Source organism: Mesoplodon mirus (genome assembly GCF_964341445.2).
Source record: "Mesoplodon mirus genome assembly, contig: HAP1_SCAFFOLD_489, whole genome shotgun sequence".
NCBI classification, from domain to species: domain Eukaryota; kingdom Metazoa; phylum Chordata; class Mammalia; order Artiodactyla; family Ziphiidae; genus Mesoplodon; species Mesoplodon mirus.
The window spans coordinates 36756-179675 of record NW_028295497.1 but is presented as its reverse complement, the minus strand read 5'-3'; the positions used below and the strand labels follow the sequence as shown (position 1 = coordinate 179675).

Sequence of the window (142920 nt, the reverse complement as noted above, 5' to 3'; positions counted from 1 at the left end):
TTGGGGCTAGGGCTAGGGCTGGGGCTGGGGCTGGGGCTGGGGCTAGGGTTAGGGCTAGGGCTGGGGCTAGGGTTGGGGCTCGGGCTGGGGCTGGGGCTGGGGCTGGGGCTGGGACTGGGGCTAGTGCTGGGACTGCGGCTGCGGCTAGGGCTAGAGCTAGGGCTGGGGCTTGGCCTCGGCCTGGGACCGGGGCTAGGGATGGGCTAGGGCTGGGGCTGGGGCTAGTGCTGGGACTGTGGCTGCGACTAGGGCTAGGGCTGGGTATGGGGCTTGGCCTCGGCCTGGGGCTGGGGCTAGGGATGGGGCTGCGGCTGGGGCTGGGACTGGGGCTAGGGCTAGGGCTTTGGCTAGGCCTTGGGCTGGGGCTGGGGCTAGGGTTGGGACTGGGGCTGGGGCTGGGACTGCGGCTGCGGCTAGGGCTGGGGCTGGGGCTGGGGCTGGGGCTGGGGCTAGTGCTGGGTTTGGGGCTAGGGCTGGGGCTGGGGCTGGGGCTGGGGCTGGGACTGGGGCTAGGGCTGGGCCTGGGGCTGGGGCTAGTGCTGTTGCTGGGGCTGGGGCTGGGGCTGGGGCTGGGACTGCGGCTAGGGCTGGGTCTGGGGCTAGTGCTGTGGCTGGGGCTGGGGCTGTGCCTGGGGCTGGGACTGGGGCTAGGGCTAGGGCTGCGGCAAGGGCTGGGGCTGGGGCTAGTGCTGTGGCTGGCGCTGGGGCTGGGACTGGGACTGGGGCTAGGGCTAGGGCTGAGGCTAGGGCCGGGGCTGGGCCTAGTTCCGGGGCTTGGCCTCGGCCTGGGGCTGGGGCTAGGGATGGGGCTGCGGCTGGGGCTGGAACGGGGGCTAGGGCTAGGGCTGCGGCTAGGCCTGGGGCTGGGGCTAGGGCTAGGGCTGGGACTGCGGCTGCGGCTAGGGCTAGAGCTAGGGCTGGGGCTTGGCCTCGGCCTGGGGCTGGGGCTAGGGATGGGCTAGGGATGGGGCTGGGGCTAGTGCTGGGACTGTGGCTGCGGCTAGGGCTAGGGCTGGGTATGGGGCTTGGCCTCGGCCTGGGGCAGGGGCTAGGGATGGGGCTGCGGCTGGGGCTGGGACTGGGGCTAGGGCTAGGGCTTTGGCTAGGCCTTGGGCTGGGGCTGGGGCTAGGGCTGGGACTGGGGCTGGGGCTGGGGCTGGGGCTGGGGCTAGGGCTGGGGTTGGGGCTGGGACTGGGGCTAGGGCTAGGGCTGGGGCTGGGGCTGGGGCTGGGGTTGGGGCTGGGGCTAGGGCTGGGGTTGGGGCTGGGGCTAGGGTTAGGGCTAGGGCTGGGGCTAGGGTTGGGGCTAGGGCTTGGGCTTGGGCTGGGGCTAGGGCTGGGGCTGGGGCTGGGACTGGGGCTAGTACTGGGACTGCGGCTACGGCTAGGTCTAGAGCTAGGGCCGGGGCTTGGCCTCGGCCTGGGGCTAGGGATGGGTCCGGGGCTGGGGCTGGGGCTGGGGCTGGGACTGGGGCTAGGTCTGGGGCTGGGGCTAGGGCTGGGGCTGGGGCTAGGGATGGGGCTGCGGCTGGGGCTGGGACTGGGGCTAGGGCTAGGGCTGCGGCTAGGCCTGGGGCTGGGGCTAGGGCTAGTGCTGGGGTTGGGGCTGGGGCTGGGGCTGGGGCTGGGGCTGGGGCTGGATCTGGGGCTTGGCCTCGGCCTGGGGCTAGGGCTAGGGCTGGGGCTGGGGCAAGGGCTGGGGCTGGGGCTGGGGCTGGGGCTAGGGCTGGGGCTGGGGCTAGTGCTGTGGCTGTGGCTGGGGCTGGGGCTAGGGCTAGGGCTGAGGCTAGGGCTGGGGCTGGGGCCAGTGCTGGGACTGCAGCTGCGGCTAGGGGTAGGGCTGGGGCTAGGGCTTGGCCTTGGCCTGGGGCCGGGGCTAGGGATGGGGATGGGGCTGGGGCTGGGGCTGGGGCTAGTGCTGTGGCTGTGGCTGGGGCTGGGGCTGTGCCTGGGGCTGGGACTTGGGCTAGGGCTAGGGCTGCGGCAAGGGCTGGGGCTGGGGCTAGTGCTGTGGCTGGCGCTGGGGCTGGGGCTGGGACTGGGGCTAGGGCTAGGGCTGAGGCTAGGGCCGGGGCTGGGCCTAGTGCTGGGGCTTGGCCTCGGCCTGGGCCTGGGGCTAGGGCTGGGACTGCGGCTGCGGCTAGGGCTAGAGCTAGGGCTGGGGCTTGGCCTCGGCCTGGGGCCGGGGCTAGGGATGGGGCTACGGCTGGGGCTAGGGCTGGGGCTGGGGCTGGGGCTGGGACTGGGGCTAGGGCTGGGGCTGGGGCTAGGTTTACGGCTAGGCCCTTAGTTAGGAATAGGGTCAAGGCCTTACTTAAGGACAGTGTCAGGGCAAGGCCTAGGAGGAACATAAAGGCCTCTATAGGATCAGCATCAGGGGCTGGGGCTGCGGCTGAGGTTGGACCTGGGGCCTTAGTTAGAAATAGTGTCAAGGCCTTAGTTACCACATTGTCAGGGGAAGGCCTAGGAGGATCGCAAGGGCCTCTATCGGATCAGCATAAGGGGCTAGGAATGGGGCTGGGGCGGGGGTTGGGGCTAGGGCTGGGACTGCAGCTGCGGCTAGGGCTAGGGCTGGGGCTGGGGCTTGGGCTCGGGCTGGGGCTGGGGCTTGGCCTCGGGCTAGGGCTGGGTCTGGGGCTAGTGCTGTTGCTGGGGCTGGGGCTGGGACTGCGGCTAGGGCTGGGTCTGGGGCTAGTGCTGTGGCTGGGGCTGGGGCTGGGGCTGTGCCTGGGGCTGGGACTGGGGCTAGGGCTAGGGCTGCGGCAAGGGCTGGGGCTGGGGCTAGTGCTGTGGCTGGCGCTGGGGCTGGGACTGGGACTGGGGCTAGGGCTAGGGCTGAGGCTAGGGCCGGGGCTGGGCCTAGTTCCGGGGCTTGGCCTCGGCCTGGGGCTGGGGCTAGGGATGGGGCTGCGGCTGGGGCTGGAACGGGGGCTAGGGCTAGGGCTGCGGCTAGGCCTGGGGCTGGGGCTAGGGCTAGGGCTGGGACTGCGGCTGCGGCTAGGGCTAGAGCTAGGGCTGGGGCTTGGCCTCGGCCTGGGGCTGGGGCTAGGGATGGGCTAGGGATGGGGCTCGGGCTAGTGCTGGGACTGTGGCTGCGGCTAGGGCTAGGGCTGGGTATGGGGCTTGGCCTCGGCCTGGGGCTGGGGCTAGGGATGGGGCTGCGGCTGGGGCTGGGACTGGGGCTAGGGCTAGGGCTTTGGCTAGGCCTTGGGCTGGGGCTGGGGCTAGGGCTGGGACTGGGGCTGGGGCTGGGGCTGGGGCTGGGACTGGGGCTAGGGCTGGGGCTGGGGCTGGGGCTAGGGCTGGGGCTGGGGCTAGGGCTGGGGCTGGGGCTAGGGCTGGGGCTGGGGCTGGGGCTGGGGCTGGGGCTGGGGCTAGGGCTGGGGCTAGGGTTAGGGCTAGGGCTGGGGCTAGGGTTGGGGCTAGGGCTAGGGCTTGGGCTGGGGCTGGGGCTAGGGCTGGGGCTGGGGCTGGGACTGGGGCTAGTGCTGGGACTGCGGCTGCGGCTAGGTCTAGAGCTAGGGCCGGGGCTTGGCCTCGGCCTGGGGCTAGGGATGGGTCCGGGGCTGGGGCTGGGGCTGGGACTGGGGCTAGGTCTGGGGCTGGGGCTAGGGCTGGGGCTGGGGCTGGGGCTAGTCCTGTGGCTGGGGCTAGGGCTGGGGCTGTGCCTGGGGCTGGGACTTGGGCTAGGGCTAGGGCTGCGGCAAGGGCTGGGGCTGGGGCTAGTGCTGTGGCTGGCGCTGGCGCTGGGGCTGGGACTGGGGCTAGGGCTAGGGCTGAGGCTAGGGCCGGGGCTGGGCCTAGTGCTGGGGCTTGGCCTCGGCCTGGGGCTGGGGCTAGGGCTGGGGCTGGGGCTGGGGCTGGGACTGGGGCTAGTGCTGGGACTGCGGCTGCGGCTAGGGCTTGAGCTAGGGCTGGGGCTTGGCCTCGGCCTGGGGCTGTGGCTAGGGCTGGGGCTGGGGCTGGGGCTGGGGCTAGGGCTGAGGCTTGGCCTCGGCCTGGGGCCGGGGCTTGGCCTCGGCCTGGGGCCGGGGCTAGGGATGGGGCTAGGGCTGGGGCTGGGGCTAGTGCTGGGACTGCGGCTGCGGCTGGGGCTGGGGCTGGGACTGGGGCTGGGGCTAGGACTGGGGCTAGGTCTGGGGCTGGGGCTGGGGCTGGGTCTGGGGCTAGGGCTGGGGCTGGGGCTAGGGCTGGGGCTGGGGCTAGGGATGGGGCTGCGGCTGGGGCTAGGACTGGGGCTAGGGCTAGGGCTGCGGCTAGGCCTGGGGCTGGGGCTAGGGCTAGGGCTGGGACTGGGGCTGGGGCTGGGACTGGGGCTAGGACTGGGGCTGGGCCTGGGTCTGGGGCTAGTGCTGTGGCTGTGGCTGGGGCTGGGACTGGGGCTGGGGCTGGGACTGGGGCTAGGTCTGGGGCTGGGGCTAGGGCTGGGGCTGGGGCTGGGGCTAGGGCTGGGGCTGGGGCTGGGGCTAGTGCTGGGGCTGGGGCTGGGGCTGGGGCTGGGGCTAGGGCTGGGGCTGGGGCTGGGAGTGGGGCTAGGGCTGGGGCTGGGGCTGGGGTTAGGGCTAGGGCTGGGGCTAGGGTTGGGGCTAGGGCTTGGGCTGGGGCTGGGGCTAGGGCTGGGGCTGGGGCTGGGACTGGGGCTAGTGCTGGGACTGCGGCTGCGGCTAGGTCTAGAGCTAGGGCCGGGGCTTGGCCTCGGCCTGGGGCCGGGGCTAGGGATGGGGCTGGGGCTGGGGCTGGGGCTGGGGCTTGGCCTCTGCCTGGGGCAAGGGCTAGGGCTGGGGCTGGGGCTAGGGCTGGGGCTGGGGCTGGGACTGGGGCTAGTGCTGGGACTGCGGCTGCGGCTAGGGCTAGGGCTGGGGCTGGGGCTTGGCCTCGGCCTGGGGCCGGGGCTAGGGATGGGGCTGGGGCTGGGGCTGGGGCTGGGGCTTGGCCTCTGCCTGGGGCAAGGGCTAGGGCTGGGGCTGGGGCTAGGGCTGGGGCTGGGGCTGGGCCTGGGGCTAGGGCTAGGGCTGGGTCTAGGGCTGGGGCTGGGGCTAGTGCTGTGGCTGGGGCTGGGGCTGGGGTTGGGACTGGGGCTGGGGCTAGTGCTGGGACTGCGGCTAGGGCTAGGGCTGCGGCTAGGCCTGGGGCTGGGGCTAGGGCTGGGGATGGGGCTAGGGATGGGGCTGCGGCTGGGGCTGGGACTGGGGCTAGGGCTAGGGCTTCGGCTAGGCCTGGGGCTGGGGCTAGGGCTAGGGCTGGGGTTGGGGCTAGGGCTGGGGCTGGGGCTGGGGCTGGGGCTAGGGTTAGGGCTAGGGCTGGGGCTAGGGTTGGGGCTCGGGCTGGGGCTGGGGCTGGGGCTGGGGCTGGGACTGGGGCTAGTGCTGGGACTGCGGCTGCGGCTAGGGCTAGAGCTAGGGCTGGGGCTTGGCCTCGGCCTGGGACCGGGGCTAGGGATGGGCTAGGGCTGGGGCTGGGGCTAGTGCTGGGACTGTGGCTGCGACTAGGGCTAGGGCTGGGTATGGGGCTTGGCCTCGGCCTGGGGCTGGGGCTAGGGATGGGGCTGCGGCTGGGGCTGGGACTGGGGCTAGGGCTAGGGCTTTGGCTAGGCCTTGGGCTGGGGCTGGGGCTAGGGTTGGGACTGGGGCTGGGGCTGGGACTGCGGCTGCGGCTAGGGCTGGGGCTGGGGCTGGGGCTGGGGCTGGGGCTGGGGCTGGGTTTGGGGCTGGGGCTGGGGCTGGGGCTGGGGCTGGGACTGGGGCTAGGGCTGGGGCTGGGGCTGGGGCTAGTGCTGTTGCTGGGGCTGGGGCTGGGGCTGGGGCTGGGACTGCGGCTAGGGCTGGGTCTGGGGCTAGTGCTGTGGCTGGGGCTGGGGCTGTGCCTGGGGCTGGGACTGGGGCTAGGGCTAGGGCTGCGGCAAGGGCTGGGGCTGGGGCTAGTGCTGTGGCTGGCGCTGGGGCTGGGACTGGGACTGGGGCTAGGGCTAGGGCTGAGGCTAGGGCCGGGGCTGGGCCTAGTTCCGGGGCTTGGCCTCGGCCTGGGGCTGGGGCTAGGGATGGGGCTGCGGCTGGGGCTGGAACGGGGGCTAGGGCTAGGGCTGCGGCTAGGCCTGGGGCTGGGGCTAGGGCTAGGGCTGGGACTGCGGCTGCGGCTAGGGCTAGAGCTAGGGCTGGGGCTTGGCCTCGGCCTGGGGCTGGGGCTAGGGATGGGCTAGGGATGGGGCTGGGGCTAGTGCTGGGACTGTGGCTGCGGCTAGGGCTAGGGCTGGGTATGGGGCTTGGCCTCGGCCTGGGGCCGGGGCTAGGGATGGGGCTGCGGCTGGGGCTGGGACTGGGGCTAGGGCTAGGGCTTTGGCTAGGCCTTGGGCTGGGGCTGGGGCTAGGGCTGGGACTGGGGCTGGGGCTGGGGCTGGGGCTGGGGCTAGGGCTGGGGCTGGGGTTGGGAGTGGGGCTAGGGCTGGGGCTGGGGCTGGGGTTGGGGCTGGGGCTAGGGCTGGGGCTAGGGTTAGGGCTAGGGCTGGGGCTAGGGTTGGGGCTAGGGCTTGGGCTGGGGCTGGGGCTAGGGCTGGGGCTGGGGCTGGGACTGGGGCTAGTGCTGGGACTGCGGCTGCGGCTAGGTCTAGAGCTAGGGCCGGGGCTTGGCCTCGGCCTGGGGCTAGGGATGGGTCCGGGGCTGGGGCTGGGGCTGGGACTGGGGCTAGGTCTGGGGCTGGGGCTAGGGCTGGGGCTGGGGCTAGGGATGGGGCTGCGGCTGGGGCTGTGACTGGGGCTAGGGCTGCGGCTAGGCCTGGGGCTGGGGCTAGGGCTAGTGCTGGGGTTGGGGCTGGGGCTGGGGCTGGGGCTGGGGCTGGGGCTGGATCTGGGGCTTGGCCTCGGCCTGGGGCTAGGGCTAGGGCTGGGGCTGGGGCAAGGGCTGGGGCTGGGGCTGGGGCTGGGGCTAGGGCTGGGTCTGGGGCTAGTGCTGTGGCTGTGGCTGGGGCTGGGGCTAGGGCTAGGGCTGAGGCTAGGGCTGGGGCTGGGGCCAGTGCTGGGACTGCAGCTGCGGCTAGGGGTAGGGCTGGGGCTAGGGCTTGGCCTTGGCCTGGGGCCGGGGCTAGGGATGGGGATGGGGCTGGGGCTGGGGCTGGGGCTAGTGCTGTGGCTGGGGCTGGGGCTGGGGCTGTGCCTGGGGCTGGGACTTGGGCTAGGGCTAGGGCTGCGGCAAGGGCTGGGGCTGGGGCTAGTGCTGTGGCTGGCGCTGGGGCTGGGGCTGGGACTGGGGCTAGGGCTAGGGCTGAGGCTAGGGCCGGGGCTGGGCCTAGTGCTGGGGCTTGGCCTCGGCCTGGGGCTGGGGCTAGGGATGGGGCTGCGGCTGGGGCTGGGACTGGGGCTAGGGCTAGGGCTGCGGCTAGGCCTGGGGCTGGGGCTAGGGCTAGTGCTGGGGTTGGGGCTAGGGCTGGGGCTGGGGCTGGGGCTGGGGCTGGGGCTAGGGCTGGGGCTGGGGTTAGGGCTGGGGCTGGGGCTAGGGCTGGGGCTATGGCTGGGGCTGGGGCTGGGTCTGGGGCTAGGGCTGGGGCTGGGGCTAGGGCTGGGGCTGCGGCTGGGGCTAGGACTGGGGCTAGGGCTAGGGCTGCGGCTAGGCCTGGGGCTGGGGCTAGGGCTAGGGCTGGGGCTGGGGCTGGGACTGGGGCTAGGTCTGGGGCTGGGTCTGGGTCTGGGGCTAGGGCTGGGGCTGGGGCTAGGGATGGGGCTGCGGCTGGGGCTAGGACTGGGGCTAGGGCTAGGGCTAGGGCTGGGACTGGGGCTGGGGCTAGGGCTAGGGCTGGGACTGGGGCTGGGACTGGGGCTAGGACTGGGGCTGGGCCTAGGACTGGGGCTGGGCCTGGGTCTGGGGCTAGTGCTGTGGCTGTGGCTGGGGCTGGGACTGGGGCTGGGGCTGGGACTGGGGCTAGGTCTGGGGCTGGGGCTAGGGCTGGGGCTGGGGCTGGGGCTGGGGCTAGTGCTGGGACCGGGGCTGCGGCTAGGGCTAGGGCTGGGGCTGGGGCTTGGCCTCGGCCTGGGGCCGGGGCTAGGGATGGGGCTGGGGCTGGGGCTGGGGCTAGTGCTGTGGCTGGCGCTGGGGCTAGGGCTGGGACTGGGGCTAGGGCTAGGGCTGAGGCTAGGGCCGGGGCTGGGCCTAGTGCTGGGGCTTGGCCTCGGCCTGGGGCTGGGGCTAGGGATGGGGCTGCGGCTGGGGCTAGGTCTAGAGCTAGGGCCGGGGCTTGGCCTCGGCCTGGGGCTAGGGATGGGTCCGGGGCTGGGGCTGGGGCTGGGACTGGGGCTAGGTCTGGGGCTGGGGCTAGGGCTGGGGCTGGGGCTAGGGATGGGGCTGCGGCTGGGGCTGGGACTGGGGCTAGGGCTAGGGCTGCGGCTAGGCCTGGGGCTGGGGCTAGGGCTAGTGCTGGGGTTGGGGCTGGGGCTGGGGCTGGGGCTGGGGCTGGGGCTTGATCTGGGGCTTGGCCTCGGCCTGGGGCTAGGGCTAGGGCTGGGGCTGGGGCTGGGGCAAGGGCTGGGGCTGGGGCTGGGGCTGGGGCTAGGGCTGGGTCTGGGGCTAGTGCTGTGGCTGTGGCTGGGGCTGGGGCTAGGGCTAGGGCTGAGGCTAGGGCTGGGGCTGGGGCCAGTGCTGGGACTGCAGCTGCGGCTAGGGGTAGGGCTGGGGCTAGGGCTTGGCCTTGGCCTGGGGCCGGGGCTAGGGATGGGGATGGGGCTGGGGCTGGGGCTGGGGCTAGTGCTGTGGCTGTGGCTGGGGCTGGGGCTGTGCCTGGGGCTGGGACTTGGGCTAGGGCTAGGGCTGCGGCAAGGGCTGGGGCTGGGGCTAGTGCTGTGGCTGGCGCTGGGGCTGGGGCTGGGACTGGGGCTAGGGCTAGGGCTGAGGCTAGGGCCGGGGCTGGGCCTAGTGCTGGGGCTTGGCCTCGGCCTGGGGCTGGGGCTAGGGATGGGGCTGCGGCTGGGGCTGGGACTGGGGCTAGGGCTAGGGCTGCGGCTAGGCCTGGGGCTGGGGCTAGGGCTAGTGCTGGGGTTGGGGCTAGGGCTGGGGCTGGGGCTGGGGCTGGGGCTGGGGCTAGGGCTGGGGCTGGGGTTAGGGCTGGGGCTGGGGCTAGGGCTGGGGCTATGGCTGGGGCTGGGGCTGGGTCTGGGGCTAGGGCTGGGGCTGGGGCTAGGGCTGGGGCTGCGGCTGGGGCTAGGACTGGGGCTAGGGCTAGGGCTGCGGCTAGGCCTGGGGCTGGGGCTAGGGCTAGGGCTGGGGCTGGGGCTGGGACTGGGGCTAGGTCTAGGTCTGGGGCTGGGTCTGGGGCTAGGGCTGGGGCTGGGGCTAGGGATGGGGCTGCGGCTGGGGCTAGGACTGGGGCTAGGGCTAGGGCTGCGGCTAGGCCTGGGGCTGGGGCTAGGGCTAGGGCTGGGACTGGGGCTGGGACTGGGGCTAGGACTGGGGCTGGGCCTAGGACTGGGGCTGGGCCTGGGTCTGGGGCTAGTGCTGTGGCTGTGGCTGGGGCTGGGACTGGGGCTGGGGCTGGGACTGGGGCTAGGTCTGGGGCTGGGGCTAGGGCTGGGGCTGGGGCTGGGGCTGGGGCTAGTGCTGGGACCGGGGCTGCGGCTAGGGCTAGGGCTGGGGCTGGGGCTTGGCCTCGGCCTGGGGCCGGGGCTAGGGATGGGGCTGGGGCTGGGGCTGGGGCTGGGGCTTGGCCTCTGCCTGGGGCTAGGGCTAGGGCTGGGGCTGGGGCTAGGGCTGGGGCTGGGGCTGGGCCTGGGGCTAGGGCTAGGGCTGGGTCTAGGGCTGGGGCTGGGGCTAGTGCTGTGGCTGGGGCTGGGGCTGGGGTTGGGACTGGGGCTGGGGCTAGTGCTGGGACTGCGGCTAGGGCTAGGGCTGCGGCTAGGCCTGGGGCTGGGGCTAGGGCTAGGGCTGGGGCTGGGACTGGGGCTGGGGCTGGGGCTGGGACTGGGGCTAGGTCTGGGGCTGGGGCTAGGGCTGGGGCTGGGGCTGGGACTGGGGCTAGGTCTGGGGCTGTGGCTAGGGCTGGGGCTGGGGCTAGGGATGGGGCTGCGGCTGGGGCTGGGACTGGGGCTAGGGCTAGGGCTTCGGCTAGGCCTGGGGCTGGGGCTAGGGCTAGGGCTGGGGTTGGGGCTAGGGCTGGGGCTGGGGCTGGGGCTGGGGCTGGGGCTAGGGCTAGGGTTAGGGCTAGGGCTGGGGCTTGTGTTGGGGCTCGGGCTGGGGCTGGGGCTGGGGCTGGGGCTGGGGCTGGGACTGGGGCTAGTGCTGGGACTGCGGCTGCGGCTAGGGCTAGAGCTAGGGCTGGGGCTTGGCCTCGGCCTGGGGCTGGGGCTAGGGATGGGCTAGGGCTGGGGCCGGGGCTAGTGCTGGGACTGCGGCTGCGGCTAGGGCTAGGGCTGGGTATGGGGCTTGGCCTCGGCCTGGGGCCGGGGCTAGGGATGGGGCTGCGGCTGGGGCTGGGACTGGGGCTAGGGCTAGGGCTTTGGCTAGGCCTTGGGCTGGGGCTAGGGCTAGGGCTGGGACTGGGGCTGGGGCTGGGGCTAGGGCTAGGGCTGCGGCTAGGGCTGGGGCAGGCGCTGGGGCTAGCTTTAGGGCTAGGGCCTTAGTTAGGAATAGGGTCAAGGCCTTACTTAAGGACTGTGTCAGGGCAAGGCCTAGGAGGAGCATAAAGGCCTCTATAGGATCAGCATCAGAGGCTGGGGCTGCGGCTGGGGCTGGACCTGGGGCCTTAGTTAGAAATAGTGTCAAGGCCTTAGTTACCACATTGTCAGGGGAAGGCCTAGGAGGATCATAAGGGCCTCTATAGGATCAGCATCAGGGGCTGGGGCTGGGGCTAGGGCTGGGGTTGGGGCTAGGGCTGGAGCTGGGGCTAGGGGTCGGGCTAGGGCTGGGGCCTTAGTTAGTGTCACTGTCAGGGCCTTAGTTAGGTTTAGCATCAGGGCTTTCGTTAGGTATAATGACAGGGCCTGAGTTAGTAGTAGTGTCAAGGCCTGAGTTAAGGACAGTGTCAGGGCAAGGCCTAGGAGGAGCATAAGGGCCTCTGTAGGATCAGCATCAGGGGATGGGGTTCGGCCTGGGGCTGGGGCTAGGACTGGGACTGGGGCTGGGGCTGGGGCTGGGGCTGGGGCTTGGGCTGGGTCTGCGGCTAGGTCTAGGACTATGCCCTTAGTTAGGAATTGTGTGAAGGCCTTAGTTAGGGTCACAGTCAGGGCCTTACTTAGGGTTAGCGTCAGAGCCTACGTTAGGTATAATGTCAGGGCATGAGTTAGAAGTAGTGTCAGGGCCTTAGTGAGGGACAGTATCGGGGCCTTGGTTAGGACGAGCGTCAGAGCTTTTTTTATGTATAATGGCAGGGCCAGAGTTAGGAGGACATCCAGTCCCTTAGACAGGGACACTGTCAGGGCCTTAGGGACAGTATCACAGCCTGAGTTATTAGTAGTGTCAAGGCCTGAGTTAAGGACAGTGTCAGGGTAAGGCCTAGGAGGAGCATAAGGGCCTCTGTAGGATCAGGATCAGGGGCTGGCGCTGGGGCTGGGGCCTTAGTGAGAAATAGCGTCAAGTCCTTAGTTAAGGACATTGTCAGGGCAAGGCCTAGGAGCTTCATAACGGCCTCTGTAGGATAAGCATCTGGGGCTGGAGCTGGTTCTGGGGCTGGGACTCGGGCTAGGCCTTGGGCTGTAGCTGGGAAATTCAGTCATGGTTCCAGAAAAAGAAAACTGGATCAGGATGGAAAAAGACATTTTCATACCGTTCGGACAGTAGGTGAAGGTTGAAGTGGGGCTGAGTATTAAATTATAATGTGGACATCAGGATTTCTTCATTTAGGGGTTATGTGCTGGTGCCTTGGGCAAAACACACTGAGCATTTTGTGTCAAGTGGCAAATGTGAATACTTTTTGCCATTATTGCAACTTTTCTGTACATTTTAAATTACTGGAAAGTAAATTACTTTTCTAGACAACCATGTCAGTATCATGCCAGAAAATCAGAGAAGACAGACATCAAATTTTTCTTATAGAGGCCAAGACTTACCCAGACCACGTTCAACCAAAGTTGTGATACTTATTTCCCTTGTAGGAGTCCGCACGGTATTAAGAGGCACCGTGGGAAGAGTGTATTGGTAGCTACCATGTCGTGGGTCCTGTGGATCACCTGGGGGGCAGTAGAAACGGTGAGATTTTAGTCTTGCAATTGTTCACATTACTTCAAAAAATATGTTAAAAAGTAAATTCAGTAAAGTTGCAAAATATGCACTCAATATACACAAATCAGTTTCGTTTCTATACACTAATAATGAACCACCAGCAAGAAACATTAAGAAAACAATCCCATTTACAATTCCATCCAAAAGAACGAACTATTTAGCAATAAATTTAACCAAGGACACGAAAGACCTATACTCAGAAAACTATAAAGCACTCGTAAAGAAACTGAAGACACAATAGAAAACAATATTCCATGCTCATGCGTCAGAAAAATTACTATTATTAAAATGTTTGGGAGAGGGGGAAGGTGGCGGAAGAGTAAGACACGCAGATCACCTTCCTCTCCACAGATACATCCGAAATACAGCTACACGGGGAACCACCCCTACAGAACACCTACTGAACGCTGGCCGAAGACCTCAGACCTCCCAAAAGGCAAGAAACTCCCCACGGGGCTTCCCTGGTGGCGCAGTGGTTCAGAGTCCGCCTGCCGATGCAGGGGACACGGGTTCGTGCCCCGGGCCGGGAAGATCCCACATGCCGCGGAGCGGCTAGGCCCGTGAGCCATGGCCGCTGAGCCTACGCGTCCGGAGCCTGTGCTCCGCAACGGGAGAGGCCACAACAGTGAGAGGCCCGTGTACCGAAAAAAAGAAAAGAAAAGAAAAGAAACTCCCCACGTACCTGGGTAGGGCAAAAGAAAACAGAATAAACAGAGACAAAAGGATAGGGCCGGGACCTGCACCCGTGGGAGGGAGCCGTGAAGGAGAAACGGTTTCCACACACTAGGAGCCCCTTCGCGGGCGGAGACTGCGGGTGGCGGAGGGGGAAAGCTTCGGAGCCGCGGAGGAGACCGCAGCCACAGGGGTACGGAGGGCAAAGCAGAGAGATTCCCGCACAGAGGACCGGTGCCGACCGCCACTCACCAGCCCGAGAGGCTTGTCTCCTCACCCGCCAGGGCGGGCGGGGCTGGGAGCTGAGGCTCGGGCTTCAGTCAGAGCGCACTGGCGGCGTGAACACAGCCTGAAGGGGGTTAGTGCGCCACGGCTGGCCGGGAGGGAGTCCGGGGAACAGTCTGGAGCTGCCGAAGAGGCAAGAGACTTTTCCTTCCCTCTTTGTTTCCTGGTGCGTGAGGAGAGGGGATTCAGAGCGCCGCTGAAAGGAGGAGCTCCAGAGACGGGCGCGAGGCGCGGCTGAAAGCGCGGACCCCAGAGACGGGCGTGGGACGCTGGGGCTGCTGCCGCCGCCACCAAGAAGCCCGTGTGCGAGCGCAGGTGACTCTCCACACCTCCCCTCCCGGGAGCCTGTGCTGCCCGCCACTGCCACGGTCCCGGGCTCCACAGACAACATCCCCGGGAGAACGCACGGGCGCGCCTCGTGCTGACGCAACGTCACGCCGGCCTCCGCCGACGCACGCTCGCCCCGCCTCCGTGCCCCTCCCTCCCCCGCGGCCTGAGGGAGCCAGAGCGCCCGAATCAGCGGCTCCTTTAACCCCGTCCTGTCTGAGCGAAGAACAGACGTCCTCCGGCGACCTACACGCAGAGGCGGGGCCGAATCCAAAGCTGAGCCCCGGGAGCTGTGCGAACAAAGAAGACAAAGGGGAATCTCTCCCAGCAGCCTCAGAAGCAGCGGATTAAAGCTCCGCAATCAACTTGATGTACCCTGCGTCTGTGGAATACCTGAAGAGACAACGAATCATCCCAAATTGAGGAGGTGGACTTTGAGAGCAAGATTTATGTTTTTTTTTCCCCTTTCCCTCTTTTTGTGAGTGTGTACGTGTATGCTTCTGTGTGAGATTTTGTCTGTATACCTTTGCTTTCACCATTTGTCCTAGGGTTCTATCCGCCCGTTTTTTGGGGGTTTTGTTTTTCTTACTTAAAAAATTTTTTCTTAATAACTCTTTATTTTAATAACTTTATTTTATTTGACCTTACTTTATTTTCTTTTATCCTCTTTCTTTCTTTCTTTCTTTCTTTCTTTCTACTTTTTCTCCCTTTTATTCTGAGCCGTGTGGATGAAAGGCTCTTGGTGCTGCAGCCAGGAGTCAGTGCTGTGCCTCTGAGGTGGGAGAGCCAACTTCAGGACACGGGTCCAAAAGAGACCTCCGAGCTCCACGTAATATCCAACGGCGAAAATCTCCCAGAGATCTCCATCTCAACACCAACACCCAGCTTATCTCAATGACCAGCAAGCTACAGTGCTGGACTCCCTATGCCAAACAACTAGCAAGACAGGAACACAACCCCACCCATTAGCAGAGAGGCTGCCTAAAATCATAATAAGTCCAAGACACCCCAAAACACACCACCAGACGTGGACCTGCCCACCAGAAAGACAAGATCCAGCCTCATCCACCAGAACACAGGCACCCTCCACCAGGAAGCCTACACAACCCACTGAACCAACTTTAGCCACTGGGGACAGACACCAAAAACGACGGGAACTACGAACCTGCAGCCTGCAAAAAGGAGACCCCCAAGCACAGTAAGAGAAGCAAAATGAGAAGACAGAAAAACACACAGCAGATGAAGGAGCAAGATGAAAACCCACCAGACCTAACAAATGAAGAGGAAATAGGCAGTCTCCCTGAAAAAGAATTCAGAATAATGATAGTAAAGATGATCCAAAATCTTGGAAATGGAATAGAGAAAATGCAAGAAACATTTAACAAGGACCTAGAAGAACTAAAGATGAAACAAGCAATGATGAACAACACAATAAAAGAAATTAAAAATACTCTAGAAGGGATCAATAGCAGAATAACTGAGGCAGAAGAACGGATAAGTGACCTGGAAGATACAATAGTGGAAATAACTACTGCAGAGCAGAATAGAGAAAAAAGAATGAAAAGAACTGAGGACAGTCTCAGAGACCTCTGGGACAACATTAAATGCACCAACATTTGAATTATAGGGGTTCCAGAAGAAGAAGAGAAAAGGAAAGGGACTGAGAAAATATTTGAAGAGATTATAGTTGAAAACTTCCCTAATATGGGAAAGGAAATAGTTAATCAAGTCCAGGAAGCACAGAGAGTACCATACAGGATAAATCCAAGGAGAAACATGCCAAGACACATATTAATCAAACTGTCAAAAATTAAATGCAAAGAAAACATATTAAAAGCAGCAAGGGAAAAACAACAAATAACACACAAGGGAATCCCCATAAGGTTAACAGCTGATCTTTCAGCAGAAACTCTGCAAGCCAGAAGGGACTGGCAGGACATATTTAAAGTGATGAAGGAGAACAACCTACAGCCAAGATTACTCTACCCAGCAAGGATCTCATTCAGATTGGATGGAGAAATTAAAACCTTCACAGACAAGCAAAAGCTGAGAGAGTTCAGCACCACCAAACCAGCTTTACAACAAATGCTAAAGGATCTTCTCTAGGCAAGAAACACAAGAGAAGGAAAAGACCTATAATAACAGACCCACGCACATATGGTCACCTTATCTTTGATAAAGTGGCAGGAATGTACAGTGGAGAAAGGACAGCCTCTTCAATAAGTGGTGCTGGGAAAACTGGACAGGTACGTGTAAAAGTAGGAGATTAGATCACTCCCTAACACCATACACAAAAATAAGCTCAAAATGGACTAAAGACCTAAAGGTAAGGCCAGAAACTATCAAACTCTTAGGGGAAAAACATAGGCAGAACACTCTATGACATAAATCACATCAAGATCCTTTCTGACCCACCGCCTAGAGAAATGGAAATAAAAACAAAAACAAACAAATGGGACCTAATGAAACTTCAAAGCTTTTGCACAGCAAAGGAAACCATAAACAAGATGAAAAGACAACCCTTAGAATGGGAGAAAATATTTGCAAATGAAGCAACTGACAATGGATTAATCTCCAAAATTTACAAGCAGCTCATGCAGCTCAATAACAAAAAAACAAACAACCCAATCCAAAAATGGGCAGAAGACCTAAATAGACATTTCTCCAAAGAAGATATACAGACTGCCAACAAACACACGAAAGAATGCTCAACATCATTAATCATTAGAGAAATGCAAATCAAAACTAGAATGAGATATCACCTCACACCAGTCAGAATGGCCATCATCAAAAAATCTAGAAACAATAAATGTTGGAGAGGATGTGGAGAAAAATGAACACTCTTGCACTGCTGGTGGGAATGTGAATCGGCACAGCCACTATGGCGAACAGTATGGAGGTTCCTTAAAAAACTACAAATAGAACTACCATATGACCCAGCAATCCAACTACTGGGCATATACCCTGAGAAAACCATAATTCAAAAAGAGTCATGTACCAAAATGTTCACTGCAGCTCTATTTACAATAGCCCGGAGATGGAATCAACCTAAGTGTCCATCATCAGATGAATGGATAAAGAAGATGGGGCTCATATATACAATGGAATATTACTCAGCCACAAAAAGAAACGAAATTGAGCTATTTGTAATGAGGTGGATAGAGCTAGAGTCTGTCATACAGAGTGAAGTCAGTCAGAAAGAGAAAGACAAATACCGCATGCTGACACATATATATGGAATTTAAGGAAAAAAATGTCATGAAGAACCTAGGGTTAAGACAGGAATAAAGACACAGACCTACTAGAGAATGGACTTGAGGATATGGGGAGGAGGAAGGGTAAGCTGTGACAAAGTGAGAGAGTGGCTTGGACACATATACACTACCAAACGTAAAATAGATAGCTAGTGGGAAGCAGCCGCATAGCACAGGGAGATCAGCTTGGTGCTTTGTGACCACCTAGACGGGTGGGATAGGGAGGGTGGGAGGGAGGGAGACGCAAGAGGGAAGAGATATGGGAACATATGTATATGTTTTACCGATTCACTGTGTTATAAAGCAGAAACTAACACACCATTGTAAAGCAATTATACTCCAATAAAGTTGTAAAAAAATGTTTATTCTACCTAAAGCCATCAACAACCAGTGCCTGGAAAACTAGACAACGGACTCCAAAGAATGACAGTGGTCACCATCTACATTGCATATAAAGCTAACTAAAAGCACACAGTATTCCACATTAAACTCTTTCTCTCCTGAGTCCCCTGAAGATGCACCCCACCCAGCCAGCAGTCAGTTGCACAGGAAGATTCTCCACACTTGCTCATTTTTTCCTCTTGCGGAGTCTCCTCACCAGTGGCTCCTGAGAAAACCCAGCTCCTGTCAGTGTGGACAATGCCTCATGGTCCAGAAACCTAAGCCCTGACAGGAGACAAAGCTCCCGTCTGCTTGTCACGGAGCAAAGTCTGTGGGCAGGGTGCACCTGTGCCCCCAGGGTCAGACAGGTTGGTTTGGCGCCCCCTGTGGGACGTGAGAAAAGTGCCAGGAGTGCCGCACTCACAAACCCAGAGGCCTCATCCGGAAGGCAGTTCTGCTGTATATACTAAGTTTGGAAATCCAAACTGAAATGGAGCCAAGTGTCTCACTGTATCTTCTCTAAAATTGGTTAAGGAGCAATTAATTACAAACCATATGTAATGAAATGAATGTAGACACAAACTTTACAACTTAAACCAAAATTCACTCAAAATTGCCCATAGACAAATTTAAATTACCGAACTATAAAAATCCTAGACAAAAAAAGATAATCTACATGACTCTGGGTCTGGTGACCTTATTCAGAAAACAGGAAGACAAACCACAAACTGCAAGAAACTATTTCCAAAACACGTATCTGTTAAAGGATTTGTACTCAAATTATGCCAACAGCGCCATTAAAATTTAGTAAAGATTGAAACACACACCTAGCCCAGGAAGATAAACAGGCAGTAAATAAGCATACAAGAATATACTCAAGATGCTGGTGGAATGCATGTACAACCAACTTTGGAAGACAGTTTGGCAGTTTTTTCCAAATCTAAAAAGTCTCACCTTAGGATCCAAGAAGTGTACCTCTTGTATTTAGACAACTGCTTTAAAAAACTGTGTTCAAACCAAAACTAGCATCAAGTAATGCACAGCAGCTCTATTCATAATCGCTAAAAACTTAAGATATAGGATGTCCTTCTGTAGATGAATTCATAAGCAAATTAGGGCACATACATGTCAAGGGGAGCAGAATACACCACCCCAAAATATGCCCATTTGACAAAAGGATTATTTTGGACTGGTTAATTTAAGAAACAGCAGACCCAGGAGAATCTTTCAAAACCAAGTAGATGGCTTCCCTGGTGGCACAGTGGTTGAGAGTCTGCCTGCCGATGCAGGGGACACGGGTTCGTGCCCTAGTGTGGGAAGATCCCACATGCCGCGGAGTGGTTGGGCCCATGAGCCATGGCCGCTGAGCCTGCACATCTGGAGCCTGTGCTCCGCAACGGGAGAGGCCACAACAGTGAGAGGCCCCCGTACTGCAAAAAAATAAATAAAGTAGAAAATGCTCTTTTAGGAGGTAAATTTCCATTTATTAAAGATATCTCCATTTGTAAGGGTATGTCCCTCTTTGGACCAGGAATTGAAAGATGACTAAATATCAAGAAAAGTTTGTTGGGACTTCCCTGCTGGTCCAGTGGTTAAGACTCCACACTCCCAATGCAGGGGACCAGGGTTCAATCCCTGGTCAGGGAACTAGAACCCACATGCTGCAATTAAGGGCCTGCATGCCGCCACTAAAGATTACACAGGCTGCAACTAAGACCCAGTGCAGCCAAATAAATAAATGTTTAAAAAAAAAAAAAAGCTTGTCAATGAAATAGGCCTGGATGTAAATCTGTGTAACAACCATACCCTTGTTTACTGGGCTTTGACTAATAACATCCCTTAAATGGCTTCCTCCATTCCCTAACATCTTTCTTTTGTTCTCAGCAGAAGATAGCATTTAAGGTAATGGCTTGGGCCATTTCAGGGAGTGACTCAGTTTTCCTGGGTATCTTTCAAGTATACAGGAGGTACGCATGGTATATATTAAACTTCTGATTGTTTTCTCCAGTTCGTCTCTTTTTCATTACAAGGGAGATCTCAATAAAGAACATAGAAGTGTAGAGGGAAAATTATTTTTCCTCTCCTATACATGCAGTGCAATAGTATTCAGAGATATAAAGGAATGGATCATCAACCCATGCAAATATATATAGATAGATATAGATGCAACTAACACGTACATTGCTAAGTGAAAGAATCCAGTCTGAAGTGCTACACACTGTATGACCTCATTTATATGACATTCTAGAAAAGGTAAAACTGACACTGGTAAACAGTTTAAGGAATATGTGGTAGAAATAGTCCATATGATACTTTAGTGGTGAATACCTGTCACTATGCATTTGTCTACACCCACAGATTTTTACAACACAACAATTAATTTACAATCTATTCAAACTTAGCTACTTAGGATATGGGAGTGTCAAAGCCTGGAATACAGAATGTAACAAAGAATCTAACTGTTTCAGAAATGTATGGAAAAACTCACTGTTGGTAGTGGGACAAATGGGCTGACCTAAGTTAACTTTGGAAATGTACAGAATCTGTAGGCCAAAGACAAAATGGGCCATACATACACAGTGGACTCTAAGTTCTTTCCCATGCGGGGTAGTAGCTAACAGTACTGAAACTACTATATCAGTAATCGAATGGAACAAGCACTGAATTTAATAAATGACAAATGGTGAAAGCCAGGTTTCTTACCACTGGAGTGGGATGTTACAGTCAAACAAAGGGAAAAGGTTACGATATCCATGTCATAACAGATCCGGTTGGAGACATCGGTATAAACTATCTTTAGCCTACACATAGTTCCACATGGATATCTTTATAATTATGTGTATATGCATAGGCTGGGATACATGCATGTATTTCTATGTACTGTCAGCTGAGCATATTTAGCTCCCACATGTAAGTTTTTAATACCATTCTCTAATAAAAGGAACAAGGGCTCTTTGAAGAAAGGGCTGATGCTAGGACTGAGACAGTAAATATATGAAGCAGCGTAATCTTAAAATATCAGAAAGTAAAGAAGTACCCAAAATTTTAAAAACCCACAAAAGAAAAATTATGTAAAATGAAAACAGGAGCAAATGGAAAAAGCTCTCAACAGCCAAAGCAAGAATGAACTAAGCAGTCTAATAATGTAGTGCTGGATTATAAACAAAAGTTTACAGTAATCATTCACGTGTCCAAACTGGTAAAAATAAATTACATAGTTTTCGATGAATGGTGTTAAATAGAAATCTCCTATGCACAAAGCTTCTAAACAATTCATATAGACACTCAGCTGTAACCCCTCTCTCCTCAAGTGTGGCTTCTGCATTATGACTTCCTCCTAAATAAGACACACAGGATGGACATGGGAAAAAAATTAACCTGTGGGAAAACTTGACAAACACTACATCAGCTAGGTGACCAAAGTTAAGAATATAAGTGAGAAGTTTCCTTAAGAGCCTGTCCTCTTGATATATAATGAAGAGGAAGCACTTCACCTCTGTGATCTGCTTTTACAAAGCCAACTCTAACCACGACAAAAACACCAAGCAAATCCCAGTGCCCGGCAATCTATAAAATACCTGACCAGTCCTCCTCCACACTGTCAAGGTCATGGAAACAAGGAGAGTCTGAGCAACTGTCAAAGCCCAGAAGAGACTAAACAGACATGATGACCCCATGTCCTTTGAGACCCTGGAACAAGGAAAGGTATAACAAAGGGAACGTGAATAGGGACTTCAGTTAATAGTAAAATATCAGTATTCATTATTTGTCATGATTCTGTAGAAAATTAGACAGGAAAAAGTAAACGTCAAATAAGAGAAACCTACTGTAACAAACTGGAAACCTAGAGGAAAAGGGGAATTTCTTTGTAAAAACACATTACCAAAATGGTCCCTAAATTAAGGAAAACACAAAAAGGCCAATTAATCACTGAGGAACCTCTTCCTCTACTGGTTATCCTATCACTCTTCCAGGGTTTCTCTCTCCTGGGACAGGGAAGGAGCAGGGACAGAGATGTCTGGCAGCTCCCCTAGTATATGACCCCACCCAGTGTCTTCACCTCCTCCAGCCACGCCTACCCAGTGAGGACACCTGAGGAAGGATCAGGGATTATTGACTCAGATTTATCAACCAGGACTTTTTCTTTTCCCAGCGACTGGACACACTTACGGAAGTAAAATAAATTAGTATTTATTGTAAGGGTAGAAATACATTAATACTTGCAAGTGACAAGTTGAAGAATGGGTTTGGACCTGGCAGGTCCAGCGGCTCACACTGTCTCAGTGTGATCTTGCTTCTCTCCAAATCTTTGTCCCGCTCAGTGCCTTTGGGGGACCCCATTCACAGGCACAGGCTCTCTCACTGCCCTTGGGCCAACAACAGTTCTAGGCTGACAACCACTCACCATCCATTTTCCGAGAAAGAGTTTCTCCTTTTTTTGGATTCCAAAAAGTCATGGGTTTAAATGCCTTTGATCTGGCTTGGGTTGCATTCTCATCCTTGACCCAACACCAGAAGATGGAAAATGGGACTGGCTAGATGTGGGTTGTAAACCCTTCTTCGAGCTGGGTGGAACATGGGGTCATCCTTCTGCAACTGTTTGGACTGGAAGCAGGTGAGATGTAACTCCCAAAGGAAAACTGAGGCACTTGGGCCTGAGAACAGATGTTCGCTGGGAGAAAGCAACAGATTCTAAGTCAATGACAGCTCACTGCACAGCACAGAATCTGACACAAAAGGAAGAAAGGGGTTCACTTAGGGTCAGGGGCTGCAGCTATGTATCCAGTGCTCTTACTGTCCCTCCCAAGACTGCAAGAAGTTCTTTCACTTGCTGAAAAGTCAGGATCATTGGTGGTGGTAAACTCAAGTCTCTTTCCTTGGGCATCAGGTCCTCACATCTCAGAGGCTGGCCCAGAACAGCCCATGTGCCCTCAGAAGACCCACAGACCTCATTCCTGCCCCTGAGATGTGGGATCCCGTGAGTTATGCCATCTCCTTGGCCATATTAACTACCCATCCCTGAAAAACAATACTGCTCCTTTTCCAGTTTCTTCTCTCTCCTTTTCTAAGGGAAGAAACCAAATGCTAGGGTGGTAAGGAAACTCTTGTGCAATGAAGTAACGGGAGGCTCAAGAATTATTCCATGCCATGGAACCCATAATTGGCAGGCTTCCAGAGGCCACATGGATGCATATGGCTCTCCAAGACAATGGCAGTGTCAGTGTAAACCTCCCACTGGGCGGTCCAGGTGCTTCCATATCTTTGATTCTTAATGAATATGCATGTCAAAAGTTTCTAACGACTGAAAGGACAAAGGATTGCAGGGCCATGGTCTACTGTATGGGTGTTGTGTCAGGGACACACTCCAATGTTTAGAGGATTATTACTTCTCTTGGCAGCCTATGAGGCTGTGAGCGGGAGGCCTTTTTCTCAGCCACATGCATGTTAGTAGTTGAAACTTCTCAAAGGAATGTCTACACTGCCCAGGTAGCTCTTGAATTGCCCAGCATCATGGTCAGCTCCGTAACTGTACATGAGGGCCTGACAATGCCCAGGCTGGACTGAGCTAGAGGACCACAGATGCCTGCCTGCATAGTCAGAGGTCAAAGGCTGTCCTGCCTGAGACTTGATCATCTATTCATGCCCACTCAGATGGAACAAAGGAGGCCTCCAGGGCCAGGAGGGCCCCACCAGCCCTTAAGAAGGCGGCATCTGGGGGCTGGCAGGTCACTGCCCCCAGTCCTGTATAAATCCACACGTGTCCGCTGAGTGCCCTCCTGTCCTGGCTGTGCTGGAACCTGGGGCTGCCCAGGCAGAGTAGGGCCAGCATCACCCTTCCCAGGTAGGAGGGCAGAAGGAAACCATGCATGACTTCTGACACCCTCCCCAATCCTTGACAGAGGTTGAGTTGGATAAGAAACAGTCCGAGACAAGAACAGACATTTCATTCTTCTCTCAGAGCCCAGGACTGGGGAAAGGGATGCCAGAAAACCAGTTATTGACCTCAGCTCCCTGACTCCTGTTTGACCCTGGGCAAGTCCTATCCATTCTGGAGGCTTCAGAGAGAAAGAGAGGGGAGGGCAATGAGGGCCAATTGTGCTTAAACCTAACTCTAACCTTTACCCTAAGAACCCTAACCTCTAACCGTAACCCCCTAACAACCCTAGCCCCAGACCCCTAGACCCTTGCCCCGACCCCTAAACTCTAACCCCCGACCCTTTAGCCACAGCCCTCTACCAGGATGCTCCAACAATGACCCCTAACCCTAAACTGTGACCCCTGAACCCTCACACTGACTCAAACCTAGGCCTAAAGCCTGGCCTAGTGGGTACCGAGGGATGACTGTATGAACTCTCAAATAAACCAAGGAATTAAATCTTCCTGACCATGAATTTAGCAATGGTTTCTTAGATTTGACAGTAAAGCATAAGAAATGAAAGAAAAAAATAGATAAATTGGATTTCCTCAAAATTACAAACCTTTGTGCATCAAAAGAGGCTATCCAGAAAGGAAGAAGACAGCCCACAGAATGGAAGACAATATTGGCACATTCTATATCTGATAAGACTCTTTACCTAGAATATACCCAGGACTTTTCCAACTCATCAACACAAACACAACAACATTTTTGAAACAGACAAATGGCTGCATGGACTGCTCTCAAGGCAAGACATACAAATGGTCAACAAGGACATGGAAAGATGTCAAACGTCAGTTGTCATGATGAAAATGCAAATGAAAGCCACAGTGTGATGCCCCTTCACACACACTAGAACAAAAATAAACTTTAAAATCAATTTTAAAATATATAAATAAAAATAACAAATGGCAGCAATGCAGAGAAATTGGAACCCTTAAAAGTTACTTGTGGAGATGCACAATGGTGCAGTCTATGCGTACAAACCTTTACCATTTACTTAAAAATATAAAATATAACTACCATGTGGTTCAACAACTCCACTCCTAGATATATACCAAAAAAATGGAAAACAGGCATTCAAACAAAAACTTGTACACCAATTATTCATAGCAGCACTGTTCACAATAGCCCAGGGTAGAAAAGATTTAAATGTCCATCAGCAGGTAAACGGATAAGCAAAATAAGGTAGATTCATAAGCTACATTATTCTGTCATATAAAGGAATAAAGTAAAATTATACAGCCGCTGTGGAAAACTGTATGGTGGCTCCTAAAAAACATGGATGTGATCCCTTGATTCCACTCCAGGGTGTACACCCAGAATATTAGAAAGCAAGGGCTGGAACAGACATTTGTACCCCATATTCATAGCAACGTTATTCACAATATCCAAAAGGTGGAAGCAACACAACACATCCTTCAACAGATGAATGGATAAGTACAGTGTAGTATATACACAATGGAATATGATTCAACCTTTAAAACTAAGGTAATTCTCACACATGCTACAATGTGGATGAACCTTGAAGTCATTATGCTAAGTGAAACCAGCCAGACACAAAAAGGACAAATGTTCTATGATTCCACTAGTATGAGGTATCCAGATAAGTCAAACTCAAAGACAAAGTAGAATAAGGTTGCCAGGGGTTGAGATGAGTTCGTGTTTAATGGTTACGGTTTCACATGGGGAAAATAAAGCTCTTGAGATGGATGGTGAGGATATTTTTACAACAATGTGAATGTAATTAATGCCACAGAACTGTGTACTTACAAATGGTTTAAATGGGGCTTTCCCCATGGCACAGTGGTTAAGAATCTGCCTGCCAATGCAGGGGACACGAGTTCAAGCACTGGTCCTGGAAGATCCCACATGCTGCAGAGCAACTAAGCCCGTGAGCCACAGCTACTGAGCCCTCGTGCCACAACTACTGAAACCTGTGCGCCTAGAGCCCGTGCTCCGTAACAAGAGAAGCCACCGCAATGAGAAGCCTGCACACAGCAACGAAGAGTAGTCCCGCTCGCCGCAACTAGAGAAAGCCTGCGTGCAGCAACAAAGACCCAACACAGCCAAAAAATAGAAAATAAAATAAAATAATTGTTAAAAAGTTTTTAAAGAATGATTTAAATGGTAAATGTTATGTGTTTTTAATCACAATGGAAAAAATGAATGAAATAATGATCAATGTTACAATGTGGATAAACACTGAAAACATCCTAAGTGAAAGAAGCCATACAGAAAAACCACCCAGATCATGCTCATCTTGTACACTTTAAACCCAGCAAGGTTTGTTAAGTGAGGAAAAGCCCCAGTGATGGTTCCAAGGAAACAAAACTGGATTCGAATAGAAAAATACATTTCCACAAAGCTGGGGCAGCTGGTGAAAGTTGAAGCAGGTCTGTAGATAGGATTATAATGTGGAAACCATAATTATTCCTCATTTGGGGGTTATGTGCTCGTTCCCTGGGAGAGTGGCCCTCCTACTCTCACAGGGTAAAACAAACTGGAGTATTTTGTGAATGTGGAAAACTTTATACTGCTATTTAAAGTTTTTTATACACTTGAAATTTACTAGAAAATAAAGTACTTATCAAAACAGCCATGTCATACCATGCCAGAAATACAGACAGAGCTATAGGGACTTGCCTGGGGGCGCGGTGGTTAAGAATCCAACTGCCAATGCAGAGGACATGGGTTCGAGCCCTGGTCCAGAAAGATAACACATGCTGCGGAGCAACTAAGCCCGTGCACCACAACTACTGAGCCTGTGCTCTAGAGCCCGTGAGCCACAACTACTGAAGCCCGAAGCCTAGAGCCCATGCTCTGCAAGAAGAGAAGCCACTGAAATGAGAAGCCCATGCACTTCACCGAAGAGTAGCCCCAACTTGCTGCAACTACAGAAAGCCCACGTGCAATAACAAAGACCCAACACAGGCCAAAAAACTTAATTAATTAAAAACAATAGAGCTACAGAGCACACAGCACTTCCACTCCGGGGTGTACATCTCGGGAGAACCATAAATCCACAGGACACAGGCACTTCAACTGTTAGTGCAGCCCTTCTGCAGGAGCCTCGACTTAGAAACAATATAAATGTCCTTGGAAGGAAAAAATGGATAAAGAAGATATGGTACTTATGTACAATGGAATAGTACTCAGCTATGAAATCAATGAAATAAGGCCAGTTGCAGCAACTCGGGTGGACTTAGATACAATCATTCTAAGTGACAAAAGTCAGGCACAAAAAGACACTTAGCATAAGATATCACTTATAGGTGGAATCTAAAAATGGCTACACATGAACTAAATTACAAGAGAGTCACACATTTAGAAAACAAACTTAAGGCTGCTAAAGGGGAAAGGTGGGGTGGGGTGAGGCATAAACCAGAGGGTTGAAATGAGCACAGATAGGGTTCCAAAGACCAAATAGGTAATTGACAAGACCTACTCTATAGCTCAAAAACTAGACTGGGCACACTCTAGTCACCATAAAAGAATATATACGACTGGTAAGAATCTGAAAAAGAATTTATGGATGTCTCTCTGTAAGTGAATCAAGTGGATGTGCAGCAGCATTGAAAATCAGCTACACCCCATTATAAAAATAAATTACAAAAAAAAAAAAACCAAGGAGAAACTGTTACAAAATTCGTTCAGGGGCTGTGATGAAACCTGCATTGACCCCATCTAGATCTACAGTGAAACAGGACAAGAGCAGAGGGCTCCATCTCTGTCTTTACGTTTACAGTCTAATGCGAGCTCAAGTCATTTTACCTCTGTTCATACACTGCTGATTATTTTCAACAAATCACAAAGATATCGGTGTTTTATATTTCCTATTTGGTGCTTGAGCTGGAGTAGCAGGCAGCGCCTTGAGGATATTAATCCTGGCTGAGCTATGCTAACCTGGAGCGCTACTTGGAGATGCCCAAATCTTTAACGTAGTCGTAACAGTCCCTGCACTTGTAATAATTCTCTTTGTAGTTGTACCCATTACACTGCAGGGTTCAGAAACTGACTTGGGCCACTAATAACTGGGACACCTGAGGTAGCATTTCCCCAAATAAATCATGTAAACTTTTGACTACTTCCCCCATCATTCTTACTCCTACTCATATTACCAATACTAGAAGCTGGTTCAGGTAAAAGTGGAACTGTATATTCAGCTCTAGCCTGCAATCTGGCCCACGCAGGAGCCTCTGTCGACCTAACCATTTCCTCCTTACCTTTAGCAGGTGTCTCTTCAATTCTTCGTGCTATTTCTTGTATTACTATAGTCTTTAATCCAAAACCAGCAGTCAAATCCCAATACCAAACACCATTATTTGTTTAGTCTTCCCTAACTATAGCCATATTACTATAATTACCACTCTCAGTCCAAGCAGCCAGAATTGCCAGACTGTTAAGAGATAGAAATCTCAACACTACATTCTTTGACCCTGCAGGAGGAAACCGAATCCTATAGCAACACCTAGTTTGATTCTTTGGTCACCCTGAAGTGTGTGTATTCATGGCCTACCAGGGTTTGTTATAATTTCACATATCATTACATACGATTTAGGACAAAAACTGTCTTTCAGCTATTTGGGAATATTATGAGTCATGTCCACTGGCCTTTTAGGATTTCTCTTGTGGGCCCATCTTATATTTACCATAAGGATAGCTGTCGACTCAGTAGCATACTTTGCATCAGCTACCATAATTACTTCTATCCCTACAGGAGTAAAAGTATCTAGCCGATTAGAAACTCTTTATTTAATTTTTTTATTTTTTTATTTTTGGCTGCGTTGGGTCTTCGTTGCTGCGCACTGGCTTTCTCTCGTTGCGGTGAGCGGGAGCTACTCTTCGTCGCCATGCGCAGGCTTCTCATGGCGGTGGCTTCTCTTGTTGCAGAGCACAGGCTCTAGGCATGTGGCCTTCACTAGTTGTGGCTCACGGGCTCTAGAGGGCAGGCTCAGTAGTTGTGGTGCACGGGCTTTTTGCTCCGCGGCATGTGGAATCTTCCTGGACCGGGGATCAAACCCGTTTCACCTATATTGGCAGGCCAATTCTTTACCACTGCATCACCAGGGAAGTCCCTGATTAGCAACTCTTCACGGAGGTAATATTATATGAGATCCCACTCTATTATGAGTTTTAGGCTTTATTTTCCTTTTTTACAGTAGGTGGTTTGACAGGAATCATCTTAGCCAACTCATCCCCAGACATTGTCCTCCAGGATACATACTATGTAGTAGCACACTTCCATGACGTAGTGTCCATGGGAGCAGTCTTCACTATTATAGGAGACTTCCTACACTGATTCCCACTATTCTCAGGTTACACAGTTAACTCAGCAGTAGCAAAACTCACTTCACAGGTATATTTGTAGTAGTAAATATGACTTCCTGCAGCACTTTCTTGGCCTCTCAGGGAGGTTACTACATTCCTCTGAGGCACACACAACATGAAATATTTTGTCTTTAGGCTCATTCGTCTCAGTAGCAGCAGTAATGCTAATAATCTTCATACTGTGAAAACCATTTGTGTCCAAATGAGAAGTCTCAGCAGTGGAAACTGCTGCTCCTAACCTAGAATGGTTGCACGGATGCCCTCCACCATATCCTATATTTGAAGTCCTACCTATGTAAATGTAAAATAAGGTAGGACTCAAGTCCTTTTCAAGCAGTTTGAAGCCAACAGCATAACAATTATGTCTTTCTCAATAAATGAGATAAAAGTAAAAAGTGATGTAAAATTTTCAAAGTGAAATCATAGGCTAAAATAGTGTATATCACGAAGGCATATCAATTTCATCTAAGCTCTCAAGATACAACATCACTGATTATGGAAGAACTTTTACATTTTCATCACACACATTAATAGTGATTTTTAAAAGAAGTTCTCTAGTCTTCTATATTATTTCACTAATATTGACAATTAAACTAACTCATATATGGACAATAGATGCACAGGTAGAGAAAATTTGAACATTTTACCAGCCATTATTGTAATCTTAGCTGCTCTATCATCATTGTGAATCCTTTACATGATACATGAAATCAATAACTCTTCCCAAAGCATAAAAACTATGGGTCAGTAATGATATTGATGCTACAAATACACAGATTAAGAAGATTTAAATGTTGACTGCTCTGTAATCCCCACATCAGAGCTAAAACCAGGAGAATAGTGATTAATAGAAGTCAACAACCTAGCACTATAGAGATAGTCATTGAATATTAGTTTCATCTGAAATTGTTGTACACTCCTGAGCTGTTCCTTCTCAGGCCTAAAAAGAGCTGCTATCCCAGGACGCCTAAATTAAAGAATCCTAATACAGACAGGACCAGGCCTATGTTGTGGACAAGAGAGCTCGTTTTCCTGAGGTCAAAGACAGGACAGAGGGATATGGCTGAGATATGGGGTGAATCTGGAGCCCATGGGGATGCACCCTCCAAGCTCCAGGATAGGAATGGGGCCTCTGGGGTCCCAGGCCACCCACCACGCCCTCCCGAGCAGCATCTTGGCAACATTCCCTGTCAGTGATGAGGCAGCCCTAGCACTTGTCACGTCCCAATGCTGTGTCCTATGTGGGTCCCATGCTGTTGGGACCACACCCACACTCTGCAGGTCCACGCTGCAGGGTCCTTCCTGCCTCAGGAGTAAAGACCCCACAGCAAGCAGTTTCCTCCCCAACCAGCAGGAGGAGGGGAGGAGAGCAGGGGCACCAGGGGAATCTCACTCAGACAGCACCCCAGGGGTGCCAGCGGGAACAGTGATGATGCAGATGAGGCACAGACCAAGAGATGGATCCAGAGGACCCAAAAGGCAGCTGGTCAGGTCCTGGCTCATCTGCACCCCAGACACCTTTGTCCCTCATACAGCCCCTTCCTCATACACCCTCTCCTTAAATGCAGATTCTTCAGATGCAAACAGGCAGAGCTTCAGGCTGAAAGTCAGCTCTTCCAAAGTGACCCCTCAGCAAACACGGCAGGATTCCACTCCAGTGGGTGCCCTGGAGTCCACAACTCAGGGACTGAAGTGGATATTGGTGCCAGGGGCAGTGGGAGAGAATGGGGAGTGAGACGTTCGTGGTTGTGGAACTTTGGTTTTGCAAGATGAAAAGTCCTAGGAATGGTGGTGATGGCTCCACGAGAAAGTGAATAGATCTGATGCCTCAGAAACGTGCACTTAAAATGGTGAAGATGGTAAAGGGTATGTGGCGTGTGTTTTATTTCACTTAAAATAAATTCTTAAAATAATGTCTTGTTCACTGTGATTCCATTTCGACTCCCCTTCATCACAGATGTCGGAGGCCCAGACACAGTCCACTACCTTAGGGGCCATCACAGTACCCTCACATGGCACATGGGAGACCATTCTTGGGGGGGCTAGTCTGTGCTCACCTGACCTCTGTCCAGGGGGACCCAGGCAGTGGTGACCCCCATAGATTAGACATATGATATGAGATGTTATTAATACGATACCACCAAGCATTGTCACTCACCAGAACACAGAGCAGCAACCCACTCAAACATGCCTGACCTCACACGAATGTGAGAAGACTAAGAGAAGAAAAAGTACCACAGGTTAATCAGGTCAACACCCTTAATGCAGAGGTTGGAAATCTCAAAGGGGAAAAGACACACTGCAGGCAAAGAGCACATATGGGCTCTCCCCGTACATGTGATCCTGACCCATGCAGATGTGGTGAGAGCCACACAGTCCCCACACCCTTTACCTGGGGTCGCACATCCACACTCACCACGGTGACCCCACCTCCCTAGACCCTGCACCTAAAGTCACACGTTCTCTCTCAACAGGTGACCCCTCCTACCCAGACCTCTCCACCTGAGTCCCATGTCCACAGTCCCAGGGTGAACCGCCCTCCCCAGACTCCCCCAACTGGGGCCACACATGCACAGTCTCCAGGGTGACCTCACCTCCCCAGACCCTGCACCTGGGGTGACATGTCCCCTTGGTCAGGACACCATGGCTCTGCTGGTGGATCCCCTCATGTGGAAACAAGCTGTGTTCCTGGGGCCTCCTGGGATGGGAGAATGTGGCAGGTGGGTCTCCTCTCCCCACACTTGTCCCAGAGAAGTCCTCCTCTTTTCAGTTTGATTCTGTTGATTTTACCTGTTTTTAAAGCTTTCATGCTAAAGTTGAACACACTACTTGGTTCTGGCAGGCTCAGTCCTTTCTTGTCTCACATGCTTGTTGAGATAACTCACAGGACAGCAGGGCTGAAAGCAGAGGGGCAGCTCTGGACACTTCTGAGTAGGGACGGTAGAATGGAAGGAGAGCTCAGCAGCAGCCTCAGCTGTTACCCATCGGGCTTTTGCCCGATCTGCGTGCCCTGCAATCAGTTCACAGCTAAACCTGCCTCCCTACGCACCATGCACGTGCTGGTGAATTGGAATTATTGCCAGGTAGCCCTCCTGTGGATTCTCCACGAGCCCCAGGGAAGGTGAACCTTACAGGGATTAAGACTAAGGCCCCGACCACAGCACTGACTCTTGGGAGGACCAAGTAACCACACTCAGAAGAGAGGCTGTTACTTAGAGAAGCCCACCTCAGTTCCAGACCCCAGACATTTAAGCACTCACCTTCAGATGCAGGCATGGAGCTTCCCAGTCCTGAGGCCAGGCCGGGTTTCTACCCAGGTTCCCATAGTCCTAGCGTACACAGAACATGGTCAGGCCTAATCTTCTTCTTATAGACAACACATGGTCAGCTCTGAACATAATCAGTAGAAAGGACATGCAGAGGTCTAAATCTACCGTGTAGACAGAACTTGACCATGTTTAAACTAGCTTAGGGCTGATCTCATAGGAGGTACAGATCACACACATGGGTCTCTCATCTTTGGACACCCACATCAGGAAACTGAACAAAATCTTTGTCATTAAACATTTCAACAGGCAAAACCAAAATGTTACCAATATCTCTGGCCACCTGATGGTCAGGATCCATGAGTGAGCCACGAACTTCTGAGAGTGCAGCCCCGTCTGTTGCCAGGACAGACAAGAAGTGGCCTGATTCCAGCCTCCCAGGCCTCCAGAAGGAGGCGGCCGCACTGGAACCCAGGCAGGACAGTCCTGCATGGTCCGGGCCGGGAGATCCGGTCTGTCCATTCCACTGGCCGATTCCGGGCAGGGCGCTCAGGGCCGCTGAGAGCCCTGCACTCAGGTCCTGCTTCCCTGCAGCGTGTGCATGTGCATGTGCGTGTGCGTGTGTGTGTGCGTGTACGTGTGGGTGTGTGTAGAGGGGGCGGTGGCTGACGGCTCCCATGGCTCCCGTCCCGGGCACCGCGCTGTCTTCGAGGGGAGTCACGGGGAGAGGTAGGGGCACAGAAGCTGTTGGAGAGGAGAACCCACCGCGGAGCTCCTTGCACACTGGCTCGCCCCACCTGGTGACCCGCCTGCCCATCGTGGGCCGCATGTCACCCCCCAGCCCCCACCCCCGAGGGCAGGGCGCCTGCTCTTTCAAAAGGACAAGGTCTCACATGAAGGAGACCCAGTGGGGACTGTCACACCCCCACTCCTGATGCTGACTTTGGGAGAATGAACCCCCTTGACTGGGTGATGGGACACTGTGAGGAAAGAGGTGGCGGCCCCATCCAAGTCGGGGCCTGGCTGAGAGATGGGAACACAGGAGCCAAGTGCAGGGCCTGGAGGCCAGGCCAACAGGAGGGGCATCCCCAGCCTTGGCCGGCCTCTCCAACTGTGACATTGTAGCTTTAGGGGACCTGGGGCAGGTGACTGAATGTAATGGGTGTCTAAACTGGACCCTGAATGGGGCTTAAGGAAGGTGTGAAGGATGTTACTGAGACCGTGACAGTCATTGGAAGACAGACTCTGTGTCAGGACATCCTGCTCCATCCATTTAAATCCCTGAGATCTGTGACCTTTACGTGGCTACGCAGGATTGTTAGAGCAGCTGCGTGTGGATATATCTGCAAGTGGTTCCAGCAAACACACAGTTGTGCACACAGGCGGGCACAGCACACACACAAACATATGTAGGTGCACAGCACAAATATATTCACACACTAGCATATGAACACACATGCACGCATATGCCCATGCACACACTAACGTGAGCAAGTGCACACTAACGAACGTGTGCAAGTGCACATACCTATGCACATGCACAGCATAGGTATGCAAACAGGCACATGCACACGCATGTACATAGCACACACACAGGGAATAAAGTGAATCCATAAAGTGAGTCCGTAAAGCATTAAGTCCTGAACACAAGTGAAGCTGACATGTATTTTTCCCTTTTCTTAGCTTTGATGTTTTTCACAATAAAAAGTTTAAGAAAAAAGTTAATGGCAAATGACTTTTGATTCATAGGACTTTCTGACGTTATTCCACAAATATTAAGACAGGAGAAATGAATGTAGATAGTACATGTGTCCACTAATGGATGAATGGAGAAGAAAAACATGGTCCATCAATACAAGGGAATGTTATTCAGCCTAAAAGGGAAGGCAATTCTGACACAGGCTGCAGCAGGGATGAACCTTGAGGGCATTAATGCTCAGTGATGTAAGCTAGACACAAACAAACAAACAGTGCTTGATCCATTCATACAAGGCCCCTAGAGCAGTCGGAAACATAGAGACAGAAAGTAGGATGGTGAGTGCCAGGGGCTGAGGGAGGGACAATGGTGACTGAGTGTTTAATGGGGACTGTTTCAATTTTGCAGGATGAAAAAATTCTGGAGGGCGATGGCGGTCAAGTTTGCACAACAGTGCGAATTACTTCTGGACCCTGAAATGTGCACTTAAAAATGGTTAAGATAGTAAAGTTTATGTTTTGTGTATTGGACCACAATTTTTAAAACTTAAAAAAAACAACAACAGGAAGTAGTCCGTGAATAACACAAGATGCACAACTTCACTAACAACCGAGGGATTAAAACCGTAAGAAAACTACTGTGCACACACCTACCAGAATGGCAGACGTGAAGACACAGTATCAAATATCAGCAGGATGTGGAGCAATGGAAAGCCTGGTGCGCAGCGGGGGGTGCAACCACTTCTGAAACAATCGGGCCTCAGAGAGCGAAGTCCGTGCACACAGACCCACAGTGTTCCTCCCAGCTGAACACAACCCCCCCAGCCCTGCACCAGGACACACAGACATGGACTCTGCAGCCACAGGAGCCAAACCTGAAAGAACCTGAAGACCATCACAAGCAGATGCAGAAATGAACCATGCACGCTCCTATGAAGGAATATTCCACAGCAATGGAGTACATTTTGTTTAAAGGCAGTAAAACTATAAAAAATTATTTTTTAAAAAAAACTATATTCACAAGATGAAAGAATCTATAATTCTGGCACCTAAGGATTGTCGAATGCTCCTAAAAATAGATTGTTGTGGAAACGTTTATTATAAGGAAATTAACATATTCTCTAGGAAGGACGGGGTGAATGGGCCTGCTACATTTTCTACATTGAAGACATATACAGGTTTTGATTCTACTTCTGTTAAATCAAGTGGGGCTTCATTGGATTTCTGCTACCGCGGAGATCATCAAATTCTGGGTAGGGGTCAGGAGAAAACTAGTCATAGGCGTTCTCGTGTAATAATTACTGTTGAAAGTGTAAATGATCCATTTATCAGTACGACTGAGAATAGAATAACTGCTGCATTACTTCATATGGGATTGTGTGTGCTACTGTCCCTAGGGCTCCAGTGAGTGAGTATTTTGAATGTGAAGCTCATCCAGATCTGAGAATGGAATAAATGGCTAGGTGTGATATGGCTAATATAAATAATATGCCAACATTTATATTAATTAGTGGGTAAGATATGGGAAGAGGAATTCATGTTTTGAGAGCCAGGGTTAAGGTTAGCATTGGGGCAATAATATATAAATTGATGATGTTGATGGACATAGTGGTTCTTTAATAAGTAATTTGTATGCCTCAGCAATGGTTTCTAATCATCCATGGGGGCTGAGGATTGTTGGCCCTTTCTGGATTTTTATATAGCCTAGGATTTTCCATTTAATTAATATGAGGAATGCTATGGTGAATTAAATTGGGTCATTTGTGAAAGAATGTTGATTATAAACATATCCTTAGGAAGAGGACTTGAACCAGTGCAGATCAAGGTTTCAGTTTTACATAATTACCGGGCTCTGCCACCTTAACAAACATGGCTCTACAGTAGGGTATGTATAAATTAATTGAATGTAGAGTATATCATCATTTAGTTTCCAGACATTTTGTAAAGTAAGCCGTAATGCTCTTGTCCTTTCCTACTGGCAGAAATCTGCAATAGACAGAAAGCAACCAGGATGACTCCAGTCTGAACTCAGATCACGTGAGACTTTAATCGTTGAACAATTAAAAGCAGTTATACCATTGAAATGTCGTGATCCAGCATCAAGGTCATAAACCATATTGCCGCTATGAACTCCAGAATACAATTACACTGTTATCCCTAGTAAAACTTGTTCTGTTGATCAGTGTTTTAGAACAGGTGATAAAGCATTTTGACTAGTTGGTCTAAATTTTGATCACTCAGAGGTGGTTGCTTCTCCAAAAAATAAATGACACACGGGCCCAAGGCGCACCAGCTTCAGTAGTTGTGGCACACAGGCTCAGTAGTTGTAGCCCACTGGCTTAGTTGCTCTGTGGCAACTGGGATCTTCCCAGACCAGGGATCGAACCCGTGTCCCCTGCATTGGCAGGCAAATTCTTAACCACTTCATCACCAGGGAAGTCCCAGAATCGCAGTCTCCCTTTTAGTATACCTTAAGCCCAAAGAATCCATGGAGAATTGTTACAGAAAATAAGACAATAAAATATTGTAAGGACTGTGACAGAAGCATATAGTACACAGTTCATATAGACACAGTCCAAGCAGTTACAAAGTATATTAAAAGGGAGGCTGCAATTTTATTTTATTATTTTTATTATTTTTTAACATCTTTATTGGAGTATAATTCCTTTACAATGATGTGTTATTTTCTGCTTTATAACAAAGTGAGTCAGTTATACATAAGCATATGTTCCCATATTTCTTCCCTCTTGCATCTCCCTCCCTCCCACCCTCCCTATCCCACCCCTCTAGGTGGTCACAAAGCACCGAGCTGGTCTCCCTGTGCTATGCGGCTGAGGGAGGCTGTAATGTTAAAAGAATAAGATAAATTATACCCACAAACTCCCAATCTTTCCTGAAACGTTGCAATCTGGAACCCTATTGTAGGAAGCAGAAGATTCCAGGAGACATTCTACAAATGAAGGACTCTAAACCCTGTGGTTGGATAAGGAATTCTGGAAGGAAGGTATCCATCCTCACCCGAGGAGAGCAGGTTCCTATACTTGTCTAACATCACATACCTGGACAGTTCCCACTGATCTTGGTCCAGGCATTGCCTGTCCTCTTGAGAGAAAACTATGGCCATATCCTGGAATGTCAGCAGTCTCTGAAATTAAAAGTACACATACCGTGTGGCCACGGGAAGAGTTCATAATGTGACCCAAGAAGAAAAGAGCAAGTTAAGAGAACTGGTTTTAATTTAGAAGAGTGTCTTCAATTACCCACTAATGTGTATATATATATATATATATATATATATATATATATTTTACAAAGTAAGTTTCTCTATCTTATTTCTAACTACAAGAAAAGAGTGTGGCATGTGATCCACAAAACCAGTATAGAGACTATACTTATCTGGAAAATAAATGATAAAATGTTGGTTTCAACACAGGCATATGCATTTTTGAGTGTTTTATTTATATCAAATTGGATAAAATGTGTGTATTTCTCAGACAGAAAAGACATGTCGAGGTAGAAATGTACCTTTCAACTATTCATGTGTGCACAAGTACACTGGGGAGATTGTAAAAGTTCAGATTGTGATTCAGTAGGTCCGGTGGGCCTGAGTTCTATTTTTTTAACAAGCTCACTTTTAACTAGTGATGCCACAGTCTCTGATTCATTAACGACAATTGTGAATAGCAGAGACATAATTAGAAAGGTAAAAATTCATATTTAATTTTGAACTTAAAGTGTTTTATGGATTTTACACCTTTAATAGGATAGTAAGCACAGCAGCAACAATCATTTGTGAATATTTACTATAGACCGTGTATCTTTCTAACTTTGTAGTGTAGGACTCCAGGAAAAATGCCTGGGCTGCGGTCACAGTGGGCGGGGCCCTCAGGCCGGGCCGCCCCTCCAGGACCCCCGACGGGGCCCTGCGCTCCTGGCGGCTCCCTCCCCCGGCGCCTCCGTCCCTCCCAGAAGGCCTCGGGGCAGAGCGGTCCCACCCACTGCGCCCAGAACGGAGCCCGCGTTTCCGCAGAGCTGGAGCTCCCGGCTCGGGGTCTCTTCCCTCCGCCTTCACGGAACTGCCCCGGAGCCCGCGGCGAGGGCGGCCTCACTGACGCTGCCGGCTCTGGAGGGGCCCCGGAGGCCGAAGCCGCGACAGTCATGCGGACGGCGGGCCGGGTAAGTGGGCGCCGACCCTCCGCCTGGTACGGTGCCCTGGCGGCAGGGCAAGACCAGCTTCTGAGGGGCAGGGGTTCGCCGCCACCCGCCGCTGCTGTGCAGAAAGGGCGGCCCCCAGCGTCTGGTCCCGGGAACTTCGGTCCCTCCTCTCGCCCCTGCCCTCGGCCTGGCTCGCGGGGCCTGGGGGGCGTGGGGAGGGGGTCGGCCTGAGTGTCCTGAGGGGAAACGGGGCAAGGGAGGCGCAGGGGCCGGCGGCAGCGTCAGCGCGCCTCCCCCCGACTGCGGGGAAGGCGGCTAAAAACTCCTCCCGAGGCTCGCAGGCCCCTTATTCAGCGGAGTCCCTCTGCCCTCCTTCCTCCCTGAGCTAAAGGACCGGGGGGAGGGGACAGGGCAGGGCACTGGCGCAGGTAATGGGGACCATCAGCAGGTGATTGTTAACTAAGGAAAACCGGCTCTCCCAACGTGAGGAATGCAGCGCTTTTCTTTGCGGAGATGCCAGAGGCTGGGCTCCCTGAATTCCTTCCTTTCATATGCACCTCAGCGCTCTGGGGCCTGCATTCTGTATTTGCATATCCTGAGATCCTCAGGGCTCGCGGCTCACACTGGAGGGCTGCAAGGGCTGATGACTGTGACATCCTTTGTTTACTGAGATGGCAAGAAATATTCCATTTCTCACAGGCTTGAGGGGCACAGAGTGAAAAGGGTAGGAGAATCTCACTCGGCATGTACTTCGGTTTACACGTAGATAATATGTACACTTAACTGTGTTACTAGAGGTTCTCAAGTGTGATCAATTGTACCACTGCCCTCTATGGATTAACTTCATGAATATCATAAGATACATGCCTATAGAATTGACTTAATCCATTTAAATAGGATAATGGTTTTTAAAGGAAACAATAGAAATATAACAACAAATCCCTTACCACTAAAGGCTGGGTCTGGAACAACCTAAATAAATGTTCCATTGTTAAAATATTGAAAGATGTCTTCAATAGAAATATCAACAAAAATGACAAATGATGAGGGCAGCAGAATGTTGAAATGTTCTATCTTTATCATTAAAGTGGCAGAACATCATGTATTAGTAGGCGCTGGGGGCAGAAGATGCCTGATTTTATACCTTTGTCATATTTGTACAGTTGTTTCAACAAGTAACTTAAAGACCAAATGGAAAAAAAGGAGGTTTGTGCCTGAGATCATGTTGATGTGAAACCAGGGATGGCCACCTTGTCCCAGGTGAGTTAAGTTTACCTGGCAGGTAGACCACAGAGCTCCTGAGAAGCAAGGGTTGGAATTTTTCTGCTGGGTGCCCCTTAGGTTCTGTGACTTGACTGATTGTGAGTCATGTTTCGGGAAAGACCTGATCACAGGAAAAGGGTGGGGAAGAGTGATTTGGGGAGCAGCTAACAACATGCATCACGGCTCATGGCTTGAATGAATTTTAAAGAAACAGGAAAACAAATGCTTCTTATGGAATCAGAGAATGTCCAGCCGGACAATCCCAGAAAATGAGGAACACCCATCCCATTTTCCAGATGAGAAAACAGAGGCCCAGCAAGGTGAAATCCCTCACCCAAGTTGCACCCGTCTCTCCTCCCCACTACATGGTTCATGAAAGCACGACTTTTCCTGTCGTGATCACTGCTGAACCCCAAAAAGGACCAGGCATCTAGCCGCTGCTCCAAAAATTTTGGTTGACTGTAGGAACAATGCTATTTCTTTCTTTCTCACTCTTATTCAGGATTGTGCCAAGAACTCCCCAGGCTGCAATGTAATTCGATAAATGTAAATATTAATTGAGTTTTGTTGTGATGAGGACTTAGGCTTTGGAGGCAACAGACTTGGTTCAGATCTTGGTTCTGCCACTCAATAGCTGTTTGGCTTTGGGAAAATTACTAAACCTCTCTGAGCTTATTTCCTCCTTTGTAAAGTGGGGATAAATGTATCTGAGCCAGCAGAGCACCTGCATGAGAGATGTGCACTAAATATTGGTCTTTCTCACTCTCCCACGCCATCTCTGTGCTTCCCAGAGAAGTTGTACAGAAGGATATAGTACTTTTTAAAATTAATTAATTAATTAATTGATTTTTGGCTGTGTTGGGTCTTCGTTGCTGTGCGCGGGCTTTCTCCAGTTGCGGCGAGCGGGGGCTACTCTTTGTTGTGGTGCGCGGGCTTCTCATTGCAGTGGCTTCTCTTGCTGCGCTGGTTGTGGAACACCAGCTCTAGGCACACGGGCTTCAGTAGTTGTGGCCTGCAGGTTCACTAGGTGTGGCGCATGGGCATAGCTGCTCCGCAGCATGTGAGATCTTCCCTGACCAGGGCTCGAACCCATGTCCCCTGCGTTGGCAGGCATATTCTTAACCACTGCGCCACCGGGGAAGTTCAATATAGTACTTTATAAAGAGGGGTTTTAATTGATTTCAGATAGTGTACATGTTTCTTGTAGAAAAGATTTTTCCACTATAGAAACATTAACATGCAATACCACTACAAATGCGGTATTCTATGGGTTAGATAGTATCAGTAAATTTTATAAGTAATTGGGCAAAGGCCAAAGCACTAGGTACTGGGGAGTAAGAAGTCTCAAGTCTGGGGTGCCCCCCACCCCAATTTCAAGAGCAGGGTGTGTTTTTCAAATCCATATTTCATCTGGTCTTTGTTTCTCATCCATCCTCTGTGTCTGCCTTTCACAAAAGGCTCAGATCCTCCACTTTCACACCCTCCCGGCTGGCTGTGCCCCAGCTCCCGTCCTGGAACCTCTGCACGCATGGGTGTGCCTGCTCTCCCTGGGCCTCGCCAGCTTTGCCAGGGAGCTGCTGTACCGTGCACTGGTAGCTGTACCCCAGGGTGCCTGGACCCTTCTGGTACATGAAGTGCACCCTCATCACCATGAGTGCACGCCCATCCCCTTACCTTATATCCTGCCTCTAAGCCAGGCTTGGGGGTGACTAGTGTGCCTTCAGCTATGTGAGGTGCTGGGATCAAAGTGAAGTTCCCAACTTCTTAAGTTGCAGGCTTGAGGGGCACACAGTGATGTAAAGTCGGGTCACCTGACTTAAAGGGGGGGCTGGTTGCTTTAAAGCCAGGGCAGCTGGCTTAAACCCTGCGTCCCTCCGCTGCAGGACGAGACCAACTTTGGCGGTTCTCGGGTTTGCTCCAAGCCGGCACTGCTGTGCAGGAAGAGCTTCCGGTAGCGCCTTAGTGCGGGGGGACTTGGTCCGTTGTCTTGCCGCTGCCCTCAGAGCGGGACCACCTGCTCTTCTGGAGGAGAATCAGGGAGGGGGAAGTGCAGAGTCCCGGCTGGAGTTGCGGCACCCCTTGTCTGATGGCAGGGAAGGGGGGACGGGGCTGTGTGGTGTCCTGGGGCTGGACTCACCAGGTCAACTCAGCCTCTCAGCCTCCTAACCTCACCCCACACACCCCACAAGAGTCTCCAATAATATGTAATTGTGCCTTAGGTTCTCGGTCTTCAAACTCATACCCAGGCTCCCAGGTCCCTTGATTTAGCCAATTCCTCTGTGCTCTTTCTTCTATTAGATACAGTCCCAGAGGGAGGGGCTGGGGGATGGGACTGGAGGGACCCCGGCAGCACTGGCCTAGGCTGACTAAAGAGATCCAGGGCCTGCGCTATCACACATGTGCGAGGACCCTTAAGGCGCAATCGAGGGGGCCAGTTAGAGGCAGTCCTTGTTGCCTCAAGTGAGTATGGATCACCGTCGGGTGGGGAGCATGCTGACCCCTGAGAAGTACTGTTAGAAGGATGTGTTCCTCCCTCGGCTTCAAGGACGTGGGTGGGCTTCAGGGCTCCATTTCCCCTCCAGACCTCCAGGGCTGACTGCACCCCAGCGGCCTTGCAGACCTGGCTTCCTGTCCCAGAACTTGCCAGGCTCCAGGAAGAATCCAGACTGCAGAGATGGTGCTTGAGCGCTCCAGCTTAAGAAGTGCTGTCCCTGGGGACCCAACAGTGGAGGGAGGAAGGGTGAAGGGAGTAGGGGGGTGGGGTTGGGAGGGGTGGCTGCCCTGGGAGATGTTGAGAGAGAAGTATCGCCCCCCACACCCCCTGCCCCCTGCAACTGACTGACCCACTGATGCCATAGGATCTCAGGCCCTTTTAGTCAGAGATGCCTCGGTTTCTTTACTCCTGCGTTCAAAACTATGCAAAACCAACTCTTCATCCTCTTGCTGCCTGGCCAGGACTTGTAAAGCACTGTTCTTTTGGAGCACTCGTTCCCTAAACTGCAGTTTGGAGCTGTCCCAGCTATTTAAAGGTGTTCTCCTTAAACTGAGACTAAATCCTACTCTTTTGGAAAAACGCCCTGCACTTCCGAGGAGATCATGTTTTCTGCCCATTCCTTCCTTCTACTTCCCTCTTAAGAAGCCCTGTGCTCAAAGGGCTTGGTGACTTATTTTTTGCTTGATGTCAAAAAGAAACCTTCCCCATGCACCGCAAAAATCTTTCCTGGAGCATAGGTGTTTCAAAACCATGACCGTGTTTTGCAGTCAGTATACACTGGGTAGACTGCCTAGCAGTCCCTGGAAGAGCCAGAGGTGAGCGTAATCAACTTATCTGATTGGATGCCCTTCAAGTTTAGGAAGGTCCCATTCTTATGCCCCAGCAGATAAGACAGGGCCCTGGATGGCTGTGGCTGTGATTAGATAACTTCTGATGATTTTATTTCCCTTACTGAGCTGCTGCTTCTAGGTTAAATTCATTTTATTACCTGTCCCTTTTTTTTTTTTTTTTGCGGTACACGGGCCGCTCACTGTTGTGGTTTCTCCCGTCGTGGAGCACAGGCTCCGGACGCACAGGCTCAGCGGCCATGGCTCATAGGCCTAGCCGCTCCGCGGCACGTGGGATCCTCCCATACTGGGGCATGAACCTGTGTCCCCCGCATTGCGGGCGGACTCTCAACCACTGCGCCACCAGAGAAGCCCTACCTGTACATTTTTAAAGAAAGACTGAAAAAGTCACTGTAATAGGTCAGGAGTCTGAGCTCAGGGTTAGTCAAAGGTACTCACAAGGAGGAAGGTGGATAAACATAGGTGCGTAAAATAGGAGGGTTGGCAAGTACAGCCAGGACAACCGGGTTCACCGTGCGCACTAATAAAGGCCAGAATCTCCTCATTTATCTCTGGTGGGAAGTTCTGATGGTTTCTCAGGATCAAACTCAAATCATATTCAAACTAGGGGGCTTCCCAGAAGGCGCTGAAGCACCGGCAGAGCCCACCTGCGCTCCCACCTTGGCACTCCAGGATCAGAGTTGGGTTTGGAGATGGGGTTGCTGTAACCCCAAGGAGGTGAGCAGAGAGGAGGAGTTGATTACCGGTCTCCTCTGACTCTCTGGCCCAAATTGCCTGGCTTCACGAGGGGGCAGAGTTTTGCTTTGAGCAACTTATGGGGCACTTCCAGACTGGTGGGGTTGCCCAGTGGCCCGACAGTCTGACAGGCTGGCTGCGGTGTGACTGCCCTTTGTTTCTTCAGAATCTGTTCATCAGGAGGTGCATGGTTGCGGAAGCCCATTCACCGCCCCCCCCCGAGGGTGATGGCACCTTCCCTGGCTGTACCCTATGATCACCAGGTACTTGAAATGAATGCAAGGTTTTTGACTTCAAGGAAGAGCTCACATAACCCCTTCTGCCTCATAATGTGTGGGATTTACTATAATGGAAGGACATTATAAAGAACAGGTAGAAAACTCACCTGTTGGTCTCCATGTAGGAGTTTACTTTGCATGAATCTCTCCTACATGAGTAGATAGCAGAGGTTTATTTTTGTTCCCGTGTGTGTAGTTGTGGCAGAGGACGTAGGTATGGTGATTTGAAGCCCTCAAAGAAATATTCTCAGAATTCTCAAGACTTCTCTTGATTGGAACCGAAAGAGACCTGGAAAAGGAGGAAAAGCAAAGGAGGAGGGAGAACGAATGACTGTTTCTCAGTAAATTCACCTTCCTGGTTGATTGTTCTGTCTTCTCATTTCTTTTAGCTTCTATGTATGTCTAATGGGATGATGTAGAAAGGCTGATTTTTATGCTTTAAAAGATTTTACATCACAAAGAAACTAGAAGTGGCTAACAGAACTTGTTCACATCAATGTTACATAGAGACTTTGATATTAAATTTGTATACTAAAGTGGGTTAATCCAAATTTTCTCTTTTTGAGTGAACATTTGTAACATATTTTTGTAGATAATAATTTATCCTAGATATACAAAATTGTGAGAATGGGTACCATTTTTCACCCCTTAAATGATTTCTTTTAAATGAATAGATCGTACACTTTAAAGGCCAATGTTGTCTTACATGTTGTTTTTTAATTCCTTGATTTCCAAAACTTGTGTTTATTTAATTGATTTCTATCTAATAATCTGTCTCCCCTTTATTGTTTCTTACTTTATATTTTATTGATCTATAGTTAATTTGCATTATTATATTAGTTTCAGAGGTACAACATAGTGACTCATAAATGTTTAGGTTCTTCTCCATTTATACTTATTATAAAAGAGTGGCTCTATTCCCCAGGCTATACAGAACGTCACTGTAGGTTATTGATTTTATACAGAGTGGATTCTTCCTCAGAACCTCCTACCACTATTTTGCTGCTCCGCCCTGTCTCTCGCTGCTGGTAACCACTAGTCTGTTCTTTAATCTGTGAGTCTGTTTCATTGTCGTTGTTGTATTCAGTGTTTTAGATGCACGTGTAAGTGATAACCTACCAGGCTTGTTTTCTCTGCGGCTTATTTTACTAAGCATAATACCCTCCAAGTCCATCCATGTTATTGCAAATAGCAACATTTCCTTTTTTGCTGAAGTCATCATAAATATCATTTTTTATCCCCTAACCTACTGATGAACACTTAGTTTGACTCTATATCTTGGCTATGGCAAATAACACTGTTATGAACATTGATGTGCAGTTATTTTTTTTTAAAATAGTGTTTTTGTTTTCTTCTGATATACCCAAGAGGGAAATTGCTGGATATTATGGTAGTTCTATTTTTAGTTTTATGTGGAACCTCCATTCTTCTTTCCACAGTAGCTGCACTACTTCACATTCACATCAAGAGTTTACAAGAGTTTCCCTTTCTCCACATCCTCACTAACCTTTGTTATTTGTGACCTTGTTGATGACAGCCATTCTGACAAGACTGAGGTGATATATCTCATAGTTTTGATTTGCATTTTATTGCCGATTAGCTATGTTTAGCATCTTTGTGCATTCTGGCTGTCTATCTGTATTTTTTCCTTGGAAAAATGTCTATTTAAGTCTTCTCATTTTTTAAAAAAATATTTTGGGTGCAGTTCTGATATTGAGTTGTATGTGCTGTTTCTGTAGTTTAGATATGAACCCTTGCTTGGTCATCTTTTTGGTGTTAACCTCTTAGCATGTGCAAATATTGTCTCTCCTTCAGCAGGTTGTCTTTTCATTTTGTCTTTGGTTTCCTTTGCTGTGCAAAATCTTTTAAGTTTAGTGAAGTCCCATTTGTTTATTTTTGCTTTTGTTTCATTTGCCTTAGTAGACTGAACGCAAAACTGTTGCTATCATTTATGTTGAAGAATGTTCTGTATTTTCCTCTCGGGGTTTTATGGTCCTACATTTAGGTCTTTATTCAGTTTTGCGTTAATTTTATATACGGTGTGCTAAAATACTCTAATTTTATTCTTTTCCATGTAGCTGACCAGTTTTCCTAGTACCACTTATTGAAGAGACAGTTCTTTCTCCATATTGCCTGCTTTGTTATAAATCAATTAAATATACGTGTGTGGGCTTATTTCTGGGATCTCTATTCTATTCCAGTGATCTTTGTGTCTGTTTTTGCTCCGGTCCGATGCTCTTTGATTACTGTCGCTTTGCAGTATAATCTGAAGTCAAGGTGCCTGATGCCTCCAGCTCTGTTCTTTCTCAAGATTGTTTGGCTATTTGGGGTCTTTGTGTTTCTATACAAATTTTAAAATTACTTTTTCAAGTTCTATGAAAATGCTTTGGTATTCTGATAGGGATTGCATTAAATCTGTAGATTGTCTTTGGCAGTATTGTTATTTAAACAGTATTAATTCTTCCAGTCCATGCACCTGCTATATTTTCTCATCTTTTTCTGTTGCCTTCAACTTCTTTCACCAATGGCTGATACATTTCTGAGTACATGTCTTTTACCTGCTTAGGTGTGTTTGTTCTTAGGTATCTTATTATTTTTAGTGTGATTGCATATGGTATTGTTTTCTTAATTTTTTTCTTTCTGACAGCTTTGAGTTTTGTTTTTTTCTTCTTTTTCTAATTCCTTCAGGTGTAATGTTAGGTTGTTTATTTGATATTTTTCTTGTTTCCTAAGAATAAGCTTGTATCACTATAACTTCCCCCTGTGAACTGCGTTGGCTGTGTCCCATAGATTTTGGATCACTGTGTGTTCATTTTCATTTCTCTTGGGTATTTTTAGAATCCCTCTTTAATTTCTTCACTGTTCCTTTCTTCCCCTTTTATTCATCTGTGATGTGAGGACTATCTTTAATATGATGTTTGGATTTCTTTCAGGTGTGTGTGTGTGTGTGTGTGTGTGTGTGTGTGATTATTTCAGTTGCTGAGCTCTTAGTTTCACGTGGACACTAACAACCCTGCATTGTTACTCTGCTCCCCCACAGTTACTGAATTTGACCTTATATTTTACATCTACTTGTTTTGTGTGTCCCTTAACTTCTTATTGTGAATAAAGATGATTTTATTACTGTTTTCTTTCATCCTTCCTATTAGCTGTGTACGTGGTTGATTTACTGCCTTTGTTGAATATTTGCCTTATCCAATGAGGTTTTTCCATTAGTAAGTTTCCTTTCCTAATTTTTATGTTTCAGTCATGGCCTTTTCTTTTTCACTGAGAAAAGCCCCTTTAAGATTTCTCATAAAGCTGTTTTGGCGATGCTGTGCTCTTTTAGTTTTGCTTCTCTGTAAAACTTTAGATCTCACCATCAAATCTGAAGGAGAGCCTTGCTGGGTAGAGTATTTTTGGTTATAGGCTTTTCCCTTTCATGACTTTAAATATACCATGCCACTCCCTTCTGGCATGCAGAGGTTATCCTGAAAAGTCAGCTGAGAACTTAATGCAAGTTCCATGTTTGTAACTTGTTGCTTTTCCTTTGCTCCTTTTAATAGTGTCTTTTTATCTTTATTTTTTTGCCATTTTAATTACAATGAGTCTTGGTGTGGTCCTCTTTGGGTTGATCCTGTTTTGGCCTTACTGTGTTTACTGGACTTGGATGTCTGTTTTCTTTCCCAGGTTACGGAAGTTTTCAGCTCTTATGTCTTCAGGTATGCTCTACACTGCTTTCTCTTTCCTTTTTGCTTCTGGGACCAGTATAATGCAAATATTAGTACACTTGATGTTTCACATGTCTGTTCAACTTTCTTCATTTCATTTTAATCTATTGTTTTACAGTTCATCTTCAGTGATTGCCAGTACTCTGTCCTTCAGTTTTCTGATTCATTCCTCTGTATCATTTAGTCTACAGTAGTTTCCTTTTAGTGTACTTTTCATTTTAGTTATTGTATTCCTCATCTCTGTTTTGTTGTTCTTTAATGCTCTAACTCTTTTTTAAAAAATTCTACCTTCTTGCTCTGGTCGTCCATTCTTCTCCTGAGTTCTTTGATCATCTTTATAGTCATTACCTTGAACTATTTTTTGAGGAGATTGGTTACCTCCACTTCACTTAGATCTTCTTCTGAGTTCTTATCTTGTTCCTTCATTTGGATCGTGTTTCAGTGTCACCTCATTTTTCTTAACTTGCTGTTTTTATTGCTATGTATGTAGTATGTTCGTTACATTTCCTGACCTTCTAGAAGTGGCCTTTTGTAGGAGAGGTCCTATGTGTCCCAGAAGCCCACTGTCCCCTGGTCACTAGAACTATATGTTCTAGGTGTACCCCCTATGTTGGCTACTTGGGCTCTTCTATTGTGGTGGGCTGACTACTGTGGGTGGTCTGGTAGGCTTGGCTGCCCCCAGACTACTTGTTTGACAGACTCTGCCTTGTATGGAGGCTGTCTGTGCTGCTTGGTGAGGCTAAATCATAAGGCAGTTGCCTGCACGACTCTGTGGGACACCAAATCTAGTGCTGGTTCACTTATGGGTAGAATTGCAGTCCAGGTGATATCAGGGCTAGTGCCCAGTCACTGCGGTGATGCTGGCTACTGGGAGGAAGACACAGGTCCTGAGTTCTGACTGCAGGGCCCAGGAGTCTCAGAGTTGGTGTTGGATCACTGTTCCTGACACAGCTATCTGCAGGGTCTGGGGTATCCCTAATCTTGTGCTCTCATTCTGATGGGCAGGGTCAAGACCCAAGTGAGTCCATGGCTGCTTCTGGCCTGCAAGTGAGTGTTCTGGTCACACAGGCTGCTGGGCTGTGGTATTCCTGGAGCTGGTGTGTGCCTGTTGGTGTATGAGGCTGATCCCACTGCTAGAGCAGATTTGCTGTTGGGTAGGTCCAAGCTCCATCCAGTCCCTGTGCAGTAATCACCTGCCGACGGTGAGACTGATTCCAAGGCCAGAGCAGGCTCACTTGTCAGAGGGGCCAAGGACCCTGGGGCTGGTGCCTCTCCACTTAGGTGTGGAGGCTGGTCCTGGGGCTTTTGGTTGCTGGGCCCATGTCCAGCGGCAGCTGTGCATTGAGAGGGTCTGAAAGCAGCATGTTTGCTGGTGGATGGGGCTATGCCCCTGCTCAGTTAGTTGCTTGGCCTTCAGCATCCTAGTACTTGTGTCTATAGTCTGGTGGAAATGGGTAGGGCTAGACCCTGAGGCTAAAAAGATAGAGGGAGGACTCTGAAATTATGCTTGCTGGTACCAGTGGCCACGAGGTAGAAGGAGCTCCCCCAAGTGGCTGCTGCCAGTGTCTATGTCCCTGAGGCTGTGCTGTAGTTGCCTCTGGACTCTCTGGGAGACTCTCCAAGATCAGGAGGTAGGTGTGACCCAGGATCCGTTCAAATGAGTCATACCTGAGGTTTCTAAGGAGTTATATACACAGTTGCTATTTCGATTGCTTGTTGATGAAGATCAGTGGAAAAACTAGAGTCGTTTCCAAGTGTAGGTAAGATATAATGAGAGGATGGAGGTGGGAAGTAGGGAGGCCCAGAGAAAAGTGGGAAGGTCATACTGGGCCAAGATGGTGGTAATATCCAGCAGAACGGATGGTAGGGCAGACTGTGGTTTCATCTTTTTTATTTCGGCTCCCCACCTCATCCTTAATAATTCTTTGGGAATATTTCATTGCTCTGTGATGCAGGTACAGAATTCGAGTGAGGAGACTACACCCTCAGCGTCCAGCTGTCTGAGTCCTCAGTGTGCTTCAAATGATGGAGAACTATTGCTTCTTTATGAGAAGAGTTAGTACCTCGTAGCTAAGCTTTAACTAGAGCTTATGTAGGATTGATTCCAATCTATATATACTGTTGGCATGGAGGTTCCTCCTCCTCTTTTCTTGACCATTATGAAATGAATCTATATTTCTCAATATTTGTGTATATCAGATAAATACATTAAGTAAAGGAATCTTATATATTGCTTCCTGCATAGTTTGCTCTTTCTTGTTTCTCTTTTACCTTTACTAAATGAGCACAGTGAGAGACCGTGCAATGTTCTAATCAGGAGAGATTAGAACATCATATTTGTAGAGAGGTTGGTGGGACAGAGCAGGGGTCCCAGTGAGAATCAAAGCTTCTGTTTCTACTTGGAAGTGTACCTGTATAGAGTAGAGGGCTCCCGGAAATATCCTAGAATATTGCAATGTCCCTGCGAGAGATCATTAAGAGAGGCAGGATCTGGTCCCAGATCAGTGTACTATGACATGTTTGTCAGTCATCTGGTGTGAGATTCTCAGAGCCAATCCCATATGGTAAGGCTGGGTGCAGAGTGACGAAGAACCTGTGAAAGCCTTTGATTGAGTGTTAAAGATGAAGCTCTGATTTTGGGGAGAATTTTCTTACCTGACTGAATGTCACCCTTCTGTGGGGATGAGATTCTGTGCTTTTCTTCTCTTGATGACCACTGACTGAGAGTCATTAGAGGATCATGTCTAGACAGCATTCTTTATTTAATTTCTTAAAGAAGAAAACACAGAAAACATTTTTATCCACTTTCAAATTGAGGATCAAGGGGAATGACATCAGTGAAAATGTCAGAGTAGGGAGCTCTAGCTTGTGTCCATCACCAGAAACACTGACATACGTGGTAAAACCTGTCAGAATGATCTTATCAACACATGTAAGTTTTATTTTCTTTTCACCCTGTAGATTCATCTTTCACTGAAACTTAACTTACTACAAGATGTGGAGAATAAACAGGGAAGTAGAAACTGCATTTCCTGATGAGAGAATCACTAAGTCACATTAGTTGTTCTGAGCTATGTCTTACTCACCGTAACTGTAATTAAAACAAACAAACAAAACACTTTTTTTTTGGTAAGTCAGTTCTGACATTTCCTCGTTAAAGACAAGGTAACAGATACAGATTTAGATCTACCAGAATTGAGCAAAATGTTGATTGTACCTGTGCTGCATATATGAGCATGACCTGCTACAAATCTTCATTATACTTATTGCCACAACTGACAAATTCACTTTGGCCACTCCTGGTATGTTGCATGTAAGGAATGCATAGGACACTAACCCCAGCTGGTCACAGGTAAACTCTGCCACGTGGATTACTGCATGTTTTCCTGCTGGAAGACCACACATTCTCGAGTATCATGACTGCAGAGTATGTGGGCTCTTCTTTTTTCTGGATAAAGGTTAGATAATCACCTAATTTTATGAGAAATATATAAATTGTATTTGCATATTCTTCAGGTTTTTATTTATCCATTCTCTTTCAAGTCCTAAGTGCAAATATTAAAGTGATTTCCAAGAGGGTGGTAAATAAGACAGCTACGTTTATGCTCCAAAATTAGCAATAAAGCATAATACAATTGTAAATGCATTAATGTGTGATTAATATGTAGATACTATGTAAATGCAATTTTAGTAATGCTTTGTGGAGAGCTTCAGAATCTAGGTATTTAAAAAAAAAAGAAGAAGGAGTTTTTGAAACTCTCAGGGAATTATATAGAAGTTTTTGTGTCTATAATTATCAATCCGGAATAATGCATTTTCTCAGAAAAAAACTAGGCATAAAATTGTAGGAAAAAACTTCATGAAATGAAAGAGCATGTGAGATGGGCATACAAGAAAAAGAATATTCTCAGAGAATAATGAACAGTGTGAAGTTCAGCAGAAGTGTAATACAGATTCAAAGAGTAAAACTTTGGAGAGCCTACTTATGAGTTCCTCATATTGCATCTTTGGAGAGACGGTAGTCATTTGAAATATGATGTTATAAGATGACGTTAACATACTTAAATACTTTCGTTTAGAAATGACCACTTAGAACCAGAATAAATGAAAGAGAGCACAAAATTATGTTTTTGTTGATTTTTGAAGATCTCAGGTGAGTGCTGATAATTTAAATATATATGATATCAGGCTTCCCTGGTGGTGCAGTGGTTGAGAGTCCGCCTGCCGATGCAGGGGACACGGGTTCGTGCCCCGGTCCGGGAAGATCCCACATGCCACGAAGCGGCTAGGCCCGTGAGCCATGGCCGCTGAGCCTGCACGTCCGGAGCCTATGTCCCATAATGGGAGAGCCCACAACACTGATAGGCCCGCGTACTGCAAAAAAAAACAAAAAAAACAAAAAAAAACATGGTGTCTTTCACTGCAAAATAAAGGAGTTTTGGAGGATTCCTGGAATGAATGTCAATATTATGACAATAGTATGAGTGTGTTTCGTGTTTGGGAATTACAATCATTGTTGCTTTTGCTGTGGTCATCCATTTACAATGCTTGGTGTCAGTTGATTTTTCTCTTGTAAAAATAAAATGCAGTCTGTGTGTGTGGAAAAAAAACATACGTGATGTCGTGATAAAGTTGTATGTAATTTGAGATCTGGCAAAAAGCATTTCTTTTCTGTAATGCTAGGATGCTAATTGGACATTTTTGCAAGAAAGAGATTTCAGGATGCAAATCTCGTGTCTCTAAGGTAGGAAGCCAGTTCATGGTGGAACATTCTATTAAACTTGTGTGAGTGCAGAAATATTTCTTTGGAAGAAAGAGGTCATGAATCCCTTTTTAACAGTTAGTGGTTTATAGTATACCGAATGAGCAAAATGGGTATTTCTGAACTTTAGAAAAAAATAATATAGTTTTTCTGCATTTATATTATGCAGCTGATGTAGAATATCAAAAATTCTTTATTTTGAAAAACAATGTAATCAATTTGACATAATTCATATATATTGAACCTGTGGTACACACACACAATAAAACATACATTCAAAAAATCTTTTTCACTTAAGAAATATTTTCTAGTGTAGTTGATTTACAACGTTGTGGTATTTTAAAATACATGTTTATTAGAGTATAATTGCTTTATAACACTGTATTAGTTTCTGCTTTACAACAAAGTGAATCACCTGTATGTATACATATATCCCCATATCCCCCCGTCTTGAGGCTCCCTCCCAGACTCCCTATCCCACCCCTGTGGGGGACATAAAGCACCGAGCTGATCTCCCTGTGCTATGCGGCAGCTTACCACTCGCTCTTTTACATTTGGTCGTGTATATATGTCAGTGCTACTCTCTCACTACGTCCCTGTGTCCCCTTCAGCCCTGTGTCCTGAAGTCCGTTCTCTACATCTGTATCTTTATTCCTGCCCTGTCACTAGGTTCGTCAGTACCATTTTTCTGAATTCCATATATATGTGTTCACATACAGTATTTGTTTTTCTCTTTCTGACGTACTTCACTCTGTATGACAGACTCTAGGTCCAACCACCTCACTACAAATAACTCAATTTTATTCCTTTTTATGGCTGAGTAATACTCCATTATATATATAGGCCATATCTTCTTTCTGTATTCATCTGTCGATGGACATTTAGTTTGGTTCTATGTCCTGGCTCTTGTAAGTAGTGCTACAGTGAATATTGTGATACATGTATCTTTTTGAATTATGGTTTTCTCCGGGTATATGCTCAGTAGTGGGATTGCTGGGTCATATGGTAGTTCTATTTTTAGCTTTTAAGGAACCTCCATATTGTTCTCCATAGTGGCTGTATCAGTTTACATTCCCACCAACAGTGCAGGAGGGTTCCCTTTTCTCCACACCCTCTGCAGGCTTTATACATTATTGTATTAATTTCTGCTGTGCAGCAAAGTGATTCAGTCATATATATATATATATATATATATATATATATATATATATATATATTCTTTTCCATTATGATTTATCACAGGATACTGAATATAGTTTCTCCTGCTGTACAGGAGGTCTTTGTGGCTTGTCCATCCTATGTAGAATAGTTTGCTTCTGCTATTCCAAAACTCCCAATCTTTCCATCACTCTCTCCTTGGCAACCACAACTCTGTTTTCTATATCTGTGTGTTTGTTTCTGTTTTGCTGACATGTTCATTTGTGTCCTGTTTTCGATTCCACATGTAAGTGATATTATATGTTATTTGTCTTTCCCTTTATGACTTGCCTCAGTTAGTATCATTATCTCTATGTCCATCCATGTTGCTGCAAATGGCATTATTTCATTCTTTTTTATGTCTGAGTAATATCTATTGTATACGTATACCACACTTTCTTTATACATTCATTTTTTAATGAACATTTAGGTTGTTTCCATGTCTTGGCTATTATAAATAGTGCGTCTATGAACATAGGGTTTTATATATTTTTTTGAATTATAATTTTGTCTAGATATATGTCCAGAAGTGGGATTGCTAGATCATATGGCAACTCTCTTTATAGTTTTTTTGCGGAACCTCCATACTGTTTTCCATAGTGGCTGCACCAACTTACATGGCCACCAACAGTGATGAAGGGTTCCCTTTTCTCCATACCCCATCCAGCATTTGTTAATTGTAGATTTTTTTTAATGATGGCCATTCTGATCTGTGTGAAGTGATACCTCATTGTAATTTGGATTTGCATTTCTCTAATAATTAGTGATGATGAGCATCTTTTCATGTGCCTATTGGCTATCTGTATGTCTTCTTTAGAGAAATGTTTATTTAGGTCTTCTACCCATTTTTCCATTGAGTTATTTGTTCTATTGTTATTGAGTTGTAGGAGCTGTTTGTATAGTTTGTAAATTAAGCCGTTGTCAGTCTCATCATTTGCTAATATTTTCTCCCAGCCCATAGGTTGTATTTTCATTTTGATTATGGTTTCCTTTGCTGTGCAAAAGCTTATAAGTTTGATTAGTCCCTGTTTCTTTTTTGCTTTTACTGTAAGTCCGCTACGTATGAACAAGTTCTGTTCCAAGAGTGCGTTTGTAAGTCCAATTTGTTTGTAAGTCCAACAAAGTTAGCCGAGGTACCCAGGTTACACAGTCGGCTATACGGTATTGTACCGTAATAGGTTTATAATACTTTTCACAGAAACAATACATAAGAAGCAAACACAAAAACAAAGAAGACATTTTTAGTCTTACAGTACAGTAACTTGAAAAGTACAGTAATACAGTACAACAGCTGGGATACTGGGGCTGGCATCGAGGGAACAGGCGAGAAGAGTTACTGATCGGAGAAGGGAGAGGAGGTGGGAGATGGTAGAGGTGAAGGATTATCAGCAGTGGGAGACAGGGGGCAAGCTCCAATTTCACTCATACCTGACATTGATGACACAGGTTCTGGTTCCTTGCTGGATTTAATTCTATCTACCCTCTTGAAAAAATGATCCATTGATGTCTGGGTCGTAGCTCGTTTCTTCTCATCATAGATGATGACATGGTAGCACTGGTTTGCGTTCTGAATGGCTGCTGCCACCTTTGGATACCATTGTAGGTTCGAGCCTTGTGCCTCAAAAACTAACAGTGCCTCCTCCAATTTAGAAGATTCCCTTGGCATTTTCTGTGTCATGAATCTCTTCAGTTCTTCAGTTACTTCTTCTTCCTCCTGTCCCTCTTCATCCTTTCTCTGCGCCTCCAAGTCCATCAGTAAGCTCCTCATGTTGCACAGCAAGGAGTTCAGTGAAATCGTCCTCTTGCAGATCTAGCTCCAGCTTCTCGCTGAGGGTCACTACGTTGCTGAAGACCTCTTCAGACTTCTGATCTGCCTTCTCAAGTCCACAAACATCATGAACAAACTGTGGGCAAAGGTTCTTCCAAACCCCATTCATGGTGACCAACATACACTCACACCATGCAAAGTCAATGTTTTTTATGGCCTTGTAGATGTTATAGTCCTTCCAAAATTGTCCCTAGGTTCTTCCTGATTTCTCACTTACCTTTACTGCCTGACAAAAAGTGTGACATAAATAATATTTCTTGAAAGTCGCTATAACTTCCTGGTCCATAGGATGGATGAGCAATGCAGTATTCGGTGACAGATGCACTACTTTGACGTTGGGAAAAGTCATCCATGAAAGGGGCGTGGCCCAGAGCATTGTCAAGCAGCAAAAGAATGTTTTTCTGGGACGTCCTTCTCGGAGCAATATTTCTCTACATCTGGGATAAAGTGTTGGCAAAACCAGTCCTGGAATGTGGCCTGTGTAATCCAGGATTTGGGGTTACACTTCCACACAATAGGAAGAGAGTCATTGGCTATGTTTTTAAGGGTTCTTGGGTTCTCTGAATGATAAACTAAGAGAGGCTTCAGGTTCATATCACTGGAAGAATTGCCACCAAACAACAGTTAGCCTATCTGTTGCTGCTTTACAGCCCGGCATCAACTTTTCCTTCTTACTGATGTAACTTCGGTCTGGCATCCTCTTCCAGTACAGTTGTGTCTCATCCACATTAAACACCTGGTTGGGTAAATGCACACCATTATCAATAATTTCTCAAAGTGTTTCAGGAAGTTCCTGGACAGCTACCCTATCTGCACCTGCTGCCTCTCCACTTACTTTTACCTTGTTGAGGTTGGCTCTACTCTTGAACCGATGAAAACAGCCATGGCTGGCATTAAAAAATATGCCCTCTGATTCTTTCCCGTGTTTCTTCTTCAAGTCTTCTTAAAGGCTTTTAGCTTTCTCTTGAATCACCATAAGCTGAGCAGGATTTACCGCTGATGTTGATCCTGCACCTGCACACTGAGAAGTTTCTCCATCTCCTCCATCACTTTTCCGTGCTTCTTTGATATTTTGTCATGAGCATTGAATATTATATTGGCTGTGGGTTTGTCATAAATAGCTTTTATTATGTTGAGATATGTTTCCTTTATACCCATTTTGGTAAGCGTTTTTATCATGAATGTATGTTGAAGTTTCTCAAATGCTTTTTCGGCATCTATTGAGATGATCATTTTTTTGTGTTTTTCCTTTGTTGATGGAGTGTATCATGTTGATTGATTGGCATATGTTGAAACAACTTTGTGACACAGGGGTGAATCAAATACGATCATGGTGTATGATCCTCTTATGTGCTGTCAGATTCGGTTTTCTAATATTCAGTTGAGAATTTTTGCATCCATATTTATCAGAGATATTGGCCTGCAATTTTCTTTTTTGCTAGTGTCTTTCTCTGTGTTGTTTTTTTTTAAGTCTTTATTGAATTTGTTACAGTATTGCTTCTGTTTTATGTTTTGGTTTCTTATTTGTGAGGCATGTGGGATCTTAGCTCCACCACTAGGCATTGAACCCACACCCCCTGCACTGGAAGGCAAAATCTTAACTGCAGGACCACCAGAAAAGTCCCCATCTGTGTTTTTTTATTTTTCAGTAAATTTCTTTATTTATTTTTGGATGCATTGGGTGTTTGTTGTTGTGAACGGGCTCTCTCTAGTTGTGGCAAGTATGGGTTACTCTTCGTTGTGGTGTGCGGGCTATTCACTGCACTGGCTTCTTTTTTGCAGAGCATGGGCTCTAGGTGCGTGGGCTTCAGTAGTTGTGGCTATCAGGCTCAGTAGTTATGGCTCGTGGGCTGTAGATCACAGGCTCAGTAGTTGTGGCACACAGGCTTAGTTGCTCCACGGCATGTGAGATCTTCCCGGACCAGGGCTTGAAACTATGTCCCCTGCATTGGCAGATGGATTCTTAACCACTGTGCCAGCAGGGAAGTCCCCCCCCCATCTGGTTTTGATATCAGGGTGATGGTGGCTTCATAGAATGTCATTGGATGTATTCCTTAATCTTCAATCTTTTCGAAGAGCTTGAGAAGAATCTGTAAGTTTTGCTTTGTATATTTGGTAGAATTTGCCTGTGAAACCATCTGATCCTGGATTTTTGTTGGTAGGGAGTTTTTGTAAATTACAGTTTCTATTTTGCTTGTAGTGATCAGTCTGTTCAAGTTATCTATTTCTTCTTGATTCCGTTTTGTTTGGCTGTAAAAAACAACATATATTTTTAAGTTATGTTAGCAGCTAAATACTTACCAGGTATTAGACCACAAAAGAGCAAAGAAAAAAATATTAAAGTATTTTTTCAAATAGAAAAAGTATTGAAATATTTTTAAGAAATTGGGATAATAGTACTAGTTACAATAATGACAAATTGTTCTGAAATTAAACACTACTTTATCTAAGATGCATATTATATGCTTATCGTTTTACTGTTTTTAAATACATGGAATGTTTTCACCTTTCTAAAGTAATTATTTTATTTTACCTGTATATTGGGAAAAAATTTTAGTTGCACATAATATAAAAAATTACAGTTTAATAGGAGACATTAATCCATTTACCTTTGCTGTAGTATTGAAAATACTTAGGTTTAGAGTTACCATGTTATTGAGTACCCTTATTTATTTATTTATTTATTTATTTATTTATTTATTTATTTATTTATTTATTGCGGTACGCGGGCTTCTCACTGTTGTGGCCTCTCCCGTTGCGGAGCACAGGCTCCAGACCGGGGCACGAACCCGCGTCCCCTGCATCGGCAGGCGGACTCTCAACCACTGCGCCACCAGGGAAGCCCTATTTATTTATTTTTAAAAAGACTTAACTTGGGGGAGGTACAAATTATTTATTTATTTATTTATTTTTAGCATCTTTATTGGACTATAATTGCTTTACAATGGTGTGTTAGTTTCTGCTGTATAACAAAGTGAATCAGCTATACATATAAATATATCCCGATTTCTCCTCCCTCTTGCATCTCCCTCCCACCCTCCGTTTCCCACCCCTCTAAGTGGTCACAAAGCACTGAGCTGATCTCCCCATGCTATGCAGCTGTTTCCTACTAGCTATCTATTTTACATTTGGTAGTATATATAAGTTAATGCCACTCTCTCACTTCGTCCCGGCTTACCCTTCCCCCTCCCCATGTCCTCAAGTCCATTCTCTACGTCTGCGTCTGTATTCCTGTCCTGCCCGTAGTTTCTTCCCAACCATTTTTTTCTTTTTTTAGATTCCATATATATGTGTTAGCATACAGTATTTGTTTTTGTCTTTCTGACTTACTTCACTCTGTATGACAGACTCTAGGTCCATCCGCCTCACTATAAATAACTCAATTTCATTTATTTTTATGGCTGATAATATTCCATTTTATATTGAAGATGTGCAAAATCTTTTTTATCCATTCATCAGTTGATGGACACTTAGGTTGCTTCCATGTCCTGGCTATTGCAAATAGAGTTGCAATGAACATTGCGGAACATGATTCTTTTTGAATTATGGTTTTCTCCAGGTATATGCCCAGTAGTGGGATTGCTGTGTCATATGGTAGCTCTATTTTTAGTTTTTTAAGGAACTTCCATACTGTTCTCCATAGTGTCTGTGTATCAATTTACATTCCCACCAACGGTGCAAGAGGGTTCCCTTTTCTCCACACCTCTGCAGCATTTATTGTTTGTAGATTTTTTTTTTTTTTTTTTTTTTTTTTGCGGTATGTGGGCCTCTCACTGTTGTGGCCTCTCCCGTTGCGGAGCACAGGCTCCAGATGCGCAGGCTCAGCGGCCATGGCTCACGGGCCCAGCCGCTCCGCGGCATATGGGATCCTCCCGGACCGGGGCACGAACCCGTATCCCCTGCATCGGCAGGCGGACTCTCAACCACTGCGCCACCAGGGAGGCCCTGTTTGTAGATTTTTTGATTGATGGCCATTCTTACCTGTGTGGGATGATACCTCATTGTAATTTTGATTTGCAATTCTCTAATGATCAGTGATGTTGAGCATTCTTTCATGTGTTTCCTGGCAATCTGTATATCTTCTTTGGAGAAATGTCTAATAGGTCTTCTGCCCTTTATGGACTGGCTTGTTTGTTTCTTTGATATTGAGCTGCAGGGGGTGCTTGTAAAGTTTGGAGATTAATCCTTTGTCAGTTGCTTCATTGGCAAAGATTTTCTCCCATTTTGGAGGTTGTCTTTTCATCTTGTTTACGTTTTCCTTTGCTGTGCAAAAGCTTTTAAGTCTCATTAGGTCCCATGTTTTTATTTTTATTTTTATTTCCATTTCTCTAGGAGGTGGGTCAAAAAGGATCTTGCTGTGATTGATGTCATAGAGTGTTCTGCCTATGTTTTCCTTAAGAATTTTATAGTGTCTGGCTTTACATTAAGTCTTTTATCTATTTTGAGTTTATTTTTGTGTATGGTGTTAGGGAGTCTTTTAATTTAATTCTTTTACCTGTAGCTGTCCAGTTTTCCCAGCACCACTTATTGAAGAGGCCGTGATTTCTCCATTCTATATTCTTGCCTCCTTTATCAAAAATAAGGTGACCATATGTGTCTGGGTTTATCTCTGGGCTTTCTCTCCTGTTCCATTGATATATATTTCTGTCTTTGTGCCAGTACCATACTGTGTTGATTACTTTGTAGTATAGTCTGAAGTCAGGGATTCTGATTACTCCAGCTCTGTTTTTCTTCTCAAGATTGCTTTGTCTGTTCGGGGTCTTTTGTGTTTCCATACAAATTGGGAAATATTTTGTTGTAGTTTTCTGAAAAATGCCATTGGTATTTTGATAGGGATTGCATTGAATCTGTAGATTGCTTTGTGTAGTATAGTCATTTCACAGTGTTGATTCTTCCAATCCAAGAACATGGTATATCTCTCCACCTGTTTGTGTCATCTTTGATTTATTTCATCAGTGTCTTATAGTTTTCTGAGTAAAAGTCTTTTGTCTCCTTAGGTAGGTTTATTCCTAGGTATTTTATTCCTTTTGTTGCATGGGTAAATGGGAGTGTTTCCTTAATTTCTCTTTCAGACTTTTCATCTTTAGTGTATGGGAATGAAAGGGATATCTGTACATTAATTTTGTATCCTGCAGCCTTACAAACTTCATTGATTAACTCTAGTAGGTTTCTGGTAGCACCTTTAGGATTCTCTATATATAGTATCATGTCATCTAGTGGCAAACAGTGACAGCTTAACTTCTTCTTTTCCGAGTTGGATTCCTTTTATTTCTTTTTCTTATCTGATTGTTGTAGGTAAAAATTCCAAAAGTGTGTTGAATAATAGTGGTGAGAGTGGGCAACGTTGTCTTGTTCCTGATCTTAGTGGAAATGGTTTCACTTTTTCACCATTGAGAACAATGATGACTGTGGGTTTGTCATATATGGCCTTTACTATGTTGAGGAAAGTTCCCTCTATGCCTAGTTTCTAGAGGTTTATCATAAATGGCTGTTTAATATTGTCGAAAGCATTTTCTGCATGTATTGAGATAATCATATGGTTTTTATCCTTCAGGTTTTTTAATATGGTGTATCACATTGATTTGCATGTATTGAAGAATCCTTGCATCACTGGGATAAACCCAGCTTGATTATGGTGTATGATCCTTTTAATGTGCTGTTGGATGCTTTTTGCTAGTATTTTGCTGAGAATTTTTGCATGTATGTTCATCAGTAATATTGGCCTGTAGTTTTCATTATTTGTGACATCTTTGTCTGGTTTTGGTATCAGGGAGATGGTGGTCTCATAGAATAAGTTTGGGAGTGTTCCTCCCTCTGCTATATTTTGGAAGAGTTTGAGAAGGCTAGGTGTTAACTCTTCTCTAAATATTTGATAGAATTTGCCTTTGAAGCCATCTGGTCCTGGGCTTTTGTTTGTTGGAAGATTTTAATGACAGTCTCAATTTCAGTGCTTCGGATTGGTTTGTTTATAGTTTCTATTTCTTCCTGGTTCAGTCTTGGAAGTTTGTGCTTTTCTAAGAATTTGTCCATTTCTTCCAGGTTGTCCGTTTTACTGGCATATAGTTGCTTGCAGTAACCTCTCATAATCCTTTGTATTTCTGCAGTGTCAGTTGTTACTTCTCCTTTTTCATTTGTAATTTTATTGATTTGAGTCTTCTCCCTTTTTTTCTTGATGACTCTGGCTAATGGTTTTATCACTTTTGTTTATCTTCTCAAAGAATCAGCTTTTAGTTTTTTTTATCTTTGCTATTGTTTCCTTCATTTCTTTTTCATTTATTTCTGATCTGACCGTTATGATTTCTTTCCTCTGCTGACTTTGGGTTTTTTTTTTTCTTTCTTTCTCTAATTGCTTTAGGTGTAAGTTTAGCTTGTTTATTTGAGATGTTTCTTGTTTCTTGAGGCAGGATTGTATTGCTATAAACTTCCCTCTTAGAACTGCTTTTGCTGCATCCCATAGGTTTGGGGTCATCATGTTTTCATTGCCATTTGTTTCTAGGTATTTTTAAATTTCCTCTTTGATTTCTTCAGTGATCTCTTGGTTATAAAGTAGTGTATTGTTTACCGTCCATGTGGTTGTATTCTTTTACAGATTTTTTCCTGTAATTGATATCTATTCTGATAGCGTTGTTGGAAAAGATACATGATACAATTTCAATTTTCTTAAATTTACCAATGCTTGATTTGTGACCCAAGATATGATCTATCCTGAAGAATGTTCCTCAAACACTTGAGAAAGAGTGTATTCTGTTGTGTTTGGATGGAATGTCCTATAAATATCAATTAAGTCCATCTTGTTTAATGTATCATTTAAAGCTTGTGTTTCCTTATTTATTTTCATTTTGGATGATCTGTTCATTGGTGAAAGAGGGGTGTTAAAGTCCCCTACTACGATTGTGTTACCTTCGATTTCCCCTTTTATGGCTGTTAGCCTTTTCCTTATGTATGGAGGTGCTCCTATATTGGGTGCATAAATATGTACAATTGTTATGTCTTCGTCTTAGGTTGATCCCTTGATGATTATGTAGTGTCCTTCTTTGTCTCCTGTAATAGTCTTTATTTTAAAGTCTCTTTTTTCTGATATGAAAATTGCTACTCTAGCTTTCTTCTGATTTCCATTTGCATGGAATATTTTATTCCATCCCCTCACTTTCAGTCTGTATGTGTTCCTAGGTCTGAAGTGGGTCTCTTGTAGACCGCATATATACCGGTCGTGTTTTCAGATCCATTCAGCCAGTCTATGTCTTTTGGTTGGAGCATTTAATCCATTTACATTTAAGGTAATTATTGATATGTATGTTCTTATTACCATTTTCTTAATTGTTTTGGGTTTGTTATTGTACGTCTTTTTCTTCTCTTGTGTTTCCTGCCTAGAGAAGTTCCTTTAGCATTTGTTGTAAAGCTGGTTTGGTGGTGCTGCATTCTCTTAGATTTTGCTTGTCTGTAAAGGTTTTAATTTCTCTGTCGAATCTGAATGAGATCCTTGCTGGGTAGAGTAATCTTGGTTGTAGCTTCTCCCCTTTCTTCACTTTAAATATGTACTGCCTGTCCCTTCTGGCTTGCAGAGTTTCTGCTGAAAGATCAGCTGTTAACCTTATGGGGATTCCCTTGTATGTTTTTTGTTGTTTTTCCCTTGCTGCTTTTAATATTATTTCTTTGCATTTAATTTTTGATAGTTTGATTAATATATGTTTTGGCATGTTTCTCCTTGGGTGTATCTTGTATGGGACTCTCTGCACTTCCTGGACTTGATTAACGATTTCCTTTCACATATCAGGGAAGTTTTCAACTATAATCTCTTCAAATATTTTCTCTGTCTCTTTCTTTTTCTCTTCTACTTCTGTGACCCCTATATTCGAATGTTGGTGTGTTTAACATTGTCCCAGAGGTGTCTCAGATTGTCCTCAATTCTTTTCATTCTTTTTTCTTTATTCTGCTCTGTGGTAGTTATTTCCACTATTTTATCTTCCAGGTCATTTATCCATTCTTCTGCCTCAGTTATTCTGCTATTGTTTCCTTCTAGAAAATTTTTAATTCCATTTACTGTGTTGTTCATCATTGTCTGTTTGCTCTTTAGTTCTTCTAGGTCCTTGTTAAACATGTCTTGTATATTCTCCATTCCAGTTCCAAGATTTGGGATCATATTTAGTATCATTACTCTGAATTCTCTTTCAGGTAGACTGCCTATTTCCTCTACATTTGTTTGGTCTGGTGGGTTTTTACCTTGTTCCTTCATCTGCTCTGTGTTTCTCTGTCTTCTCATTTGGCTTTGTGGACGGTGTTTGGGGTCTCCTTTACGCAGGCTGAAGATTCGTAGTTCCCGTTGTTTTTGGTGTCTGCCCCCAGTGGCTAAGGTTGGTTCAGTGGGTTGTGTATGCTTTCTGGTGGAGAGGACTGGTGCCTGTGTTCTGGTGGGTTTGTCTGGATCTTGTCTTTCTGTTGGGCAGGTCCGCATCCGGTGTTGTGTTTTGGGGTGTCTGTGACCTATTATGATTTTAGGCAGCCTCTCTGATAATTGGTGGGCCTGCATTCCTGTCTTGCTAGTTGTTTGGCATTGGATGTCCAGCACGGGATCTTACTGGTCTTTGAGTGGAGCTGGGTCTTAGCATTGAGACGGATATCTCTGGGAGGCTTTTGCCGTTTTGATATTACAAGGTGCCCAAGGTCTCTGGTAGACCAATATTCTGAACTCTGCTCTCCCAACTCAGAGGCACAGGCGTGACACCCGGCTGGAGCACCAAGACCCTCTCAGCCACACAGCTGGGGGTGAGAGCAAGAGCTAGCTTTGGTACATCTCAAAGAACACCAATGAGATTCACTCACCATTTTCTCTCCATCAGTGAAGAAAACAAAATTCAGTGTTCGGTGAGTCAGCCACCTTGGTAGCCAGCCTCCAAGAAGGCCCTAATCATACCCTAATTATCTCCCAGTCATCATGCACCTGTGTGCCTCCTCACAGTTGAAAAGGGCTGATGTTTTAACTAATAAGACATTGCAGAAATGACAAAGTGCAGCTTCCAAAGGTATAAAAGATATTGGAGCTTCTGCTTTGGTTTCTGCTAGATCACTCTTCCTGTGGTAAGCCAGCTGCCATGTCATGAGGACACTCAAGCAGCCCTAAGGAGAGATTCATGTGGCAAGGAGCTGAGGCCTCTTACTTACAGCCACATGAGTGAGTCATCTCACAAGTCACAATACTTAATTTTATTTATTTATGGTTGTGTTGGGTCTTCGATGCTGCACAGGGTTTCTCTAGTTGTGTCGAGCAGGGGCTACTCATCATTGTGATGCATGGGTTTCTCCTTGCTGTGGTTTCTCTTCTTGTGGAGTATGGGCTCTAGGTGCATGGACTTCAGTAGTTGTGTCACGCAGGCTCAGTAGTTGTTGCTTGCAGGTTCTAGAACGCAGGCCAAGTAGTCATGGCACACGGGCTTAGTTGCTCTACAGCCTGTGGGATCTTCCCAGACCAGGGATTGAACCCCTGTCCCCTGCATTGGCAGGCAAATTCTTACCCACTGAGCTACCAGGGAAGTCCAGTGTGCTCTTTTTTAAACCTAGTCTGTTTTCATTATTTTCTATCTTAACTGTTCTATATTAAATAAAAAAAAATAATACTCCTTTCTACCCCTCCTCTTTGAGGATGATATATGAAGAAGTATGTCTTATTTATTAATCTGAAATTTTCACCTTACTTTTAAGAAGTAATCACAGTGTCAAGTATTTAATACCTTTCACTTCCACCTTGAAAAGCATGGATATTAAAGTGCTAATATAATTACCTTCCCTAGTCTATCATTTTTACTTTTTGTTATGTATAAAAAACAACTAAAAATATGCATGGTTTGTAAGGAAATGACAAATTTCAGAAAATTCAGAATCTGCATACACTCTATACATAGCTTCTAGATACAGACACAGAAAATTGCCAGATACTCAGAGCTCCCCTTGTCCAATTCTAGTGACTCCCCTTAAGGTTTAATATTGTTCTGGTATCTAACAAAAAGATCACTTTACCTGTATTTTGTATTTTATATAAATGTAATGGCACAGTAAAATCACTTTTGGATTGGGCTTTTTTATTTTATGTTGTTTATGAATATGCCTATATGGTTGCCTGTTGTTGTTGTCATGCACTGACACTGTTGCATAGGATTCCATAGTGTAAATATTTAACTATTAATTAATTTTTTCCCAAATGTATTACAATATGAGTGATTTTCAGTTTGGGTCTATTGAGAATTGCACTGGTATATACATACTAGAACTTGAGCTTTGGTGGTATGTGTATAAATTATTGTTCAATATACATGTAGTAGTAAAATTTTTGACTCATAGCTTTCATCTGTTTATCTTTTTAGATATTTCTAAATATTTTCAAAACATTTGTATGATTTTTCATCCTCAGCAGCAGTGAATGAGATTCAAGGATTACACACATTCTTGTCAAACTTGATAATACCTGTCATTTTCATTTGAACTTTCTGGTTGGTGAGTGATAATTCCAGGTATGACTTTTTTTGCATTTAATTGACTACTAAGAAGCCAAGCATCTTTTGATATGTTTACTTAACGTTCTGTACTCTCTTTCTTGAAATATCTTTTGGTATATTTTTCCCATCTTTGCTATTACATTATCTTCTTATTGAAGACTTTTTTTTTTTAACATCTGAAGACTTCTTATTTAGGAGTTTTAAATATATACTTGATATAAGTTCTTCTCTCTTTCTGTCTCTCCTCTTTCTTTAGATGAGTGTCAGTTTTTAATGTTAATAACATCTAATTTGTTATTTTCCTCTATTTAGTCTTATTTCTATTTATTTATGTAATCTTCTTATCTGTTGCAGAACACATTATATATTCTAAACCACAAATATGTTTTCGTTTCTTCAATAAATCTAATTGTTAAGCTTTAAATTTAAGTTAACTTTCTGAATTAAATATGTTGTATCATAGTGAGCATTAATTTGTCTATGACAGCTGCAAGGTTACATTTATTCAGAAAATGTTGTATTCAGCTCTCTTTTCATTTGCTCCTACTTCTTATTGATTCACAGAGGTAAACATCACTTCATCCATGGATCTGACTTTTCTTGATTTCTCATGGTCATTCTCATTAATTCTTCTTGCCTCATCAAATCTTTAGGCATTGCATTATTCCACAAAAACAAAAAGCTTCCTTGGGCCTTTTTCCTCAGAAGATTGATTATTCCCACATTTTAAATGGGAGATTGCAATAAGTTAGGAGAAAATGCCACAGGGGTCTCTCTCTCTCTTTTTTTTTTCTTTCACATCTTGTATCAGCCTCTGCTTGCACTCTGTGTTCAAAGATTTTTGTACAACACATTGATAGAAGTGCCAGGTGTTTCTCTCCTTGGGGCAAAAGACAGATTAATTACCTGACAAATAAAATAAAAACAGTGTCTTTCTCTGTTCAAATGTTGGAAAGGATTGCTTGCATCCTAATTTAAAAGTTTCAGGTGAGTGAAGCTTAAGATTCCAAAGCTTTAATCCATATTTGCACCATGCACAGCATCCAACAGGACTGCTTTACATAACCCCATGAGACTTTTGTGTGCAAGTGAAATAGATAAAAATATAAAACTATTGCTGTCTTTTTGGGTCATAAAAAAGATTTTTTGTCTCATTTAAAATATTTTTTTTTTCTAAAATCCAAAAACGTGTCAGGCTAAAATATTGGAATTTCAAACATGGTAAAACCCCTTTTGAACGATGCGAAGTGAGACTTCTTTGTAGTGCTGATTTGCATTGCCCACTTGCTTGGTTGGCCAAAAAGGGCCTACGCGTTTTTTCCTGAATATATTCAGGAAAAAAAAAGTACACTCTTTTTGGCCAACTGCATCATTGTCGAAGTTCTGCCGCTTTTCATGTGCTTTAAAGGCGACTCCAATCTACCTCTTGAAAACGGTTTCCTGCAATTCTGCCTTGTTTTCAAATCCTCTTTGTTGCCTTACCTCAATAAGGTACGAAAGTTATCATTTATTATCCTGCAGGTTTGTGAATTTTAGTGCCTCTGAGATCCATTTTTCAACTCGCCTTTTTAGGAGGTGGCCTCCAAACCGCAGGACTGCTTCAGGCCCTATTCTGGTTCCGGGGGGCAGGCAGATCCTTTGGTTAATTCTTCTTCCTGATTGGAAATTAGAGTGACATGTGTCTGTCCAAACACCTAGAGCTGATCTCTCATTGGTTCCCCCTCTACCCATTCAACCTCTGGACAAATTGCAAACTGTACGAAACAGGAGGTTAAAGGTGCTGATTCTCCAAGTGGGGAGCTTGTTGGTAAAGCAGCTGGAATGGCGAACCCGAGCACCACGAGATGAAAAATGAGGTGCGTTTTAGAAACGTTTCCCGATCATATGGTGTACCATCCTCTGGGTTTCCCATGCATGTTTTAGCTGTAGGAAGATTCCCTTGAACCTGGAGATTTCTGACCCATGGAATGGGTAGCACGCAGTATTACTTTAAAGGGTCTGCATTTGCTCACACAACCTCACCAATCCGGTTGCCCCCAAGAGTGTCCAGCCTTATGTCTCTTCCAGCTGTGGGTCTAGATGTGGTCAATCCAGGTTGCATCACAGCCACTGAATGAATTTTGTAAGAATTTCTCTCTCTTTCACTATCTTTGCTTTTTTTTGTAATTTGTATTTATAATGGGATTTAGCTGATTTTCAGTACTGTGTTTGTGCCCCTTTACACCCACTATATTCACTTACTGAGAAATATCAATAAATACTTTTTAAGATTCTTACTACGTGGATATATTCTTCTGTGGTGAATAAGGTGTGTTGAGTCCAGTTCACTGAGCAATGAGTAGGTCTTTTCTATTACATATTTGGTTGATGGAACGGTATCTGTGCTAATTTCAAACTATTGTTTTATGCATCACCCTACCTCACCTTTCCCCTTAAGCAGCCATAAGTGTGTTTTCTAAATGTGTGACTCTGTTCTGTTTTGTAATTTAGTTCATGTAGCGATTTTTACATTCCGTCTATAACTGATATCTTATGATAAGTTTCTTTATCTGTGTGACGTATTTCTCTTAGAATCATCGTACCTAAACCCACTCATTATGCTGCTACTAGCCTTAGGACATTGATTTCATGGCTGAGTGATATTCCATTGTACATAAGTACTACAACTTGTTTATCCATTTTTCTCTTTCATGAGATACTTAAGGTGTACCCGAGTCGAGGATTTTGTGAACACAGCAGCCCTAAAATTTGGGGTGCCTGTGTCCTGTCGATTTTTGGTTTTCTCAAAATATAAGCCCATGAGTGGAAGTGCCCTGTGCTCTGTAGCTCTGTTTTTTAGATGTTTTAGGAAATACCATACAATTTTCGAGAGTGGCCGTTGGCAATTTATATCACGCCCATCAGCGTAAAAAAGCTCCCTTTTCTCCTTGACTTGCCCTGCATTTCTGGTTTTTACACTTTTTCAGCATGGCCCTTTTGACCAATGCCTAGTGAGACTTCTTTGCAGTGTTGATTTGCATTGCCCGCTTGTTTGGTTGGCCAAAAAGGGCGAATGCGTTTTTTCCTGAATATATTCAGGTGCTCACCAGGGTGTGTAGCAGGTGTGGGTGAGTGTCACGTAGCGCACACCCAGCGCATAGAAGGTACGCAAGATGGAGAGGCTACTGTCCAGTGAGTGGCCGCCCTCCACACCAGTGAGGCAAGCCAACTTCCGGGTATTGTTGAGAGCTGGGGGCACGTAGGTCAGATGATCATTTTCAGAGGCAGGGGTAGCTTACTGAAGTCCCTAACACCCACTACCACCAGTCTGTTTACCTTTTTTTTTGGCCGTGCCACGCAGCATGAGGGCTCTCAGTTCCCCCACCGGGGATCAAACCCGAGCCCCCTGCAGTGGAAGCGTGTTGTCTTAACCTCTAGACTACCAGGGAAGTCCCCCGTCTACCTTTAACTGAGGTCACAAGCTCCAGCTCAGAATAGGAGGCACACATGAGGCGGATGAGGTCAATTTGTTCCAGGATGAGGCGCACAGCATCCCGTTCGTGGGTCTGGCATGGGACGTAGGCTGACCAGAACTGAGGGAAGGCCAGGGCTTAGTTTGGGCTTTGGAACTCCTTGGGCTTCTCTTAGCCTCCTCAGCTGGCACAGCACTCACTGTGCCCAGAAGTCACATGTAATGCGTTGCTTTTTCTGTGGTACTTGGAAGCCCGTCAGGTGGGCTCACTGTGACCCCTGTAGCCCCCAGCATCCATGGCATGGCACTTTCTAGGTCACTATGGTAACTTCGTTCCAATGTGACTAACCTGTGGTCTCTGTGGCCCCCAAACTGCCCCACATTCCCCAGCAGCCATGGTGGCACCTTGTGTGTCCCTTTGGTACCTGGCCACCCACGAGACCATCTTTCAGCCTGTCCAAGCTGGTCTAGCCATGGCTGAAATTGCGCAGATTACCATGCTATAGCCCATTGTGGTAAAACTGCCTCAGGACCAGGGGCATGTTGTTGTGGCTGGAGGGAGGTCAAGGCAAATGGGTGGGCTCCTTAGGTCTTGGGATTGGGCAGGACACATTGCCTGGCCTGGGCCAGCCTGGGGGTCCCCCACCTCACACTGTCACACAGACTATACTAGGAGCAGCTGAGGCCTGGGCTGAGGGTTTCCCACCAGGGAGGGGATGACAGAGAAGGGGAAGGGCATCCATAGATGATGGAGAGGACATCCAGGGGTGGTGTGAGGGAGCCTCCCCACTAGCGCTACATGCTCCGGACCTCCTCCCCTGCCCAGGGCCAGGCTAGGCCCCCACCGGCCCCCAGCAGCCCGCACACACTGCAGCCACCCTTCCACAAGCGGGAAGTCCCGCATCAGGGCCCGCGTGCGCTCCCGCGGACTTGGGGTGCTGGAGGTGCCCAGCGTGGTCTGCACGAGGGTTACCGGTCACAGCAACAGACCCAGCAGGAGCAGCAGGCACAGCAGAGGCCGCTGGCTGCGTGCACGGGGACATTCGAGGCCCCCGGGCCGCAAGCTGCGCAGGGCAGGGCAGGCGGGCAGAGGCGGGTCTGAGAGGGGCGGGCGATGGGGTTCTGCCCGTCGACACAGGCCACCCAGCGGCGCGGCCTCGCGAGGGGGGCGGGGTGAGGGAGGGGATACAGAGTCACAGGACCCTGCGACCCGTGTGCGGAGAGCCGCGATCCGGGAAGCCCGGCAGCCACAGGGCGGCACTGCCCTCCCGCCCCCTGCTCAGAGGCAGCTCCCGCGGGCTAAGCTGGCCTCTGCTGAGAGCCCACTCGCCTCCCATCGCGGGTTCCCTCCGCCCCCGCCCCTCTTCCCACACCCACTGCTCCGAGGGGGCGCCCTAGGGTGCTCTCCCCCGCCTCTAACCTTCCTGTCCAAGCTGGGGTGCTTCTCTCAGAGGGCCACCTGCAGCCCGTGGCCTCCCGGGAGCACACCTCGTCCCCATCTGCCCGCAGCCGGCCCCGCCCACCCCGAGGGCTGCCTGTGAGGGTCTCTGTGGCCACAAGTGCTCTGGGCTCCCGGTTTCCCGGTACTAGGCCATGGGGGCTGGTGTGGGGGAAGAGATAGTTTCTGGAAATGGGGGTGGGTAACCATGTGAGCTCTGGATTCAGGAAGGGGCCCTCTGCCCCCAACCTTCTCTCTCCTCCTACTTGACTCCCCAACCTGCATGACCATTCTCTGGGGACTTGAACCAGCACCTGGGAACTATCAGGAACCTCCCCCACTTCTGTCAGCCAGCCTCAGGAGAGCGCCCTCAGGAGTTGCTACACCTCCCCAGGGCCTGAATAGAGGGACTTTTGGGATGTGAACTGAACAACCTTCTGGGGAGAGTCAACGACCCTTTTACTCAACAGAGCAGGAACTCAGTCAGTAGGCTATTTGTGTGGAAGGAAATGAAGTCGCTTCCATGGCAGAAGAGCCCTGCCGCAGCAACCTTCGTCCCAGAGCTGCTGGCTGACCTTCTGGCCAGGATCCCTCCTACCTCAGCGTGGAAGGCCCGGCCTCGTGGAGAAGTGTAGGTTCTGAAGAAAGACCTGGCACCTGGGTTCTGCTGCTACACTTGCCTTATCTCGTGGCCCTTGTGGCTCTAGCTTTCCCAGAAACCTCAAGGGCTAAGTGCCTGTGCTTGCTCAGAGGCCGCACGCCATTCCCCATTTCCAGCCTCAGGCCCTCCCGCTAGCTGCCTCCTCTAGGGACCCCCTCCCCTCAACACGCACACTGGGGATGTGCCTTCTCACAGCAGCTCAACCACTGAGATGATTTAGGGACTGTACCCAAACTCCTGCATCCCCAGCCTCTCAAGTTTTTGCTCTGATCCCTGGCACCCCCTGGAGCTGTTCCACCTTTGGAACCTTTCCCAGGTGGCAGGAGTGCCTAGCACAGGGGTAGTGACCTAAGTCTGAGCACTGGCGACCCTAGAAATCTGTTACAGAAAAGCATTTTATTGAGCAGTAAGGGACGCCACTGGGGACGGAAAGGCCTGGCAATAAAGGAGCATGTGAACCTCGGGACAGGGTGCGTGCTGCTTGACTCTCCATCCTGTTCTTGCTTCAGGGAGCAGGGCTTCCTGGGCCTCTCTATCCTGCCTCCTGAGACCCCAGGCAGGAGGCTCTTTGGGAAGCCACAGATAGATTGCTGCTTTCAGTTTCAAAAAGCCCAGCTCCCCACTGGTTTGTGGTGGTGGCCGCTGACAATGGCTCAGGGCAGGAGCCCATGTGGTAGACTGCTAAGGCTTCTCTGCACCCTGTCTCTGCTCCTGCATCCTCCTCGGCTCGCAGAGTGCAGACTTCACTTTGTTCAGCTCACAAAGGGGCCCGTGAGGATTGAGCAGAGGAATGCCAGGTTTTCTTCCAGGCCAGCTTCCGCCCTGGGATGTTCAGGGCAGGCTCTCATTTCAAACCTCACTTTCTGAGGCTCCTGGCTTATGGCCATTTAGTGTGCAGGGAGGCTCCTGGCTGAGGAAGGCTCAGACAGAACGACGCAGGTTCTAATCTGTGGTAGTGGGCAGTGGGGGGGGGGCGGGAGGGGTCACTGCAGGAAGAGGCATTCGCTGTCTTAGGCAGTTAAACCATTTCCCTGTCTTCAGAATGGTTCAGCCAGCAAGATTCTGTGGAGTCCGCCTCCTGGCACCATGCTACAATCGCCGGATTTTGGGTCTGGAGCAACCGAGATCTTCGTCCGACTCTTCTGGAGCTTGCTTTCTCTCGGGAGCACATCTGGGGACTGGCTTCTCAGCTTCCGCCTTTGCTGGCATGGCCAAAGGAGCATCCCCGTAGGCCCGGTAGCCACCAACCAGGCAGTATGTCTTCCGATGCCGGCCCAACTGCGTTTCTCCACACCCTCGGTTGAGGACATGGTAGTGACCAGATTTAGGAGGAGAAATGGGAGCCACAGCTGCTGCAAAGAAAATCAGAACTGATCAGTCACTTCTGCTGTACACAGTCTCCTGCCAGAATTTCCCTCTCTCATGTCTCTCCCAGTTTCTGGCTGAAGACCTTTAATCTACTTGACATCCAAAACACAGACTTGGCCCATCACCTCTATGAGTCCCTAGAGAAGGGACACTGGCTGCAAAAGCAATTCCTAGAGCCTACGGCTGCATCAAGTGAGGTAGTCTCTTCACCGTTGCCAGGGAAAACAGTAGAACCCGAAAGAAATTGCAATCATGATCCTCTCCATCTCTCCCTTCCACAACAGAGAAAACATTTCTTGCAGTGTGTCACTTCTGAGGCTTTAATGGAAACGTCTTTCAAGTTTTGGAAAAAGATAATCTAATATAAATTGGTTAAGGACCCCTCCCACTTTGGCAACCCCTCTTGGGCCCCATTTATAATGCCTGTTACAACCACACTGAACTCTAGCCCTCTGATACTTTTATCTAGATTAGATCAAGGCCAAATACTGAGGCAGAGTGATCAGGAGACTCAGAACCGGGTTCTGGGTACCAAGTGTAGGCTCACATCCACCCAGCCTGCTGGGACACCATCTGCTCAGCCCTCCAGTCTCACTAGCACTTCATCACCCACCTTGGTTCTTCCGGTCTTCCCATGAATATGGCACCACCCTCTCCCCTAGTACTCAGCAGCTCAGTATGGGACGTGTCTGAGGGGACCGATATAGATGTGTACATGACAGCACAGAGGTGCCTGGGTTTGAAGGTGCGGTTCAAGAGTGGCCCTCTTCCTCAAACTGCTCCGTTTACCATCTGCCAACAAAAATGCACTTGCCTTTTGCTAAGAGGCCAACCAGGAAAGGGTCTGAATGGAAGCATCCTGTAGCCCAAAGCGGAAGGCAACATTTATAAAGATCAGAAGCTTCCTGCACACTAGTTCAGGGATGACCTTTCACTTGTCCTCAGCAGTGAGCACTGTGGGACCCTGAAGGTGTCCCAGGTCACTGGTATTACTTACAGCTGGGAAAGTGCTGAGGTTTACGTAGTGGGCAAGCCCCACAGGAACATGTGGCAGCCAGGTGAGGTTGTGTGTACACCATGCCTCTTCTACAGATGCCCGGTCTCGGTGTACCTGCTGCACTGCCCAGCCAGGGAACAGCACAGGTTTGAGTAAATATAGACGATCCGGTCAGACATTCTCTCTCAGACAACCAAAGAGATTGGTATCTGGTGGAGAACTGGTAGGGAAGTTTCTGAGGGCAGCACATTTCCATAGTTATGCTGCCATGGAAACTGTGAGAAGGCCTGTGAGGTCATCACTACCCAGTGAGGTCATAATAAGGAACCTGTGACTTGCGGGTCAGGCTTCAGGAGGAGGGGCAGTTTTGTGGAGGAGAGCAGGGTGGAGGCAGAGGTACTCTGCCTGGCCCCTCACACCTGGGCTTCCCCACCCATGCCCTAGTCTAGTAGACACCCCACGTGGGGCGTGCAGGTGGGCTGGTACAGCCCCAGGGGCCCCAGGAGGGCAAGAGAGACCCACATTCTGAAATTGGCTTGAGAGGCAAGATTAACGTTAAGAGACAGCTAGGTTGTATGGCACTGACCCTAAGAGGCAGAGAATTGTGTGGACTGGGGAATCAGGGAAGGCTCCTTGGCAGTGGGCCTGAAGGACAAGTGAGATCTGGACCCATGGGGAAGAGAGGGAAGACATTCCAGTTTGGAAGAATACAAGCAAAGACACACTCTTCTCGACCTTGTCCTGCCCCAAATATAAATTCATAGAACCCTCACATTTTTACACCTGAGGGCTTAGAAAAACCAAGATGTTAAGGAGCCTACCCAGTGTTACACAGGTAATGGAGAGGGGTTCTGCTCAATGGTTACGTTCATGTCGGGGCTCCGGATTTACAGCTGATAGGAATGTGAGGACGAGCTCATGCCGTTTCAAACATTTCCAAGTGATACTGAGAGAGATGTTAAAGGTGCAAAATGAGGGTGCTGAATGACCTCACAAAGTGGGAATGGTGGGCCCATTTTAATATGAAATTCAAAACAAATTCATGACAAAAAGACATAATACAAAATGACAACATAATCATTACACTCCCCTCTCCCCTAGAAGTAAAAATCATTATAATCCTCTCTCTCCACCATGAAAGGATGAGATAAAGGCTCAGCAGCAGCCCCCGTGAAAATCATGGTCAACACTGTGAAGAGGGGTTAGTAAGACAACTTGGTCCGACTCAGAGAAGGAAAGAGACAACTCTGCCCTTAGCCTGATCAGGCCCACAGGAAGGAACCACATTTGGGGCAGCTTTTGATAGTGTGGCAATGAGAGAGAACTTTCTTTAGGAGGGGACTCCCTGTTGCCGACCTTGAGAAAGCAAAGATGGGACCTTCGTTTACTGGGGCTGTTGCAGAGGGGATGTGCCCAGGAGGTAGAGACTGCTTGGACTACCCTTTTAGAGGTTGGGCCACCCTGGTTGAGAACCACAGCACCTTCTGTCCCTAAACTGCTTGAATCAGTGGGTGCCCGTTAGGACAGACGAAGTCAGGCCTCATTGGAGCAGACTGCCTTTTGGAGTGGTAGAAGGTAAATGTGAAGGGGAATGCTCTGGCGGAGGTTTGTCACGGCAGGTGGGCCAGCATGAGACCATTCAGAATCTCCAAGGCTCCAGAGATTACTTGGCTGGGAGCATCCCTCTGATGTGGTTTGGGGACTCCTACCTTAACAGGACCTGGCTGGGCATCTGGGGGAGGCAGAATAAACGGTTTATTAACTTAAGAGAGCGAGAGAATCACCTGGGGGGTTCCACCAAACCACTTAAAAAGTCTTGTACCTGGATTCTTGAGCCAACCCTCAGAAAACTTATCTAGATCTGGAGTAGGGCTCAGGAAGCTGCACTTTTAATAAGCTTCCTGGGCAGTCCCACCACAGTGGTCCATGGATAGAGAGACCAAATTATTGTGTATTCTCGGTTGCTTTTGGGAGTCAAAGTGGGCAATATTAAAAACTGCAGCAGGCATATGTATAAACAGGGAATATTCAAGGCAAGCAGAGGTGTATAGTTATTCTATGCATGAATCAGATTTGAGAAAAGCTAGCCTGGTGGTTAAAGAACACAACCCTGAGGACAAACCAGATTCTTTCCTACTGACTTGTGTGATTTTGACCAAGTTCTTTTATCCTTCTGACTGTTTCTTCAAATGGAAAAGAGTTATGACTGTACATTTAGCACAATATTCTCTTTCGGCAAAGGTTGCTCTGGGTCCATCTGTGTTCTCTGCAACTTAACCCTTTCCAGTGCGCAAGCATTTTTAAGTTGTTTGGTGAAGTATTACATTTGACTTTCAACAGTTCATTACTTTGGGCAAAGCTTATATAATGCTGCAGAGACTAGAACCTATGCAGAGATAGTGAGAGGATGTTATAAGCTTATTCTGCTGGTTTATAAAAAAGTTTAACCTTTTCTTCTCTTCCTCCACCTGCCACCAAGAGATGAGAAAGAAGGCAGAGCCTGGAAATGCACACCAAGCAATATTTCTGTGTCAGTTTGCCTTTTATTCCTCTGCCAGTACTTCCCAGAGAGATTTCACCAAAAGTGCCTAAGCTTGCCATGGCCATTGTTGTGAAGAAAATTTCTCTTTATTGCTAGTCACATCCCCCTTTCCTTCTCCTGGAGGCTTAATGGATGTTTGGGGGCAGGAAACAAAATTTAAACTAAAACATCCATTGAAAGAGCCTTCGTCCTAAGTGTGGTAGTTTGGAGTGTGAATCTTCTCAGGGTCTACTGAATTCTGCCCCAGTGGAAACTGTTATTAAGGGGCACCCATAGAAACATCGCTTATTGTTAGAAACCATGACATAATACAGAGCCAAGATCGACATTATTCTTCACGTGAAAGACTACAGAGAGCCGAGCTCAGTAGTTCACCCTCCAGTGTTGGCCAGCAACTTACCTTTTGAAGCCAGACAGCAGCCCGGGTCTTCAGAAGGTGACTAGGCAGTCCAGAGCACCCTACTGACAAGTGTGCTCACCCGTCCAGCACAGAGGGAAAGGTCCCTGTTACGGCATCATATATAAGCCTGCTGCAATAAGGTTTGCTGGTGCAAAGGCTCTCTCACTGAGGACCCCAGTCCTGGAAGGCTTCTCCTCTGGCGAGCTGCGAGTTCAATCTTCCGAGCCAGGCTCACGTCCCAGGGATGGGTCACAAAGCTGATGACAGTGACTGGCACCTCGCTCCCCACCCGGCCCACCCTCCCTGCTCTGTGGATGTAGTCTTGCTGGGTAGGAGGGAAATCATAATTGATGACTAGCTCCACCTGGGTGCTGTCCAGGCCCCGAGAGGCGATGTCTGTGCAGAGAAGAATGTCTCGGGAGCCCTTCTGGAAGGACTGGAAGATGCCTGCTCTCATTGAGGCTGGCATTTGTCCCTGCAGTCTTAAGTGTTGGATTTTGTGGTCATCCAGAATATATACCCCAGCCAGTTCACAGTGCTGGAGCAATTACAGAACACCAGAACAGTTCCTGCGGCGCCAGTCCTATATGCTCTGTCATGCTGCCTAAGGATCTGTACCAACCCAGTCACCTTCTCTGTTCCCTTCGGCCTCATGAATGTCTGTCTGACATGAGGCATGATGCAGTGGAGCTTGTCACTGGTAACGGGGGTTAGAGAGTCTAAGCTGGCAACTTTACTCAGCAGCTGGCCTCCACCTTCGGGAAATGTGGCCCCCACCAGCACTAACTGAGCTTTGGGATCGAAGGGGTCTTTTAAGTCAGCTGGGCCTTCTGCTATATGGCTCCCCTCCAAGATGTAATCCACCAGTTCCAGGAAGATTTCATCCAACAGCGTGTCTGCATCATCCAACACCAAGAAGGAGAGCTGCTCCAGGCTGATCAGTTGAGTTTTCAGGGCCTTCCACAGAGCCCCCGGAGTGGCCACCAGAATATCTGCTGGAGGTTGTTTGGACAGTTGCAGCCTGATCCTCCTCATGCCATGGCCTCCCCCTAACTCCTGCACCTGGAGGTCCAAGGAGCTGCCCAAGGCCTGGGCCGCGGCACGCACCAGTTCGGCTAATTCTCGAGAAGGCACAAGAAACCAGGCCTCGAGGAGCAGGGATACGACAGGGGTCCAGGCTTGGCTGTCCCAACAGCCGTTGAAGGAGAGGTAGCATGTAGCTGAGAGTTTTGCCACTGCCGGTTTTTGCGGCGCAGAGAATGTGGCGGCCGCGAAGAAGTGGGGGAATGGTACTTGACTGCACGGTTGTGGGCCGAACAACTTCGGGAGCAGCCTCTTGTAGTGCGATCAGAACGGGGAACTCCAGACACACTTCAGTGCAGCTGCCCTTGGGCGAAAGGTTCCGCAGCGCTGGAGCCTCATGTTGCGCACACTCGATGGAGAAATGGTCCGCGTGGGTGCACCGATTCCTCCAGCCGCGCGAAGAGAGTGGCGCGAGTTCCAAGAGCCCAGCGTGAGGTGAGCCGGCTGGTTCAACTCGGGTGGCCACGCTGACATCAGCGGCAGCCCAGGACGCGACAGCGTCGGCCGTGGGGGGGCTACGCTGGCCGCTATGCCGCTCTTCCTGCTGCCGCTGTAGAGCCCGCAGGATGCGCACCACGGGCAGCGGCTCGTTGGGACCGCGGACCGTCAGGTCCCGGCAAAGCGCCAGAAGCAACCGAGCCGCGAGCGACAACAGCCGCAGCCGCCGTGCGAGAGCCACACACCCTTGGTTGCGGGAGAGGCGCACGTCAGTGACGTCACGGGCGCGCCAAGGCCTCGCGGACGGTGGCCGGCGCGGCTCAGTAAGGCCCGCGGACTCGGCGAACTGTGTGGAAGGAGCGGGATGTGTAGAGCTCAGCAGCGGCGAGGTGTGTAGGTCCGAACACGGGGATGGTGACTCCAGACCCCCGCCAACCTTGGGGAAGGGTGCGCGGCGGAGGCAGGACCGGGGTCCGGCGATACGCGGCGATGAGGCCCTGGCATTACGAACCAGGAGGGCGGAGGGCTTCTGGCGATCCGATGTCCGATCCCTGCCGTGCTCTTTTGTCGCCCTCACAGCTCCTATCATGGCTTGGCCAGTTCGGGTCTCCCCCTGTGACTTATGATGAGGGTGCGGCGATGTTTTCCCAGATGTGGTCCCCGTGTAAGGTCTTTGAATACAAGTATTTATTGAGAGTCTGAGTGAATGGGTCAGGCCTGGGGGCCGAGACCAGGAGTCCGGAGTCGTAGGTCCAGGCTCACCCTTCCCTTAGAGCTCCCCAGAGAGCTGAGGGCCCCGAGGGCAAGCTGATGGCTTTCAGCGTATCTTCTCTTCAGTCAAGAGAACTCATCTCTTGGTACTTTTCCCCTTTCTTTTCAGCTGAGGTTCATTCTCCTCTCCCTTGTCACCCTTTCCAAATTCTCATCCTGAACCCACTGCTTTCTTGGGTAGTTCACCTCCAACGGCTTTCCAGTCAGATACCTCAATTCCGTAAACAGCAGAGAGGAGGGTCCTGCTACAGGTTTGTGTCTTGTCTCACAAAGCCACGGTCAGGCAGAATATTTTACTTTAACTCAGTTGTTCAGGTCGCCAAAAAGCCTTAGACAACAGGTACTTCCTGAACGGATACCGAAAATGGGTGTCCGATCATTTCTGTAATTTCCAGTGTCTTGGGTAGGAGATAAGGTAAACGTGCATTAATCACCTGGGAGGGTATTAACATCTGGCGAAAGAGTTTTACTTTCATCAGATACCATTATAGAGATAAATACTATCAAGTTTCAAATAGCATTTTGATACGCGATAGACGTTCTGGAGAGTTGAATGCTAAGCCAGCAGAGGAGAGGGTTTTGAGTCCTCATGGGTGAACAGAGTCATTGGATAGAGCAGTGGCTCCTGAGTGAGGGTGAGTCCTCATGGGTGAACAGAGTCATTGGATAGAGCAGTGGCTCCTGAGTGAGGGTGATTTTGCCATCACCCGTCCTCCAGGACGTTTTTTTTTTTTTTTTTTTTTTTTTAGCTAATTGGGCCTCTCACTGTTGTGGCCTCTCCCGTTGCGGAGCACAGGCTCCGGACGCGCAGGCCCAGCGGCCATGGCTCACGGGCCCAGCCGCTCCGCGGCACGTGGGATCCTCCCGGACCGGGGCACGAACCCGTGTCCCCTGCATCGGCAGGCAGACTCCCAACCACTGCGCCACCAGGGAAGCCCCTCCAGGACGTTTGACAATGGCTGGAGACAGTTTTCATTGTCACATCCGGGGTGTGGGGTTGGTGGTGCTGCAGGCATCTAGTGGGTAGAGGTCAGGATGCTACTACATATCGTACAAGGCATAGGACAGCCCTCCCCACCCCCCAAAAGAATTATCTGCTCCAAAATGTCAATAGTGTGCTATGGAGAAACCTTGGAGAGAGGCTGAGGGTCTCACATGTACTCTCCCTTCAGGTTGTCAGTCACATTTGCCAGACCCTTGTGTGGCCCTGCCCCTTTCCTAGAATCTGTAGCAGGCACACTGATGCCATTGCTTGTCATGGCCTTGGGATGAGAAAACCTTGGGGGCTCCTCAAAGTCATAAACACAGGAAGGAAGGAGTGATTTAGGAGGGTGACGTAGGAGAAGAGAGCTTTAGGAAGAACAAAATTGTCCTCATGTGTTTGGGAAATGTGCCAGATGGAAAAGAGATGAGGTGTGCCATGGGGTGTACCATTGCAGAAGGCAGACTGGGACTGATGCGTGACAGGGAGTCCGATTCTGAATTTGATATAGACTGCTGTAGCAACTAGAAATGCCTAGATCTGTCTAGAGAGTGCTGGGTTTTCTGTCACTGCAAAGTTCATGTATAGGCTGTATAGTTCATATAAAGGATGCTCTAAGATATTGTGATTCTACACTACTTTCACGATTCTTTCCCAGAACTCGGAGCTCCTCGTTCGTTACCTGAAGTGCTCATTGGATGTCTGCTCTGACATGTTTCATCCATTTACATGTGCCACTCATTTTTCAGGTACAAAACAAAGAATCGCTTTGCACAAAGCCAGAAGGGATACACTGAAAGAATGATCAGAAAAGAATAATACATAGGTATGTATTTGCATTGACTTTCTCCACATATTTGAGATAGGGTAGCTGGTTAGTGGCTGCTTTCTCGTGCTCGAGCCCTTACAACATGATCTCCTCAGAATGTCATAGGGATAGGATCCTGTCTGAGCCTGTCTGTCTCTGCCCGTGGCCCCTAGTTTCTTCGTCATTACTTTAGGTACTGTGTAAGGCCCTTCTGTTTTCCTGTCAGTCACAGCAGACACTGAGTAACCTCTAGTTGTGACTGAGATGCATATTTCACAGTATAGTACTTTAGAAATGAGAAAGGTTTACTTATTGTGGAAACAAATGTAGGCTCCTGGGAGTGTTAGTGTCACTTGGTAATGTTTTTCCCAGGGCTGCCATGGTAACTGACCTTGCCTGGTTACTCCCTACGTTTTCCATTCGACGCAGCAGGCCCACGGTAGGCCTCTCACCTGAGAAGTCCAGAATCGGGAACACACAGGCTGTATCAGTTGCACTGCGGCCTTATTCACAATAGCCAAGATGGTGAAGCAACCAAAATGTCCATCAACAGGTGAATGGATAAAGAAGAAGAGGTCCATGTACACAGTGGAATATTCACCATGGAGAACAATGAAACACTGCTCTTTGAGGCACCACAGATGAGCATAGAGATAATCATGGAACATGAGGTAAGTTGGAAATCAAAAGACCTATATCCTATGATATTACTTATAGGCGTTATCTAATAACTGACACACAGGAAAATATTTCCACAGAGAAAGACACTCACAGATGTAGGAAAAAACTATACTTATCTAAAAGGAAAGGTGGGTGGAATGGATAAATGAAGATCAGTGTTACATATACCAATACATATTATATACATGTGTCACAAAGACCGACCATATAGCAAGGGAGGTCTACGGAACACTGTGTAATATTTTGCATGGGAAGAGGATCTGTATATGAATAGATATATATAATGTAGAAATGAGCCAGATTGTGTACAGCTAGGGCAAACAATATTCTAATAATTACCCCTATTACAAAAATTAAGACAACCAACAAGAAGTAATGAGACATAAACGTATGGGGGTTTCTCCTGGCACATTCCATTCTAATTTACAACCTAGGAACACGACTTCCAGAAAGGCTCTGCTGCCCTACTACCCGGATTGGGGAATGGAGAAATGCTGCCTCCTTGTGACCGTTTCACACAACAGCAGCTTTAAACCCACTGCTAATGGTCACTAACTAACTATTCACCAATCTTGCAGTTCTGTAATGACACCTGTCCACCAAAATAATCCTGGGGTCGAAAATTGAATAAGAAATTGAAAAGAGGGCAACCTTCCAAGAGGACAATTTGAAAAGGTTTATTGTATGCATACTTTTTTCTCCTTTTTTTAAAAACACAAACAAAAAAAGCTTGGAAAAATGATGAGTTTTAGGAATTTTATAAAGACATGGAAACCCAAATTACAAAAACCTATCAGCTCACAGCAGTTAGAATGGCCATTAACAAAATGCTGCAAGCAATAAATGCTGAAGCGATTGTGGAGAAGTGCGTACCCTCCGTTCTAAGGGGGACGTGGTAAGAGCCACTAATGAAAACACAATGGAGGTGCTTTGAAAAGGGAAACATTGCGCTACCAGGCAATCAATCATACCCACTGCTGGACCTGTCACCTGAGAAAATGAGAATCAAAACCTCACAGACTGGCATTTCTGCACTCCAGCAATACTTACCATAGCCAACACTTGGAAGCAACGAAAATGTCCATCAACAGAGGAGTGCACCAAGAAGCAGTGGTCCATGTACACAATGGAATATTACTCCAATAAAAAGTATAATTTAAATTTAAAAACAAACATAAGTAAGGAGACGTAAGCATTTGGGGGTTTACCCGGGCACATTCCTCTCTAATTTATAATCGAGGAACACCACTGGCAGGAAGGTCTGTTTCCCTAGTACCAGCGTGGGGAACATAGAAAGGCTGCCACCCTCTGGCCGTTACCTGCAAAAGCAGCTTAAAACCTGTGCTAATGGTCACTTCATGTGAACAAGTACTGCATGGCTGTAAATGAAACCTGCCCTCAAAATGTCTTGAGGGAGGTAATGGCCAAAAAATTTCAAAATGTGACTCATACTTTAAGAAAACACTTTGAAGAGCTAAGCTGTAATCACAGTGTGAAAAATAAGAAGGACATGCCTTAAAGCTTAATGTCAAGGGATTATGAGACACATGGAAATTCAACCACAAAGAGGTATCAGTTCACACCCCTCAGAATAATCTTCAGCACGAAACCCATAATCAATAAATGCTGGGGCTTCCCTGGTGGCGCAGTGGTTGAGAGTCCACCTGCGATGCAGGGGACGCGGGTTCATACTCCGTTTTGGGAAGATCCCACATGCCGTGGGTGCCTGTGCTCCGCAATGGGAGAGGCCACAACAGTGAGAGGCCCGCGTACCGCAAAACAAACAAAAATAAATAAATAAATAAATGCTGAAGGTGTTGTGGAGAAATGCATACCCTCAACTTTCAGTGGGATGTACCCTGGAAAGAGCCACTAATGAGAACAGAATGGAGATGATGCCTTTAAAAGGTAAACACTGAGCTACAATATAAACCAGCAGGCCCATTCCTGGACCTATAACCAAAGAAGACAGAATTGGAAAGGCACAGGAAGGCAAATGTGCACTGCACATATTACAATAGCCAAGATATGGAAGTAACCAAAAAGTCCGGCAACAGATGGGTGGACAAAGAAGAACTTCTACACGTAGAGATGGAATATTAGCTGGGGAAAAAATGAAACAATGCCATTTGCAGCACCATCGATGAGTCTAGAAGTAATCACCCGAGTTGTTGTAAGTGAGAAAGTGAAAGACACATATCCTATCATATCACTTATAGGTGTGAGCTAAAAGTTGATACCAATGAAGATATTTCCACAGAGAAAGGCAATTACAGATTCATTAAACCAACGTAGGGTCCACCATAAGGAAAGGTGTGAGGATTGGATACATTACATTATTGGGGTTTACAGAGATATACAAACGCATGTGAAATATATAATCACCAAAGACCTACGGCATACCAAGAGAAGACTACTCAACATTGTGTCATAACCTACATGGGAAAAGGATCTGAAGAACACTAGATATATGTATATGTGTAAAACATCCCCATCTTGCACACCTAGAACAAAGAAAACATTGTAATCAAATTGGCTGTCATCAAAAATAGTAATTAAATTAAAAAACGAACAGGACAGAATGAGACATAATCTTAAGGGGATTTTCCTGGCACTTTCCGTTCCAATTTACAACCTACAGCACAACTTCCATTTTGGCTGTCTTGCCCTAGTAACCAGGTTTGGTAAGGAGAAATGTTCTGTCTTCTGGCCGTTTCACACAACAGCAGCTTTGAACCCAGCGCTAGTGGTCATTTAATATTCAAAATAATTGCAGGCCTGTAATAGACACCTACCATCAAAGAAAAAAATCCTGGGGTCGTAAATCAATCAGAAAATTCAAAAGACGTCAACGTTTCAAAAACACAGTCAAGAGGTATATTTTACGCACATTTTGTCTTTTCTTGCTTTTTTTTTCTTTAAGAAAAAGGGAATGGGAATGCTCAACGTCAGCAATTAATAGATTGCAAATCCAATCTACAGAAACCTTTACCACACAGCCATCAGAATGATCACCAGGAGAATAGTGTACAAAGGTTTAAATGCTGAAAAGGTTTTAGAGAACTATGTACCCTCTAGCCGCTGCGGGTAGATAAACTGGTAAGAGACAGTAGGGAGAAGAGAGTGGCGGTGCATTTAAAGGTAAAAATTGAGCTGCCTTGTGATCTGGTAGGTCCTTTCATGCGCCTATCACCTGAGCAGACCAGAATGAAAATGATACCGGCTGGCAATCCTGCACTGCAGGAATGTTTACCATCGCCAAGACTTGGAAGAACCCAAAAGGTCCATCAACAGAAAAATGTACATGGAAGAAGTGGCCCATGTACACAATGGAATATTAGCCATGGAATAGAATAAAAGTGTGCCGTTTGCACCACCATAGAAGGACCTAAAGATCATCACCCAACTTGAAGTATGAAAAAAATTGAAAGACAGACATCCTATGACATCACTTATAGGTGTTAGCTAAAAATTGATACCCACAAACTTATTTCCAAGAGAAGGAAAAGCATGGATTAAGAAAATAAAAGTACATTTAACCTGATGGAAAGTTGTAAGGAATGGATGAATTAGGATATGGGGGTTAAGAGACATGTACTAATACATATGAAATATTTAATCACAAAATACCTATGGAATACCAAGAAAGGTCTACTCGACACTCTGTAATAACCTACACGGGAAGGGCTCCAAAGATGAGTAGACAGATACATTGATATAATGAAACAGATTCTGTAAACCTAGGAGAAACAAAATATTTTTTTTATCGAATTTGCTCTGATAATTAATAAAAACTAAATTTAAAAACAATCAAGAAGAAAGGAGATATAAGCTCTTGGGGGTTTTCCCTGGCACATTCTACTCTAATTTGCAGCCTACTAACACGATTTCCTGGAAGGCTGTACTGCCCAAAAATGGAGTGGGAAATGTACAAATGCTGCTGGCTTGTGGACGTTTCCCACAAGTGCAGCTTTAAGCCCACAGCTAATGGTCACTTAACATTCACAAGGACTCAGCGCTGTAAAGGACACCTGCCCTAAAAAAATTGTGCTGCGGAAGGGAATGGACAAAAAATTTCAGAACAGGCAAATGTTTCAAGAAGAGAGTATGAAGAGGTACGTTTGACTCACTCTCTTTAAAAAAATGGAAAATGAATAAAAACTTAACCGTAGGAATTATTAGATTCATGCAACTCTAATTTACAGAAAGTTTACAACTCACACCTGTCAACTGACGATCAGCAAAAATTCTACAAACAATAAATACTGAAGGATATTTAGAGGACTGTGTACCCTCTAGCTGCTGGTGAGATGTAAAGTGGTAAGAGTGAATCATGAGAACAGAAAGGAGCTGCATTAGAAAAACAAAAATTGAACTACCATTCGATGCAGCAGACCCACCAGCAGGCCTCTCACCTGAGAAGTGCCGAATCGGGAAGACGGAGGCTGCAACAGCTGCACTGCGGCCTTATTCACAATAGCCAAGATGGTGAAGCAACCAAAATGTCCATCAACAGGTGAATGGATAATGAAGTAGTGGTCCATGTACACAGTGGAACGTTCCCCATTTAAAACAATGAAACGCTGCTCTTTGAGGCACCACAAATGAGCTTAGAGATAATCATGGAACATGAGGTAATTTGCAAAGCAAAAGACCTGTATCCTATGATATTACTTATAGGCGTTATCTAATAGCTGACCCAAATTTACATACTTCCACAGAGAAAGACAATAACAAATGTAGGGAAAAAATATACTTATCTAAAAGGAAAGGTGGGTGGAATGGATAAATGAAGATCAGTGTGATGTATACCAATACATATTATATACATGTGTCAAAAAGACCGACCATATAGCAAGGGAGGTCTACGGAACACTGTGTAATATTTTGCATGGGAAGAGGATCTGTATATGAATAGACATATAAAATGTACAAATGAACCAGATTGTGTACAGCTAGGGCAAACAATATTCTAATCATTACCCCGATTACAAAAATTAAGACAACCAACAAGAAGTAATGAGACATAAACGTATGGGGGTTTCTCCTGGCACATTCCATTCTAATTTACAACTTAGGAACACGACTTCCAGAAAGGCTCTGCTGCCCTACTACCCAGATTGGGGAATGGAGAAATGCTGCCTCCTAGTGGCCGTTTCACACAACAGCTTTAAACCCACTGCTAATGGTCACTAACTATTCACCAATCTTGCAGTTCTGTAATGACACCTGTCCACCAAAATAATCCTGGGGTCGAAAATTGAATAAGAAATTGAAAAGAGGGCAACCTTCCAAGAGGACAATTTGAAAAGGTTTATTGTATGCATACTTTTTTCTCCTTTTTTTAAAAACACAAACAAAAAAAGCTTGGAAAAATGATGAGTTTTAGGAATTTATAAAGACATGCAAACCCAAATTACAAAAACCTATCAGCTCACAGCAGTTAGAATGGCCATTAACAAAATGCTGCAAGCAATAAATGCTGAAGCGATTGTGGAGAAGTGCGTACCCTCCGTTCTAAGGGGGACGTGGTAAGAGCCACTAATGAAAACACAATGGAGGTGCTTTGAAAAGGGAAACATTGCGCTACCAGGCAATCAATCATACCCACTGCTGGACCTGTCACCTGAGAAAATGAGAATCAAAACCTCACAGACTGGCAATTCTGCACTCCAGCAATACTTACCATAGCCAACACTTGGAAGCAACGAAAATGTCCATCAACAGAGGAGTGCACCAAGAAGCAGTGGTCCATGTACACAATGGAATATTACTCCAATAAAAAGTATAATTTAAATTTAAAATGAAATATAAGTAAGGAGACAGAAGCAATTGGGGGTTTATCCGGGCACATTTCTCTCTAATTTATAACTGAGGAACACCACTGGCAGGAAGGTCTGTTTCCCTAGTACCAGCATGGGGAACGTAGAAAGGCTGCCACACTCTGGCCGTTACCTGCAAAAGCAGCTTAAAACCTGTGCTAATGGTCACTTCATGTGAACAAGTACTGCATGGCTGTAAATGAGACCTGCCCACAAAATGCCTTGAGGGAGGTAATGGCCAAAAAATTTCAAAATGTGACTCATACTTTAAGAAAACACTTTGAAGAGCTAAGCTGTAATCACAGTTTGAAAAATAAAATGGACATGCCTTAAAGCTTAATTTCAACGGATTATGAGACACACGCAAATTCAGCTACAAAGAGGTTTCAGCTGGTACACCTCAGAATAACCATCAGCAAGAAACCTATAAACAATAAATGCTGAAGTGTTTGTGGAGAAATGCATAACCTCAACTTTCAGTTGGACGTACCCTTGAAAGATCCACTAATGAGAACAGAATGGAGATGCCTTTAAAAGGTACACATTGAGCTACAATATCATTCAGCAGGCCCATTCCTGGACCTATAACCAAAGAAGACAGAATTGGAAAGGCACAGGAAGGCAAATGTGCACTGCACAGTATTACAATAGCCAAGATATGGAAGTAACCAAAAAGTCCAGCAACAGATGAGTGGACAAAGAAGAACTGGTACAAGTACAGACAAAATATTAGCCAAGGAACAAAAAAGGACACATTGCCCTGTGCAGCACCGTAGATAATTCTAGATGTAATCACACAACCTGGAGTAAGTCAGAAAGAGAAAGACACATATCCTATGATACCACTTATAGGTGTTACCTAAAAATTGATACCAGTGAAGATATTCCCACAGAGAAGGGCTATCAGAGATTCATTAAACAAATTTATGGTTCACCAATGGAAAGGTGTGAGGATTGGATACATTACGATATTGGGGTTAACAGACGTATACAAACACAGGTGACATATATAATCACCAAAGACCTACGGAATACCAAGAGAAGACTACTCAACATTCTGTCATAACGTACATGGGAAAAGGATCCCAGAAAGAACAGACATGTATATGTGTAAAAGAAACACATCTTGCATATCTACAACAAGCCAAACGTTGTAATCAAACTTGCTGTAATAAAAAATAAAAAATTAAATTAAAAACACGAACAAGAAGTAGTGAGACAAACTTGAGGGGCTTTCTCCTGGCACATTCCATTCTAAATTCCAATCTAGAACACGACTTCCATTGAGGCTCTGTTGCCCTAGTAACCAGATTTGGTAAGCGAGAACTGCCACCTTGTGGCCGTTTCACACAACAGCAGCTTTAATCCCAGCGCTAATGGTCAGTGGATATTCAAAATCATTACAGGCCTGTAAATGACACCTGCCCTGAAAACAAATCCTGGGGTCATATATCGACCAAAAAATTCAAAAGACGTCCATACTTCAAACCGACAGTTTCAAGAGGCATAATTTATGCACATTTGGCTTCTGTTTCTTTTCCTGTCTTTTTTTGTTAAAAAAATGGGAACGGAAAAAGGCTGAACATCAGGAATTAATAAAGCCATGCAAGTCCAGTGTACGAAAACGTTCACCTCACAGCCGTCAGAATGATTATCAGCAAAAAAAGTCTAAAAGAATAAATGCTGAAGGGGTTTTAGAGAACTGTGTACCCTTTAGCTGCTGGTGGGATGAAACCTGGTAACAGCCAGTAGTGAGAACAGATTGGAGGTGCGTTTAGGGGTAAAAATGGAGCTACCATGTGATCCTGTAGGCCCACTCATGGGGTTATCACCTGATTAGACCAGAATCAAAAAGACACAGGCTGGCAATCCTGCACTGCAGCAACATGTACCATCCCAAGACCTGGAAGAAACCAAAATATCCATCAACAGAAAAATGCACCAAGAAGAAGTCGTCCATGTACACAATGGAATATTAGCCATGAACAAGCATGGAACAGTGCCGTTGGCACCACTATAGAAGGATCTACAGATAATCACTCAACATGAAGTAAGAAAGAAACCGAAAGACAGACATCCTATGACATCACTTATAGGTGTTACCTAAAAATTGATACCCATGAAATAATTTCCAAGAGAAGGACACACATAGATTCAGAAAACCAAATTATGTTTAACCAAATGGAAAGGTGTAAGGAATGTATGAATTAGGATATGGGGGTTAACAGACATGTACTAATACATATGAAATATATAATCACACAATACCTATGGAATACGAAGAGAGGTCTACTCAACAGTCTTATAATAACATACAGGGGAAAGGATCCAAAGAGGAATAGACGGATACATTGATAGGATGAACCGGAGACTGTACACCTAGGAGAATCTACATTTTTATCAAATTTGCTCCGATAATTAATAAAAATTAAATTTAAAAAACAATAATTTAGGAGATATAAACTCTTGGGGCTTTTCGCTGGCACATTCCACTCTAATTTGCAGCTTACTAACATGATTTCCAGGAAAGCTCTGTTGCCCAAAAACCCAGAGTTGGAAATGTAGAAATGCTGCTGCCTTGTGGCTGTTTCCCACAAGAGCAACTTTAAACCCACAGCTAATGGTCACTTAACATTCACAAGGACTCAGGGCTGTAAAGGACACCTGCCCTAAACAATTGTGCGGAGGTAGGGAGTGGCCAAAAAAATTCAAAACTGGCATATTTTCAAGGAGATAGTATGGAGGGGTAAGTTTTACTCATTTTCAAAAAAGAGGAAAATGAATAAAAGCTCAACATCAGGAATTATTAGACTCATGCAAGTCTAACCTCCAAAAATTTTCAACTCACACATGTCAACTACCATCAGCAAAAAGTCTACAAGCAATAAATGCTGAAGGGGTTTTAGAGAACTCTGTACCCTCTAGCTTCTGATGAGATGTAAAGTGGTAACAGCAAATAATGAGAACAGAAAGGAGCTGCGTTTAAACGTAAAAATTGAGCCACCATTCCATTCAGCAGGCCCACTGCTGAGCCTCTCACCTGAGAAGTCCAGAGTCGAGAAGGCACAGGCTTCAACAGCTGCACTACAGGAATTTTCACAATAACCAAGACATGGAGGTAACCAAAATGTCCGTCACCAGATGAGTGGAAAAAGAAGGAGTGGTCCATGTACAAAATGGAATATTCGCCATGGAAAACAATGAAACACTGCTCTTTGAGGCACCATAGTTGATCCTGTAGATAATCACAGAACATGAGGTAAGTCGGAAAGCAAAAGACATATCCTATGATATCACTTATAGGCGTTATCTAACAACTGACACAAATGAACATATTTCCACAGAGAAAGACACTCACAGACTTAGAAAATAAACTATGCTTATCTAAAAGGAATGGTGGGGTGAATGGAAAAATTAAGATTAGGGTTACCATATGTGTACAAATACCTATTAAATACATATATTAAAAAGACCGACCATATAGCAAGGGAGGTCTATGGAACACTCTGCAATAATTTACATGGGAATTGGCTCTGTACAGGAATATATATATATATATATAATGCACAAATGAACCAGATTGTGTACACCTAGGACAAACAATATTCTAATCATTACCCTGATTAAAAAACTAAAACAACGAACAAGAATTAATGTAAGATAAACTTATGGGGGTTTCTCCTGGCACATTCCATTTTAATTTACAACCTAGGCACAGGACTTCCAGAAAGGCTCTGCTGCCCTAGTAACCAGATTTGGGAATGGAAAAATGCTGCCGCCTTGTGGCCGTTTCCCACAATAGCAGCTTTAAACCCAGTGCTAATGGTCACTAAATATTCACACTCATTACAGGCCTGTGAATGACACCGCCCTAAAAAACAATCCTGGGGTCGAAAATAGACCAAAAAATTCAATTTTGACGGCAACCTTACAAGAAGACAATTTCAGGTGGTTAATTGTACTCTCCGTTTTTTTTTTCCACTTTTTAACAGAAATTTTAAAAGGTGTGGACATATGGTAGTATATATAAGTCCATGCCACTCTCTCACTTTGTCCCAGCTTACCCTTCCCCCTACCCGTGTCCTTAACCATATGTAAAACAGATAGCTAGTGGGAAGCATCCACGTAGCACAGGGAGATCAGCTCGGTGCTTTGTGACCACCTAGAGTGTTGGGATAGGGAGGGTGGGAGGGAGGGAGATGCAAGAGGGAGGAGATATGGGGATATATGTATATGTACAGCTGATTCACTTTGTTATAAAGCAGAAACTAACACACCATTGTAAAGCAATTATACTGCAATAAAGATGTTAAAAAAAAGGTGTGGACAAATGCTGAACATTAGGAATAATTAAAGACATGTAAATCCAAATTACAAAAATCCTATCAGCTCACACCAGTCAGAATGGCCATCAGCAAAAATTCTGCAAACAATAAATGCTGAAGGGGTTGTCGAGAAATGCCTACCCTTGGTTCAACGTGGGACATGGTAAGAGCCAGTAAGGAAAACACAAAGGAGGTGCCTTGAAAAGGTAAATACTGAGCTACTATTCAATCAAGCAAACCCACTGCTGGGCCTATCACCTGAGAGGATGAGAATCAAAAAGACACAGGCTGGGCTTCACTGGAGGCACAGTGGTTGACAGTCCACCGGCGATGCAGGGGACACGGGTTCATGCCCCATTTCAGGAAAATCCCACATGCCGCGGAGTGGCTGGTCCTGTGAGCTATGGCTGCTGGGCTTGTGTGTCCGGAGCCTGTGCTCTGCAATGGGAGGGGCCACGGCAGAGAGATGCCCACGTACCGCAAAAAAAAAAAAAAAAAAAAAAGACACAGGCTGGCAATCTTGCACTCCAACAATATTTACCATAGCCAACACTTGCAAGCTACGAAAATGTCCATCAACAGAGGAATGCAGAAAGAAGAAGTGGTCCATGTACACAATGGAATATGACTCCAATAAAAAAAATATAAATTCAATTTAGAAAACAAACATAGGTAAGGAGACATCAGCTTTTGGGGGTTTATCCGGGCACATTCCACTCTAATTTATAACCGAGGAACACCACTGCCAGGAAGATCTTTTTCCCTAGTTACCAGATTGGCAAAAGCAGAAATGCTGCTGCCCTCTGGCCTTGACCTGCAACAGCATCTTTAAAACCTGTGCTAAGGGTCACTTCATATGCACCGGTACTGGAGGGCTGTAAATGAAACCTGCCCTCAAAATGTCTTGAGGGAGGTAATGGCCAAAATATTTCTAAATATCACACATACTTCACGAAAACAATTTGAAGAGGTAAGCTGTACTCACAGTTTGAAGAATAAAAGGACATGCCAGAAAGCTCAATTTCAAGGGATTATGAGACACATGCAAATCCAACCACAAACAGGTATCAGAACACACTAGTCAGAATAAACATCAGCAAAAATCTACAAACAATAAATGCTGAAGGTGTTGTGGAGAAGTGCATACCCTCAACTTTAAGTGGGACGTAACCTGGTGAGAGCCACTAATGAGAACAGAATGGAGGTGCCTTTACAAGGTAAACATTTTGCTACCATATGATTCAGCAGGCCCACCCCTGGGCCTATAACCTAAGAAGACATAATTGGAAAGACACAGGCAGGCATATGTGCATTGCCGCAGCATTACAATAGCCAAGGCATGGAAGCAACCAAAAAGTCCATCAACAGATGAGTGGAAAAAGACTAACTGGTACATGTACAGACGGAATATTAGCCAAGGAAAAAAAGGACACAATGCCATTTGCAGCACCGTAGATGAGTCTAGAGGTAATCACACAACATGTAGTAAATCAGAAAGGGAAATACACATATCGTATGATATCACTTATAGGTGTTACCTATAAATTGATACCAGTGAAGATATCTCCACAGAGAAGGGCAATCACAAATTCATTAAACAAACTTACGTTTCACCAATGGAAATTTGTGTGGATTGGATACGTTAGGATATTGGGGTTAACAGACGTATACAAACACAGGTGAAATATATAATCACCAAAGACCTACAGAATTCCAAGAGAAGACTATTCAACATTCTGTCATAACGTACATGGGCAACGATCCCAGGAAGAATACACACATGTTTATGTGTACAAGAATGACATCTTGCACACCTAGAACAAGCTAAATATTGAAATCAAACTTGCTGTGATAAAAAATAAAAATTATATTAAAAAAACGAACAAGGAAGTAGTGAGACAAACTTGAGGGGCTTTCTCCTGGCACATTCCATTCTAAATTACAATCTAGAACACGACTTCCATTGAGGCTCTGCTGCCCTAGTAACCAGATTTGGTAAGGGAGAACTGCTGCCACCTTGTGGCCGTTTCACACAACAGCAGCTTTAATCCCAGCGCTAATGGTCAGTTGATATTCAAAATCATTGCAGGCCTGTAAATGACACCTGCCCTGAAAACAAATCCTGGGGTCGTATATAGACCAAAAATTCAAAAGACGTCCATATTTCAAACCGACAGTTTCAAGAGGCATATTTTACGCACATTTGTGTTCTGTTTCTTTTTCTTTCTTTCTTTGTTAAAAAAACAGGAATGGAAAAAGGCTGAACATCAGGAATTAATAAAGCCATGCAAATCCAGTGTACAAAGACTTTCACCTCACAGCCTTCAGGATGATCATCAGCAAAAAAAAAAAGTCTACAAAGAATAAATGCTGAAGGGGTTTTAGAGAACTCTGTACCCTTTAGCTGCTGGTGGGATGTAACCTGGTAACAGCCAGTAGTGAGAACAGAATGGAGGTGCGTTTAAGGGTAAAAATGGAGCTACCATGTGATCTGGTAGGCCCACTAATGGGCCTATCACATAAGTAGACCAGAATCAAAAAGACACAGGCTGGCAATCCTGCACTGCAGCAACATGTACCATAGCCAAGACCTGGAAGAAACCAAAATGTCTATCAACAGAAAAATGCACCAAGAAGAAGTCGTCCATGTACACAATGGAATATTAGCCATGAAAAAGCATGGAACAGTGCCGTTGGCACCACTATAGAAGGATCTACAGATAATCACCCAACTTGAAGTAAGAAAGAAACCGAAAGACAGACATCCTATGACATCACTTATAGGTGTTACCTAAAAATTGATACCCATGAAATAATTTCCAAGAGAACACACATAGATTCAGAAAACCAAATTATGTTTAACCAAATGGAAAGGTGTAAGGAATGTATGAATTAGGATATGGGGGTTAACAGACATGTACTAATACACATGAAATATATAATCACACAATACCTATGGAATACGAAGAGAGGTCTACTCAACACTCTATAATAACATACACGGGAAAGGATCCAAAGAGGAATAGACGGATACATTGATAGGATGAACCAGAGACTGTACACCTAGGAGAATCTACATTTTTATCAAATTTGCTCCGATAATTAATAAAAATTAAATTTAAAAAACAAACAATAATTTAGGAGATATAAACTCTTGGGGCTTTTCGCTGGCACATTCCACTCTAATTTGCAGCTTACTAACACGATTTCCAGGAAAGCTCTGTTGCCCAAAAACCCAGAGTTAGAAATGTAGAAATGCTGCCGCCTTGTGGCCGTTTCCCACAAGAGCGGCTTTAAACCCACCGCTAATGGTCACTTAACATTCAGAAGGACTCAGGGCTGTAAAGGACACCTGCCCTAAACAACTGTGCGGAGGTAGGGAATGGCCAAAGAAATTCAAAACTGCAAATTTTTCAAGAAAATAATATGAAGAGGTTAATTTGGCTCACTCTCTTTTAAAAAAAGGAAAATGGATAAAAGCCCAACCTCAGTAATTATTAGACTCGTGCAAATCTAATCTACAAAAAGGTTTCAACTCACACCAGTCAACTGGCCATCAGCAAAAATACTACAAACAATAAATATTGAAGGGGTTTTAGAGAAGACTGTACCCTCTAGCTTCTGGTGAGATGTAAAGTGGTAACAGCCAATAATGAGAACAGAAGGGAGCTGCAATTAAAATAAAAATTGAGGTACCATTCAATCCAGCAGTCACACCACTGGGCCTCTCACCTGAGACCTGAATCGAGAAGACCCGGGCTGCAAAATCTGCACTGCAGCCTTATTCACAATAGCCAAGACAGTGAAGCAACCAAAATGTCCATCAACAGATGAACAGATAAAGAAGAAGTGGTCTATTTATACAACAGAATATTAGCCATGGAAAACAATGAAACACTGCTATTTGAAGCACCATAGATGAGCTTGGAGATAATCACAGAACATGAGGTAAGTCAGAAAGCAAAAACCTATATCCTATGATATCACTTACAGGTGTTAACTAATAACTAACACAAATGAACATATTTCCACAGAGAAAGACACTCACAGACTTAGAAGTATGCTTATCTAAAAGGATAGGTGGGGTGAATGGAAAAATTAAGATTAGGGTTACCATACGTGTACAAATACCTATTAAATACATATATCAAAAGACCGACCATATAGCAAGTGAGGTCTATGGAACTGTGGAGACGTCCCAATCACCTGACTGCTCTCCGACCTGCCGTGAATTGGAGACTGAGACCAGGCACGCCTCTCTCCTCCTCCATTCACTCAGGGACAGACTGGGGGTCATGGGAACCTCAGAATCGAAACCAGATTCTAAGACACCCCTGGGGTGTCTCCTAGCCAATTTTACAGCCCTCGGTTTCTCCCAAGTTCTCCATTGCCGACGGCTTATTTTCTATTCCACTGTGGCCAGGCCACAATATTCTCTAGACAGTCAATCCAAATGGCCTCCTGAAGGGACTTTCAATTTTAACATCCTCCGTGATCTAGGTAATTACTGCCGCAGGATGGGCAAATGATCCGAGGTCCCCTATGTTCAGGCCTTCTGGTATTTATGCTCCCGCCCCTCCCTCTACGTCAATTGTTCCACTTCCCAGATCTTTCCTGCCAAACAGACATCTCCTACATCCAAGCCCCTAATTTCCTTTGACGATGACTCCTCTCCACTAGGCGACCCACCCGAATCTCTCGCCTCTCCCCTCTCCAGAGCTCCTCTCCAGCCTCCACCCAACCCTGAAGCGGTCCCTCCTCATCCCGCAGCCGCTCCGGCCCATCCAACCGCTCCCCCGCCTCCCTCAACGGTTTCTCCTCCCTCACCCCTTGCTTCGCCAATTAGTGCACATACACGCTCTCCCGACTCCCAAGATCCAAATCTCTGCCCTCTGAGGGAGGTAGAAGGAGCGGAAGGATTAGTTACAGTTCATGTTCCCTTTTCCCTCCAAGTTCTCTCTCAAATAGAAACGCGATTAGGCTCCTTTTCGGCGGACTCTTCCCGCTACATCAAATAATTTCGCTACCTCTCTCAAGCTTACGATCTAACCTGGTATGATATCTCTGTGATCCTATCTTCTACTCTGACCCCTGATGAGAGGGAAAGAGAATTCAAACTGCTGCCCGAAGCCATGCAGATCAGGTTCACCTTACCGACAACTCCATGCCTGTCGGAGTGACTGCTGTACCTGGTACCAATCCAGGCTGGACTTATCAGGAAGGCCAAGATGGCCATCATAAACACGACCTCATGATCCAGTGCCTCCTGGCTGGCATGCAGGCTGCTGCTCATAAGGTAGTCAATTTTGAAAAACTAACGAGATAATCCAAGAACCTAACGAAAATCCAGCTATCTTTCTCTATCGCCTTACAGCGGCCTTAACTTTCTACACCCAGCTGGATCCCGACACCCCGGCAGGGGCAGCGGTCCTAGCCACCCATTTTATCACCCAATCAGCCCCAGACATCCGAAAGAAATTAAAACGGGCAGAAGATGGCCCTCAAACCCCTATTCGAGATCTGGTAAAGATGGCCTTTAAAGTCTACACTGGCCGTGAGGATTTGGCAGGATCCAGCTGACAGGCTCAGATGCACCAGAAGGTGGCCCTCCAAACCCAACCTCTTGTAGTCGCCCTAAGGCCGGCCATCTCCCATGTATCACAGCATCCATGGGGTCTGCAAAAGGCAACCCCGCTGGGGGCCTGCTTCAAATGCGGAAAAGGCCACTGGGCTCGCCAATGTCCCCATCCCCGACCTCCTTCTAAGCCCTGTCCCAGCTGCGGGTTAACGGGCCACTGGAAGGAAGAGTGACTGCCTTACGACTGGCCCTCCCTCAGCGTCTCCACGTGGGGGGCAGGCCGACCCAATGGCATTACCACTCGAACTGCTGGGATTGACTGACGACTGACAGCACCCGGACTCGAAGACCCCCATCACCCTCACCGAGCCCAGGGTAACGCTACAGGTAGCGGGTAAGCCCATCTCATTTCTGGGGGACACGGGGGCTACCTATTCGGTCCTGCCTACTTATTCCGGGCCAGTTTCTCCTTCCCAGATCTCGATCATGGGTATTGATGGCAAACCATCCTTCCCACTCCAGACCGGTCCACTCCCATGTCATATCGAAGGACTCCCTTTTACTCATTCCTTCTTAGTCATACCATCCTGCCCAGTTCCCTTGCTAGGCCGAGATGTCCTTTTCCACTTAGGGGCCTCCCTCCAGCTGGATAGACTTGACCCTAAGGTCCCCTCCTCCCAACTCCTGCTTCCTCTTCTCGGCCTGTCTCTAGAACCCTCCCCCTCCTATCCCCCTCTTCCAATCACACGGAACCCCATCAATCCCCATGTCTAGGATGCTTCTAAGCCCATAATAGCAACACACCATTCCCCCGTCCTCATCCGCCTAAAGGACCTCTCCAAATTTCCATCAAGGCCCCAATTTCCCATCTCTGAGACTCACCTTAGGGGCCTACAACCTGTTATCACCAGACTCCTAAACCAGGGACTCCTTATCCCCACTGACTCCCTGAAACACCCCCATCCTGCCTGTCCGCAAGGCCTCTGGGGATTATCGCCTAGTCCAGGACCTCCTCCTAATCAATGAAGCCATAATCCCTCTCCACCCAGTAGTACCAAACCCATACACCTTGCTCTCCCATATCCCCCCATCCACAACCCACTTTACGGTTCTGGATCTCAAAGATGCCTTTTTCACTATCCCCCTACATCCTGACTCGTATTTTCTCTTCACCTTTACCTGGACGGATCCGGATACTCATACTTCCAGTCAGCTCACCTGGACAGTTCTTCCCCAGGGCTTCCACGAGAGTCCTCACCTCTTCGGTCAGGCGCTGGCACAGGACCTCACTTCCTGCTCCCTTACCCCCAGCACACTCCTTCAATATGTACATGACCTCCTCCTTTGCAGCCCATCTCTCAGCCTCTCAAGACAACATACTGCACATCTCCTCAATTACCTTGGCTCTCGCGGTTATCGGGTCTCCCCAGCCAAGGCTCAGTTATCTGTATCTTCTGTAACCTACCTGGGGCTCCACCTTACTGCCACCACAAAAGGTCTAACAGCCGATCGCACCCGGATTATCCGTGAACTCCAGCCTCCGGAAACAGCGGAACAAATTCTCTCCTTTTTGGGCCTTATAGGATTTTTCCGACACTGGATCCCTAACTTTGCTCTCCTCGCTAAACCCTTATATCTAGCCACTAAAGAAACCCCTCAAGGACCCCTCACCTCTCCTTCCGCTGTAAGACAGGCCTTTCTCACCCTCCGTAACGCTCTTCTTCTCCTCCCCTTTCTCTGCCCAACCCAAACCGACCTTTTCACCTTTTTGTGGATGAACGGGCCTCAATAGCCACTGGACTCCTTGCCCAGCCTGTAGGGCCTTCCTACCGCCCCGTGGCTTACCTACCCAAACAGCTAGACCCAACCATTCGGGAATGGCAACCATGCCTTCGGGCCCTAGCAGCAGCAGCCGAACTGACCAAACACTACAGATACTCAACCACACAGGAATAGGTAACATCTCTGACTGCTTTCTATGTGCCTCGCTTGGCCGTCCACCCTTGGCTGCTGTCCCACTCGACCAGCCCTTCAATTCTACTTCCTACACATCCCAAAACCCACCTTTTTCCCCGTTAAAAGTCCCCATATTCCTTGATTCAAAAAAATCTCACCATCTGTTACGGCAGCCGCCCAAATCTAGCTGATACTGGGTTTATTTGCAACCCATCCCTCACGGTAAACACGTCAATTGAAGCACCACCAGGTATGTTTTTGTGGTGCAATGGTTCCCTCACAAAAGAGATCAATTCTTCCTCCCCCTTCCCATGTATCCCCGTTACTCTCGTCCCACAACTCACACTGTATAGCCAAGACGAATTTTCCACGCTAATCACGCCGCCCTTTACCCGATGGAAAAGAGCTATCTTTCTTCCTCTGGTCGCAGGCATCTCTCTCGCCTCCTCCCTGGTCGCTGCAGGCCTCGGGGGGCGGGGGGGAGCTCTAACACATAGTGTTTCAACATCCCGCGACTTAGAACATAAACTCCAGCTAGCCATTGAAGGCTCCGCCGCCTCCATCTCCTCTCTCCTGTGCCAAATCACCTCCATAGCCCGAGTCGCTCTCCAGAATCGACGAGCCCTGGATCTCCTGACGGCCAACAAAGGAGGTACCTGCCTCTTCCTACAGGAGGAATGCTGCTGTAAACGCCCTCCATCGCTTAAGAGAAGAACTCCAACGCAACCACCAACAGTCCGCCTCCCCAACTCCCGATTGGGGGCGATCCACCCTCTATACCTGGCTAACACCAATCTGAGGCCCCTTAATTCTCATCTGTATCTTGCTCATGTTTGCCCCGTTTTCTTAGGTTCCTTCGCCGGCGCAGGGAGGAAGTCTCTCGGGTGGCCACAAACCAAATGTTCCTCGGTCCTTACACCTTGCTTCCTACAGAAACCCCCACTGCTCTCCCCTAAGCCTCGGACCTCTGGTCGCCCGACTCCCCTTTCGACGCCCCCATTCAGCATGAAGTAGCCAGAGATCGGAACGCCGCCCCATTACACCAAAGATGTCGGGATGTAAGGCCAACTGGCCCGAGGCAGGGGAACGTAATCAGATTCACAGGTTGCATCAGACCGAAACTCTCCGGACCACCCAGTTCCAGAAACTGACCTGGAGACATTCCGGACCACCCAGTTCCAGGAACTGACCTGGGGGCTTTCCACCCGGCCCAGCCTTCCCGCCTTTCGAGGGACGGGACTAGCGGTCCCAAGACTGATGGAACCGGCACCAGATAGTGCCACGACACCCGAAGAGACCACCAGATAAGGAATTCCCTGCGCCCTCCCAGGTTCACCACACCCCTTTCCCTTCTTCCCCTATAAAATCTTGCCCAGCCCTCGCCCGGGGGCGACTTCTCTGGCCCCTTTCTCTCGGACCAGTGAACCTCGCCCGGGAGCGCCCCCTAATAAAGCTCACTTGAAGCTTTCCTGTTTCGCGATGCCGTTTGTTAAGATCCGACCTTACACTTACACATCAAGGATGGCTCTGAGCTGAATTTCTGCAAAACAAGACTATCCCGTGCAAAGAACAACCCAGTAGAGCTTTGTATCCCATCAGCTACAGGAAGAGAATGGCTGCCGGCTACTGAAAACCAGCAGCATTTACAACTTAACTCCCATGGCCTCTGCAGTGGTACGTCTGAGTTTTCTGTTTCTGCCCCTGTACCAAACAGCTCTGGTGTAATTTCGTCGTTCCTTCCTCCACCCACCCCCACCAACCCCTGTCCCCTGACCTGCGGTCCGCAGCCCTCCGCTCCGCGCTCGGATGCCGCTGGGGTGCCAGGGACCCACGGGACGGGTCGTTCCCAGCCGCCGGGCGCTGGCTCCCTAGACTCCCTCCGCTCCGCGCTCGGATGCCGCTGGGGTGCCTGGGACCCACGGGACGGGTCATTCCCAGCCGCCAGGCGCTGGCTCTCTAGACCCCCGCCGGCTCGCGTGGCGCCGAAGGCGAGGAGCCCCAAGGACGCCCTGCGCCAGGTGCGCTCTGGCCGGGACGCCCACTTCCGGGACACTCTCTTCCGGGAGAGGCGCGCAGACCGCCGCCGCGCTCAGGTGAGCCGCAGCCAATGCCGAGCAAGACCCGCCCCGGCGGCGCCGCGTCCGCGCGGCGCATCATGATCTAGGCGCTCCAGGCACGGGCGCCGGAACGCCCACTTCCGGGACACGCTCCTCCGGGAGAGGCGCACAGACAGCCGCCGCGCTCAGGTGACCCGCAGCCAATGCCGAGCAACACCCGCCCCGGCGGCGCCGCGTCCGCGCGGCGCAGCACGATCTCGGCGCTCCAGGCACGGGCGCCGGAACGCCCACTTCCGGGACACTCTCCTCCGGGAAAAGCGCGCAGAAAGCCGCCGCGCTCAGGTGACCCGCAGCCAATGCCGAGCAACACCCGCCCCGTTAGGCGCAGCACGATCTCGGCGCTCCAGGCACGGGCGCCGGGGGGCGGGCATCTCCTCTCCTGAGAGGCAGCTAGCGATGCCCCTGGGCGTGGGCCCCTGCGGCGCGGAGACCGCTCCAGGCTGGACTCACCGACACCAAAGCCGCCAGGAGGAGCGCTTGGCGGGACTCGGCAAACAACCCAATGTTTTAAATGGAAAAGGGGCTTCAAAAGACCCTTCTCCAGATAAGACATACAAATGGTCAGCAAGCACATGAAGAGATGTTAATCGTCATTAGTCGTAATGAAATGCAAGTTAACACCACAACGCCGACCCCTCCACACACTAGAACGCCTACAATCAAGAAACCTAAAAATAACAAATGTTGGCCAAATTTAGAGAAACTGATACACAATTTTCCATAGGGAAAATGAATAAGTTCCGGAGGTGGATGCTGAGGCTATTTGTACAACAACGTGAATGTAGTTAATGCCATAGAACTGTATGCTCAAAATGATTTAAATGGTAAATGTTATGTGGGGGTGGGAGGTTAACATAATTTAGCCCCTGCTTTATACCAGACCCCAGAGTCAAAGCTTCTCATCCATTTTCTCACTTTTACTTAACCTCCTACGATCTTCACACTCCCATTTAACAGACGAAGCTGAGCCTGAGAGGTTAAACTAAGTGACTTGCCCAAGGCTCACTCGACAAAGTCTACACTGTTCAATGTTGCTGTATTTACTGAGCACCTACCAGAGCACCTACTGAGCAATACCTCCAGCATCTGCCAGAGACATTGTGGGAAGACCAGGATGAACGGGGGCTGAAAGCAGATTACAAAACATGGGTAGATCCTGGGGCCCTGCTCTCAAACACTGAAGTATCTTGGAGTGGAGGGGATGGCCTTTGTCACCCTTGTGGAGCCTTTTATTCCACCCCACCACACCCCCACAGAGGAGGGAAGCAGCTGGCCTGATACTGAATATTAGCTCAGCTGGGGAGGAGTCCTGGGGCTTTGAAGAAGGCATCTCCTGCCCCACTCCCCACATTGCCCCCTAGAGTCCAGTATGTGGGCACAAGCATCCCTATGGCGGGGCAGGAGGCACATCTCATGGCAACCCTCTCCTTCCGCCCTGCAGTAATGACACTGTACCCATACACCCACCAGAAGGACAATGAACTTTCTTTCTCCGAGGGAACGATTATCTGCATCACCCGCCACTACTACAATGGCTGGTGTGAGGGCATCGGCTCAGAGGGGTCTGGATTCTTCCCCAGGAACTATACGCAGCCCAGCTGCTGACAGCCTGGGATCTCTGGGATGCTGACCCAAGCACCGCCTTGAGTGAGCCTCTTGAGTCCCACACCAAAGCCTGCTCAAGACTGGACCAGACCAGCACGCCTCCTGGGCTGTGAGCTGTGTCTGTTCCTTCCCCCCATTTCAGTGGGAAGGCGTCCTGGTAAAGACAGAGGAGGCACCCAGAGGCCTGCTGGAGACAGGAAAGAACTGGAAGCCAAGGAGTTTGGTGACCTTACCCACAGGGGACCCTTACGCCATGCAAGACAGGGTCTCCAGCTGCAAGTGCCAACTTTGAATAAAATTCTGATGACCTCCTGATGATTGCCCTGCAGGGCTAGCGGGCCGAGGGACTGAAAGGCAACCCACTTGTAAGGCTCCCACTAGTTAAGCCTCCTCTGCCTGCCCTAAGCAGCAGTATCTCCCGTCTCCTCGGTGCTCACTGAGCCCTCCACACTAGACCCCTGTGCCCCTCTGCGAAGGTGGGCCGCACCCTGCTCTTTTGCCTGTTGCCTGCTTTGTTATGTATTCAGTCTTGGTTCCCCAGGCTGGGCACTCCTCCAAGAGTGGGGACCAGCTCCCTCACTTAGGTGGGGCTCTCTGAGAGCAGAGCTCACCTCGCCCTCATCCCCCAGACGGCAGCGTGAGACACCTCGCTCACCTCCGCCCCTTCACCTCCTTCACAGCTCTGAAACTCCAGAAGAGGGAGGTGGGCCTTGGGTTTCCACTGGCTCTGCTTTACAGCATCATGGCTTTCTGTTCCATATGGGAGAAGGGGGACTCTAAAGGCCCAGTCAGTGGGGCGACTTTGGTTAAGTCCCTGCTTTCTTGCTGCATAGACGAGGCTGTGGTGCAAGGAGACATCTTCGGGCTCTGTGAGGTCCCTGGCTGGCCAGACCCGAGCCCCGGAACAGTGTGCTACCTCTTTCCACCAACAGGTGGTGACTGTTCCCTCTAGCTTTTTATCCTGTGGGGATGCTAACAGGGTGGCGGGGCGGGGGGCAAGGAGTGTAGTGTAGAGTCACAGTACGTAAACCAAGATCTAGGCCTGGGACCGTCGGCAGGGAGCACCTCTCTCTGTGGGGAGTCCGGTGCGGGGGAGGTCAGGGGGGTACATTTCGGGGCCTAGGTCCTCTGGACAGAAGACTGGAGGAGGGAGGCCACGCAGCCCAAGGCAACAGTTAACCACAACGTGGCGGGACATGTTCTTTCTCTACCCTGACAGGGAACTTCGTCCTCCCAACTAAGAGGACAAGGTTTGTGGAAACACTGCTGCCTGCTCAGATATGCGTGCCACGCTGCTGCGGCCAGACTCCAGAATTCGCTTGCAGTGGAACTGGGGGAGGCAGCTAAGCTCGGTTAACTGCACAGATGGGGACAGCTCCCAACTCCCTCCTCCAGTCCCCAAATGGACCAACCTGGGATTCCGGGAAATCCTGGAGGAATATACCAAAACGAAAGGGAAAGGGAGTAATAAAACTAGCTTTCTCTTTCCCGACCCCCACCGCCCCAGCCCCTCCCCGCCCGGGTGGCCCCTGCAGGCCACGTCCTCAGCACCTGATGCAGGTGTAGGCGCACTTCGGTGGAGGTTTCCCAGGGCACCACCCTGGCGCAGAAGGACCTGGGCTCAGCCTTCTGCGCCTCCTGCATAAGGCGGTGCATGGGGTAGTGGCGGCGCGGGAAGGCCACGTCGCCGCCTGCCAGCAGCCCCATGGGGCAGAAGTCGTTGGCGCCGTCGCTCACGTAGAAAAGGTGCTCGAAGGCCACGCCGTCGTCGGCCTGCTCGCGCAGATAGTCGCTGAGCACCTTGTGCTGGCACATATTGGTGGGGCAGCGAGCGCATCTGTGCGCGTGGAAGGGCCGCAGCGCCAGCAGCCCCCAAGGGTCGGGCCCCGACGGGTTGCTGAAGATGTGGCAGAACAGGCCGTGGTGGCCGGCGGCGCGCAGCGCACTCTCCACGCCAAAGGTGTTGGCGTCTGAGATGAGAATAACCTCAAAGCAGGCTCCCTGCTTGGCCACAAACTGCAACAGCTCGCCCGTACTGGGCGACAGGGGGATGGCCTCGTAGATGGCGCGCAAGTCCCGCGGCCGCACGCCCTGCTCGCCCAGGTACTGGAAGACGTGCTGCATGTACTCGTTGTAGAAGCCCTCGCGCTAGGTGGCACGCAGGCTCTCAGGCAGCCACTGGCCCGCCGCGGCACGCACACGACGGAGTCGTCGCTGTTTTCTTCCACGATAGTCTCGTCCAAGTCGAAGGTCAGGAGGAAGCGTGGCGCGCCGGGCGCACCCATCCCGCTGTCCTCTACCAGATTTGTCCTGAGCGACCAAATCCTTTTGTAGTCACCAAAAAGAGTCCCTCAGAGGAAAGGGGGACAGGACCTCTGAGCTTCTCCTGCAGGGTGGGGAGCAGCGGCTGCGGAAGTCTGTCCCAGCTGAGTCTGGAGTGTCAAGAGTGGGGAGAGGGCCTAGCTGAGGTATTTGGGCGCAGGATGGAGCAAGGGGCGCTCACGGGAATTGGAGGGGACGCTGCGTCTTATCCATACCTGGATTTCTGGGCTCCGGCTCTCACGAGTCCTTCCAGTCCAGAGGGTCTGTGAATGGTGTGCATCTGGGCCATTCCCTCCACTTGCCCCCCATCCCCATGTTATGTATTTTTAACCACAATAAAAAAAATGAATGAAACACTAATACATGTTACAACATGGATAAACACTGAAAACATTCTAAGTCAAAGAAGTCATACTGAAAAGGCCACTCATATCACAACCATCTTATGTGCTTTAAATCCATAGCAGTTTTGAAAATGAGGGGATAGGACTTCCCTGGTGGTCCAGTGGTTAAGACTCTGAGCTCCCAATGTAAGGGGCACAGGTTTGATCCATGGTCAGGGAACTAAAATCCCGCGTGCACGGTAAGGACAAAAAATAAAATAAAATAAACGTCATTGGCCTGGTTTGGATCATAGCATCATCCTTGAACCCATCAGAGCACCCATAGGATGGAACATGGGATTGGCTAAATGTGGATCATATGCCCATCTTCAAGGTGGGTGGAACGTAGCATCAGCCCTCTGGAACTGTTTGGACTGGAAACAGGTAAGAAGTTCCCAAAGGAAAGCTGAGGTTCTGGACTTTGGCATGAGAACGGATGCTGGATTGGGGAAAGCGGCAGATTCCACACCACTGGCGGCCCACTGCACAGCTGTGGGATCTGAAGGCCAAGGAAGGAAGGGGCTGATTTAGGGTCAGGGGCTGCAGCCACCCATCCAGTGCTCTTGCTGTCCGTCCACAACAGCAAGAACCTCTTCCTCTTGCAAAAGGCACAGCCCTCCTTGATGTCTCTGGTGGCAGGAGCCCAGGAGTCACACCTGCCCCATGGCCACGTGACTCACCCATCCCCCAAGAACAATACTGCTCATTTATCCAGTCTCCTCCCTCCTTTACAAAGAGCAGAGACTAAATGCTATGGTGGTTAGGAAATTCTTGCTCAATGAAGCAGTGGGAGGCTCAAGGATTATGCCGTATCATGGAATCCATCATTGGCAGCTTTCAGAGACCACATGGGTGCACGTGGCTCTCCAAGACCATGCAGCCTCAGTGTGAAACTGTCCATTGGGTGGCCCAGTTGCTCCCGTATCTTTTGACTCTTAATGAGTATGAATATCAAAAGTTTGTTACAGCTGGAAGCCCAAAGGATTGCAAGGCCATGGTCTGCCGTATGGTTGTTGTGTCAGGGACACACTCAAATGTTTAGACGGTTATCACCTCGCTTGGCAGGCTATGAGCCTGTGAGGGGGAGGCCCTTTTCTCAACCACATGCATGTTAGTAACTGAAACATCCCAAAGGGCTGTCTGTGCTACCCAGGTAGCTGTTCAATTGCCCAGCAACAAGGTCAGCTCAGTAATTGGCCACAGGGGCTTGACAGGGACCAGACTGGCCTGAGCTGGAGGACCACAGATGACTGCCTGGATGGTCAGAGGTCAAGGGCTGTCCTGAGACTTGATGTCTATTGATGCCCACTCACATGGGACAAAGGATGCCTGCAGTCTCAGGAGGGCCCCACCAGCCCTCAGGAGGCAGCACCTGGGGGCTGGTAGGTCGCTGCACCAAGTTCTGTATAAATTCATAACATGACCATGGAGTGAACTCAGTCAGGCCTCTGCTGGACCCGGGCTGCCCAGGCCAAGTGGGGCCAGCACTACTCTCTCCAGTTCAGATGGTAGGAGGAAGCCCTGTGGGCTTCTGAGGGCCTAACAGCCATTGACTGAGGTTGAGTTGGATTTGAAACAGTCAGTGACCCGAGCAGACGTTTCGTTCTTCTGCTCTCAGGTTCCAGGACGGGGGTAGATAACCAGCGGCCCAGGTGAACCCCCACTCGTGAGTGACCCCGGGCAAGTCCTGTCCATCTTACAGGACTCAGAGGTGTGGGGTTAGGGGGGCCGTGGGCCAGTTGTGCTTAACACTAACCCACTAACCCTAACGCCCAAATCTCTACTGTTCCCTCCCTTACCCTAACCTCCTCATCTCTAATCCTAAACCCTAAGGCTCCTAACCCCTAGCCCCTAGATACTCGACCTTGACCTGTAAACTCCTAACCCTTACCCTGAATATGACTCAGACCATCTAACCTGACCCTCTAGCCTGCATCCTTTAACTGTAATGCCTCAAAACCTGGGCTCAGCTGAGTGGCTCCATCCAGAGGTGAATCAGGACCTGTCTTTGGGCCCCCACTGCCTCTGCCCTCTCCTCCCCCCAGGAACCAGAAAGCCCTGGGTTGTTGGACTCTCCTGACCAGAGGGGCAGCTGCTCCTGGTCTACCTGCGCCCACACCCCCCTCCTCTGGGGCCCTTGGCCTCTGGACTGTCTGACCTTCAGTCCACCTTCAAGAGCCCGGAGACAAATCCAGGTGAGACGCCTGCTTCATTGGCACAGGTGGGACCTGGTCCCCATCCTCACAGCCCGGCCAGAAACCTTTGTGCACACTGTGTCATGAGGCTGCCTGTCCCCAGCCAGCTGGAGGGGTCGGGAGTCAGATGCGGAACCGGTGTCCTTGAGGTTGGAGTGCGGGCAGGAGACGGCAGGAGAGGTGAGAGGTGAGGTGTCATCATTCCCAAACCAGGCAGGGAGTGTGTGCTGTGTTTGCATTTCGGACAGGGAAGAGTATGTCAGATGGAGGCTCTGAAGCAGCACACCTTGCAGGCCGACCTACCAGGGCAGTTCTTCCCTAAGCCAATGGGTGGCGCAAGACAACGCAACACACTGTACATGTATCCTTATAATGAACCTGGCAACTGGAAAGGAAACGTCACAGGTCATGGCAACCGAGGCACGAGGAGCCCGTCCCACCCGCCCAGCCTTGCGCAGTCTGGAGGTGGAGCCGGGGTAGGCTGGACAGGCAGCTCCCGGCTAGGGACTGGGCCGGAGAGCCCCAGGAGGCATGGCAACCCGCAGACAATTTCCAGAGCCCACTGCAGCCGGGAGACGTTCCCTACAGAACAGCCTGGGGCCCTGTGTGTCCACCCTGCACACAGCACGACCCCGTCGACCCCTGGGCCTCATTCACGGCTGTCTGGCCACCCCTCCCCTCACTCCCTGAGCCCCCAGGGCCCCCTTGGCCGAGCCTTCTCTGCACACCTGGCTCTCCTGACTATCCCTGCCTCTCTGAGCACACCGTGTCCTTCCCTGGGGTCTGCGGGTCTGGCTAAGGGTTCCCCCTTGACCCCGGGTAGGCACCCCAGCCAACGCTGACACTTGCCTTTCCTGCAAGATGGCCCCCTCAGTCTCACCAACTCCAAACTGTGTTGCGTTTACTTCTGGGAAAGAGGGAATGAAGAGGAAGCCCCATTCCGGCCTCACACAAGGTGTGTGCTAACCTTGTGGACCCAAGGGACCACCACAAAGAGGCTGGAAGCCTGGCAGAGGCACAGCCCCTACCGTCACCCCTGTTCCTCGGCCCAGCTTCTCTCTTCTACCTACCATCAAACCCCTCAGCCGCCACCAGAGGAAAAATGTGGGCCTAATCCTGTCACTCTGGTTCCAAAACTGTTCTCTCTGTCTATAAAACAAAGTCAAAGCTAGCTGTCTGGCTACCCTTGCAGCCCCTCTGCGATGCGTCCTCCCTGCGAGCCAGGCACCCAGCCCCTTCCCCTGCCCCCTGCCCCCACCCTCCTCTAGAGCGAGCTCCGTCCATCCCGCTCCTTCAGTTCAGCTCAGCTGCCACCTCCGCTGACCCACCAGCCAGAGGTAACCTCTCCCTCTGCAGACACACCTGGCCTGCAGCTTCTCTGCCCCGTGCCCGGCTGGGCTGAGCACAGCTGAGAGCATGCGCCTGCTTCACTGTGGACCCCAGGCCCCAGCACATGGCACAGGCTCAGGGATGTTTACTGGACAGATGGATGACCATGAGGATGAGCAGGCAGATCACTGACGGTAGCGGGTAGTGGTCCTCCTTTTGAGTCTCTACACTTCACCACAAAGTGCTGAGGCAACAGCAAAAGGGAGGGTGGGGGAAGGCGACACCAGAAAGCAACAACTCCATGCCTTCCTCATCCCCCCACAGCACACATGTGTACACACACATGTGGACGTACATGCCCAAGCATACCGGCATTCACACACATGTACACACACACATGAAAAGACGGACAGCAGTCACACACAGGCACACAATCACACGTGCTGCGCATGCAAAAACACGTGCATACACACATGTGCCTGCCTGCACATAAACACACTCACATGCACTCGGATGTACACAGACCTGTGCACAGACAGCACACACATGCACATGCTTGTGCACACTCACGTAATACACACACATACACACAAAAGCTCAGGAAATTTCACAAAGTTTGTTTTTGTTTCACCCTCCCCAAGAACGAGGAGACAGCAGATGGTCCCTGGGAAATAAAGATGGTCACGGCCCTGCATCTGTCACAGAGGCTCAAGCACGCTCTGCCCTGCCCAGTCGTGGGGTACAGACCCAGCCTGCTCAGCTGCCTCAGCCGAGCCTTCCGCTGCCCCAGCCGCTCGTGGGAGAAGCAAGTCTCAGTGTCAGTTGCAGGTCATGTCTGTGCTACTTCCGGACAGGAGGTCTTGTGTTATCTTGCATGGTATCTTGCTCTGGGCTGAGGCTTACATTTTGCTATCTACTCTTCCATAAGCACTTCACCATATTCCTGAATGCCTATGCCCTCCAGAGGCCCCAGTTCTAGAACCCTGGAGTTGGGAAACAGTCAGCCGTCTCTGTGCACAATCACAAAGCTGCAATCTGACCCAAGTCCACTTCTTCTATGTCTTAATGCTGCTCCACCTGGGGCTGATTGCGGAGGTGCTGGGTCTACAGTCCATGAAGATCTGGGAGACATGATCCCCCTCTAGCAGGCCTGCACGGACTTGCCTTTGCCTGTTAGTCCAAGTCATGCTCTATACAACATCTCTGTTTTTCTCCTCTAGAAAAAAATATTCCCAGAAGCAGCAGCATCTCTTTAGACCACAGTCAGGATGACCCTCCTGAAATAAGCCTCAATCCTACCTCAACTGGACTCTCTCCTGCCCTCTGCCTGACAAGGACCAGGCCTTGGGTGTAGTCAGTCTCCCCTCCAGTCTGACTGGGCCTTCCTGACCAGAGAACCCAGGAATACCCCCTGAGCCTGTGGACTCAAGCACGTGCTGTGGGAAAATGTGCTGATGCATTAAAAAAATGATAGGACTCTCCAAGACCATGAAAAATCACACACAACACGAACCATAAATAACAGCCAGGCTTGTTCTACACTGTGTGAAAACTGTCAGTTTTTCACTACACTGGAACACACTCAGAGATGCTCTGGGCCTGGAAGAGCCCCAGGGCCCTGGTGCTGCCCAGACTGGAAAGGGCCTCACATAGCACCTTCTGGATCCTCACCGTGGTGGGATGGGGGATCCAGGGAGACTGCATAAGAAGTTGGTACGGGAGCCCAGCCAAGCTCCCAGGCTTTTGGGGCCTGGAGGGTCAGAAAGTTCCAGAGTATCCCCCTTGCTGAACTTGGATTCAGAGTCTCAGATGCTCTGTGGGCAGCAGGATCCTCCCATGAGGACACTGACCATCTCCTCCAGGCCTCTGCCACACGAAGGGTGACCAAACACAGAGCTGTGCCACAGGGACGCAGGCAGGCCAGGGAGCCTGAGGGAGAGGAGGCGGGAAGCAGCAGCAACCCAGTTGCATGGTCCTCTCGTCCCCCTGGAGACCCTGCTCTGGTGCAAAGTTCACTCCCGGGCTCACCGTGAGTGACGCGCTGAGCAGGCCTTAGTCTTACCAATGGCCAGATCTCTCGGGCACTCTGCGTCCTGTGTTTTGCTGCAGACAGAACACCCTTAGTAACTGCTCAAGTCACGGATCGAGAGGGTCAATGAACGAATGAGCAAGGGAATGAGTGAGCGAAGAAGGAACAGAAAAATGGGCAGATGGTGGATCTGCGCTGCTGTGGTGACCCCGAGAATGAAATGTCACAGGTGTGCAAGACTCTCCCACGAAACACAGTCTCCACCGCCTCCTGACCCCAAGCCACTCCCTTCAGGACACCCTTGCTCCACACCCTAAACTGTACCCTAACCCTAGCCCGTACCCTAACCCTAACCTGTACCCTAACCCATACCCTAAACCTAATCCATAGCCGTACCCTAACCCATACCCGAATCCTGAAACTAAGGCATACCATACCCTAACCCATACCCTAACAGTAACCCGTACGCTAACACTAAACCATAACCTGACCCATACCCTAACCCATACCCTAACCTAACCCTGAAATGGACCCTGACCCTAACCCCTAAACCTAAACATAACCCTAAGCCAACACTAACACTAACCCTAAACCTAACCTTAACCCTAACCCGTAACCCTAACCCTAAACCTTACCCTAACCCTAAACCTAACCTTAACACTACCCTAACACTCACCTTTACCATAAACCTTACCCGTTCGCTAACGCTAACCCTAAACCCTAAACCCTAACCCTAACCCGACCCTGACCCTGACCCTAACCCATACCCCAACCATAACCCGTGCCCTAACCTTAAACTGTACCCTAACACATACCCTAAGCCTGAGCCGTAGCCATACCCTAACCTGTATCGTAACCAATATGCTAACCCTAAACCCTAACCCCAAAACCCTAGTCTTGACCGTGACCCTGAACCTAACCCTAAACCCTAACACTGAGAACCTAAAACCCTAAAACCCTAAAACCCTAAACCTTAATCCCTAACCCTAAACCTAACCCTACCCCAACCCTAACCCTAACTAACCCTACCCATAACACTAACGCTAACCCTAACCCTAACACCTAAGCCTAACCCTAAACCTCTAACCCAAAACCTCTATCCATAACCCTAACCCTAACCCTAACTCTAACCTGACAAAAGCACCGATGCTACTCCTATCTCAGGCCCTGACACTGTCCCTATATAAAGACTTGCTGCTGTCAATATCTATATCCTGACACAATCCTAAGCTTATATCCTGACCCATCTCTTACTGAAGTCCTGAAACTCTCCCTAAGTGAACCTTGACGCTGTCCCTAAGTGAGGCCCCGAGGCTGTCCTTACCAGACACCCTGATAATATCCTTAACCAACACCCTGATGCTGATCCCACAGAGGCGCTTGTGGTGTGACTAAGCCTTTCCCGGACACTGGCCCTAGATAAGGCCCTGACGCTGCTTCTAAATAAAGCCCTGATGCTCTGAGTAACTAAAGCCCTCAAACTATCCCTTGCTCATTTACTGACATTATCCCTAGCCCTTAACCTGACTCGATCCATAGCTAATGTCCTGCCTCTGATCCTACCTGAAGCCCTAATGCTGTCCCTAACTAAGGCCCTGACTAGTCCTAACTCAGGCCCTGACACGATACCTAACAAAGGCTCTGATGCTACGCCTAACTAAGGCCCTGACACTCTCCGTAACTAAGGCCCTGAACCTACTCCTAACTCAGGACCTGAACATGTCTTTAACTAAGACCCTAATACTGATCCTACAAAGGCCCTGATGCTGCTCTGAAGTCATGACCTGACAGTGTCCCCAGCTAAGGGCCTGATGCTAGGCCTCACTCAGGCCTTGTCACTCTCCCTAAGTCAGGCTCTCACGCTGTCCCTACCTGAAGCCCTGACACTGGTTCTAAAAATGGCCCTGGTACTCTCAGTAACTAACGTCGTGACACAATCCCTAGATGTTAACCTGACCCTGTCACTAGCTAATGTCCTCCCTCTGATGATAACTAAAGCCCTGATGCTGCGCCTAACTCAGGCCCTGAATTTAGTCCCAAGTCCATGACACTGTCCTTAATTAAGGCCTAGGTGCTTCTCCTAGGTCAGGGCTTGATACTGTTCCTAACTAAGGCCCTAACACTATTCCTAACTCAGGTTCTAACACTGTACGTAACAGAAGGCCCTGACGCTAGTCCTAAGGCCCTGACACTACTCCTAACTCAGGCTCTGACACTAGTCCTAACTAAGGCCCTGACACTGGCCCTAACTAAGGCCCTGACACTACACCTAACTCAGGCCCTGACACTGGCCCTAAATAAAGCACTGACACTATTCGTAACTCAGGCCCTAACACTATCCCTAACTAGAGCCATGACACTACTCCTAACATAGGCCCTCACACGATTCCTTTGAAGGCTCTGATGCTAGTCCTAAGGCCCTGACACTGACCCTAACTAAGGCCCTGCTGCCGTCAATATCTAAAGTCCTGACACTATCCTGAGAATATATTCTAACAAATGTCTTAATAACGTCCTAGAACTCTCCTGATGCAAGCCTTGATGCTGTCCCTAAGTGAGGCCCTGAGGCTGTCCCTAACACAGGCCCTGAGAATGTCTTTAACAAAGACCCTGATGCTCATCCTACAGAGGCAATTGTGCTGCTCCTAAGCCTGGCCTGACACTTTCTCTAGATAAGGCCCTGACGCTGGTCCTAAATAAGGCCCTGATGCTCTGAATAACTAAGGCCTTCAAACTATCCCTCGCTCATTTCCTAACATTTTCCGTAGCCCATAACCTGACTCGATCTGTAGATAATGTCCTGCTTCTTATCCTACCTGAAGCCCTAATGCTGTCCCTAACTAACTCACTGACTACTCCTAACTCAGGCCCTGACACTGGCCCTAACTAAAGCCTTCAAACTACTCCTAACTCAGGTCAGACACTGTCCCTAACAAAGACCCTGACACTACACATAACACAGGCCCTGACGTGATGCCTAACAAAGGCTCTCATGCTAGTCTTAACTAAGGCCCTGACACTCTCCCTACCTAAGGCCCTGAACCTACTACTAACTCAGGCCCTGATCATGTCTTTAACAAAGACCCTAATGCTCATCCTACAAAGGCCCTAATGCTGCTCCTCAGTCATGCCCTGAGAATGTCCCTAGCTAAGGGCCTGATGCTAGGCTTCACTCAGGCCGTCGCTCTCCTTACATCAGGCTCTGACGCTGTCCCTACCTGAAGCCCTGACACTGGTTCTAAACAAGGCCCCTGGTACTCTCAGTAACTATGGTATTGACACTATCTCCAGGTCATTTCCTGACACTATACCTAGATATTAACCTAACTCTATCTTTAGCTAAAGTCGAGCCTCTTATGCCGACTAAAGCCCTGATGCTGTGCCTAAATCAGGCCGTGAATTTAGCCCCAAGGCCATGACACTGTCCCTAACTAAGGCCTAGAAGCTGGTCCAACGTCAGGGCCTCATACTGTCCCTAACAAAGGCCCTAACACTATTCCTAACTCAGGCCCTGACACTGTACCTAACAGAAGGCTCTGATGCTACTCCTAACCAAGGCCCTGACACTGTCCCAAACTAAGGCCTAGATGCTGGTCCAAAGTCAGGACCTGATACTGTCCCTATCTAAGGACCTAGCACTATGGCTAACTCAGTCCCTGACACTACCTAACAGAAGGCCCTGACCCCAGTCCTAATTAAGACCCTGACACTGTCCCTAACAAAGGCTCTGATGCTAGTCCTAACCAAGGCAATGACACTGTCCCTAAGTAAGGCCTGAGATTACTAATAACTCAGGCCATGACACGATACCTAAAAAAGGCTCTGATGATGTTCCTAAATAAGGCACTGACACTGTCCCTAACTAAGGCCCTGACACTACTCCTAACTCAGGCCCTCAAACGATTCCTAAAAAAGGCTCTGATGCTAGTCCTAACTAAGGCCCTGACACTGTTCCTAACAAAGGCACTGATGCCACTCCTAACTCAGGCCCTAACACTGTCCCCAATGAAGGGCCTTGTGCGACTCCTAATTCAGGCCCTAACACGATACCTAACAAAGGCTCTGATGCTAATCGTACCTAAGGCTCTGACACTGTCCTTAACTAAGGCCTGGACACTACCACTAACTCAGGCCCTGATACTGTCTCTACCTAAGGCCCTGACACTACACCTACCTCAGGCCATGACAGTGTCCCTAACTAAGGCCCTGACACTACTCCTAACTCTGCCCTGACATTATAACTAACAAAGTCTCTGACGCTAGTTCTAACCAAGGCCCTGTCACTGTACGAAACAAAGGCGCTGACACGGTACCTAACGAAGGCTCTGATACTAATCCTAACTAAGGCCCTGACACTGACCCTAACCAAGCCCTTCACACTACTCCTAACTAAGGCCCTGATGCTACACCTAACTCAGGCCCTGACACTGTCCTTAATGAAGGCCTTGACACTACTAATGACTCAGGGCCTGACACTGTGCCTAACTGAGGCCCTGACACTACTACTAACTCAGGCCCTGACACGATACCTAACGAAGGCCCTGATGGTAACCCTAACTAAGGCCTTGACACTATTCCTAACTCAGGCCCTGACACTGTCCCTAAATAAGGCCCTGATACTACACCTAAAACAGGCCCTGACACTGTTCCTAACAGAGGCACTGATGCTAGTCCTAAATCAGGCCCTGACACTGTCCCTAATAAAGGCCCTGCTGCTGTCAATATCGAAAGTCCTGACACTATCCTAAGCTTATATCCTGACCAATCTCTTACTGAGTTCCTGAAACTGTCCCTAAGTGAGGCCTTGATACTGTCCCTAAGAGAGGCCCTGAGGCTGTCCCTAACAGAGGTCCTGACAATGTCTTTAACAAAGACCCTGATGCTGATCTTACAGAAGTACTGGTGCTACTCCTAAGCCTTGCGTGGACACTGTCCCTAGATAAGGCCCTGACACAGGTCCTAAATAAGGTCCTGATGATCTGAATAACTAAGGCCTTCAAACTATCCCTCGCTCATTTACTGACGTCATGCCTAGCCTGTAACCTGACTCAGTCCGTAGCTAATGTCCTGCCACTTACCCTACCTGAAGTCCTAATGCTGTCCCTAACTAAGGCCCTGACTACTGCTAAATCAGGCCCTGACACTGGCCCTAACTAAAACATTCACACTACTCCTATCTCAGGTCCTGGCACTGTCCCTAACTAAGGCCCTGACACTACTCATAACTCAGGCCCTGAGACGATACCTAACAAAGGCTCTGATGCTAGTCTTAACTAAGGCCCTGACACTCTCCCTACCTAAGGCCCTGAACGTACTCCTAACTCAGGGCCTGATCATGTCTTTAACTAAGACCCTACTGCTCATCCTACAAAGGCCCCATTGCTGCTCCTAAATCATGCCCTGAGAGTGTCCCTAGCTAAGGGCCTGATGCTAGGCCTCACTCAGGCCCTGTCACTCTCACTAAGACAGGCTCTCAGGCGATCCCTACCTGAACCCCTGACTCTGATTCTAAACAAGGACCTGATACTCTCAGTAACTGTTGTATTCACACTATCCCCAGGTCATTTCCTGACACTATACCTATACCTTAACGTAACCCTGTCTTTAGCTAAAGTCGAGCCTCTTATGCCAACTAAAGGCCTGATGCTGTGCGTAACTCAGGCCCTGACTTAGTCCCAAGGCCTTGACACTGTCCCTAACTAAGGCCTAGATGCTGGTCGAACGTCAGGGCCTGATACTGTCCCTAACAAAGGCCCTAACACTAATCCTAACTCAGGCCCTGACAGTGTACCTAACAGAAGGTCCTGACGTTAGTCCTAACTAAGACCCTGACACTGTCCCTAACAAAGGCTCAGATGCTAGTCCTAACCAAGGCCCTCACACTGTCCCTAACTAAGACCCTGACAGTACTCCTAACTTAGGCCCTGACCCGATACCTAGCAAGGCTTACTTATTAAGTAAGTAACAATTAGCCTACCTGAAGCCCTAACTCTGTCCCTACCTAAGGACCTGAATAGTCCTAACTAAGGCCCTGACACTGTCCTCACCAAGGCCTTCACCGTACTCCTAACTCAGCCCCTGACACTGTACCTAACTAAGGCCCTGACAGTACTCCTAACTTAGGCCCTGACACAATACCTAACAAAGGTTCTGACGCTATTCCTAACTAAGGCGCTGAAACAGGACCTAACTAAAGCCCTTGACTTAGGAGTAGTGTCAAGGCTTTAGTTAGGGACAGTGTTGGGCCTTAGCTCGGACTAGCATCACAGCCTTTGTTAGGTATCATGTCAAGGCCTGAGTTAGGAGTAGTGTCAGGGCCTTAGTTGGGGACAGTGTCAGGTCCTTAGTTAGGACTAGCAACAGAGCCTTTGTTAGTAATCGTGTGAGGGCCTGAGTTAGGAGCAATGTCAAGGCCTTAGATAGGGACAGTGTGTGTCAGGGCCTTGGTTAGGACTATCATCAGAGTCTTTGTTAGGTATCATGTCAGGGCCTGAGTTAAGAGTAGTATCAGAGCCTTAGTTAGGAACAATGTCATGGCCTGAGTTAGGAGTAGTATCAGGGCGTTATTTAGGGACACTGTCAGGGCCTGAGTTAGCAGTAGTGTCAAGGACTTTGTTACGGATTGTGTCAGGGTCTCAGTTTGGAATAGTGTCAGGGCCCTAGGTAGGGACAGTATGAGGCCCTGACTTAGGATAAGCATCTAGGCCTTAGTTAGGGACAGTGTCACGGCCTTGGGACTAAAGTCAGGGCCTCAGTTAGGCACAGCATCAGGGCTTTAGTTGGCATAAGAAGCTCAACTTTAGCTAAAGAAATGGTTAGGTTAAGGTCTAGGTATAGTATCAGGAAATAACCTAGGGATAGTGTCAAACTTTAGTTACTGAGAGTATCAGGGACTTGTTCAGAACGAGTGTCAAGGCTTCAGGTAGGGACAGCGTCAGAGCCTGACAAAGAGACGATCAGACCATGACTGAGGCCTAGTGTCAGGCCCTTAGCTAGGGACACTGTCAGGGCATGACTCAGGAGCAGCATCAGGGCCTCTGTAGAATCAGCATTACCATCTTAAGACATGATCAGAGCCTGAGTTAGGGAGAGCGTCAGGGCCTCAGTTATGGATAGCTTCAGAGCCTATGTTAGCGACAACCTCACGGCTTTATTTGGGGACAGTGTCAGGGCTGACTTAGGAACAGTGTCAGGACCTTGGTTAGACATGGGTCAGTATATTAGCTCAGTATAGTGTCAGGCCTTTAGTTATTACTGTCAGCAGGGCCTACATTAGGGACAGCTTCCGGGCCTTACTTACAGTGTCAGGGCCTTAACAGGACTATTCAGGGCCTTAGTTAGGGACAGCATTAGGGCTTTACATAGGATGAGAGGCAGGATATTAACTATGGACTGAGTCAGGTTACGGGCTAGGGATAAGGTCAGGAAAGGACCGAGGGACAGTTTGAAGGCCTTAGTTACTGAGAGAACCTGGGCCTTCTTTACAACCAGCGTCACGGCCTTCGGTAGGGACAGTGCCAGGTCAAGGCCTAGGAGGAGCGAGCATAAGGGCCTCTGTAGGATCAGCATCAGGGTCTTGTGTAAAGACATTCTCAGAGCCTCACTTAGGGACAAGCTCAGGGCCTCACTTAGGGACAGCGTCAAGGCTCACGTAGGGACAGTTTCAGGACCTTAGTAAGAGATGTGACAGGATATATGCTCAGGATACTGTCAAAACTTTAGATATTGACAGCAGCAGGGCCTTTGTTATGGACACTGTCAGGGCCTGAGTTAGGACTAGCATCAGTGCCTCTGTTAGGAACAGTGTCAAGGCCTATTGTAGGTGTACTATCAAGGCCTTATTTAGGGACAGTGTCAGGGCCTGAGTTAAGTATAGCTTCAGGGCCTTAGTTAGGAATAGTGTCAAGGCCTAAGTCAGGGTCACCGTCACAGCCTTAGTTAGGGTTAGCATCAGAGACTTCGTTGGGTGTAATGTCAGGGCCTCAGTTACGAGCAGTGTCAGGGCCTTAGGGACAGTCTCAGGGCCTTGGTTAGGACTAGCATCAGAGCATTTGTTACGTATAATGACAGGACCAGAGTTAGGAGGTCAGTCAGGCCCTTAGATAGGGACACTGTAAGGGCCTTAGTTAGGGACAGTATCACGGCCTGAGTTAGTAGTGGTGTAAAGGCCTTAGTTAAGGACAGTGTCAGGACAAGGCCTACAAAGAGCATACGGGCCTCTGTAGGAGCTGGGGCCAGAGCTGGGGCTTGGGCTGGGGCAGGGACTGGGGCTAGGGTTAGAGCCTTACTTAGGAATAGTGTCAAGGCCTTAGTTAGGGTCACTGTCAGGGCGTTACTTAGAGATAGCATCAGATCCTTCATTAGGTATAATCTGAGGACCTGAGTTAGAAGTAGTATCACGGCCTTAGTAAGGGACAGTGTCAGGGCCTTGGTTAGGAGGAGCGTCAGAGCCTTTGTTATGTATAATGGCAGGGCCAGAGGAGGAGAGAAAGACCCTTAGTTAGGGACACTGTCAGGGCCTTAGTTAGGGACAGTATCATGGCGTGAGTTAGTAGTAGTGTCAAGGCCTTAGTGAAGGACAGAGTCAAGGCAAGGCCTATGAGGAACATAAGGGCCTCTGTAGGATCAAGGACTAGGGCTGCGGCTGGGGCTGGGGCTAGGGCTAGGGCTAGGGCCTTAGTTAGGAATAGTGTCAAGGCCTTAGTTAGGGTCACTGTCAGGGCCTTAGTTAGTGTTAGCATCACAGCCTTTGTTAGGTATAATGTCAGAGCTTGAGTAAGAACTAGTGTAAGGGCTTTAGTGAGGGACAGTGTCAGGTCCTTGGTAAGGACGAGCGTTGGAGCCTTTGTTATGTATAATGGCAGGGCCAGAATTAGGCGGAGAGTCAGGCAATTAGTCAGGGACACTGTCAGGGACTTAGTTAGGGACAGTATCAGGGCCTGAGTTAGTAGTAGTGTCAAGGCCTTAGTTAAGGACAGTGTCAGGGCAAGGACTAGGAGGAGCATAAAGGCCTCTGTAGGAGCTGGGGCAGGAGCTGGGACTGGGGATGGGGCTGGGGCTAGGGCTAGGGCCTTAGTTAGGAATAGTGTCAAGGCCTTAGTTAGGGTCACTGTCAGGGCCTTAGGGTTAGCATCAGAGCCTTCGTTAGGTATAATGTCAGGGACTGAGGTAGAAGTCCTGTCAGGGCCTTAGTGAGGGACAGTGTCAGGGCCTTGGTTAGAATGAGCATCACAGCCTTTGTTCTGTATAATGGCAGAGCCAGAGTTACGAGGAGAGTCATGCCCTTAGTTAGGGACACTGTCAGGGCCTTAGTTAGAGACACTATCATGACCTGAGTTAGTATTAGCGTCAAGGCCTTAGTTACGGACAGTGTCAAAGCAAGGCCTAGGAGAAGCATGAGGGCCTCTGTAGGATCAGTGGATGGGGCTGGGTCTACGGCTGGGGTTAGGGCTGGGGCTAGGGCTAGGGCCTTAGTTAGGAATACTGTCAAGGCCTTAGTTAGGATTAGTGTACGAGACTTAGTTAGGATTAGGATCAGAGACTTCAATAGGTATCCTGTCAGAGCCTGAGCTAGGAGTAGTGTCAGGGCCTTAGTTAGGGACAGTGTCAGGGCCTGAGTTAGGAGTGAAATCAGTGCCTCTCTTAGGAACAGTGTCAGGGTCTGTGTTAGGTATAGTGTCAGGGCATAAGTTAGGACAGCGTCAGGGCCTTAGGTAGGACGACCATCAGAGCCTTCGTTAGTTATCGTGTCAGGGCCTGAGTTAGCCGTAGTCTCAGGGCCTACGAAGGGAAAGTGTCACGGCCTTGATTAGGACTATCATCACAGCCTTTGTAAGGGACAGTGTCAGGGTCTTGGTTAGGACTTGCGTCAGGGACTTCTGTTAGGTGCACTGTCAGGGCCTGAGTCAGGCATAGTGCTAGGGACTTTGTTAGGGCCAGTATCACGCCCTGATGTTGGACCAGTATCTAGGCCTTAGTTAGGGACAGTGTCACAGACTTCGGGCTAAATTTAGGGCATAAGGTAAGCACAGCATCAGGGCTTTAGTTGCCATAAGAGGCTCGACATTAGCTAAAGAAAGGGTTAAATTATGATCTAGGCATACTGTCAGGAAACGACCCAGGTATAGTGACAACACCTTATTTACTGAGACTATCGAGGCCTTGCTTAGAACCAGTGTCAGGGCTTCAGGTAGGGACAGCGTCAGAGCCTGATGTAGGGAGAGCGACAGGGCCCGAGTGAGGCCTAGCATCAGGCCCTTAGCTGGGGATACTGTCAGGGCATGACTCAGGAGCAGCATCAAGGCCTCTGTAGGATCAGCATTACGGTCTTATTTAAAGACATGATCAGAGCCTGAGTTAGGCGGAGTGTCAAAGTCTCACTTAGGGATAGCTTCAGGACCTGTGGTAGGGACAGCATCAGAGCATTATTTAGAGCCAGAATAAGGGCTGACTTAGAGATAGTGTCAGGAACTTGGTTCAAAATGGGTCAGTGTATTAGCTCAGGATACTGTCAGGGCTTTAGTTATTGCCGGCAACAGGGTCTGCATTAGGGAAAGGTTCCGAGCTTAAGTACAAACCGAATCAGGACCTTAGTGATGACTAGTCAGGGCCTTAGTGAGGGACAGAATTTGGGCTTCAGGTAGGGTAAGAGGCAGGACATTAACTACGGACTAGGGAAAAAGTCAGGAATGGAGCAAGGGACACTTTGAAGGCCATAGTTATCGAGAGCACCTGGGCCTTCTTTAGGACCAGTATCACGGCCTTTGGTAGGGACAGTGTCAGGGCAAGACCTAGAAGGAGCGTAAGGGCCGCTGTAGGATCAGCAACAGGGACTGGGGATGGGAATGGAGATGGGGATGGGAACGGGGATGGGGATAGGGATAGGGTAGGGGAGGGCTAGGGCTAGGGTTAGGGCCAGGGCTAGGGCTAGGGCCTTAGATAGAAATACTGTCAAGGCCTTAGTTAGGGTCACAGTCAGGACCTTGGTTAGGGTTAGCATCAGAGCCTTTGTTAGGTATAATGTCAGAGCTTCAGTTAGAAGTAGTGTCAGGGCCTTAGTGAGGGACAGTGTCAGGTCCTTGCTAAGGACGAGCATTAGAGCCCTTATTATGTATAATGGCAGGGTCAGAGTTAGGAGGAGAGTCAGGAAATTAGTCAGGAACACTGTCAGGGACTTAGTTAGGGACAGTATTATGGCCTGAGCTGGTAGTAGTGTCAAGGGCTTACTTAAGGACAGTGTCAGGGCAAGGACTAGGAGGAGCATAAAGGCCTCTGTAGGAGCTGGGGCAGGAGCTGGGACTGGGGATGGGCTGGGGCTGGGGCTAGGGCTAGGGCTAGGGGCTTAATTAGGAATAGTGTCAAGGCCTTAGTTAGGGTCACTGTCAGGGTCTTAGTCAGGCTTAGCATCAGAGCCTTTGTTAGGTATAATGTCAGGGCCTGAGTTAGAAGTAGTGTCAAGGCCTTAGTGAGGGACAGTGTCAGGGCCTTGGTTAGGACGAGACTCAGAGGCTTTGTTATATATAATTGCAGGGCCAGAGTTAGGAAGAGAGTACTGCCCTTCATTAGGGACAATATCAGTGCATTAGTTAGGGACAGTACCACGGCCATGGGGCTAAATTCAAGGCCTGAGTTAAGTATAGCATCAGGGCTTTAGTTGCCATAAGAGGCTCGACTTTAGCTAAAGACAGGGATAAGTTATAATCTAGGTATACTGTCAGGACATGACCCAGGTATAGTGTCAACACATTAGATACTGAAAATATCGGGGCCTTGTTTAGAACCAGTGTCAGGGCTTCAGGTAGGGACAGCGTCAGAGCCTTACGTAGGGAGAGCGACAGGGCCCGAGTGACGCCTAGCATCAGGTCCTTAGCTGGGGACACTGTCAGGGCATGACTCAGGAGCAGCATCAGGACCTCTGTATGATCATAATTATGGTCTTAGTTAAAGACATGATCAGGGCCTGAGTTTGGTGGAGTGTCAAGGCCTCCGTTATGGATAGCTTCAGGGCCTGTGTTAGGAACAGCCTCAGGGCTTTATATAGGGTCAGCTTCAGGGCTGACTTAGGGATAGTGTCAGGACCTTGGTGCGAGATGGGTCACTATATTAGCTCAGTATAGTGTTAGGCCTTTAGTTATTGCCGGCACCAGGGCCTGCATTAGGGACAGCTTCCAGGCCTTACATACAGTGTCAGGGCCTTAGTGATGACTACTCAGGGCCTTAGTTAGGCACAGTATTAGGGCTTCAGGTAGGGTAAGAGGCAAGACATTAACTACAGACTAGGGATAAAGTCAGGAATGGAGCAAGGGACACTTTGAAGGCCTTAGTTATCGAGAGCACCTGGGCCTTCTTTAGGACCAGTATCTCGGCCTTTGGTAGGGACAGTGTCACGGCAAGCCCTAGGAGGAGCATAAGGGCCTCTGTAGGATCAGCATCAGGGACTGGGGATGGGAATGGGGATGGAGATGGGGATGGGGATGGGGACGGGGATGGGTATAGGGATCGGATAGGGGAGGGTTAGGGCTATGGTTAGGTCTAGGGCCTTAGATAGGAATGGTGTCAAGGCCTTAGTTAGTGTCACTGTCAGGGGCTTAGTTAGGGTTAGCATCAGAGCCTACGTTAGGTATAATGTCAGAGCTTGAGTTCGAAGTACTGTCAGTGCCTTAGTGAGGGACAGTGTCAGGCCCTTGGTAAGGAAGAGCGTTAGAGCCTTTATTATATATAATGGCAGGGCCAGAGTTAGTAGGAGAGTCAGGCAAGTAGGGACACTGTCAGGGACTTAGATAGGGACAGTATCACGGCCTGAGTTAGCAGTAGTGTCAAGGCCTTAGTTAAGGACAGTGTCAGGGCAAGGCCTACGAGGAGCATAAAGGGCTCTGTAGGAGCTGGGGCAGGAGCTGGGACTCGGACTGGGACTGGGGCTGAGGCTGGGGCTGGGGCTAGGGCTAGGGGCTTACTTAGGAATAGTGTCAAGGCCTTAGTTAGGGTCACTGTCAGGGCCTTAGTTTGGTTTAGCATCAGAGCCTTCGTTAGGTATAATGTCACGGCCTGAGTTAGAAGTAGTGTCAGGGCCTTAGTGAGGGACAGTGTCAGGGCCTTGGTTAGGACGAGCGTTAGAGCCTTTATTATATATAATTGCAGGGCCAGTGTTAGGAAGGGAGTACCGCCCGTACTTAGCAACAATATCAGTGCCTTAGTTAGGGACAGTACCACGGCCTTGGGGCTAAATTCAGGGCCTGAGTTAAGCATAGCATCAGGGCTTTAGTTGCCATAAGAGGCTCGAATTTAGCTAAAGACAGGGATAAGTTATGGTCTAGGTATACTGTCAGGACATGACCCAGGTATAGTGTCAACACCTTAGATACTGAGTATATCGGGGCTTTGTTTAGAACCAGTGTCAGAGTACCCTCCAGGTAGGGACAGCGTCAAAGCCTGACATAGGGAAAGCGACGATTCCAGAGTGAGGCCTAGCATCAGGTCCTTAGCTGGGGACACTGTCAGGGCATGACTCAGGAGCAGCATCAGGGCCTCCGTAGGATCAGCATTACGGTCTTAGTTAAACGCATGATCAGGGCCTGAGTTAGGTGGAGTGTCAAGGCCTCCATTACGGATAGCTTCAGGGCATGAGTTAGGGACAGCGTCACGGCTTTATTTAGGGCCAGCATCATGGCTGACTTAGGGTTTCTGTCAGGACCTTGGTTCGAGATGGGTCAGTGTATTAGCTCAGGATAGTGTTAGGCCTTTAGTTATTGCCGGCAGCAGGGCCTGCATTAGGGACATCTTCCAGGCCTTACTTACAAACAGCGTCAAGGCCTTAGTGATGACTAGTCAGGGCCTTACTTAGGCACAGTATTAGGGCTTCACGTAGGGTAAGAGGCATGACACTAACTATGGACTAGGGATAAAGTCAGGAACGGAGCAAGGGACACTTTGAAGGCCTTAGTTATCGAGAGCACCTGGGCCTTCCTTAGGACCAGTATCACGGCCTTTGGTAGGGACAGTGTCAGGGCAAGACCTAGGAGGAGCATAAGGGCCTCTGTAGGATCAGCATCAGGGACTGGGGATGGGAATGGGAATGGGGAAAGGGATAGGGATGGGGATGAGGATGGGGATCGGGTAGGGGAGGGGTAGGGCTAGGGTTAGGGCTAGGGCCTTAGTTAGGAATAGTGGCAAGGCCTTAGTTAGGGTCACTGTCAGGGCCTTAGTTAGGGTTAGCATCAGAGCCTTTGTTAGGTATAATGTCAGAGCTTGAGTTAGAAGTAGTGTCAGGGCCTTAGTGAGGGACAGTGTCAGGGCCTTGGTTAGGACGAGCATCAGAGCCTTTGTTATATATAATTGCAGGGCCAGAGTTAGGAAGAGAGTACCGCCCTTACCTAGGGACAATATCAGTGCCTTAGTTAGGGACAGTACCACGGCCATGGGGCTAAATTCAGGGCCTGAGTTAAGTATAGCATCAGGGCTTTAGTTGCCATAAGAGGCTCGACTTTAGCTAAATACAGGGATAAGTTATGATCTACGTATACTGTCAGGACATGACCCAGGTATAGTGTCAACACCTTAGTTACTGAGAATATCGGGGCCGTCTTTAGAACCAGTGTCAGGGCTTCAGGTAGGGACAGAGTCACAGCCTGACGTAGGGAGAGCGACAGGGCCCGAGTGACGCCTAGCATCAGGTCCTTAGCTGGGGACACTGTCAGGGCATGACTCAGGAGCAGCATCAGGGCCTCTGTACGATCAGCATTACGGTCTTAGTTAAAGACATGATCAGGGCCTCAGTTAGCTGGAGTGTCAAGGCCTCCGTTACGGATAGCTTCAGGGCCTGTGTTAGGGACAGCCTCACAGCTATATTTAGGGCCAGCATCAGGGCTGACTTAGGGTTAGTGTCAGAAACTTGGTTCGAGATGGGTCAGTATATTAGCTCAGGATACTGTTAGGCCTTTAGATATTGCCGGCAGCAGGGCCTGTATTAGGGACACCTTCCAGGCCTTACTTACAAACAGTGTCAGGGCCTTAGTGATGACTACTCAGGGCCTTAGTTAGGCACAGTATTAGGGCTTCAGGTAGGGTAAGAGGCAGGACATTAACTACGGAATAGGGATAAAGTCAGGAACGGAGCAAGGGTCACTTTGAAGGCCTTAGTTATGGAGAGCACCTGGGCCTTCTTTAGGACCAGTATCTCGGGCTTTGGTAGGGACAGTGTCAGGGCAAGACCTAGGAGGAGTATAAGGGCCTCTGTAGGATCAGCCTCAGGGAATGGGGATGGGGATTGTGATGGGGATGGGGATGGGGATGGGGATGGGGATCGGGTAGGGGAGCGCTAGGGCTAGGGTTAGGGCTAGGGCCTTAGTTAGGAATAGTGGCAAGGCCTTAGTTAGGGTCACTGTCAGGGCCCTAGTTAGGGTTAGCATCAGAGCCTTTGTTAGGTATAATGTCAGAGCTTGAGTTAGAAGTAGTGTCGGGGCCTTAGTGAGGGACAGTGTCAGGGCCTTGGTAAGTACGAGCGTTAGAGCCATTATTATGTATAATGGCAGGGCCAGAGTTAGGAGGAGAGTCAGGCAATTAGTCAGGGACACTGTCAGGGACTTAGATAGGGACAGTATCACGGCCTGAGTTAGCAGTAGTGTCAAGTCCTTAGTTAATGACGGTGTCAGGGCAAGGCCTACGAGGAGCATAAAGGGCTCTGTAGGAGCTGGGGCAGGAGCTGGGGCTGGGGCTGGGACTGGGGCTGGGGCTGGGACTGGGGCTGGTGCTGGGGCTGGGGCTAGAGTTAGGCCCTTAGTTAGGAAGAGTGTCTAGGCCTTAGTTAGTGTCACTGTCAGGGCCTTAGTTAGGGTTAGCATCAGAGCTTTCGTTAGATATAATGACAGGGCCTGAGGTAGAAGTAGTGTCAGGGCCTTAGTAAGGGACAGTCTCAGGGGCTCGGTTAGGACGAGCGTCAGAGCTTTTTTTATGAATAAATGGCAGGGCCAGAGTTAGGAGGACATTCAGTCCCTTAGACAGGGACACTGTCAGGGCCTTAGTTAGGGACAGTATCATGGCCTGAGTTAGTAGTAGTGTCAAGGCCTGAGTTAAGGACAGTGTCAGGGCAAGGCCTAGGAGGAGCATAAGGGCCTCTGTAGGATCAGCATCAGAGGCTAGGGTTGGGCCTGGGGCTGGGGCTAGGGCTGGGGCTGGGGCTGGGGCTAGGGCTGGGGCTGGGGCTGGGGCTGGGGCTGGGGCTGGGGCTAGGGCTGGGGCTGGGGCTGGGGCTGAGGCTGGGGCTGGGGCTAGGGCTAGGCCCTTAGTTAGGAATAGTGTCAAGGCCTTAGTTAGGGTCACTGTCAGGGCCATAGTTAGGGTTAGCATCAGAGCCTTCGTTAGGTATAATGTGGCCCTGAGTTAGAATTAGCGTCAGGGTCTTAGTGAGGGACAGTGTCAGGCTCTCAATTATGACGAGCGTCGGAGCCTTTTTTATGTATAATGGCAGGGCCACAGTTAGGAGGAGACTCAGGCCCTCAGTTAGGGACACTGTCAGAGCCGTACTTAGGGACAGTATCACGGCCTGAGCTAGGAGTAGTGTCAAGGCCTGAGTTAAGGACAGTGTCAGGGCAAGGCCTAGGAGAAGCATAAGGGCCTTTGGAGGATAAGCATCAGAGGCTGGGGCTGGGGCGGGGGTTGGGGCTGGGGCTGGGGCTGGGGCTGGGACTGGAGGTAGGCCTGGGGCTAGGGCTGGGGCTGCGCCTGGGGCTGGGGCTGAGCTGGGGCTGGGGCCTTAGGTAGAAATAGTGTCAAGGCCTTAGTTAAGGACACTGTCAGGGAAAAGCCTAGGAGGAGCATAAGGGCCTCTGTAGGATCAGGGGTGGGGGCTGGGCCTGGGGCTGGGGCTGGGGCTACGGCTAGGGCTAGGGCTACGGCTACGCCCTTAGATAGGACGAGTGTGAAGGCCTTAGTTAGGGTTTATCATCAGAGCCTACGTTAGGTATAATGTCAGGGCATGAGTTACAAGTACTGTCAGGGCCTTAGTGAGGGACAGTGTCGGGGCTTCGGTTAGGACGAGCGTCAGAGCTTTTTTTATGTATAATGGCAGGGCCAGAGTTAGGAGGAGATTCAGGCCCTTACATAGGGACACTGTCAGGGCCTTAGTTAGGGACAGTATCACGGCCTGAGTTAGTAGTAGTGTCAAGGCCTGAGTTAAGGACAGTGTCAGGGCAAGGCCTAGGAGGAGCATAAGGGCCTTTGTAGGATAAGCATCAGAGGCTGGGGCTCGGTCTGGGGTTGGGTCTGGGACTGGGGCTGGGGCTGGGGCTGGTGCTGGGGCTGGGGCTAGGGTTAGGCCCTTAGTTAGGAAGAGTGTCTAGGCCTTAGTTAGTGTCACTGTCAGGGCCTTAGTTAGGGTTAGCATCAGAGCTTTCGTTAGGTATAATGACAGGGCCTGAGGTAGAAGTAGCGTCAGGGCCTTAGTAAGGGACAGTCTCAGGGGCTCGGTTAGGACGAGCGTCAGAGCTTTTTTTATGAATAAATGGCAGGGCCAGAGTTAGGAGGACATTCAGTCCCTTAGACAGGGACACTGTCAGAGCCTTAGTTAGGGACAGTATCACGGCCTGAGTTAGTAGTAGTGTCAAGGCCTGAGTTAAGGACAGTGTCAGGGCAAGGCCTAGGAGGAGCATAAGGGCCTCTGTAGGATCAGCATCAGGGGCTGGGGTTGGGCCTGAAGCCGGGGCTAGGACTGGGGCTCTGGCTGGGGCTAGGGCTGGGGCTGGGGCTGGGGCTGGGGCTAGGGCTAGGCCCTTAGTTAGGAATAGTGTCAAGGCCTTAGTTAGGGTCACGGTCAGGGCCATAGTTAGGGTTAGCATCAGAGCCTTCGTTAGGTATAATGTGGCCTTGAGTTAGAATTAGTGTCACGGCCTTAGTGAGGGACAGTGTCAGGCCCTCGATTAGGATGAGCGTCAGAGCCTTTTTTATGTATAATGGCAGGGTCACAGTTAGGAGGAGAGTCAGGCCCTTAGTTAGGGACACTGTCAGAGCCGTACTTAGGGACAGTATCACGGCCTTAGCTAGGAGTAGTGTCAAGGCCTGACTTAAAGGACAGTGTCAGGGCAAGGCCTAGGAGTAGCATAAGGGCCTTTGGAGGATAAGCATCAGAGGCTGGGGCTGGGGCGGGGGTTGGGGCTGGGGCTGGGACAGGAGGTAGGCCTGGGGCTAGGGCTGGGGCTGGGCCTGGGGCTGGGGCTGCGCTGGGGCTGGCGCTGGGGCTGGGGCCTTAGTTAGAAATAGTGTCAAGGCCTTAGTTAAGGACACTGTCAGGGAAAAGCCTAGGAGGAGCATAAGGGCCTCTGTAGGATCAGCATCAGAGGCTGGGGTTGGGCCTGGGGCTGGGGCTAGGGCTGGGGCTGTGGCTGGGGCTAGGGCTAGGGCTGGAGCTGGGGCTGGGGCTGGGGCTGGGGCTGGACCTGGGACTGAGGCTAAGGCTAGGGCTGGGGCTGAGGCTAGGGTTGGGGCTGGGGCTGGGGCTGGGGCTGGGGCTGAGGCTAGGACTGAGACTGGGCCTAGGGCTGGGGCTAGGGCTGGGGCTGGGACTGGGGCTGGGGCTAGGTTTAGGGCTAGGCCCTTAGTTAGGAATAGGGTCAAGGCCTTACTTTAGGACAGTGTCAGGGCAAGGCCTAGGAGGAGCATAAAGGCCTCTATAGGATCAGCATCAGGGGCTGGGGCTGCGGCTGGGGCTGGACCTGGGGCCTTAGTTAGAAATAGTTTCAAGGCCTTAATTACCACATTGTCAGGGGAAGGTCTAGGAGGATCATAAGGGCCTCTGTAGGATCAGCATCAGGGGCTGGGGTTGGGCCTGAAGCCGGGGCTAGGACTGGGGCTCTGGCTGGGGCTAGGGCTAGGGCTGGGGCTGGGACTGGGCCTAGGGCTGGGGCTAGGGCTGGGGCTGGGGCTGGGGCTAGGTTTAGGGCTAGGCCCTTAGTTAGGAATAGGGTCAAGGCCTTACTTAAGGACAGTGTCAGGGCAAGGCCTAGGAGGAGCATGAAGGCCTCTATAGGATCAGCATCAGGGGCTGGGGCTGCGGCTGGGGCTGGACCTGGGGCCTTAGTTAGAAATAGTTTCAAGGCCTTAATTACCACATTGTCAGGGGAAGGTCTAGGAGGATCATAAGGGCCTCTGTAGGATCAGCATCAGGGGCTGGGGTTGGGCCTGAAGCCGGGGCTAGGACTGGGGCTCTGGCTGGGGCTAGGGCTAGGGCTGGGGCTGGGACTGGGCCTAGGGCTGGGGCTAGGGCTGGGGCTGGGGCTGGGGCTAGGTTTAGGGCTAGGCCCTTAGTTAGGAATAGGGTCAAGGCCTTACTTAAGGACAGTGTCAGGGCAAGGCCTAGGAGGAGCATAAAGGCCTCTATAGGATCAGCATCAGGGGCTGGGGCTGCGGCTGGGGCTGGACCTGGGGCCTTAGTTAGAAATAGTTTCAAGGCCTTAATTACCACATTGTCAGGGGAAGGTCTAGGAGGATCATAAGGGCCTCTGTAGGATCAGCATCAGGGGCTGGGGTTGGGCCTGAAGCCGGGGCTAGGACTGGGGCTCTGGCTGGGGCTAGGGCTAGGGCTGGGGCTGGGACTGGGCCTAGGGCTGGGGCTAGGGCTGGGGCTGGGGCTGGGGCTAGGTTTAGGGCTAGGCCCTTAGTTAGGAATAGGGTCAAGGCCTTACTTAAGGACAGTGTCAGGGCAAGGCCTAGGAGGAGCATGAAGGCCTCTATAGGATCAGCATCAGGGGCTGGGGCTGCGGCTGGGGCTGGACCTGGGGCCTTAGTTAGAAATAGTTTCAAGGCCTTAATTACCACATTGTCAGGGGAAGGTCTAGGACGATCATAAGGGCCTCTGTAGGATCAGCGTCAGGGGCTGGGGTTGGGCCTGAAGCCGGGGCTAGGACTGGGGCTCTGGTTGGGGCTAGGGCTAGGGCTGGGCCTGGGGCTAGGGCTGGGGCTGGGGCTGGGGTTGGGGCTAGGGCTAGGCCCTTAGTTAGGAATAGTGTCAAGGGCTTAGTTAGGGTCACGGTCAGGGCCATAGTTAGGGTTAGCATCAGAGCCTTCGTTAGGTATAATGTGGCCCTGAGTTAGAATTAGTGTCAGGGCCTTAGTGAGGGACAGTGTCAGGCCCTCGATTAGGACGAGCGTCAGAGCCTTTTTTATGTATAATGGCAGGGCCACAGTTAGGAGGAGAGTCAGGCCCTTAGTTAGGGACACTGTCAGAGCCGTACTTAGGGACAGTATCACGGCCTGAGCTAGGAGTAGTGTCAAGGCCTGACTTAAAGGACAGTGTCAGGGCAAGGCCTAGGAGTAGCATAAGGGCCTTTGGAGGATAAGCATCAGAGGCTGGGGCTCGGTCTGGGGTTGGGTCTGGGACTGGGGCTGGGGCTGGGGCTGGGGCTGGGGCCGGGGCTAGGGTTAGGCCCTTAGTTAGGAAGAGTGTCTAGGCCTTAGTTAGTGTCACTGTCAGGGCCTTAGTTAGGGTTAGCATCAGAGCTTTCGTTAGGTATAATGACAGGGCCTAAGGTAGAAGTAGTGTCAGGGCCTTAGTAAGGGACAGTCTCAGGGGCTCGGTTAGGACGAGTGTCAGAGCTTTTTTTATGAATCAATGGCAGAGCCAGAGTTAGGAGGACATTCAGTCCCTTAGACAGGGACACTGTCAGGGCCTTAGTTAGGGACAGTATCACGGCCTGAGTTAGTAGTAGTGTCAAGGCATGAGTTAAGGACAGTGTCAGGGCAAGGCCTAGGAGGAGCATAAAGGCCTCTATAGGATCAGCATCAGGGGCTGGGGCTGCGGCTGGGGCTGGACCTGGGGCCTTAGTTAGAAATAGTTTCAAGGCCTTAATTACCACATTGTCAGGGGAAGGTCTAGGAGGATCATAAGGGCCTCTATAGGATCAGCATCAGGGGCTAGGGCTGGGGCTGGGGCTAGGGCTGGGCTTGGGGTTAGGGCTGGGACTGCGGCTTCGGCTGGGGCTAGGCCTGGGGCTGGGGCTTGGGCTAGGGCTGGAGCTGGGGCTAGGGGTCTGGCTAGGACTGGGACCTTAGTTAGGAATGGTGTCAAGGACTTAGTTAGTGTCACTGTCAGGGCCTTAGTTGGTTTATCATCAGAGCTTTCGTTAGGTATAATGACAGGGCCTGAGTTAGTAGTAGTGTCAAGGCCTGAGTTAAGGACAGTGTCAGGGCAAGGCCTAGGAGGAGCATAAGGGCCTCTGTAGGATCAGCATCAGGGGCTGGGGTTGGGCCTGAAGCCGGGGCTAGGACTGGGGCTGTGGCTGGGGATAGGGCTAGGGCTAGGGCTAGGGCTGGGCCTGGGGCTAGGGCTGGGGCTGGGGCTGGGGCTGGGGCTAGGGCTAGGCCCTTAGTTAGGAATAGTGTCAAGGCCTTAGTTAGGGTCACTGTCAGGGCCACAGTTAGGGTTAGCATCAGAGCCTTCGTTAGGTATAATGTGGCCCTGAGTTAGAATTAGTGTCAGGGTCTTAGTGACGGACAGTGTCAGGCCCTCGATTATGACGAGCGTCAGAGCCTTTTTTATGTATAATGGCAGGGCCACAGTTAGGAGGAGACTCAGGCCCTTAGTTAGGGACACTGTCAGAGCCGTACTTAGGGACAGTATCACGGCCTGAGCTAGAAGTAGTGTCAAAGCCTGACTTAAAGGAAGTGTCAGGGCAAGGCCTAGGAGTAGCATAAGGGCCTTTGGAGGATAAGCATCAGAGGCTGGGGCTGGGGTGGGGGCTGGGGCTGGGGCTGGGGCTGGGGCTGGGGCTAGGGCTGGGGCTGAGCCTGGGGTTGGGGCTGCGCTGGGGCTGGCGCTGTGGCTGGGGCGTTAGTTAGAAATAGTGTCAAGGCCTTAGTTAAGGACACTGTCAGGGAAAAGCCTAGGAGGAGCATAAGGGCCTCTGTAGGATCAGGGGTGGGGGCTGGGCCTGGGGGTGGGGGTGGGGCTGGGGCTGCGGCTAGGGCTAGGGCTAGGGCTACGCCCTTAGTTAGGAAGAGTGTGAAGGCCTTAGTTAGGGTTAGCATCAGAGCCTACGTTAGGTATAATGTCAGGGCATGAGTTACAAGTACTGTCAGGGCCTTAGTGAGGGACAGTGTCGGGGCTTCGGTTAGGACGAGCGTCAGAGCTTTTTTTATGTATAATGGCAGGGCCAGAGTTAGGAGGAGATTCAGGCCCTTACATAGGGACACTGTCAGGGCCTTAGTTAGGGACAGTATCACGGCCTGAGTTAGTAGTGTCAAGGCCTGAGTTAAGGACAGTGTCAGGGCAAGGCCTAGGAGAAGCATAAGGGCCTTTGTAGGATAAGCATCAGAGGCTGGGGCTCGGTCTGGGGTTGGGTCTGGACTGGGGCTGGGGCTGAGGCTGGGGCTGGGGCTAGGGTTAGGCCCTTAGTTAGGAAGAGTGTCTAGGCCTTAGTTAGTGTCACTGTCAGGGCCTTAGTTAGGGTTAGCATCAGAGCTTTCGTTAGGTATAATGACAGGGCCTGAGGTAGAAGTAGCGTCAGGGCCTTAGTAAGGGACAGTCTCGGGCTCGGTTAGGACGAGCGTCAGAGCTTTTTTTATGAATAAATGGCAGGGCCAGAGTTAGGAGGACATTCAGTCCCTTAGACAGGGACACTGTCAGGGCCTTAGTTAGGGACAGTATCACGGCCTGAGTTAGTAGTAGTATCAAGGCCTGAGTTAAGGACAGTGTCAGGGCAAGGCCTAGAAGGAGCATAAAGGCCTCTATAGGATCAGCATCAGGGGCTGGGGCTGCGGCTGGGGCTGGACCTGGGGCCTTAGTTAGAAATAGTTTCAAGGCCTTAATTACCACATTGTCAGGGGAAGGTCTAGGAGGATCATAAGGGCCTCTATAGGATCAGCATCAGGGGCTAGGGCTGGGGCTGGGGCTAGGGCTGGGGTTGGGGCTAGGGCTGGGACTGCGGCTGCGGCTGGGGCTAGGCCTGGGGCTGGGGCTTGGGCTAGGGCTGGAGCTGGGGCTAGGGGTCTGGCTAGGACTGGGGCCTTAGTTAGGAATGGTGTCAAGGACTTAGTTAGTGTCACTGTCAGGGCCTTAGTTAGGTTTATCATCAGAGCTTTCGTTAGGTATAATGACAGGGCCTGAGTTAGTAGTAGTGTCAAGGCCTGAGTTAAGGACAGTGTCAGGGCAAGGCCTAGGAGGAGCATAAGGGCCTCTGTAGGATCAGCATCAGGGGCTGGGTTTGGGCCTGAAGCCAGGGCTAGGACTGGGGCTGGGGCTGGGGCTAGGGCTAGGGCTGGGCCTGGGGCTAGGGCTGGGGCTGGGGCTGGGGATGGGGCTGGGGCTAGGGCTAGGCCCTTAGTTAGGAATAGTGTCAAGGCCTTAGTTAGGGTCACTGTCAGGGCCATAGTTAGGGTTAGCATCAGAGCCTTCGTTAGCTATAATGTGGCCCTGAGTTAGAATTAGCGTCAGGGTCTTAGTGAGGGACAGTGTCAGGCTCTCGATTATGACGAGCGTCGGAGCCTTTTTTATGTATAATGGCAGGGCCACAGTTAGGAGGAGACTCAGGCCCTCAGTTAGGGACACTGTCAGAGCCGTACAAAGGGACAGTATCACGGCCTGAGCTAGGAGTAGTGTCAAGGCCTGAGTTAAGGACAGTGTCAGGGCAAGGCCTAGGAGAAGCATAAGGGCCTTTGGAGGATAAGCATCAGAGGCTGGGGCTGGGGCGGGGGTTGGGGCTGGGGCGGGGGCGGGGGCTGGGGCTGGGGCTGGGGCTGGGGCTGGGGCTGGGGCTGGGGCTGGGACTGGAGGTAGGCCTGGGGCTAGGGCTGGGGCTGCGCCTGGGGCTGGGGCTGAGCTGGGGCTGGGGCCATAGTTAGAAATAGTGTCAAGGCCTTAGTTAAGGACACTGTCAGGGAAAAGCCTAGGAGGAGCATAAGGGCCTCTGTAGGATCAGGGGTGGGGGCTGGGCCTGGGGCTGGGGCTGGGGCTACGGCTAGGGCTAGGGCTACGGCTACGCCCTTAGATAGGACGAGTGTGAAGGCCTTAGTTAGGGTTTATCATCACAGCCTACGTTAGGTATAATGTCAGGGCATGAGTTACAAGTACTGTCAGGGCCTTAGTGAGGGACAGTGTCGGGGCTTCGGTTAGGACGAGCGTCAGAGCTTTTTTTATGTATAATGGCAGGGCCAGAGTTAGGAGGAGATTCAGGCCCTTACATAGGGACACTGTCAGGGCCTTAGTTAGGGACAGTATCACGGCCTGAGTTAGTAGTAGTGTCAAGGCCTGAGTTAAGGACAGTGTCAGGGCAAGGCCTAGGAGGAGCATAAGGGCCTTTGTAGGATAAGCATCAGAGGCTGGGGCTCGGTCTGGGGTTGGGTCTGGGACTGGGGTTGGGGCTGGGGCTGGTGCTGGGGCTGGGGCTAGGGTTAGGCCCTTAGTTAGGAAGAGTGTCTAGGCCTTAGTTAGTGTCACTGTCAGGGCCTTAGTTAGGGTTAGCATCAGAGCTTTCGTTAGGTATAATGACAGGGCCTGAGGTAGAAGTAGCGTCAGGGCCTTAGTAAGGGACAGTCTCAGGGGCTCGGTTAGGACGAGCGTCAGAGCTTTTTTGATGAATAAATGGCAGGGCCAGAGTTAGGAGGACATTCAGTCCCTTAGACAAGGACACTGTCAGAGCCTTAGTTAGGGACAGTATCACGGCCTGAGTTAGTAGTAGTGTCAAGGCCTGAGTTAAGGACAGTGTCAGGGCAAGGCCTAGGAGGAGCATAAGGGCCTCTGTAGGATCAGCATCAGGGGCTGGGGTTGGGCCTGAAGCCGGGGCTAGGACTGGGGCTCTGGCTGGGGCTAGGGCTGGGGCTGGGGCTGGGGCTGGGGCTAGGGCTAGGCCCTTAGTTAGGAATAGTGTCAAGGCCTTAGTTAGGGTCACGGTCAGGGCCATAGTTAGGGTTAGCATCAGAGCCTTCGTTAGGTATAATGTGGCCTTGAGTTAGAATTAGTGTCACGGCCTTAGTGAGGGACAGTGTCAGGCCCTCGATTAGGATGAGCGTCAGAGCCTTTTTTATGTATAATGGCAGGGCCACAGTTAGGAGGAGAGTCAGGCCCTTAGTTAGGGACACTGTCAGAGCCGTACTTAGGGACAGTATCACGGCCTTAGCTAGGAGTAGTGTCAAGGCCTGACTTAAAGGACAGTGTCAGGGCAAGGCCTAGGAGTAGCATAAGGGCCTTTGGAGGATAAGCATCAGAGGCTGGGGCTGGGGCGGGGGTTGGGGCTGGGGCTGGGACAGGAGGTAGGCCTGGGGCTAGGGCTGGGGCTGGGCCTGGGGCTGGGGCTGCGCTGGGGCTGGCGCTGGGGCTGGGGCCTTAGTTAGAAATAGTGTCAAGGCCTTAGTTAAGGACACTGTCAGGGAAAAGCCTAGGAGGAGCATAAGGGCCTCTGTAGGATCAGCATCAGAGGCTGAGGTTGGGCCTGGGGCTGGGGCTAGGGCTGGGGCTGGACCTGGGGCCTTAGTTAGAAATAGTTTCAAGGCCTTAATTACCACATTGTCAGGGGAAGGTCTAGGAGGATCATAAGGGCCTCTGTAGGATCAGCATCAGGGGCTGGGGTTGGGCCTGAAGCCGGGGCTAGGACTGGGGCTCTGGCTGGGGCTAGGGCTAGGGCTGGGGCTGGGACTGGGCCTAGGGCTAGAGCTAGGGCTGGGGCTGGGGCTGGGGCTAGGTTTAGGGCTAGGCCCTTAGTTAGGAATAGGGTCAAGGCCTTACTTAAGGACAGTGTCAGGGCAAGGCCTAGGAGGAGCATGAAGGCCTCTATAGGATCAGCATCAGGGGCTGGGGCTGCGGCTGGGGCTGGACCTGGGGCCTTAGTTAGAAATAGTTTCAAGGCCTTAATTACCACATTGTCAGGGGAAGGTCTAGGACGATCATAAGGGCCTCTGTAGGATCAGCGTCAGGGGCTGGGGTTGGGCCTGAAGCCGGGGCTAGGACTGGGGCTCTGGTTGGGGCTAGGGCTAGGGCTGGGCCTGGGGCTAGGGCTGGGGCTGGGGCTGGGGTTGGGGCTAGGGCTAGGCCCTTAGTTAGGAATAGTGTCAAGGGCTTAGTTAGGGTCACGGTCAGGGCCATAGTTAGGGTTAGCATCAGAGCCTTCGTTAGGTATAATGTGGCCCTGAGTTAGAATTAGTGTCAGGGCCTTAGTGAGGGACAGTGTCAGGCCCTCGATTAGGACGAGCGTCAGAGCCTTTTTTATGTATAATGGCAGGGCCACAGTTAGGAGGAGAGTCAGGCCCTTAGTTAGGGACACTGTCAGAGCCGTACTTAGGGACAGTATCACGGCCTTAGCTAGGAGTAGTGTCAAGGCCTGACTTAAAGGACAGTGTCAGGGCAAGGCCTAGGAGTAGCATAAGGGCCTTTGGAGGATAAGCATCAGAGGCTGGGGCTGGGGCGGGGGTTGGGGCTGGGGCTGGGACAGGAGGTAGGCCTGGGGCTAGGGCTGGGGCTGGGCCTGGGGCTGGGGCTGCGCTGGGGCTGGCGCTGGGGCTGGGGCCTTAGTTAGAAATAGTGTCAAGGCCTTAGTTAAGGACACTGTCAGGGAAAAGCCTAGGAGGAGCATAAGGGCCTCTGTAGGATCAGCATCAGAGGCTGGGGTTGGGCCTGGGGCTGGGGCTAGGGCTGGGGCTGTGGCTGGGGCTAGGGCTAGGGCTGGAGCTGGGGCTGGGGCTGGGGCTGGGGCTGGACCTGGGACTGAGGCTAAGGCTAGGGCTGGGGCTGAGGCTAGGGTTGGGGCTGGGGCTGGGGCTGGGGCTGGGGCTGAGGCTAGGACTGAGACTGGGCCTAGGGCTGGGGCTAGGGCTGGGGCTGGGGCTGGGGCTAGGTTTAGGGCTAGGCCCTTAGTTAGGAATAGGGTCAAGGCCTTACTTAAGGACAGTGTCAGGGCAAGGCCTAGGAGGAGCATGAAGGCCTCTATAGGATCAGCATCAGGGGCTGGGGCTGCGGCTGGGGCTGGACCTGGGGCCTTAGTTAGAAATAGTTTCAAGGCCTTAATTACCACATTGTCAGGGGAAGGTCTAGGAGGATCATAAGGGCCTCTGTAGGATCAGCGTCAGGGGCTGGGGTTGGGCCTGAAGCCGGGGCTAGGACTGGGGCTCTGGCTGGGGCTAGGGCTAGGGCTGGGCCTGGGGCTAGGGCTGGGGCTGGGGCTGGGGTTGGGGCTAGGGCTAGGCCCTTAGTTAGGAATAGTGTCAAGGGCTTAGTTAGGGTCACGGTCAGGGCCATAGTTAGGGTTAGCATCAGAGCCTTCGTTAGGTATAATGTGGCCCTGAGTTAGAATTAGTGTCAGGGCCTTAGTGAGGGACAGTGTCAGGCCCTCGATTAGGACGAGCGTCAGAGCCTTTTTTATGTATAATGGCAGGGCCACAGTTAGGAGGAGAGTCAGGCCCTTAGTTAGGGACACTGTCAGAGCCGTACTTAGGGACAGTATCACGGCCTGAGCTAGGAGTAGTGTCAAGGCCTGACTTAAAGGACAGTGTCAGGGCAAGGCCTAGGAGTAGCATAAGGGCCTTTGGAGGATAAGCATCAGAGGCTGGGGCTCGGTCTGGGGTTGGGTCTGGGACTGGGGCTGGGGCTGGGGCTGGGGCTGGGGCTGGGGCTAGGGTTAGGCCCTTAGTTAGGAAGAGTGTCTAGGCCTTAGTTAGTGTCACTGTCAGGGCCTTAGTTAGGGTTAGCATCAGAGCTTTCGTTAGGTATAATGACAGGGCCTAAGGTAGAAGTAGTGTCAGGGCCTTAGTAAGGGACAGTCTCAGGGGCTCGGTTAGGACGAGTGTCAGAGCTTTTTTTATGAATCAATGGCAGAGCCAGAGTTAGGAGGACATTCAGTCCCTTAGACAGGGACACTGTCAGGGCCTTAGTTAGGGACAGTATCACGGCCTGAGTTAGTAGTAGTGTCAAGGCATGAGTTAAGGACAGTGTCAGGGCAAGGCCTAGGAGGAGCATAAAGGCCTCTATAGGATCAGCATCAGGGGCTGGGGCTGCGGCTGGGGCTGGACCTGGGGCCTTAGTTAGAAATAGTTTCAAGGCCTTAATTACCACATTGTCAGGGGAAGGTCTAGGAGGATCATAAGGGCCTCTATAGGATCAGCATCAGGGGCTAGGGCTGGGGCTGGGGCTAGGGCTGGGCTTGGGGTTAGGGCTGGGACTGCGGCTTCGGCTGGGGCTAGGCCTGGGGCTGGGGCTTGGGCTAGGGCTGGAGCTGGGGCTAGGGGTCTGGCTAGGACTGGGACCTTAGTTAGGAATGGTGTCAAGGACTTAGTTAGTGTCACTGTCAGGGCCTTAGTTGGTTTATCATCAGAGCTTTCGTTAGGTATAATGACAGGGCCTGAGTTAGTAGTAGTGTCAAGGCCTGAGTTAAGGACAGTGTCAGGGCAAGGCCTAGGAGGAGCATAAGGGCCTCTGTAGGATCAGCATCAGGGGCTGGGGTTGGGCCTGAAGCCGGGGCTAGGACTGGGGCTGTGGCTGGGGATAGGGCTAGGGCTAGGGCTAGGGCTGGGCCTGGGGCTAGGGCTGGGGCTGGGGCTGGGGCTGGGGCTAGGGCTAGGCCCTTAGTTAGGAATAGTGTCAAGGCCTTAGTTAGGGTCACTGTCAGGGCCACAGTTAGGGTTAGCATCAGAGCCTTCGTTAGGTATAATGTGGCCCTGAGTTAGAATTAGTGTCAGGGTCTTAGTGACGGACAGTGTCAGGCCCTCGATTATGACGAGCGTCAGAGCCTTTTTTATGTATAATGGCAGGGCCACAGTTAGGAGGAGACTCAGGCCCTTAGTTAGGGACACTGTCAGAGCCGTACTTAGGGACAGTATCACGGCCTGAGCTAGAAGTAGTGTCAAAGCCTGACTTAAAGGAAGTGTCAGGGCAAGGCCTAGGAGTAGCATAAGGGCCTTTGGAGGATAAGCATCAGAGGCTGGGGCTGGGGTGGGGGCTGGGGCTGGGGCTGGGGCTGGGGCTGGGGCTAGGGCTGGGGCTGAGCCTGGGGTTGGGGCTGCGCTGGGGCTGGCGCTGTGGCTGGGGCCTTAGTTAGAAATAGTGTCAAGGCCTTAGTTAAGGACACTGTCAGGGAAAAGCCTAGGAGGAGCATAAGGGCCTCTGTAGGATCAGGGGTGGGGGCTGGGCCTGGGGGTGGGGGTGGGGCTGGGGCTGCGGCTAGGGCTAGGGCTAGGGCTACGCCCTTAGTTAGGAAGAGTGTGAAGGCCTTAGTTAGGGTTAGCATCAGAGCCTACGTTAGGTATAATGTCAGGGCATGAGTTACAAGTACTGTCAGGGCCTTAGTGAGGGACAGTGTCGGGGCTTCGGTTAGGACGAGCGTCAGAGCTTTTTTTATGTATAATGGCAGGGCCAGAGTTAGGAGGAGATTCAGGCCCTTACATAGGGACACTGTCAGGGCCTTAGTTAGGGACAGTATCACGGCCTGAGTTAGTAGTGTCAAGGCCTGAGTTAAGGACAGTGTCAGGGCAAGGCCTAGGAGAAGCATAAGGGCCTTTGTAGGATAAGCATCAGAGGCTGGGGCTCGGTCTGGGGTTGGGTCTGGACTGGGGCTGGGGCTGAGGCTGGGGCTGGGGCTAGGGTTAGGCCCTTAGTTAGGAAGAGTGTCTAGGCCTTAGTTAGTGTCACTGTCAGGGCCTTAGTTAGGGTTAGCATCAGAGCTTTCGTTAGGTATAATGACAGGGCCTGAGGTAGAAGTAGCGTCAGGGCCTTAGTAAGGGACAGTCTCGGGCTCGGTTAGGACGAGCGTCAGAGCTTTTTTTATGAATAAATGGCAGGGCCAGAGTTAGGAGGACATTCAGTCCCTTAGACAGGGACACTGTCAGGGCCTTAGTTAGGGACAGTATCATGGCCTGAGTTAGTAGTAGTGTCAAGGCCTGAGTTAAGGACAGTGTCAGGGCAAGGCCTAGGAGGAGCATAAGGGCCTCTGTAGGATCAGCATCAGGGGCTGGGGCTGCGGCTGGGGCTGGACCTGGGGCCTTAGTTAGAAATAGTTTCAAGGCCTTAATTACCACATTGTCAGGGGAAGGTCTAGGAGGATCATAAGGGCCTCTATAGGATCAGCATCAGGGGCTAGGGCTGGGGCTGGGGCTAGGGCTGGGGTTGGGGCTAGGGCTGGGACTGCGGCTGCGGCTGGGGCTAGGCCTGGGGCTGGGGCTTGGGCTAGGGCTGGAGCTGGGGCTAGGGGTCTGGCTAGGACTGGGGCCTTAGTTAGGAATGGTGTCAAGGACTTAGTTAGTGTCACTGTCAGGGCCTTAGTTAGGTTTATCATCAGAGCTTTCGTTAGGTATAATGACAGGGCCTGAGTTAGTAGTAGTGTCAAGGCCTGAGTTAAGGACAGTGTCAGGGCAAGGCCTAGGAGGAGCATAAGGGCCTCTGTAGGATCAGCATCAGGGGCTGGGTTTGGGCCTGAAGCCAGGGCTAGGACTGGGGCTGGGGCTGGGGCTAGGGCTAGGGCTGGGCCTGGGGCTAGGGCTGGGGCTGGGGCTGGGGATGGGGCTGGGGCTAGGGCTAGGCCCTTAGTTAGGAATAGTGTCAAGGCCTTAGTTAGGGTCACTGTCAGGGCCATAGTTAGGGTTAGCATCAGAGCCTTCGTTAGCTATAATGTGGCCCTGAGTTAGAATTAGCGTCAGGGTCTTAGTGAGGGACAGTGTCAGGCTCTCGATTATGACGAGCGTCGGAGCCTTTTTTATGTATAATGGCAGGGCCACAGTTAGGAGGAGACTCAGGCCCTCAGTTAGGGACACTGTCAGAGCCGTACAAAGGGACAGTATCACGGCCTGAGCTAGGAGTAGTGTCAAGGCCTGAGTTAAGGACAGTGTCAGGGCAAGGCCTAGGAGAAGCATAAGGGCCTTTGGAGGATAAGCATCAGAGGCTGGGGCTGGGGCGGGGGTTGGGGCTGGGGCGGGGGCGGGGGCTGGGGCTGGGGCTGGGGCTGGGGCTGGGGCTGGGGCTGGGGCTGGGACTGGAGGTAGGCCTGGGGCTAGGGCTGGGGCTGCGCCTGGGGCTGGGGCTGAGCTGGGGCTGGGGCCATAGTTAGAAATAGTGTCAAGGCCTTAGTTAAGGACACTGTCAGGGAAAAGCCTAGGAGGAGCATAAGGGCCTCTGTAGGATCAGGGGTGGGGGCTGGGCCTGGGGCTGGGGCTGGGGCTACGGCTAGGGCTAGGGCTACGGCTACGCCCTTAGATAGGACGAGTGTGAAGGCCTTAGTTAGGGTTTATCATCACAGCCTACGTTAGGTATAATGTCAGGGCATGAGTTACAAGTACTGTCAGGGCCTTAGTGAGGGACAGTGTCGGGGCTTCGGTTAGGACGAGCGTCAGAGCTTTTTTTATGTATAATGGCAGGGCCAGAGTTAGGAGGAGATTCAGGCCCTTACATAGGGACACTGTCAGGGCCTTAGTTAGGGACAGTATCACGGCCTGAGTTAGTAGTAGTGTCAAGGCCTGAGTTAAGGACAGTGTCAGGGCAAGGCCTAGGAGGAGCATAAGGGCCTTTGTAGGATAAGCATCAGAGGCTGGGGCTCGGTCTGGGGTTGGGTCTGGGACTGGGGTTGGGGCTGGGGCTGGTGCTGGGGCTGGGGCTAGGGTTAGGCCCTTAGTTAGGAAGAGTGTCTAGGCCTTAGTTAGTGTCACTGTCAGGGCCTTAGTTAGGGTTAGCATCAGAGCTTTCGTTAGGTATAATGACAGGGCCTGAGGTAGAAGTAGCGTCAGGGCCTTAGTAAGGGACAGTCTCAGGGGCTCGGTTAGGACGAGCGTCAGAGCTTTTTTGATGAATAAATGGCAGGGCCAGAGTTAGGAGGACATTCAGTCCCTTAGACAAGGACACTGTCAGAGCCTTAGTTAGGGACAGTATCACGGCCTGAGTTAGTAGTAGTGTCAAGGCCTGAGTTAAGGACAGTGTCAGGGCAAGGCCTAGGAGGAGCATAAGGGCCTCTGTAGGATCAGCATCAGGGGCTGGGGTTGGGCCTGAAGCCGGGGCTAGGACTGGGGCTCTGGCTGGGGCTAGGGCTGGGGCTGGGGCTGGGGCTGGGGCTAGGGCTAGGCCCTTAGTTAGGAATAGTGTCAAGGCCTTAGTTAGGGTCACGGTCAGGGCCATAGTTAGGGTTAGCATCAGAGCCTTCGTTAGGTATAATGTGGCCTTGAGTTAGAATTAGTGTCACGGCCTTAGTGAGGGACAGTGTCAGGCCCTCGATTAGGATGAGCGTCAGAGCCTTTTTTATGTATAATGGCAGGGCCACAGTTAGGAGGAGAGTCAGGCCCTTAGTTAGGGACACTGTCAGAGCCGTACTTAGGGACAGTATCACGGCCTTAGCTAGGAGTAGTGTCAAGGCCTGACTTAAAGGACAGTGTCAGGGCAAGGCCTAGGAGTAGCATAAGGGCCTTTGGAGGATAAGCATCAGAGGCTGGGGCTGGGGCGGGGGTTGGGGCTGGGGCTGGGACAGGAGGTAGGCCTGGGGCTAGGGCTGGGGCTGGGCCTGGGGCTGGGGCTGCGCTGGGGCTGGCGCTGGGGCTGGGGCCTTAGTTAGAAATAGTGTCAAGGCCTTAGTTAAGGACACTGTCAGGGAAAAGCCTAGGAGGAGCATAAGGGCCTCTGTA

At 49.6% G+C, this 142920-nt stretch overlaps 3 long non-coding RNA genes and 2 pseudogenes across 7 annotated transcripts; 2 read left to right on the top strand and 3 right to left on the bottom strand.

Moving 5' to 3' along the window:
- The first annotated feature begins 36871 nt into the window (after positions 1-36871).
- Positions 36872-48837, top strand: LOC309797409. The gene is made up of 3 exons (XR_014292640.1): positions 36872-37496; positions 38639-38735; positions 48759-48837. It is a non-coding gene; the product is annotated as an uncharacterized lncRNA (long non-coding RNA).
- A 22167-nt stretch (positions 48838-71004) lies between these two features.
- On the bottom strand, positions 71005-77846 carry LOC309797411 (putative ATP-dependent RNA helicase DDX28; annotated as a pseudogene). The gene is made up of 2 exons (XR_014296139.1): positions 75935-77846; positions 71005-71979 (listed from the first exon to the last, which is right to left on the bottom strand). The product of XR_014296139.1 is annotated as a putative ATP-dependent RNA helicase DDX28 (transcript).
- A 4-nt stretch (positions 77847-77850) lies between these two features.
- On the top strand, positions 77851-93892 carry LOC309797407. Of its 3 annotated transcripts, none has more exons than XR_014292636.1 (4): positions 77851-78477; positions 79958-80034; positions 89536-89778; positions 93092-93892. It is a non-coding gene; the product is annotated as an uncharacterized lncRNA (long non-coding RNA). The 3 variants fall into 3 exon arrangements; XR_014292637.1 differs by lacking the exon at positions 89536-89778 and adding an exon at positions 80570-80687; XR_014292638.1 differs by lacking the exon at positions 89536-89778 and adding an exon at positions 80446-80687.
- LOC309797408 lies at positions 86052-100491 on the bottom strand. The gene is made up of 3 exons (XR_014292639.1): positions 100153-100491; positions 89560-89754; positions 86052-88422 (listed from the first exon to the last, which is right to left on the bottom strand). It is a non-coding gene; the product is annotated as an uncharacterized lncRNA (long non-coding RNA).
- A 2017-nt stretch (positions 100492-102508) lies between these two features.
- Positions 102509-104397, bottom strand: LOC309797410 (phosphoethanolamine/phosphocholine phosphatase-like; annotated as a pseudogene). The gene has a single exon. The product of its transcript is annotated as a phosphoethanolamine/phosphocholine phosphatase-like (transcript).
- Positions 104398-142920: the final 38523 nt, after the last annotated feature.